Source organism: Silurus meridionalis, chromosome 12, assembly GCF_014805685.1.
Source record: "Silurus meridionalis isolate SWU-2019-XX chromosome 12, ASM1480568v1, whole genome shotgun sequence".
NCBI lineage: Eukaryota > Metazoa > Chordata > Actinopteri > Siluriformes > Siluridae > Silurus > Silurus meridionalis.
In genome coordinates, this window is record NC_060895.1 from 3935975 (window position 1) to 4080153 (window position 144179).

General features: G+C 40.1%; 7 protein-coding genes across 12 annotated transcripts in view; 5 read left to right on the top strand and 2 right to left on the bottom strand.

Moving 5' to 3' along the window:
• The window catches only part of agfg1a (ArfGAP with FG repeats 1a), a 25285-nt gene extending 7048 nt beyond the window's left edge, over window positions 1–18237 (top strand). The window contains 13 exon segments of the mRNA XM_046863023.1: window positions 5950–6043; window positions 9289–9404; window positions 9940–10102; window positions 10414–10564; window positions 10893–11021; window positions 12192–12242; window positions 12245–12397; window positions 12562–12721; window positions 13449–13522; window positions 14344–14433; window positions 16305–16454; window positions 16969–17057; window positions 17156–18237. Coding sequence (XP_046718979.1) covers window positions 5950–6043; window positions 9289–9404; window positions 9940–10102; window positions 10414–10564; window positions 10893–11021; window positions 12192–12242; window positions 12245–12397; window positions 12562–12721; window positions 13449–13522; window positions 14344–14433; window positions 16305–16454; window positions 16969–17057; window positions 17156–17215 — 1480 coding nt within the window. The 3' untranslated portion in view covers window positions 17216–18237.
• Window positions 18238–20836: 2599 nt separating this feature from the next.
• Window positions 20837–28666, top strand: si:dkey-260j18.2 (uncharacterized protein LOC325231 homolog). The gene is made up of 7 exons (XM_046862228.1): window positions 20837–20961; window positions 21066–21316; window positions 21471–21624; window positions 22453–22531; window positions 23769–23996; window positions 24289–25819; window positions 28140–28666. Exons 3-7 carry the CDS (start codon window positions 21471–21473, stop codon window positions 28173–28175), a joined length of 2028 nt encoding a protein of 675 aa, XP_046718184.1. The 5' UTR covers window positions 20837–20961; window positions 21066–21316; the 3' UTR covers window positions 28176–28666.
• Window positions 28667–31134: 2468 nt separating this feature from the next.
• Window positions 31135–43923, top strand: slc5a2 (solute carrier family 5 member 2). The gene is made up of 15 exons (XM_046862232.1): window positions 31135–31352; window positions 31442–31513; window positions 31974–32078; window positions 34097–34156; window positions 34301–34405; window positions 35414–35519; window positions 36342–36422; window positions 36520–36749; window positions 38277–38412; window positions 38522–38629; window positions 39694–39844; window positions 40784–40952; window positions 41704–41919; window positions 42009–42138; window positions 42402–43923. Exons 1-15 carry the CDS (start codon window positions 31245–31247, stop codon window positions 42614–42616), a joined length of 1992 nt encoding a protein of 663 aa, XP_046718188.1. The 5' UTR covers window positions 31135–31244; the 3' UTR covers window positions 42617–43923.
• On the bottom strand, window positions 43566–48640 carry fbxo46 (F-box protein 46). Of its 2 annotated transcripts, XM_046862230.1 has the most exons (3): window positions 48149–48640; window positions 47603–47692; window positions 43566–46528 (listed from the first exon to the last, which is right to left on the bottom strand). In XM_046862230.1, the coding sequence occupies exon 3, from the start codon at window positions 46420–46422 to the stop codon at window positions 44401–44403; it is 2022 nt and encodes a 673-aa protein (XP_046718186.1). In that variant the 5' UTR covers window positions 46423–46528; window positions 47603–47692; window positions 48149–48640; the 3' UTR covers window positions 43566–44400. The 2 variants fall into 2 exon arrangements, with proteins under 2 accessions (XP_046718186.1, XP_046718185.1); XM_046862229.1 differs by lacking the exon at window positions 47603–47692.
• Window positions 48641–55149: 6509 nt separating this feature from the next.
• coq8b (coenzyme Q8B) lies at window positions 55150–66634 on the top strand. Of its 2 annotated transcripts, none has more exons than XM_046863637.1 (15): window positions 55150–55272; window positions 57096–57277; window positions 57361–57666; window positions 58526–58592; window positions 59551–59622; window positions 60876–60995; window positions 61129–61214; window positions 61880–62020; window positions 62770–62851; window positions 62939–63032; window positions 64534–64675; window positions 64783–64890; window positions 65137–65202; window positions 65488–65574; window positions 65986–66634. In XM_046863637.1, exons 2-15 carry the CDS (start codon window positions 57101–57103, stop codon window positions 66265–66267), a joined length of 1830 nt encoding a protein of 609 aa, XP_046719593.1. In that variant the 5' UTR covers window positions 55150–55272; window positions 57096–57100; the 3' UTR covers window positions 66268–66634. The 2 variants fall into 2 exon arrangements, with proteins under 2 accessions (XP_046719593.1, XP_046719592.1); XM_046863636.1 differs by having other exon boundaries at window positions 55169–55272; window positions 57099–57277.
• A 1825-nt stretch (window positions 66635–68459) lies between these two features.
• On the top strand, window positions 68460–116393 carry numbl (NUMB like endocytic adaptor protein). Of its 4 annotated transcripts, none has more exons than XM_046863069.1 (9): window positions 68460–68750; window positions 100985–101135; window positions 104665–104739; window positions 106026–106100; window positions 108742–108882; window positions 109301–109505; window positions 110140–110406; window positions 112062–112235; window positions 113612–116393. In XM_046863069.1, the coding sequence occupies exons 2-9, from the start codon at window positions 101010–101012 to the stop codon at window positions 114406–114408; spliced, it is 1860 nt and encodes a 619-aa protein (XP_046719025.1). In that variant the 5' UTR covers window positions 68460–68750; window positions 100985–101009; the 3' UTR covers window positions 114409–116393. The 4 variants fall into 4 exon arrangements, with proteins under 4 accessions (XP_046719025.1, XP_046719027.1, XP_046719024.1 ...); XM_046863068.1 differs by lacking the exon at window positions 68460–68750 and adding an exon at window positions 86427–87079; XM_046863070.1 differs by lacking the exon at window positions 68460–68750 and adding an exon at window positions 97411–97885.
• Window positions 116394–130482: 14089 nt separating this feature from the next.
• si:ch211-11n16.2 (zinc finger FYVE domain-containing protein 1) lies at window positions 130483–141547 on the bottom strand. The gene is given in 12 exon segments (XM_046863703.1): window positions 130483–131211; window positions 132134–132235; window positions 132381–132570; window positions 132687–132857; window positions 133531–133648; window positions 134428–134525; window positions 134617–134725; window positions 135462–135549; window positions 135552–135567; window positions 137199–137410; window positions 137685–138189; window positions 141330–141547. Coding segments are annotated over 12 exon segments (1959 nt in total). The 5' UTR covers window positions 141447–141547; the 3' UTR covers window positions 130483–130978.
• Window positions 141548–144179: the final 2632 nt, after the last annotated feature.

The window sequence follows — 144179 nt, forward strand, 5'->3', positions numbered from 1 at the left end:
GCTAAAGCAATTCCAGCCTGAGACATTATTCAGGACAGTTCTGGATTTTGTGACTGCTGCTTTTGATTAATCGATCGTCTGCACTATTTTTAGTTCTACCCGTACGTCCTGGCTCGGCTCACATCGTAGCCGTGCACGAGGGATAAGCAAAATCAGCCTGGGTAATTGGGTACAGCTCGCTTGGCAACAATACAGACAGTAACGTGGCTAATCCGTCGTGCGCTCTTAGAGCTAGGAATTTCTACAATAAGCAGTATAGTAATATCACATAATATAGGTGCTCACAAAAGACTAGTAAGGCGGTAGTGCTTCGTTTTAACAAATATAATCGAATCCAATTCAACACATTAAAAAAACTTTAAAAACGTAACAGTCAATTAAGACGTATATATTTTCTGTAGTATGTGCTCCATGAAGTTATAGTTTACATAGGTTGGAGTGGAAGATCTTGAGTGGCCTGCTATAGATCTCGATCAGTTAACCCGATTTTACTAACACAAAAAAAACACTTGAATCTTCAGGTCAGGTGTCTAGCAACTTTTTGGTTTGATGGGAACAATCAGGAAATGATCTCAGCAAAATCGCAATTTTCGAGGTGTGTGTTTGCCTTTGTGTACCCTTCAGGAAGTCGGAGCTGCATTCCACTGGATCAGCAGCATGTGGCCAACTTGTGTAACAGGAAGTGGAAACAGCAGGACAGGAAGTTAGATCTCTCTTTGGAATGTGTAAACCATAGGTGGATTTACTGTGTGTGTATGTGTGTATAAGAGAGATTAGGGTTCTGTAATAGCTTTAAAATCACGGTCAGGCCTCTGGGTGGAAGTAAAAATTGCGCAAATAGAGATCAAAAACAACCGCAAATGTATTCTTTGTGCTCACATATAACCTGAAACCATGAGCAACTCTGAGAAATCTGGCCAAGTTTCTTGTGCAACATCCGTCTCGACTTGGATTTGGCCTCCCACACCTTTACTCATCTTTTGAGAGGCGAAGATTTTTAAGCCTAATGCCGGTGAAGCATTTGATCATGTTTTGTGTTTACGGGTAAAAAAGACATTTAAAAAAAATAAAATTTTAAAAATAGAATTACCTGTGATTATATTCTTTAAATGCAGTTTTTTATTTTTATTATTATTAACATTTGTGAACATTAACAGTTTATTTTTTTAAACAATTTTCTAATAAAATGCCTGCTTGGGTTATATGTCTAAAATATTTTCTAATAAAAAAAATATATATAAATATAAAAAATTAAATAGAATGAATAAAATGAATACAATACACTTTTTTTATTATTATATCGATTTAATTGAATAACGGATATTAATCTTCGGCGAAGGCAGGAAGTGGCAGCGATTTTGCGGATGCGAAAAAACGCATACAAATCGTATTTCCAGTTCAGTGACACTGCGCTGACTCTAGTTCCAAAAGTCCCTCCGCAGTGGCAAAGTAGGTTATGGGAAAAAATTCCTTTAATAAAACGTAATTATTCTTGTATTTATTTATTAAATCTCACACCGTATCGTGATGCAGTGTTCATGGTTACGGAAAAGCTGAGACCCAAACCTGTTCCAGCATGACAATGTGGCACAAAGCCAGCTCCATGAAGATATGCTTTACATGAATTGGAGTGGAAGATCTCCCTGTTATAGCTCTCCAGCCCTATTGATGAGCTTTGAGATGAACTGGAACGCATCAGTACCTGATTTTACTAATACCCTTGTGGTCAGATCGAGTCAGTGCAGCACAGCACAGCAGGTTGAGCTTCAGATATCATTCCAAGCACTGAATTACCTCAGAAACCATCATTTTTCACCTGTAAGACTGATGGGAGATGCAGAAGACCATCTTTCCTGTAAAATAAAATGGACATGCCTGTGCAATGATTGATTCATGGCTGTAGTTCAAGAGATTTTGACACAGTGGCTAAACATGGTTCTTTTTTTTTTTTCTTTTTAATTGCATGTCTGGTTCGATTGAGTTTCACCATGTTTGCACCATGTTACCGGAAGGCATATGACCCGACGTGACTTCCCGTTCAATCAAAACAGCACAATGGTGCTCAACGTGGAACCCTCAGTGGTACATTGTGTTGCCAAATGGTTTATAAACATGTAACAGCTGACATTTCTTTTATTTCATTTTTTATTTAATTTTTTTTCCCCATTATTTCAACTCCCCAATCTGATCTGACTGAAAAAAGTACTACTTATGAAAATCTGGTCTTCCTGTTGAGAAACCCACATCCTACTTTTTACTCTTCCCTTTATTAATAATAAATAGTTTTGCTGTATTGCTGAAAGTGTATTCAGTGTTGTAGAAATGCCTCCGATTTGAGGATTTTTAAAGCACCCTTATGTATTTTTTATAAACCCTTACATACCCTTATAGTCAATTGCATAGGATTGTAAAAACCTGTACCCTATGTACCCTCATGGATACTTATTCGGTTCCGTACAGAGCCTTATAGATATTTAAATACCCTCACAGTTCCTTATATACCTTGATAGATAATCATATAAGGAACCATAAGGGTATATAAGTATCTATATGGATATATGTGGTACTGTAATGGTATGTACCCTTATAGAGGTCGACCAATTGATGCTGCAAACTAGCCAGGCGCATCCGACACACCAAACCGTGCACAACAGAACTCTCCCTTACCAGCAGGTGGCACTAATCCATGTATTCGCCATCCTAACGCAGAAACAGAACGAGCAGTTCCTTATGTACCCTTAGATATTAAAAAGCCCCACAGTTCCTTATATACCCCAAAAGATACTTAATCACACCCACAGTTCCTTATGTACCCATATAGATACTTGTCCACCCCTGCATTTTTTTCTTTTTTTTTCTTTCATGCCCGAGTCTTTAATTCCGTAAGCCGAATCTCATTCGACGACCACGAAACGGGAGTGTGTGAAGTATACGTTCTCTGGTCCGGACACCACCTTTAAACCCAATATATTTGTTCTGTAACAGCAGCCTGACTCTATTTACAGCTGAAGGTGTCAGCATTAAGGAGACCCTGGTTGGAAAAATCTTCCACCTGCTCACCGCCTTTGCCGTAGCTCTCACCATGGAGGCGGACCTGTTCGGCTCTCAGTTTCTTATATACCTTTATAGATACTTCTATACCCTTGCAGTCCCTTATATATCCCCCCACAGATACATATTCACCCTTATAGTTTTTTGTATACCTTTATATATACTTGTATACCCTTGCAGTTTCTTATATACCCCACAGATACTTATTCACCCTTATAGTTCATTATATACCTTTTATAGATACTTATACCCTTACAGTTCCTTATATATCCCCCCCAAATACTTATTCACCCTTAGAGTTTCTTATATACCCTTAAAATATCCTTATAGATACTTATATACTCTGAAAGACCCATTAAGGTTTGTTTCAACTATTACAATATATTTCTATACGCTTATACTCTTTTTAAACCCTGACATACCCCTTTGTAGACCCTTGTAGGGCCGAAAAGCTGCTAACAATTATTAAGCAGTGGGCTGTGGCCCAATAGACAGAGGAAGCAACCGGCAGTTTTGGAATATAAATAATTCAGCAGCTGGTCTAGTCTTTCACGCACACGTCTCCTCAGTCTTAGGAGCCATTTGTCTTTTCGAACCTGAGCCTTTAGAGTGACAAACACGCATTGTTGACCACAAGGAAAAGTGCAATCGAGTCGGAACGATATATTTCCTGCTCTACCTTCTACACACTGATATTTATGCACCATTAGTGGTGCTTCTATCTCAGATAGATGCTTGTACATCCTCAAAGTTCCTTATATACCCTCAAAGCTCCTAAAATATTATTATATACTCTGAAAGATCTATAGAGTTTTGTTGACTAGTACAAAATACTCAGCAAACTAGGACGGGTAATTTGGGCCACACATCACACACACACACACACACACACACACACACACACACACACACACACACACACACACACGTGCTACCCTCTAAGGTGGAAAGTTTTGTTTGCACACAGCATCAAGTAAGGCCACTGACACCTGAGCCATGAGAGGGGCATTATGTTCACATGCTACACATCATTCACAGACACACACACACACACACCCCTCCTACTCCAGAGAGTCCTATAGCTATTCTGTATGAGAAGCAAATGATGGCAAAATTGCATTTTAGACTTACTAGTGGTGCATCAATTCAGTTTTTCCCTTAGATTTAGCACCAGCACATCGTTCTGCTGATTTTAACATGTAAATTACATTACAGAAGCTTTTATATGTCTGTTCTTGTTGACTGGATCAAACAGCGACCATGAACTGTGTGCTCATAGGCTGCTAGACTTATGTTCGAAAGGTCATTTTGAAAGGCATTCGTTAGCCATGACTTTTTTAGCTCCGGTTGAAAAAGCGGTTTGGTGGAGAACCTACACAAGGTTTACACCATATGGTATGTCGTAGTATCGAAATTTTGGCAGAGAAACGTGTTATTTTCTGTTTTTATTAAAAAATTTGTGGATGGTATGAATAAATGAGCGCAGTATCACAGCGATACCCGACACCGGGTAGGGTTGCGAATCTCCAGCCATTTTCATGACTGGACACTTTCCATTGGAATGAACTGTGAATTTACAAAATTGCAGGTTAGCCGATAACGTGGAGCTTATAATGAGGCCACGCCCCATACATGCACGGTGCATTCCTCCATAACGCATCATTTCTTGAAACTGGCGAAACACGAAATAATGCCAAAGATTTTGCGCAAAAAATTACACTAGCATTTAAGTCCAAACAAAATGATACATATATATGACACAGTTTATATAAATTTCCACAGATTTCTAGTGAATATTCCCATAAATTCATGGTAAGTTTCCAATTTAAGTTATAGTATCGGCATCGAACCAGAAACTCGAGATGCCTCAGGGTCTAACCTTGATGTCCTTGTTCCACATTTGTATATAACAAGCTAATAACTCTTTCTCGTTTTCTGAGAGAACAGGGACTGCGGCTAGGCTAGGCTGCTTAATATAGTTTACGTACACTTGCACACAGGGACTGGAGCTAATCTAATACTCAGCCTTGCAAAAGTGTAACACATCCCCAATTCAATTAAGCCCTCCTTCTCACAGAGTCTTTTTTTTCTCAATCCCTCGTTCTGCCAGCAGAACTGCCAACTAACTTACTAGTTAATTGTTATTACGATGTGCATTAACAGCAATTTGGCTATCGGATCTGTAGCCGTAACAGTGCCTGTGTTTGACATGAGGGTTTTTGAAAGGTCAGGTGGTGTGCTATTGGTGGTGGGGGGGCTTTGTGGAACATGTTCTATGTGGAACATTTGTGGAACATTTCATGCATCACATCTGAAGACCCTGGAAACAATCATGTGCCTCGAACGTGGTACATTTTGGGGCCAAAAAAATACACAAATGGTTGTAAAAGTCAGGTGTCCCTAAATTTTTGTGTGTATAGTGTATAAAAAAATGGAAGGGGAACCCACTCTCATTTGGTTGACGCAGAATATCACCAAAGGATGAACTGATTTGATTTTGGAAGTGATTTAAACAGGGTCAAAGCCACAAGGGGGGGAAAAATGTCTGACCTAAATTTTTTTTCCTGTTTGAAGAATATTTGAAGGGTGTACTTGTTCTATTTGTAATAACTTTGTGTTTTGCCAAAGGACTAAAGATTATATTCTAGCATTGAAGGTGAACTTCCTGTCATTTGTGGTCCCTTTTGTCATGGGTAATTCTGCAAAACGAAGTCTTTGTTCAAACCTAACAATCAGCCTTGATTTCCGAGTCAGTTGGAAGCAGGACGGTATTATAGTGAGTCAGATTTCTGAATTAGATTATCAGAGTTTCAGTTCGTCTGTGGTGTTTGCGTGTTCAACGCTTTAATTACGCATGGCTGTCGTAACAACGCTCTCTCTCTCTGTCTCTTTTTCTAGGCGAGGTCTGAACCCTCCCCACAGAGTGAAGTCCATCTCCATGACGACCTTCACGCAACAGGAAATAGAATTTCTACAGAAGCATGGAAATGAGGTAACATTGACCCAGGGTGATTAACGCCACATCCGTTTAACGTTTGACTAACTCGCAATTGCCGACAGCATTCCGGTTATTCTCAATAAATCAGGACCTTCATGTTCAACACGCTTGCTAAATGGGCTTTCCTTCACATTTTTTCCTTTCATTTGGTCAGATTTGGATTAGAAAATCCGCATTAAACCAGTCTCACAAATTACAGAGAATTATGTTTGTATGACTTCGATTAAAACTTGGAATTTCCATTCTTGGATTCAAGAAAGTCTGGTGGACACCCGACCATAAGATTAGTATGTGCTTTTTTTTTGCACATCTCATTCCTAATTTAGTCTCCATTTGCTCTTGTAACAACCTTCATTCGTCTGGGAAGATGTTCCAGCAGTTTTTGTGTTGATTTGTACTCATTCATGCCATGAGCCTTAACAGGCTCAACTCCGAAAATGTTCGAAACCATTCAGTCACTTGTGCATGATGATCGTCGGAGAACAGTTCACAACATTGTTGCCGTTGTGTCATACGAAACAGTCCGGAAAAATCCTCACGTGTTTTCGAACGTGCTGTATTGCTGCCGAGTTCATTCCCAAGCTGCTGACCCAGGAGCAGAAGAAACACGGCGTCGCAGGGTGTACGGGTACAACCCTGAGACCAAGCAACAGTCTTTACAGTGGAAGAGGCCCATCATCTGCACGACCGAAAAAGGCAAGGCAGGTCCGTAGATCGTAATTCGTCCCAAGGGGGCCAGACCGCCAATAACGAGTTCTACTACCAGGTTTAAGGGCGTCTGAGGGAGGAAGTCCGTCGAATGGGACCGGATCAGGAGCTTCGCCATATACCAAATATAAAAAAAAAAAACTTAATAGCAGCTTTATCAGTCGTTCCCTTGCTCACTTTTTTCAAATACTAATGATAAAAAAGGGTTTCTCGTGCTACCACTGAGAAGCCACAAAACTGTCCCGACTGACACTGGAGACTCCTTTTAGAAATGTTCAAACAGGGACCTTATCGAAAATGTCACGCCTTCGCCAAACACCAAGTCTGTAGACAATGATACACACACACGGATTCGGTCTTGTTCCTGTTCCCTTTCCAAACCAAAGCGAGTTTTATTCTTGCACAATGTCTTAAATGACAGTGTTGCAGAAATCGATCAACTGTTCGTACTTGTCTTTTAATCACACATAAATTTATCCCAAGATTCTGTGGAGGTGAAACGTATGAAACTGGCTATAATCAGGTGGCACTGATGGTGGCATCGGTGCTGTGTCTGTGAGAAATATGAACCTTGTCGCTAACTCTGTTCCAAAAACATGCTGACTCTTACTTTTTTTTTTTTCCCTTTTCTTCCTCATTTTTTCCCTCCTTCACTGCCATGTTACACTACTGCCACCCTTTCCATATCCCAGTTACCCACGATTAGCATATACCATGCCTGGGTTATTAGTTTATTATTCATAGCCTGTTAAACAAGTAGGTTTAACAACCAGAGCTGGATTTAATTAGTCCAATATAACATAACGAGCCGTTTAGTGTTCCTGTCCGAGGTCCCTAATGTCCGCCTGCTCACCCTTTACATAATAAATAGCCTTGTAACACTAGTGTGTGTGTGTGTGTGTGTCCTGTGCGTGACTGACTTCATTGATCTTCTCTAAATGGTGTCAGTGTTTCTTGCTGTGTGAGACTCTGTGTCTTAGTGTTCAGTCAGAGGCATCAATATAGTCCGGTTTTATAGCTGCTTCTTGTAGCTAGTGTGTGCGGTGAGTAACATCTTCGTCATGGCAACTTGGATGGTGTACACGGTGCATAATCGAAGCTAATTATCATAAATCGTATATAATAGAAAGCAAGGGTGAAAAGTGAATACGATTTAAGGATCTCTATCAGGTTAGACCTTGTGAAGGAAGTACGAGGTGGTATCAAAAAGTTTCGAGATTAGCTCTGTTTACAAGACACACCATCACCTTCAAAATAGCCCCCTTTGCAATACAGCGTTCCTGCCGTTTCTGGAATACGTCCTGGAAGTCTTCCCTTGAAAGCATGCCAAGAGACCTGCAATTCGCGCTGGATCTCAGGCATTGGTGTCAAAACGGTGACCTTTAAACCGTATCTTCATCTTCCGGAAGACAGCAAAGTGCACAGGAACAAAATCTGTTGAGTAGGGTGGGTGAGATCGTGTGGATTGTTCTCCAACGATCATCATGCACAAGTTGCTGAATGGTTTGGACATTTTCGGGGGTTGAGTTTTTTGAAGGTCGTTCTGATCTTACATTGTTTTTCAGTGATGTTTCTCCGCTATGGAAGCAAACGACTCGTTGCTGCATCGCCGTATGTCGAACGTATGTTGTGTCAAAATGATGAAATCGCAGATGTGGTAATGCACAGAATAGCAGTCAGCAGAATTAGTCTCGAAACTTTTTGATACCACCTTATATACTTTTGCCCATATGGAGTATTGTTTATAATGGTTATCACATAGGTGACCAACATGGGAGGTGGTAGATCCGTGGTTAAGGCTTTTGGTTACTGATCAGAAGGTCAGGGGTTCGAATCATTCTTGGGCCCTCAAGCAAGGCCCTTAACCCTATGTGCAACAGGGGCCCTGTAGCATGTAACTCCGGGTTCCTAACATTTTTTAGAAAAGTTTTAAGACACTCGTCTTATTTTCTCTTATATATTTAGTGTAGCTCTTTAATAAAGAAAAAGTACCTCCTACTCGATTAATCAGTAAAATGCTCGATTGCTAAAATAATCGATAGCTGCAGCCCTGCTCTCTTTCAATTGTTTGGTTTGATGGAATTTTTATGAATGAAAATGAAGCTATATTTGCGTGTGTATGCAAAAGAAATGTAAATGAAACTGTATTTTTGTATGTGAAATTTGCAATTGTTTAAACTACAGGTCGACCGATACTGGATTTTACCGATACCAGGTTACGATAGCTGGGTTGAATCGTATATTTGTCAATAACAGATTGAGGTACATGAATGAGGTACAGCGTGCAGTTTCACGTGTCAAAACAAACTGCCAGTAGCATCATTGATTTGCCTGTAAAGGCTGCTCTCATACTGTATAATGACAGCAGAGCTTCTCAGCTGCTCCAGCGCAGACACAACCCGGAAAAACTATCGGTATGGATTTTTGCCGATAGTTCCAGCAATCAAGTATCGTGCCAGTTTATCTTCAAATCCGATCAGTTGTTCGATCTCTACTTTAAACCATTTTTTCTTCCTCTTTATGTTCTGTAGGTGTGCAAACAGATATGGCTAGGACTCTTCGACGACAGAAGCTCAACTGTACCCGACTTCAGGGAACCTCAGAAAGTCAAAGAGTTCCTCCAGGAAAAATATGAGAAGAAGCGATGGTGAGTTGGGCGCTTCACAGCCTTGCTTATGTACAGTATAACTGTGTGTGGGTTTAGAATTTATAGAGTACACAAATTTTCTATTTCTTTTTTTTTTTTTTTTTTGGCTTAATTTGTTCTTTCTTCAATTGTAACAAGTCTCTCCAATCCCGGTTCTGAAATCCAGCCCCCTAGCATGATGCTCCCACCAGCATGCTTCACTGTCAGGATAGTATTAACTCACTGATGAACAATACCTGGGTTTTTACGTTCAGCCCTAACGTTTAACCTTCAAACGTCCTTCAAGTGGTCTGATTCTTTATTCTAATGAGTTCGCAGCTAACAAGAGGTCAGAAATACCTCAGGTTTTCCCCCCTTCTCCTGTATATCTATCAGTTTTTACATCGGTATTTACAGCCTTAAATACCCAATGACCCTAATAGAAATCATGACCCTCCTCGCCATTTATTTCACGTCGTCATGAAGCCCTTGTTCAGAAATGGATCCATGACACCTTAATACCTTTTTTTCACGTTATTTTTATCTTTGTGCTCAGGTACGTTCCTCCCGAACAAGCCAAGGTGGTAGCTTCGGTCCATGCCTCAATGTCGGGCTCATCAGCCAGCAGCACAAACAGCACTCCGGAAGTGCGGCCGCTAAAAACCCTGCTGGGAGACTCGGCACCTGCTCTGCACCTGAGCCGAAACACGCCCAGCCAGGTATGTACACACAGCTCAGAGGGTTATTCACTTTGTTTTTGCATCATGGAACTTGCGTCAGAAATGAATTTTCACAGACTTTATTGCTGTAAAAGTGAAAAGTCCAGCATTATCTATGTTATAGCTAGCCCCCTACTGCCCATAATATGCATTACATTTGGTGAGTAGAGTCCTTCTCACTAAAGCATTTTCTCTTAAATGTTTTTGTTGTCTCTCCCCGTGTACTGTATTTTCCTGACTCTGTCTGAACAGTTTCTTTTCTTCTAAGCTTCATTTTTTTTTTTTTTACCTGCATGTTTTGTCCCTTTCAGTCCCCTGTAGTGTCACGTGTTCAGTCGGCCCACCAGGACAGGAAGTTCGATCTGCTCAGCGATCTGGGAGGCGACATTTTTGCCGGTCCGACATCACAGTCCACGGGCAGCTCCGGCTTTGCCAACTTTGCCAATTTCAATAGCCATCCAGGTAAGCGCTCTGTCCCCCGGGAAAGACTCATCGGAAAAAGGACAACTGTCCGGTTAGAGACACGAAAACATGAATAAACTGTGCAGCATTCTATACAGTGTCCAAAAGGAGAACTCGTCATAAGAAAGCTCTCATAAGTGAAGGCAATAGTACTGGGATGTGACTTCCTAGTAGGAATCCCGGGTTTTTCCAGGAGTCGTTTTAGCCCAGATTTCCACACGACATTCATTATTTTCTCATTAATCCAGTTTCATTTGAAATTCACCTCATCGTTTCTTCTGTCCTGACTCCCATTTCTCATCCCATTTGTTTGTGTTGTAACCTCCAGCAGCGCAGAGCGCTAACGCTAGCGCAGACTTTGCGAATTTCGATGCGTTCGGGAGTTCTGCCGCCGCCACCGCACAGAGCGCTGCGTTTTCCTCCGCCCCACAAGCACCATTTCAGCCTGCTCAAACAGGTACAAACACACACGTGTTCATGTCCATTCAAATACACTTCTCATTTATCTCCTTATACTCCAGTATTCTGTACGTTTTGTTTTCCCCTTATTTGTCTCTGGGTGGCGCTAGGTGCCAGTTTACTGCCTAATATTGATCAATCAATCATCAGTCAATCAATCATTGGGTTGTCGCATTACTTTCCTGTCACACTGGATTGTTTTCATTTTTATGTTTTCATATCCAGGAAGTTACAGCTCTACCTCTGCCATGTTAATCTGTATTCTATGTGACTCTCAGGAAACGGCTCGGTCTGCGTAGCGGTAACCGAAAAGCCGTGTACCGCAAAATCTCTGCAGGAATAGGTGTACTGTTACATTCCTAGTGCTGAGAGGACGCTCTTGAGAAACAGATTAGCAAAGAGAAATCCGTCTACATATAAAATATTTGTCAATTTCTGAATAATAAATGTATAGCCCATTTACTAATAAGGTTACTAATGGTTTTTTACTGATGCAAATACGTTTGAATACAAGATACACACATTTGTATGGATGAATATGACTTGTGGCTTTGCATGGTTACATGACCTACAGCTTTTATCACTTGGGGTGTACTCACTTTTGTTGCCAGATATTTTGACAATAAAGGCTGTATGTTGAGTTATTTTTCAGAGGACAGTAAATGTATACTTATATACAAGTTGCACATTGACTACTCTAAAATATATCCAATAGTTTTGTTCCTTAGAAGGTATGCTAAAATGGTTGCTGAAATGTGAGGGGTGTACTCACTTTTGTGAGATTCTGTATAAACAGGTCCTCAGTATTTTTCAGGGACTCAGTTTGTTCAGCCAGGATACAGTTTGTTCAGAGTTTGAATTTGTTCTTGTACCTTTGCAGGTTCTGTCAGGTGAAAAATAGCTGTACGTGTGTGTGTTCTGTTGTGTTGACATTCTCTGTCTGTAACCTTTTCTCGTGAGGAATCCCGAACGAGAATGGTCAGAACATCAGGTCTGGTTTTTAATTACGCTTTTTAGAGCGTACGCGTGCCCGCCGGTGTGTTTGTAGGAATGTAGGTGGCCTATATTTAGTTTCTCCTGACTCTCATGAGAAATGACCAATTTGAAGTACGTTCTTCATCAGGTGACCTTGTCCCGATCCCTTGGTTCATGTCCGTCTCTCCTGCAGGTGGCTCAGCAGGAGTGCCCAACGCCAACTTTGCCAACTTTGACAACTTCCCAAGTCTTGCAGTGCCGACTTTGCCACGTACGGCTCCGCTCAGGCCAGCTGCTCCGGGGGTGGGGCTAAGGGTGACGGAGGAGCTGTACCTGCCGATAGGTATGCTGCACTTGCGGACCTGGACAACATCTTCAGCTCTGGCAAAACTGAACAAGGTACAAGTCACACACACGCCACACTGAATGGTCGGATTTTTGGTGCGATTTTAATAAGAAACTCGTGTCAATTAAGGAAGTGACAGTGTTTTACAACAATCTTGATCTTGTTTATTTGGGCCTTGTTTCTCAATTTATTTTTATTTTTTACCATTTTCTTGTAGGTTCGAGCTCAGCCCCGCCCTCTGCAGGTGTGGGGCCACCACCTCCTCAGGCAGCTTTGTTGGGGGGTGATCGCTACGCGGCACTGGCTGTCCTAGACAACGTTTTCAGCGTCCCAGTCCCCAGTGGCAGCAGCTTTGCCCCTGCCACCAGTACCCAAGGGTAAAAACACATCCTAATCCACACACCTCGTGTTAGTTCATTTTGTGGCTACTCGATCCGTACCAGAAATTGTATTGTATTTACTAATTCGCATACTTCACACAGGAAGTAGGAATTTCCGGTAGTAATCGATTAGCGACTCCCTTCTCTGTAACACAGAAAGATACAGGAGGCCTGGGGTGCAGTCAGCGTTCACGTTCATCCCAAAGGTGTTTGATTGGTTTGAGGTCAGAACTCTAAAGCAGGAGATCTTTCACTCCAACCCAGAGAAACCATATTTTCAAGGAGCTTGCTTTGTGCACAAGAGTATTGTCCTGCTGGAACAGGGTTAGGGTCTCTCCTAGTTCAGAAATCTCTAATTTCCACCCACAGAACTGCACACTCGAGAGTTTTGTGTGTAAATCCCCAGAGATCAGCAGTTTCTTAACCAGATCGTTTGGCTCCCAACACATTCAACGGCACTACGACTAAATTTTTCCATGTTTTTGATATTTGATGTGAATGTTAAGTGAAACTTGTGAACTTTTATCTGTGATTTAAAGTGGTGCAGTGTTTTGCTGATTGGATTATTTCACGGCATGTGCAGGTATAAAGCAAAAAAAAAAGATGCCAAACAAAATATCCATGTATTTTCCTTTATTTTTGCCAAATGTTCCAAACATTCGCAGCTTCGCCACCATGAATGACCAAAACAAACCTTTTAATCATCTCATTTCTCCTTCTTTAGTTCTGGGTTTGGAGCTCCTCCTGGAGTACCTGCACAACAGCCCCAGCAGGGGGCGCTGCCTCAGGGCTTCGGAGGTAAATACAACAATACGCAATAGTTGGGATTTGAATTGCTTTAAATATTTTGCCTCGTAGCTCAATACAGTCACCTTTACCTGGTATGTTCTCATCGGGTTTCCAATGACGAGGAGATTCATTGGCAAAAAGGCCAGTTTGTCGTCTTTTATTGGTTCGAAAGGGAGGAAATTCCACAGCATCTCTTCTTTTTTAAAGTTCTCTAAAGGTTCTGAGATCCCGAGAGTAACCATCCGCACTGATTTCGATGCCATGTACACCCTTAGTTGTAGATAAGAACCAAATGAAGTCAACAAAGTGCACAACATTGATGGAACAACCTCCTCCTAAGGGCATACTAAAGGCTGTTGTGTTCAGGAGTGTTTTCTTGGCTGCTTTGCAATTCCATGGTTAATTCCTTCCAACGAGGCCAAACCCACAGGCAAAGCATGACTGGCAATGACATCTGCCTCATGTTTGGACAAACGTGTGTCCGCCAATCGACTTTCATGTTGATCTTTCACCATTTTTTGGAGTTAAGGAGCTTTTTTGAATCTCCACTAGGGGTGTAACGTTAATGGAAACTGACTAGTGATAATAAAGAGGACTTGTCTTGAAATTCAGGTGATGAGAGAGGAGCATAACCAGCAAACAAGTGTGTGTGTGTGATGGCTAAAGAAAGCTAGCAAGTTAAAGACAACTAAAAGATTTTAAAATTGTATTCCAAGCTTGATTTTTTTTAAAAATACTTCGATTTCCACACGATACAATTACATCGCAAGACAATGGCATCTTTACAGCTTTATATTTGTATACCTTTTTACTTCTCTTCTATTGGTCAGGTCCCTCAACAAATCCCTTTGTCTCTACCGGCATACCACAAGCTGCTCCAGCTTCAAATCCATTTCAGGCCAATGGAAGACCAGCAGCAGGTAAGAGTCTGGATTTCTTCACTGTATCACTCAGGAAAATGCAAAATGTTTCTTTCGTCTCGTCTATTTTTTGCCTGAGATCCGTGTGATGGCAAGCTTGAGCAGGACAACAGTAGCTGTGGGGCGTTATCAGTTATTCAGGCCACCAGAAGGCGTTGCAAAGACCTGGATTGGGTTATACATGCGCCAATTCTGTGTCTACATACATTTTCTTTTAGATATATACATTTGTTTTGTTTGGACAGCTGATTTTGTGCTTATGTGCAATACAGCTGAATTTGTCTGTGTTTTTGCTATGAGGTACAGACCTCTCAGGAGTCTTTCACCCCCAAGGCTTCCCTTCGTCTTACTTTGGTATGGTCTTCCTCCTTTCCCAGTCTGCATCCTGAGTGCTGTGCTTTGATTTTTGGCCATCTGAAGGTGTGCTCTTCAGAAATACGTACACTATACTGACTAAAGTATTGGGACACCTGACTTTTGCAGACATTTGTGGACGTTCTCCAAACTGGTACCACAAATTCGAAGGCACACAGTTGTACAGAACGTCTTTAGATGCTGCAGCATTCGAATTTTCCCTCCACCTGGATTATCAGACCCAAACCCTGACTGCACCCCCAGGTCTCCTCAGCTCACCTACCTGATTTTACAAATCTCCTAGTGGCACTAATCTGTATAAAGAGTGGAGGTTTTGTGAAAAAGCACATGGTCAGGTGTCCACAAACTTTTATCCGCATAGCGTTACACGTATATCTGCAACTCCAGAATAACGGCAAACGTTTTTCATAAAACACCCACAAATCCACAACCCCAGAGTTACGCACTTCATCGTCGGAAACAAAACCCGAGCTACCGCTACATGTATACGAGGTGATTTCAAAAAGTTTCCACGTCTGCGATTTCAGCACAAGTTAGAACAAAGAGCAGACTTTTTAGCTTTGTAGCGGTAGCTCGGGTTTTGTTTCCATCGTTTTGAACTTGGTGTGATAAGCTCATGATGTTTATTTGTTTTCCAATTCTGTAACTCCGAAAACATGCTAAAAATTGCCCTAGATTTTTTTTTTTTTGCACAAAAAAGCCAAGGAGTTTAGAAAGCCATTCGTAAAAGGACCGTAGACTACAAAAGCCGTCAAAAACCCGATTTGTGTTTTGTTGTGTTTTTTTCTTTTCTTTTTTTTTTTTTCCTGTTTTGTTTTCCCAGACCGCCTTGCATACCCGTTTTCAGTAGAAATTTTCTACAGGCAGCTGAAAAATTGAGGTCCCCTGTAATCAGACACCCATTAGGGCGGAGTTTTCCTCAGATTATAATCTAGATTCAGAGCCACACACAATTATTATTATCTCAATAAATACATTGCATAAAGGCACTCGATAATATTACACCTATCAAGCTGGAGTTGATGTTGCCGGTTTTACTTAGAACACTGGAGTGTGTTGTGTCATGCACTGTGTGTGCGTGTGTGTGTGCGTGTGTGTGTGTGTGTGCATGGAAAATTAGGTTGCTAGGTATTGTGTGCTAAGTCATTTGGGATTCGGCCTATTGGGGCATCAATCACGCTGCCCCATGCTCGAAGAAAAGCCTCGGATAGAACAAATAATGAAGTGTTGTTAGGGATTGAGTTTATTTTCTGAACGATTTCTAATTCTATCTTGTGTTTACTATTGCACTATTGCTTAAACGTTTATTATTACAGTGTGTTGAGGTCTTTTGTTCGATGAATTACATACAATTGTTATACAAAACATAATGATAGTTTGCTTTAAGGAGGTTTTTTTATAATCCAGTGTAATCAAATGAAAAATAGTCGGTCTCATAATCATGTACAGTGTGTGTGTGTGTGTGTGTGTGTGTGTGTGTGTGTGTCTTGTCCCAGCTTCGTTTGGTCCCGGCTCGATGAGCATGCCTACTGGCTTCAGTAACACAGCAGCCTACAACCTCCCCACGAGCTTCAGCGGAAACTTCCAGCAACCCTTCCAAGGGCAGGGCTTCCCTCAACCCCAGGTCTACGCGCACCAACCAAACGGTATTGATGAATCATGTGATCAAAATAAGGTTTTCAAACGTAGTAGTTTATTAGAGGTCGACCAAGGATACTTGCGGATTACCGATTAATCAATCGATTTTTTTTTTCATGGAAACTGGATTAAAAAAAAAAAAAGCACGCTGTGTAAAATAGTAATAAAATGTATTAGTAAATAAAAAATAAATCTAATAAGATTTGGACTGATTCGCGTTAGAACGTTAACTAAAGTATAGTTTTTCCAGACACTGGATTTGATTAATTTTTTTCTATAATTATAAATCTATAATACAAAAGAACGAAAAATTTTAAATGAAATATGGATTATATGAATTACATTAATAAATATTGAGAAAAAATTTAAGACAAACATTAACGCACATAAAAACACGTGGTATCAGGGATTCGCCTCTAGAGGCCGCCCTCGGACCAACCTGAAAAACCTTTTGGTTTTGGTCGATCTAGTGGTAATAGTATTTAACCTTTTTTTTTTTTTTGTGTGTGTGTGTGTGTGTAGGTGGTGGATTTGCTGCATTTGGTCAAGGCAAAGCTGCTCAATTTGGACAGAACATGGCAGCACCTGGAGTCACCAATAACCCTTTTCTGGTGTGTACTGATTTGCATGTACCAAATCTTGAGTGGCATCATGCGTTTCTGAGATTTAACTCTCGTTATTCATTCCGATTGTGTCCGTGTCTCTACAGGCAGGAGCACCGGTGGGACAGTATCCATCAGGAAGTTCCTCCATGAACCCTTTCTTATAGCACCCCGCTCCGAACAACCCCTGGCGGCGTGAGACTCTGGCTTGCACCTCTTGCACTGTTTTGTTGTTCCAAGTAGCTTTAAAGACACATTTCTAAAGAACTTTTTTAATCATATTAGTACAAGAACAAGGTGTACCATGGCGGTCCATCTGTAACAGCCGAAAACGCGAAACACGGTGTCGGGGTGCCTACGGGGAAGGGGCTCGTTTTCCTTCGCTGAATCTGTGAAAAACAAAAAAAAACAAACAACAAAACCGGAAACAATTGTCCGTTTGAGCTAAGTTATTTCAAAAGTGTCCTGTGCATTCGAATGCTGCAGTCCTGTACATATCGATTTTCTCTGAACCAGGCAGGAAATTCCGCTCATGCGCATATCAGTATTTATATCTCTAACATCTCACACGTGCACCGAACTTCGACTTTGCGAACGATCGGAAAAAAACATGCTGGAGTTATCTGTCTGACGCCCGTTCGCTGAGAGAGAGAAAGAGACTCTCTCAAAGAAATGTGCATTTTTTTTTTTTTTTTTTTTTTCTTCCAACGTCTGTGAGGGGTTTTCCGATGGCATCGCTCCCAGACTCTCACCTGGACAGGTGCTACCCAGAGACTCCGAAAAGACACACCACTTCAGTCGAATGTTACATGAATTTAAGTTAATGTATGTACGTGTGTGTGCGAGTGTGTGTGTGTGTGTGTGTGTGTGTGTGTGTGTGTGTATATGGATACACACACACCCCCATGTATATTAAAATGAATTTTAATTAAGAAACATCATAGTGCGTTTCTTTTGCCTCTGCTCCGGATCCCATTTCGACACCCTGTCCTCCGACTACAGGCGAAACGTAACAAACGATACACGTGCAGCCACGTTTTTTTTTTCTGGGTTTCTCTGAAAAACCAAATAATTTCTGAACATGTGGATTTTTTTCTCCCCTTCGAATTGAATCTGCATGATTGTATAATTTTGTGTTTTTTTTGTCGGTTCAAGAACGAATAAATGTGTTTGAGTTCCCAACACCAAAGTGCTGCTGATAGCAAGTATGTTGTCCAACGTCCAATACATCTGGACAGATGTGATGAGGCCAAGCCCTTAGCACTTAATAGTGCGGAAACGACACAGGTCAAACGGTACGTCCGGGTTACGTCGCGTTCGTGCGCGATTCAGAGACGTCAGCGTTTTCGTTAATTGCTTAATTGATTGATGCCCCTTTAGGCCTCTGTTAGCTATTACTGCAGTTCCAGTTTTGCCCACAAGGTGAAAGAATACTGACCCAACACTAAAACCAACTAAAATCAAAGGGAATCTTTGCCCAAATCTGTGAAATAACACTTTGTATTGTTCATCGCACTGAATTTTAAATGTATGGAGATGTCAATGAAGACTTTAGGAGATTAGTATTTGATAAATGTCCCATTGGGTGAGCTGCTGCTAAAAATAATAATAAATGTGTCCACCACAAAAGAATTTAAAGCAGTTGGACCCATTTAAGATAAACAGTCCCTCTGCAGACTTTGATGATTAAATAGTCCTAGATTACATCAAATCTAAAAGAATAAAAAAAAATAACCTTTGTCATATTCTACAGTAGAGTCAAAATCTTGTTCAGCAGGAACAGCTGATGACTGAGCACAGGGTTGGCAATAATTGGAAGTTGGTGGCCGCTTGGTAAGTGTACAGCTTGAACCCCTTAACTACTGATGAGTAATACAAGGCGTTAAATGTTAAGCAAACAATGCCTTTATAACTTGCTGGAGTCATGCACAGAAACTTTGGCTCGATCAGTCTCTCTTTGTATATGTAGATAATGACTAGTTCATGCTTGGCTTCTCTTAAAGGAGCCAGGATAAGAACCAGAATTAGACGAGGTCTCTTTTCTGTTATATTTGTGCATTACAAATCATCATCATTATTGTATAGTACCACAAATTACTGGGTATAAATGTAAAAAAACATGTATTCTTTCACCACATTGTCTTGATCCTCTGGGTCTAGGGGTTTGCAAAGTATGGCCAGTTGTGGAAGCCCGATTCCATACATTTTTAAAAAGTTTGCCTAAACTTTATTTACAGCGATTCTGACTTTATTTCTTGCGGTTCCGAGTTTATTTCTCACAATTTTGACTTTATTACTCATGATAAGATAAGATGTATCTTCATTCGTCCCACAGTGTTAGTGTAACTTCTGTGTTACAGCAGCAAAAAAAAAAAAGAAATGTGCAAATATATATATCAATAAGTAGAAACATAAAACAGTATATACAACACAAAAGACAAATAGGTAGTAACGCTATCAAAAATGTTTTAAATTATTTTTATTACATAACACAGTTAAACAGTAATACAGTGTATATTTTGGTGACTGGTTCACTGGGAGCAAAAGACCTTCTGTAACGCTCCTTCAGACACTTAGGATGTAACAGTCTGTCACTGAAGAAGCTGCTCAAAGATGAAACTCTTCCATACAGGGGGTGAGAGTCGTTCTCCAGTAATGATGATAGTTTAGCTACAATCCTCCTTACTCCTTCTGTCCAGGGGAATCCCCAGGACTGAGCTGGACTTCCTGATCAACTTCACCATCCTCTTCATGTCTGCAGTAGAGATGCTGCTGCACCACCATAGAAGATGGATGAGGCCACCACAGAGTCAAAGAATGTCTTCAGTATCTCTCCCTGCACTCCAAAAGACCATAGTCTCCTCAGCAGAAAGAGTCTGCTCTGTCCTTTCTTATAAATTCCTCAGTATTATCTGTCTTTTTGGAAACGATTAAAAAACGATAGTCCTGCGGAATCGCAAGAAATCTAAGTAAATTGGCGATTTGCTGTTTGTGTAAACCAGAGAAATGTGTTTAATCGGATCGTATCGAATCGGTAGTTCCTTCCCGTGTCTTTAACGTCTCGTATCATCGGCTAAGTATCGAGATGCGAATCGTATCGGCCTCAGTTATGGAGATACGCATCCCTTAACGTTCATGCAAACTGCGGTCCTGAACCATTGTAACTTGATAATAATTACAGTCCAAATCCATCGTTGAGATGCTCACTAAAAAGTGAGATGCTCACTTTTTCAGTACAGGGCTTTTGGTTCGGTGCACACGTGTACCAAATGCGACCGTTTTTACGTTCAGAACATTGTTCAAATTTAAGTTTCCTCAGGACGTATTTGAGTGGCGGACCGCAGGTTTGTTTAGTCTCCACAGTGCCACTGTTTTGTTTTGTTTGGTTTTAAATGAAAGTTGAAAATACAAATGCAAAAGGTATAAAAAATAAAAAAAAAAAAAAAAGAAACCAGTCACTTCCTGCCATCGCCAACAGCTCTATGGATTTTTTTGCATTTTTATGTCCAGCTTGAAGAATTTATTTAATTAACATAATGGTTAAAATTTTACATTTAACTATAAATAAATAAAGAATATATGTATATTTTTAAAAAAACGTACACACGTTTCCACTGCGAAACCGGAAGTGATCCTAATATTTTTCCGGATCGCGATTATTTATGATTTTGAACTCACCTGTATTGGAAAGTCCCGCCTCTCTGTTCAGTGATTGGTTAGTTCTGTGACTCGCGTTTGCCGGCTGTTCAAATGGACGCTGCTGATTGGGTGAGTCTCTTGTCATGTGGCGCAAGAGCGTAAGGAAGCAGGAAGAGTAAACGTAAAACGGGTAGGAAAATAATCCCGGCATGGCGGACCAGGGAAAGCGTTAAAACAGAGAAACTAGCAGGGGGAATAATGTGGCCGAAAGCGAGTAATTATCATTACACGTGATAATATTGTGTGTGCGCGAGTCTGAGTCAGTGTGTATCCTGTAACTCATTTACAGGAGTTGGTGGTTTGGATTGTTTTTCTTAGTGGATTTCCTGAAGCCAACAGTGGACAGACACTGAGATGTGTCAGGATCCACGGGAACGCCTGTGGATGTCCATAGTGGCGTGAGGAGCGGTTTGATCCGGGGCTCAGGGACGCAGGATGGCGTCTGGGAGGGGAGCCGACCAACGCGTGTGACTCTCCTTAATCTCCACTGGAGTTTATCACTGGAGACTCGGAGACGATTCACTCATACACACACTCACACACACACACACACACGCTTACAGGGCAAGGTAAGAATGTGTTGTATGTTAGAAAAGGTCGTTCTGACGGCACAATGTCAAAATGACCACACGTACGCCCTCTAATCCAATCAGAATAAAGACGCCCTATTCGGTGGGGACTAGTTTCTCACGGCCATGTTTTTGTTTTTGGTTTGTCTCCCAGATGAATACGGTTAAATGTGGGACAGTGACGTGGAGGCCGCAGCCGTGGCAGGACGCTGACAGCGGCGGTGGCGAGCCCCTCTCGGACAGCGACTCTGAGGAGGAGGACTTTCCAGACGACACAACCACTCCGCTGGGCGAGTACATTACTCAGGGTGAGAATGCCAACCTAGACAGAAGATTGTGGACCACAGCCAAAGGTCCTACCGTTGTTGGATGAGGAGGTTTGCAGCAATCATTGTTCTGGTCCCATCCAACAGGTGGTTATTTGGGTTGAGGACGTCAGGGTTTTTGCAAGACACCAGGTTCTTCGAGTCCAACCTCGCCCACACGGCGGTCTTCACGGAGCTCGATTGGGCATTACATTTATATTTTTGCCATTTTTCAGATGCCCTTATCTACAGAAATGTACATTTATCTTATCCTGGCAACTATGGGGTTAAGGGCCTTGGTGGCAGCTTGGTGTGGCTTGGATGTGAACTCAACCTTCAGATCCACTGTCCAATGCCTTAAACACTAAGCTACTGGGATATCTGTTGAATACTTGCATGGGATTTCTCGATGCTGATTGGCCAGAAGGTGTTAAGTTATTGAGAGCAAGTGTGCCCATGTTAGTACTTTATTGTTACCATAGTAACCGCTTATTTTTGCAGACTTGACATTTACGTAGGGAGTCTCCAGTGGCAGTTCTTCGTAACGTCTTCAGGCCAGAGGTCTTTCCATTTTTATTAGTGATAACAGGAGGATGGATACCTTCTCTCCTGTTCTCCGTCTTACAAAAGTTTTTTGTTAGAGCAAACATTTCAAATTTGGACTCCTATGTCCACAGAACGTTCTTCTAGTCATTCAATGAAATGAAATGAACATGAATGTGTCTCAGAAAACTTCAAATACCTGCTGTTTCCATACTTTTAACATCCGATTTGAGATTTGCTTACTTCTGAATGAACTCTCTCACATTCTCTGTTTTTTTTCTCTCGAAGGTTTAAAGCAACTTCTTGATGCTCAGCAGTTGTGTGATGTCACTCTTTTAGTAGAAGGAAAGAAGTTCATGTGCCACAGGTACGCCTACTAAAACCTGTACATAACCACTGTTCATATTCAGATTCTGATCATAAACACTAACGATTATTTCATGATATTGATCTGTTGACTATTTTCTCTTCATTAAGGAGTAAATGTAATAAAAAAATTTAATTTCTTGCAAGATGTAATTAACTAATGCAGATAAAGACCAACCCTAATTAACTCTGCGTACTTGCATTAATACCAGTGGTTCCCAACCCCCGGGCCGCGAACCCAGCATGACACGAGTATAATACACTATTTGGACAAAACTTCATGGACACCTAACCATAAGATTTGTATGTGCTTTTTGGACATCCGATTCCACACGTAGTACCTGTTTGTGGTTATAAGAAACTCCTCTCTTCTGGGAAGATGTTCCACTAGATTTTACCGTCATTAGGGTGTTCGTAAAATGTAATGTAGGTGAGGCGAGGAGGTCTGGGTTGCAGTCAGTGTTCCAATACATCCCAAAGATGCTGAACAGGGTTGAGGTCAGAGGGCAAGGGGAGATTTTCCATTTGCATTGTCATGCTGGAACAGGTTTGGGTCCTCTAGTTCAGATGAAGGGGAAAATGTAATGCTAGGCTAGCGCATCCAAAGTCTTTAACGGTTGTGTGCCTCTGACTTCGTGGTAACAATTTGGGGAGGAACCACGTATGACTGGAACAGTCAGATATCGCAAACATGACACACAAACCAAGATAACTCAAGTACTCAATGCAAGATGATGGAATCGACTCCAAAGCGTTCAGTTTTTCACTGAATCGACTCTACTTGGCATCGACTTTAATTTGACCTGAATGCATGAAGTTGAACTGATGACTTTATCTGGGATTTTTAATTAGCTTTGTTTCTCGCTGTCCAACATTGGCATCAATTTGCCACCCAAAGTTTCACCAGATGTTTTCTGGTAGAAGGAACTATTTACGAATACAACCATATATGTGTAGTAAATCTAGAAAAACTCAGCTCATGATACAATAGTTTATGAACATTGCTCAATCTAGAACCCTGCACATTCACATTCCTTCTCGCATTTTAAACATTACAGACATGAAAGCATGAGGTAGGTCCTGAGGACAATAAAAACCACGGCATGTTTCATTAAGTCCAACTGCCCAGTAATGCAATTTTCTGATCAGTAGGAACTATTTTACGGCTAATTGATTTTTAGAATGTATGATTTATCACAAAATCCTGTAGTCTAGCGTTTCCAATGTGTTCTTCGCAGAGTTCTCTTGGCTGCTGTCAGTCCATATTTCCGTGCCATGTTTACCAGCCCCTTGGTAGAATCTCGTCTGACCGAGATCCGTCTGGAGGAGGTGACTCCTTCAGTCATGGAGACGGTTATCCAGTTCGTCTACACAGGAGAAGCAGGGCTCAGTCTTGACACAGCAGAGGACTTGTTTGTGGCGGCCAATCGTCTTCAAGTCATGCCCTTGCAGAATCTTTGTTCCAGGTGACACATAAAAGTATTTCATCTGTTCTTCCTTTTAAAGATGTGACCATGAATGTAATCACTGTCCATTTCCGCAAGTCTGAATCAGAGCAGAAGCTTCGGGGTTGTTTGTCCCAAAAACAAATTAGATTGAAGCCGATAAACTGTAAACAGATGCACTAGAGTAAGTAAGTTAGAAAGTACACCTATGTATTGGTTTAACTGATAAAATATTGTTGCTTGTTTGTGTACTGTAACAATATTCCATATGCAGAAATAGTAAACAAAAAAAACACATTTCTTGTTTCTTCAGGTTCCTCTTTGAACACCTTTCTGTGGAAAATTGTTTGGGTATGTACTCTCTGGCACGCTCACACCATGACCAGCTTTTGCTCAGAGCCTCTTTGCGGCTGGTGGCTCAGCACTTCCCTCGCGTGGCACGCCAGCGGGACTTTCTCTTGCTGGACCCGGGTACCCTGGGAAGCCTCCTGGAGTCGGACCGGCTTGGCGTGGAATCCGAGAAGGAGGTGTACAATGCGGCACGGCGCTGGGCTGAGCACCGGCCCGCTGAACGTTACGTCCACATGCCTGCACTGCTTCGTCACTTGCGCCCGGGTCTCCTGGCTCCTGAGGAGAGCAGGCGGCTGAGCAAAGAGCTTGGCCCGAGGGCGGGCACTGAGGGTATGGGAGGTCCTCTAAGGCCCCGGGAAGGCATGCTGGAGAAAAAGATTGTTTGTGTGGACCTTAAGCCCAGAGAGGACGAGGCTTTACGAGAGTGTGACTACACGGTGGATTGTTTTGACCCACGCACAGGCAAGTGGGAGAAACTTTCAGCCCTGGGCTCTTTGCTGTGCCCTGGGTGCACAGCCGTTGGTGGCCGGCTCTTTGTAGCCGGTGGCATTTTACGAACAGGCCAGGTTTCTTCGTCAATGCACGAGTACGACGTAGTGCTGGACCGCTGGATATCTCGGCCATCCATGGAGCAGCCACGTGCCATGTTCGGCTTCCTGGGCTCAGGGAATTTTCTTTATGCCCTGGGTGGCTGCAATCGATCAGCTCTTCTTGATACATGTGAAACTTTCGACCTTACCACGCTAACGTGGGCACCGGGTCCACGTTTGCCATTGCCGCTTCGCTCTTTTGCCTGTGCCACACTAAGAAGCCGACTGTACTTGCTCGGAGGCGCCACGCTAGAGCAGAACCGGGCCATGGTTCACGCCGGTGTGCTCATCTATCACACAGGTACAAGGACCTGGAATCGCATCGGCCTCGATTCCGGTGCCACCTGCCTTGCTGGAGGAGTAGCGGTACGTGGAGGAGTGTGCGCCGTGGGCGGGTACATGCGTGACGCAGCGAAATTTCTGGACGGCAATTACACCCATTTGGAACCACTTGATGCCACAGGGCGAGTTTTGTTTTTCCGAGAAGGGAGGGCGGCGGGGACTGACCGGGACGCCGTGGTCGGAGTCGAGAGAATGGGAGGTGGAGGTAGTGACCGCGCTCCCAGTCCGGTTGTTTTTCCAGGTCTGCCACGGCGCATAGCCGCTGCAGGCGTTGCTAGGTGGAAGCGTAGGATTTATGTGTTAGGTGGTGAGAATGGCTCAAGGTTTTATGACAGTGTGTACTGTTGGAAACCCGGCTGGCGGAGCTGGGTCCAGAGACGCGAGAAACTACCAGGAGATACGGGTGGAGTGAGCCAGTTTGGGTGCACCACTTTAAAGTTCCCCAAAAAACACATCCTAGCACGTATTAGAACAGCCCTGGAGAAACAAGGCAAAGAAAAGAGACGGAAACGAAAGACAGACACCGTGGAAAGAGACCGACAAACCAGAAGGGCAAATAAGGTGTGATTTTAATTATGATGATGTTTGGGAGTCGTCCCTTTCATTCAGCCGTATCAAATTTAATCATTGCACCATTTATGTTTTGTCTTCCCGAGAAGCAGACATCACATTGGCAGCTAATGCTTCTTTTTTTCCTGATGGCTCCTTTAATAAGACATGTTTGAATGCAAATGTAAAAATCGAATGCTGCGAAATGTCCCATAAAGCATGTCTCCTGAATGTATATAATAGCAAAATATAATAATAATTCAGCTGAAATCAAGAAATACTCCAGATCTACACACAAACCAAAACTATAAGCAATAAATTACATACGCTAACACCCTATTCAGAATGTATTAGCTTTTCAGAATGTCCCAGAACAGATTGCTATATTTCACAAGGCCGATTTCTTAGCTTGGAGGATTCTGTTAAACATGGTGATTCACCATTGGCCCATTGGCTTCCATTGGCTTTTAGTGTAGATAGTTTGTGCTGAAGTAATACAGCATTGAGACACAAAACTAGCAAGAGCCTTTTCACACTTAACCACCTCGGAATTGATTAAAACCTTCATGTTTGGTGAGGAGCGTAAAACGCTGCCATCAGGATTGAAATCGCATCATGAAAGACGTCTACGTAAAGGAGGACATAAAGCTGACTCACCCTTGTAAAACTGTTGTCTCAATAGGGATCAAATGTCTTAATCAGAACAGTTCCTTTTAATAATTGAAGCCTAAGCACATCATGTTGTCTGTCTACATTGCATCCATTATTTCTTTTATTTGACTCACGAGTATAAAACCAAATTGATTCTGATGCCTTCGTTCGTTGTTTTTTTTTTTTTCTTTTAGAAAAGGCTTCTTCTTACCACACACAAGAATGAGAAAATGACCTATGGAGTTTGTTTAATCACTGAGTGGAATCATTGAAATCTCATAATACTAAATAGGATTGTAGACTGGAGGTCTTTTCTTAGCAGGAAAGCCACTTTGGAGCCATTTGGGCAAATGATAAATAATATGATAGAAACTAGAGCAACATACGAGGTGATATCAAAACGTTTTGAGACTCATGACTCCAGCCACGGTTTCACCAGGAAAGCAAGCGGAGGTGGGAAATAATGAAGTGCAAATACTTCGTAACTTTACTTAAGTAGATTTTTCTGGTATCACTTTATCATCACATTACTTTCATTCATTTTTTTTACACAGATATCTGAAATTTATCCTTCTTACATTTTGAAACAGGCTCGTTTCTTAAGTTTTAATTTGTTTGGTGACATGATCGATTTCATTGGGTGGCTAGTTAAATGAAGCTAACAACAAGCAAGACAGAAGGGAACAAGAAGTATGGGGTTAACGTGGAGATATTCCTGATTATCATCTTTTCTCTGCTTGTGTTCTATATGGTGGTTGTTCAGCCTGGATACATTCATTAGGTAACAACATTTAAAATTCTTTTATATCAATATATTAATGATCTGTACTTCTGCTTGAGTGAAGGATACGTTTGACATCTCTGGCGGCAAGTTAGAACAAAGTGCAAACGTGAAATTCTGCGTAACCACCAAAAATGCCCAAACCATTAGGCAACTGGTGCATGATGATCGTCGGCGAACAATCCGCATGATCTCCCCACCCTACACGCCTGCGGACTTCACGCTCTTCTTGTAGGTGAAGGTCCAGCTCACAAGTCACCATTTGGACATCGGAGATCCAGTGCAAATCGCAGAAGACACTTGACGCACTTTGAAAAGAAGACTTCCAGAAGTGGCAGGAACGTTGGAGCGCTGTATTGCTGTGCAAAGGGAATATTTTGAAGATGGTAGCGTTTTTAAATGTAGATCAATGAAGTACTTTCTTGTAAAAGTCTCGAAACTTTTTGATACCATCTCGTATATTAACTTTTCAGGTGGAAGCCAGAATGTTGGATGAGGCCACTGATTGATTACATGCTGATGGTCAATCAGTTATCTTATATCACTAGTATTAAAAGAAAACGGCAATTTTTATCCAAAAAAATCTTTTTAAAACCATTTTTATCCTTCACTTTTCATACACTAATGAATGCAATGTACACAGACCTCCTCTTTTGATGAATTGTAATGGAACTTTGTAAGGCCGTCAGCCATCTAAAAAAAGCAAATGAACAAAAACGATAGACGCATGTTCACGTTATCGTGTAAAGGAGGGAACGTTTCATTGTCGTGACTGGCAACCTGCAGCACAGTATTTTAAACTGCCGCTAAGGGTTTTATCTGAGCCTTTATAATTGTATAATATTCTGTTTACAACACTGCTGTGACTTTTTTTCTTTTGTGTTGGGTCTTTTAATTTAGTATCAGGAGCACGACCAAGGACCATTTCGTCTCTAAATCTACCACCTTTACTAATATACGTCAGTTCATCACGTTGTCATCAGTTCCAGTCTATACAGTGTACAGCACTACAGGATTCTCAATATTTACAGAAAGCATCACACGGCCCTGAGGAAAGCGTAATCCCCGCTCTGTACCTTGCAGTAAATCTTCTCCTTATTGTTCATTCATTGATGAATTGTCGCATACAAAATTCCCTTCCAAAAGTATTGGAAACGGAAAACTGGACATTCTTTTGCTTATGGTGTATTTTTAGATCTAGTGATGTTAAGCGAATTAAAACTAAACATTAATTGAACAACAATGAGAAACACTATATTGCCAAAAGTATTGGGTCACCTAGTCATGGGTACGGTATGTGATTATTAAGTGTTGCATTCCACATTTAGTCCCAATTAGCTCATAATTCCCTCCACTCTTCTGGGAAGATGTTTAAGAAAGGCAGGTACTGATGTAGATGAGGAGACCTGGGGTGCAGTCAGCGTTCACATTCATCCCAGAGGTGTTCAGTAGGAATTAGAACAGAGCTCTATAGCAGGACACTCAAGATCCTCTCCAAAGCATGTACACCAGATCTTCAAGGAGCTCACTTTGTGCATCACCATGCTGGAACAGATTTGGGTTTCCAAGTTCAATTAAATGCAGAATCTCATTACAGTGCATCTAAAAGACGTCCTGCACAATTAAGCGCTTCCAGGTTTGTGGTAACTGTTTGGAAAAGATCCACAGGAAAGGTCAGATGACCCAATACTTTTGGCAATATAGTATAGAAGGTTTAAGTAGCTGAGCTCGGCTAGTAAACAACTGTCAGACACATGTTCCGATATTTTTGATCACGTGAGAAATCAGTGGGTTGGAACTAGATTGCACGTCCAGGTATAAATATGAGGAAATTAAAGATAAGCTTAAATTCTAGTTCATCGTCTTATCTTCCGATCCCAAACCCGAAAGTCTTTAGTGTATAACCAAAACAAAAGAATTGAACCGTGCTCTTCCAATACTTTAGAAGATCTGTATCAAATGGCTGATTGTATGTATTTTTTTTTTTGTCAATATTAACATAACAGTATGTTTTTCCAGAGCCGAAAGAAAGAAAATTGGATCAATCCTGGTCGGAAAAAAAAAAAGATTTTGGAACCGATTTTTACTTTGCATCACAATAAATGGTCATTTTTTTCTACAGCTTGTTGTCGTGGCATCATTTGTGATTTGGTCATTGGTATTGTCTTCGTTTTGTTAACAAAAGTATTTGGACGCCCGCTTTATCTAGCCATATGTTTGCTTTACATAAATAAACAGATTTACAAAGTCGGAGGCACACAATTGTCACACTTCAATATGTTCAGTTCAGGGTGCTAAATGTACTCTATATGGACAAAAGTATTGGCCCACCCGACTTTCTTTTCTGAACTGTTACCACAAAGTTGGAGGCACACAATTGTATAGGATGTCTTTGGATACAACGACTTTTATTCGGCTTCTCCCATTAGGGGTCACCACAGCGGACCATCCGCATGTTTGATTTGGCACGTTTTTACGCTGGATGCCCCCTTCTAACACAAACCTCCCCATTTATCCAGGCTTGGGACCGGCACTAAGGCTTGTGCAACCCTAATGGCTGGGGTTGGTTCCCTGACCGGGGATCGAACCCGGGCCGCAGCGGTAAGAGCGCCTCTTAGGATGTCTTTGGATACACTAGCCTGAAATTTCCACAAGTCTAGAAGGACATTTCCCAGAGGAGTTGAGGTAACAGCAAATAAGGGATTAGATGTGGAATGGGATGTTTATAAATCACACTAATCTTACGGTCAGGTGTCAAAGAATTTTGTCCATATAGTCTAAAACTACAGGGTTTCTGTGGAGTCACATTTTAGGCCTTTAAAAATAGTCTTAAATTCGCTGTTCTAGGTCATATTTACAGGTCTTTTTTTCCTTGGGTATGTTTTTAGTTTTGCTAGTCCAAAATTAATACAAATGAGACCAAGATGCAACAGCCAATCAGATTTATGTTATATGCACAAATCTTTCTCGACTTGAACCACAGACGTAAAACGGATTTTATTTTTCGCCTATGGGGGAAGAGCAAGTTTAGCAATACTTGGCTTGAAAGAATTTAATTTAGGGCTCTGTTAAAGCCAGTTGCTAACAATGTATTTATGTGTGTGTTTGATGTCTTGATATAGGTCTTAAATTTCAAAAGTCTTAAACGTGACTTTGTTAAAACCTGCAGTAACCCTGAACATAAAATGTGTAAATTTGAGTTGATCATTCATTTTTCCGTCTAAGTGTGTGGGAATCGATACGTCAATATATGAGAAGTCGAGAAACCTGCACTTCATCCAGTCATTTCATAGCGGAAAATAGTAAAACAACACAAAAGGCGACGATGGACCGGCCCTTCTTGCTGACACGACGCTCAGAAAGAACTGCTAACGAGGAAAGGTCAGGTGAGGTCACGCATGAATGAACTGCACTGATCACTGGAACACCAAGTTAATCATCTCAAAATTCCGAGCCAAAAAAAATAAAATCAAGTTTAGACATTGTACTTATAATACCACAGCATAAACCGATACTCAAAGTGACTATTGATTCAAATACTAGTGTAGATTTCAACGTAGGACTTATTTTAACATGGTCAGGCGTCCCAATTTTAGTCCATATAGTGAAAACTAGTTTAAGAAAACAGGAGTCCTCTTAATCAGATTAACCAAAAAGGAGAAAAGATTGAAACTGTTGATCTGGAACTTACGCTCAATGTATAAACATACTTTCGAGCTCGTCTGCAGGCCCTCGTACCTACAGCCTGTTGTGCTGCTTTGCGTTTTACTAATTAACTAGTTGTACTTTAGGTTATTCCATAATCGTTACATGCTTCAATAAACACTTCCTCATTCTGAGGACAATATGTTAATTATTAGTATTTATATTTTTTTTACTAATATTCCTCTTCAAGCCCAGAACAAAGGTCCTAAAGTCTTTCCCAGTCTCAGAATCTCCTCTGCTCTGGAGACATCTGTATTTCATGCTGGGATATAAAGATAAGATTGAACATTGGGGGAAAACATGAATAAGTCAGTTAAGGATTCGAGAAATCATGTGACCATCAACAACCCAGCGGATATCATCGTCATTATTGGTTATTTCATGGTCGTGATTGGAGTTGGAATTTGGGTTCGTGTTTTATATTCTCTCTTTTCTTTGTACGTTCACATTCTAATCATCGAATCACGTTTACCAGCATATTTCTTCTCGTTTCTCAGTCAATGTTTAGGACAAATCGGGGCACAGTAGGTGGCTACTTCCTCGCGGGGCGTACCATGGTGTGGTGGCCAGTAAGTGATTCCTTTTCCTTGTTGTTTTCTTTTTGTTCATTTACACATTTTGATCTGAACATTCTAGTGTTTGGAGAAAAAATCTTGTACTAGATGTAAAGTCTCAAAGTAGTTACACTAGATGGACGAAAGTTGGTGGACGTCTGACAAGTCCCCAGTTCCTGCGTGGGAAGATGTTCCACTAGATTTTTCACGGGTAATTAGTCAAATACAAGTAATGATACAGGGTGAGGTGAGGAGACCCGGGGGTGCAGTCAGAGCTCCAATTCATTCTCAAAGGGTTCAAGAGCTCTATAGCAGATCTTCAGATTCTCATGCTGGAACAGGGTCTGGAAGTTCAACTGAAGGAAAAGTTTTAGGCTTCCAAAGACATAAACAATTCACCAAGTTTGTGAAAAAGAACCCCATATATTGTACATGGTCTAAGTCTTAAATTTTCTGCTGTAATCTAATATTACAGGTTGGAGCGTCTCTGTTTGCAAGCAACATAGGCAGTGGGCATTTTGTCGGTCTCGCAGGAACAGGTGCCGCCAGCGGGATTGCGGTCGGAGGTTTCGAATGGAACGTGAGTCGAAGCTGAAATGTATTCCGTGCTCCCTGTACATAATGTTATTTCCGGAACTCTTGCAAAGGATTTTTTTCCAACTCGAATCTCTCCAGCGTAGACTATTGACTGTTCTGCTCTCACTCAAGTCTTAATAAGTTTTTGTCTGAGCTCATCTGTGATCATTTCTGACCCCAAGAGCAGAAAACAAGTTAACAATTAATCACAAGCAACAAATTCCCGCTACATTTACAAGTTGCACAACAATGAACCTAAATGCAATAGCTCAAGATGTACAATCATCTGTTTTCATGTAAATGTTCACCTCTGGGGACGTTCAACAAACATCGATTGAGGGGAAGATCGCAGACTCGAACAGAGAAGTCCAGGTTATGGACTCATTTACTTTTATATTAATGGCGTTTGGGAGACTTCTTTATCCAGAAAATGATCTCATTGGACATTGGCACATTGGTGGTGCTGGGATTTAGAACTAACAGTGTGAGTTCATTTAACTGGGGGGAAACATGAATAAGTCTGTTGATGATTGCAGGCTAGAAAACAAAAACCCAAGTTATGTACCAAGTGAGTAAGTGAGGGTTAAGGGCCTTGCTTAAGGGCCCAGAAGTGACTTTTGGTGGTGCTCAGATTTGAACTCACATTCTGATTAGAAGATTAACATCATAACAATTGAGCTGCATCTAATCAGTAATTACTTTTCTATTTTTCTCATTTTAAACTGAAATCAAGGCACAGCCGAGAGTAGAAAAAGTTAGATCTAGAAATGACTGCACGGCCATGTCGATTTGATGTCTTTCTGTAAACAAGGAAGGAACTGGTAGCTGAGAAGATTACAGCAAGTTGAAATTTCACCACAGGAAGCATTTTAGAGGTTTATTAGGAGTCGCAACTTCACTTCAAACACTACATCAATATGATGGCTGACTAATAAAAAAAAAATCATTATTTACTTTGATACAGCAAGACCACTAAAAGTGTAACATGCATCATGGGATTCATTGCGATTCCAAAAAAATCAATAAAACTTGTTTTTTGCATGGAATTCTTCATTCTAAACATTATATATCTTTAAACTAGCTTGAGAGCTCATTGGTCACATCGTCAAATGCTTTCATTTAGGTTGGCCATTTTAGCCGACTTTGGAGCTCTATTTTTAGTTAAAACACTGCTTTAGGAGCTGCTATGGTGCAGCTGAAAGACATTTTTCCTATGTTTCATGTGATTTTCTCTTGGTTCATGAATTTTTCAGAGAATTTATTTGTATTCTTTATTTTAATTTCTAAGCTATAGTGAAGCTGTAGTTGAAACTTCTTTTCTAATATATTAAATAAAATGCATGATGTTTTCATGATTCATAAATGAATTATTTTTTTCCCCCAGGAATCCCTTTTGGGGAATCATTTTTCTTAATACTCAATTTGTTCTAAATATTATGACAATGGAAATGAATCGAAATTCTAAACCAGTATTCGATTGAATTCAATACAATTTAATTTTCTATAGCGATTTTAACAGTGGGCATGGTCCCAAAGCAGATTTGCTGAGATAAGGAGGTTATAAAATATAAATGTATAAATTTTTAGTGCCTATAAGTTTATCCCTTATCCCTAAGCCAGTGGAGACAGTGGCAAGGAAAACATCCTTGAGATGGTAACAAAACCTTCTGGGAACCCCATCCAGTATCATTAAGACTAATTAAATTGTGACCAGGGTGTAACATTAAACCTGTGATGACCGCATTAGGATACTGCAATAACAAGAATTCTTGATGTCTATTTGCATATCCATACATTATATATAAAATCATTATATATATATATATATATATATATATATATATACATATATATATATATATATACATATATATATATATATATATATATATATATATATATATATATATATATATATATATATATATATATATATATATATATATATATATATATATATAAGATTTTATATATAATGTATGGATATTTCAGTCCCGCTCTTACAGTTTGCTTTTCTTTCAGGCTTTATTCATTGTTCTGCTGCTAGGATGGATGTTTGTACCTGTGTATTTGACAGCTGGAGTAAGTAAACTAATTTTTAAAACCAATTTAACTTCTTTTTTTGTGTTAGAAACTGTCTGGAATCTGTGTAGTTCTATGTAACTAAACATTCTATATAAATGTTCTGAGAGAAAAATATTTTGGATATTGTTGGGTTTTTTGAAGGTGATCACAATGCCACAATATCTGAAGAAGAGATTTGGAGGCACTAGAATCAGTTTATACCTCTCTGTCATCTCACTTTTCCTCTACATCTTCACAAAGATCTCCGTAAGTACAAACAGCAATCGGATTATTTTAGATATTGAAAAGATGTATAAATTAAAAGCTTCATCGAAATACTTCACGTTTACATGTTTGCTGGTTTATATTCCGTTTTCCACCTTAGACATTGCGATTTAAATAGTGGGATAGTGGGAATATACCTTAAAAAGCGTGATGGAGCTGCACTTCAGTGCTTGAGTCTGTTGATATTTACAACAACAGCAGTGTTCAGTAGCTGGTAAATTGCTAACTTGCCATGCTGACTCTCTGTTGTATCTCATCACTGCATTCTTGAACATTGAATCCAAAATTTTCCCAAATACCCCATTACTTCTTTGGTTTAAAAAAGTTGCTTTTGTGTTATAAATGGATAACCACAGAGTAAGACTTATGAAGTATTGGGTTTGAAATTGTTGAAACCCAACCGTGATTACACTTTAGGGTCAAAACCACTGACGTTTCCAGACAGATGTTGTTCTCCCCTAAACTGACACCAAAAACACAACATTGTAAAGGATGCAGTAGCATTGACTTTTCCCTTCTGGTTCCACGATGACAATGCTTATGGGCACAAAGCCAGCTCCATGAAGATATGCTTTACCTGGTTTGGAGTGGAAGATCTTCTGCTATAGAGGTCTGGGATGGATTTGAATGCTGACTGCATTCGGCACTCCATGCCTGCTCACCTCAAAAATCTCCACAAACTTATTCCAAAATCTAGTACAACACCTTCTCAAAAGAGTGGAGGTTATTGTAACAGCACTGTGGAATGGGATGTTAAAATGTGTTATGGTCAGTTATCCATATCCATCAATCGACCATCAATTTATTACCAGCATCACTGTCCTACAGTTCTGCCCAGTCTCCACCCTGCAGCCCAGTTAAGAAATATTTTACTAAAATTGCTTAAATTGTTGAAATATAAACCACAACATGTCAACATTCTTCCTTCAGTCCAGCCTTCAGCTCTGTTTTATTCCACTTACATTGTGATCCGTGATGGTCTTTTCTTAGGTGGACATGTTCTCTGGGGCAGTGTTCATACAGCAAGCCCTCGGATGGAACATTTACGTCGCGGTCATCGCTTTGCTTTCCATTACAGCGCTCTACACTGTGACAGGTACATCGTTCATGCTTACAAAGACTGTGAAAAAACGAACGTGAGAAAACCATGTGAAGTAACAAATGTAGAACATTGAAACTATATTATTATAGTCAAATATTAATTAATAGACTTCACCTACTTTTCGATTTCTATTCTTAAAGGGGGTTTCCTAAAATCTTTACTCAGTGTTAGAATGAGTTCATATACTACATAGACAAAAGTTTTGTGGACACCTGACCACCTGGTATGTGCTTTCTGAACATCACATTCCACATTTAGTCCCGATTTGCTCTTATGATAATGTCCACCCTTCTGGGAAGATGTTCCACTAGATTTTGGAGTGTGCTTGTGGAGATTTGGGCTTCCTGTCAGGTACTCATGTAGGTGAGGCGAGAAGGCCTGGGGTGCAGTCAGCATTTCAAATCATTCCAAAAGGTCAGAGATCTATAGCTGGTATCTCAAGATCTTCCACTCCAGCCCATGTAAACCATATCCTCATGGAGGTAGCTTCATAGACAGGGGAATGGTTATGCTGGAACAGATTTGGGTGTCCTAGATCAAGTATAGGGTCAAATGCTACTGCATCCCTCGACTTTTTTTTTAACAACCAAAAATGGCTGGAAAAAATATCCTAGCTAATGTTGTAACATTAGCTAGCTAGCTATGCTTTTTGGAATTTTCGACAATTAACCTAGTTAGCTTGCTAATCATGTTAATCTATACATTTCTCAATCTACATAGTAACTAGCAAAGATGCTTCATACTCATCCTTGCATTATCCTGTACCTATATTGGCACATAAATATATTTAACACCACGTCATAACGTACGTCATAGGTGGTTTGGCAGCTCTGATGTACACTGACACAGTCCAGACTTTTGTGATCATTGCTGGAGCCTTTGTCCTCATGGGATTCTGTAAGTTTACGGTCCTTCTTTAAATATTCATGGAATTATATGATGTGCAAATATAAATTTTAAGTCTTTTGGTTTCTTCCTGGTTCTCTTCTAACAGCCTTTTATGAGGTTGGAGGCTACAATGCTTTACTAGAAAAATACAGCTCGGCTTTACCGGCAGTAAGAATGTCTCTCGACCCTCGGGTCCTCAACATCTCCGAGCACTGTTATACACCGCGCGAGGACGCCTTCCACCTGCTGAGGGATCCCGTGAATGGAGACCTGCCGTGGCCTGGTGTGTTATTTGGTATTGCTATTGTAGGAGGATGGTACTGGTGCACTGACCAGGTGAGCCGTGCTAACAGCCATAAAATAGGGATAAAATTATTTGGATAAAGCACTTATTAAACATGCGCACTGACTAGAATCAGAGCTGGCTATAAAGCATTACACTTTACATGTTAAAATCCAATTTTGAGTTCTGTAGATTTCTGTAGATATATGAAAAGAGAATGGCAATGGACCAGTAGAATAATCCAGTGCTAAATCCCACCAAACATCGCTCAGCCAACCACAGATTCTCGATTAGGTTGAGATCTGGGCTTTGACCAGGCCATTCTAGCATTCTACCTCATCTCCAGCATCAAGCCTCTTGTAGACTGTAGGATTCTTCTCGGATTGCAAAGTAATCGATATCGCCCAGTCCTCAAATCTTATGGGGTCCCCAGTTGTTGTGTAATTCATATATTTTTTACTAAAATAATTGGGAACTCCCTAAGTCTATTTTTTACTTGTCGTGGGGGGTCCCTAATGCCTTATGGGGGATCCCGGAACCCCCCAGCCCCCGCTCAATTCGAGCACAGATATCGCCCATGACTCTTTCTAAGTCCGTGCTGATGTGAAGCAATCAACACATAATTCTTCCACCACCATGCTTCACTATAGGGATGGTCTTCTCAAGGTGATACGAAACAATGGTTTACTGGCACTATTTTATGTAAAGGTCAAAACATTTTAGTCTCATCACATGAAATGTTCTCCAATTATGGCCATGTCCACACTAAGATGTAGCCTATGTCATATGGCTTTCTCTTTCAAATACCGCCCTTCCTTTCGGATTGTCTGGGCAATGGGTGTCCTACATTCCTCTTTGGCCTTTCGATTGCATCTCAGACAATTGAGCTCCTTGCCCAATTTCTGACTTGGAGTGCAGCCTCCTTTTGGCAGTCACAGATAAGAATTTTAAAATATAAAAGAATGTATAATCAAAGCCTCATTTATACTTTTTTCTCTAACAAAAGAACTTATGTAAGCTGGAAAACAGGCGAGATGTCAAAACATCTTCCCACAGTCAAACATGGAGGTGAAACATAAATTATTTGGGCTTGTTTTGGAGAAGGGCCAACATGGCTCCAATTCCATACTTCACCACCATGCAATTCCGTCTGGACTGCGGCTCATTGGAACCAACTTGACCATTCAACAATGTAATGACCCGAAGTGTTCGTCCAAACTCTGTAAGCATTATTTAGAGAGCAAACAGTCTTCCGGAGTGATATCTATCATTGAACGGCCTGCCAAGTCACCGCACCTAAATCCTATTGCTAACTGCTCTGGGATGAACAGGATACAAAAAGTCAGAAGGCTGAATGTTTTGAGAAATATAAACATATATTTTGCATATAAACATCTTTTAGAAATGCTAAAAGACTAGCTGTTTCCACACTTTTGACTTTTTAACTGAATTTAAATGAATACCAAATGTGTTATATAAATGCTCCTGCAAACAATATACAAAGAAATGTGTTTGAACCCAGATAAACGTGATGCAATATTTATAGCATTTCTAGATTTCTCTCTAATTTTGTGGCGTAGGTCATTGTTCAGCGCTGTTTGGCTGCCCGCAATCTGACTCATGTCAAGGCTGGATGTATCTTGTGCGGCTACCTGAAACTACTGCCTATGTTCCTCATGGTGTTCCCAGGCATGATCAGCAGAGTCCTATACCCTGGTAAATGATCTAGTAATGCCACTGAACTAATTACGTGCCCACTGTTTTCAATCGTTACAATTTCAAATGCACTATAACACAGAATGTGGCTTATAAAACGTTTTATTAGATGAGGTCGGTTGTGTGGAGCCAAACGAATGTAAGAAAGTGTGTGGGACAGAGGTCGGCTGCTCTAACATCGCATACCCCAAACTGGTGGTCTCGGTCATGCCGAGCGGTGAGAGATTTTATGCATTTTTCTTTCTTTCGCCCATTCAATACTGCCATGACAACACTATCACTGTTCTGCCTTGCACATGGCGCAGTTACACCTGTGTTGCATCATATTCATGAATAAAAAAAAACACAAAAACCTTCTTTATAGCACTACATGCAAAATTAAGGCTTTAGCATTACAATTGGGTGGACCAGTCTCCATGACCGCCAAAAAAATCATGATCAAAGATGATCTTTATGTTTACAATTAAAAGGAGGAGTATTATTGTTCAAAGTTATTTAGAACTTGAAAGGAGCAACAGAAGTGTGTCTTTATCAATGATCTATCTCTCCCCACATCAACAGTAACCAATTACATGCATCTCATGTATGTGAAAGAGGGTAGACAGTCCGGTTAAATGGGTTTGAAACTTAATACCCTAAAAACAATACTAGAAATAAAGTAGCCTCCATCACCATCCACTCATCATCTATAACCTTCTGCACGCTGACATGTAAAGTGAATAACACTAAACATGTCTTCATCCTGGCACCTGTTATTGAATGGGATATATAAGGCAACAGTTGAACATTTTGTCCTCAAGGGCGAGCGTAAGGATTTGATCGATTTTAACAAATTGTGACGTCTAGACCAGTGGTACCCCAGGCCGTGGCCCCTGCACCGGTCTGTAGGTCAGTTGGTACCAGGCCACACAGCTGTTCTCGGTCTGGAGTGGTCGATATCTATCAAAAGTGCTCTAAGGAAGGAACAGTGGTAAACCAGGCGACATAGGCTGGCCTGTGTGGTCCAATCCAACAGACAAGCTCTTGTAGCTCAAATTGCTGAAAATCGCAGTTTGTTGCGTATTCGGCTTCAGTCAGTATTAATCAGTTAGGGTGCCTTGCCGATCATAATGTTATGCCTGATCGCTGTACATGTTGCAGTCTTCTACAAAAACTTTCAGAAACTTGATCTTGTTGTCAAGGTTTTGATCAATTAAAATATCTATCCACATGCCGAGAGTCCAAAAAGTTCTAACTCTGTCATAAGTGGTTTTTTTTTTCTGACGCCATACCTCTCTGCAGGTTTAAGGGGATTAATGCTTGCCGTCATGCTTGCAGCCCTCATGAGCTCTTTAGCCTCCATTTTCAACAGCAGCAGCACCTTGTTCACCCTGGACATATGGACACGCATCAGACCGCAAGCCAGAGACCGAGAGCTTATGATTGTTGGCAGGTTTGGACCACATGGCTTTGATTTTTATGTAGTATTTATTGTACATTGCTATTATAAGCCATGTTGAATACACTAAAATGGGCAGAAGTTTGTGTACACCTGACTTTTTGAACATCTCATTCGGAATTCGGAGTTGCAGCATTCTAATTCATCCCAAAGGTGTTTAACAGGGGTTGTGGTCTAAGCTTTATAGTAGGCCAATCAAGAGCTTTTACTACAACCCATTTAAAGCATATGTTCATGGGTCTGGCTTTGTGCACAAGGTAAGTGTCTTGCAGGAACAGGTTTGGGTCTCCTAGTTCAAGTGTTCTACATCCTTTACAACTGTGTGCCTTAAACAATTTTGGGATTCACATAGAGCTGGAAAAGTCAGCTGTCACAATACTTTTGTCTATATACACTGTATTAGAGGGCTGCATTGGGATTGGGGTCCCAATTGGCTCAGGACCCAACGCAAGTCTCACGGGACCCGCGGTTTTACCTTTGCCACGGGCGGGAGTGGGTGGTCAAACAGATATAGCACGAGCCCCCGCCATCCTGCAAATCCCGCTAGTTGTAATGTTTTGTTGACAGTTTTTTATAGGTTCATAAGAACGTTCATTGTAGCCCTAACGTTTGTGTACATTTTTACACAATCTTTATAAGATACAGAACGTTCGCAGGAGTGGGTGGGAGCGGACACCGAAATCACGGTAATGGACAGAAATTCAGCGGGAGCGGGATTAAGAAAACAGTCCTGCACAGGGCTCTACAGTGTATCTACTGAACACAACGTAACGTAATGTGTTTTTAACTCACACATTTGTTCAGGTTCTTTGTCATATCACTTTCTAGGATGATCCTTGGTCCATAGTAAAGGATTGAGGTTCAAATCTCATAATGCATTCTCTAATTTGTGTACTGACTGAAATTCAGGGTGTTGTTTTTGTTTCTTAACAGGTTATGGGTTCTCTGCATTGTTGCGATCAGCATTTGCTGGATCCCGGTGGTCCAGGCTGCCCAAAGTGGACAGTTATTTGACTATATCCAATCAGTAACAAGTTACCTGGCCCCGCCCATAGCAGCGGTTTTCTTTCTGGCGATCTTTGTGAAGCGAGTTAATGAGCCGGTAATTTATATTTTTCTTTTGAACTATGGTCTTTTCTGACTATCCTATTCCACATTTAGTCCATAGTTGCTGTTACAACAACCTCTGCTCTTCTGGAAAGATCTTAGTTCCTCTAGATTTTGGGGAGATTTGTGCTCATTCACCCACAGGGGTGTTAAAGACAAACACTGATGCAGGGTGAGGAGACCAATCAGGGTGCAGTCGGTTTTCCAGAGCTCTAAAGCAGATCTTTTACTCCAATCCATGTAAAAAAAAAAAATCGTGCGGAGCTGACTTTGTGTACAGGGGTATTGTAATGCTGGAACAGGTTTGGGTCCCCTAGTTCAAGTGAAGGGAAAATTTTAATCTATACGTCCACAGATGTTCAATACAAGGTCTTCAACCTTTTGAGGTATACATTTTTCCAAGTCAAGTCAAGAGGCTTTTATTGTCATTTTTACTATAAACAGTGGTACACAGTAAAAACGAGACAATGTTCCTCCAGAACCCTGGTGCTACACTAAACAACAACAACACAAGCTACGTAAAGCGCATAGATTGCAACCTGGTGCAAACAGTGCAGACAAAAAACAGTACAGACAGACAACACAAGACAAGACACAAAACCCACGATAGCGCCGACCTGTAATACTTTGATTTGAGAAAATGAACCACATCTATTTTCAATGTATTAAAAAAATGCATTTTAAATGAGTCCTAAAGCACAATATCATATTTATCACAACTTGATATAGTTTCTTCCCTCTGTCAGGGTGCGTTTTGGGGCCTGATGGGCGGCTTACTGATGGGTTTGTGCCGCATCGGTCCTGAATTCTACTTTGGATCCGGGAGCTGCCTCTTCCCTTCCAAATGTCCTTCACTCATCTGCGGGGTTCATTACCTGTACTTTGCGGTACTGCTCTTCTTTTGTACTGGCATTCTCGCTCTCCTTGTGAGCTACTGCACTTCACCTATAGACGACAAACACGTAAGTGGACCCTCAGCGTCAGATGGTGTCACAATACCGATAATCCGCAGTTATACTCACTTTCACTTCGCGCCGTTCTCCCCGTCAAGCTTCATCGGCTCGTTTTTAGCTTGCGGTACTCGAAAGAGGAGAGGGTGGATCTGGACTGCGAGGAAGAGGAACGGGGAAGAAACGCTCGCAGAGAAGCGCAGGAAAAAAACAGAGGGGATGAGGACAGGGGTGAGTCTACTTGCATTAAATGGACCGTGCTGCTTTTCTGCAAATCCGACTTTTATTCCTACCACAGCAGTGTTCAATTTTTATTTACCCGTATTCAAACTAAACTACTAAGACGATAACATTAGAACTTGCATAGCGTGATTATAAATCCTGGAGCTACCACCTTAGACACTTGGCCGACTAAACAACAGCCATAAAATCCAAAGCAGTTCAACTCCAGAAAACAAAATGACCAAACTTCTAAATCTTGTTTCTTTCTCCAGGTGGAGATGAGGATCGATCAGGACTTGCCCGTTTAATTGCCTGGTTCTGTGGCTTAAGTGGCTCTCAGGCTCCTGAACCTTCAGAAGAAGAGGTCATCGAAGCATCAAAAGAATTGCCAGATATAAGTGAAGACTCAGTCTGGAGGCACCTGGTCAACGCTAATGCACTGGTCATGATGGCGGTGGCTGTTTATTTTTGGGCTTTCTATGCATGAGCGAAAATGTATTATCAATTTATACTTTAGCTGAATTATGTGAAATCATCATGGATCGTGCATTAGTGTGTAGGTGAACATGTTCAGTGCTTTGTAGATCTATATTAAATCTATAAAACCTGAAAATAGAACTTTTGCGGTGATCCGATTTTCGTTTGGTATCAACTATATTTCAGGATTTCTACAAATTTATTTATTACTAAAGTTGCAAAATTCCAGGAATTCTCAAGACTGGAAACTTTCCATAAGAATGAACATGAATAAACTGGGAATTTTCATTCTGGTAAATAAAAAACAAACAACAACAAAAGATTTAATGCAATATCAGTTGAAATTCTACCCTGCGCCCACATCAATCGCATGCACATCACATGGCTACTGAGGCCACGCCTCCTACATGCCCTGCGCTTTCCTCCATCACATCGTTTCTCAAATCCTGCACACAAAATAATGTCGAAATTCGTGAGCTTATTCACATAAATTTCATACATATTACATCCGTTTATGTTTAAAACCTCGTTGTACGCTATTGTGCAACAAAATTATACTAACAATTGAATCAAAAATTTCTTTTTTTTTTTATCTGTATTCGTTTACATGCAAGTCTGCATATGACCAAACAAAGTGTTTTGTATATGATACAGATTATTATTATAATAATAATAATAAAATGATTAATTCCCATGAATTCCTGGTCAGTTTCTAAATGAGTATTTCAGAAATTGGCCTGATGTAGTTCCCATGGAAAGTTTCAACCCTTTTGCAACCTTAATTATGGCAACAACAAAAAAAAATGAAATTACTGTGTGTATGAATCTCTCATATTAGAGCCTGGTGTACAGTAACTTCAACCTTCTTAAAATTATTAGAAGAAACTTTCACATGTAGTGTAGAACTGTATAAATTGTAGCATTGTATAAAATACAAATAATGTCCTTTAATACAGACACCAGTTTTAAATAAATTTTATTTACTTTAGAGGCAAAAATTCCCTATAGCATCGGCTGACTGCGAAACCTACAACGGTCTCCCAAAGGGCATCAGCATCAACATTTCCATTCTGTTTGAAAGACTGTAGATGGAGTCTTAAGGCAGAAACCTGATATTTTTTTTCTCTTTTTCTTTTACCAACAACAGAAAGCAAAGACGGGTTATTAAGTGACCTGAAGGTGCAGGGCCACGGCTGAGAAAACAGGGTAAACAAGATATACAACTGTTTCGATCTTGATCTTATTTCTGCAAAAAGGAGGAGAGAAAAAACAAATTCACTCTTTCACACAATAAAGAAAAAAAAACACAAAAGAGGAGAAAAAAAAAACAAGCAGAATGTTTACAAAGTGACATCAGGTTTTTGTAAAGTGACATCATTTTTGCTCGTATTTGCCCCGGGGGTTAGTAAAGAAAATGTGACATCCATCTCAATACATTTAATGACTTTAGCCCGACAGGTTGCTGCCTTGCCTGCAGGTTGGGATCGGCTACAGTGCTGGTTTTTAGGAAAACACTGCCAAGCCAAAAAAGAACTTCAAACCGATTTACAAACACGCATCAAGATTTAGTCCCATGCAGCAAACAGTAACCTCATTTAATCAGCATCGGTATTCACACGCGCGTCGCTCGGCATATTATGCTGCACTGCTAAGAACTGATACTGACATGATAGCAAGGTTATCAAGCTGAGGTGGGTGGGGGAGGGGCAGGCTCAACCATAAATATTACACTGTCATGAGGTTTAGGCAAAGTGAGAGTAAGAAAGGAAACCCAGATTCGCCGTACTCCTGGCTTTACCTCCCGTCTTCTCTTTTGGCGCGGGCCTGAACCATGTCGGATGGCTGTACCCAGTTGTTGTCGTGCAGTCCGACCCTACAGCCCGGTGTGTCTTTGTCTGTGCGCCGGCAACACATCCAGTACGAACGTCCGTAAGGCAGGTCGTGGTGGTAAGGTTTGGGGTGCCAACGGCAAAGCGAGACGTCCCCCCGCTCGTACTGCCGCTTGCACTGCTTGCAGGGGTCATCGCGATACAAAGGGTCCTGGTTCCAGCGAGAGTCTGTAGCGCGCACACCGTAAGTCTCAATCAGGGCCTTGAAGTCATGGCAGGTGCACTTCAGGGCCGCTAAAGAGCGGGTGGGCAAAAAGCTGAAGATGTTAACCATAATGTGGTCGGGAAGCATGAGCATATACTGCCGTGGCTCCAGAAGCCTCTGGATCTGAAATCGGATCTCCAGGAAGTCGTGGGAGACGTGACGGTAGAGGCGGCAGAGAGATTTATCGGTGCAGTCTTCCACGCTGGCGATCGGGCTGGCCGGCCGCTCTGCCACACTACCAACTGAGCAACTGTTGTTCGCGCGGTCCAAAGAGCACATTCCGCTCGAGATCTCGGAACCACTTTCATCTTCAGCAGATTGGCTTTGGAGAAAGAAAAGCTGCCCGGGTGGAGGTTCATCTGAAACATCGGCACGGTTAGTCCCACTGGGCATAGCGATGCAAACAGTCTCCTCTTGGACATTCTCTGTGCTGTCTTTACCATAGAAGACGCACTGGTCCACAGCTCCTGTGACGACAACTTCAACATGAAAGCCGGTCACGCGCTCACGGGCCACCGCCTTCTTCTCCCCTGAGCAGTGGTCTGGGGTATGGTCTGTCGTCGTGCAGGGAGGCCGTTCAGCGATGTCTTCTCCTGTGGAATCTGATTTCGATGAACCAGCCAGAACAGTACTGGAGTCACGAGATGAAGGGCTAACCAGCTGGTAAAGGTCACACGTAATCTTTTCTTTGGCCCTGGTGGCTGTCTGCCCTGCTCCAGTCCCACAGCTCATAAACATGCACCTGGGGCGACCTTCGGGCTCCGACTGAGACCGTGGATCCAAGCTAGACACACGGAACGCGATCCTAACTTCCCCTCGACCGTGGCTTTTACCGTTTGCCCCGTTCTCGCCGCCACAATCCCGGTCTTTACTGGAGTCGTGAATCTGAGGCCGCAGTTCGAGGTTTTGCTGCTGAGACTCAAAGCGCGCTACTGCCTGAGCAACACGTCTGGATTCCTGCTGCTGCTGCAGTTCAAAGTCACTATTTGAGGTTGGGGCAGAAGGAGAAGATTCAGAAAGAAATACAACTGGTGAAGAATCTGAAACCGAATTGTGGAGGACGGTATGCTGCTGGTCGCTTGAGGTTATTTGTCCTTGAGCTGCCATGCCTTGCAAGGCCATAGCTGTGCGCTGCTCAACAAGGGCCACCATCTCTGCTACAGACAGCAGATCGGTCTCATTTACTCCAATGCTGTCCTCCAGGCAGCTGGGCTCTGAGGGAAGCTCTGAGGTCACATTCTGGGCCCTCGTAGATGGGTCGTATGAAGAGCACCGACGACGACGTTTGGCCTTGGTACAGTCGGTGCCCCAGTTTCCCTTCACCTTCATGGCACTAGGTCTGGGAATGCCTGCTCCTGTACACTGGTGAGCCACAAAGAAGGCGATTTTCTCCTTGGTGTTGCCCGGTTTGATGACATACCACGTATCAAGCAACACCCTTCCATCTTCCATTTGTGAGGCGGAAGAGGGTGGGGCAGGGGGGGCAGGAACCGGGACGTTAGACGATGGGGCGGGAGGGGTGTTCTCTGTACCCACGTCTTCATTATGCTCTTCGGCAACTCCGCTATCATCTATGGATGGACGGCCAGCAGTGTCGGCTTTGCAAAGAGCAGCTGTCGTCCCGCCGTTAATTGTGCCATTACCGAAAGGCTTATTCTGCGAGTAGGTGCCGAAGGGACGTGGGCACCACAGACGGATGTGAGAAAAGGTGTCTCGGTTCATCCTGAACCCTTGGAGAGCATTTCTGCCACTATGCCGGGCAGTTTTTTTGTTCTTCACCACTCATTCTGGTTGTTCATGGCCAGAGGTCTCCATCAAAGGATTCAGTCTGGGAAATAAATAAGAAAAAAAACTAATTACATTATGCATTGCATCTTCTTATAGACCGAGCTCAGTCTGGGGTATGAGACAGGTCACAAATTCTGTAACTTCAGCCCCTGATACATGTCTGATCCAAATGTCACCATGCGTCTGATAAACAGCTGCAGTCTCCACCCACAAACCTTCTCATCTATACTTAGTGTCAGTGTTGTTTCATTTTTTTCAAACTGTAACTGGAGCAGTAGTGTTTGCCCCCAAACTGAAGCAAGTCTTATCTCTACCCCGGCACCTTTTTGATCACTTAGACACTGTTTTGCTTACGAGACAAGATCACGTGACTGTGTGACGCAACCCCGTGACGTATTTCCCACGTAATATACCTCGCTACAAACTTGCTCTGTCGTCCTGGGGGCGATTTGAACAGACGCATGAGTTTTCATCGAGGAAAAGACGCCTAAAACGTGTTGCAGATGCCTCGCTGATCAACGAATCCAACCCGAATAGGGATGACGACCACTTTTTTAGGGTTCAAATCAAATACTTTTTTCTTTCTGTTGTCCGCCATGTATTATAGTCACGTATTTACTTAAGTACAGTATCTCATCCCCTTCAGAATCCAAACCAGTTACACCAGATTCAATGACATATTTTTCAGGACAATCAAAAGGAAATGAGGTGCATGTCTGTGATTAAAAAAAAAAAAAAAAACATTTATACTAAAATATTGAAATAAATATTTACACGGACCGGTCATTCGTCCATCAGACATCACTGGGTAACTCTAAACATCCAAAACGTCAGCATAAAAATAGATTTGTGCTTTCTTTTACTACAAAAGTGATCTAGTTCACTAGTAACTGCATAGTTAATGGTGAGTTTGTTGATTTATATGAATTATTGATTAGACCAGGAAATGTCAATGCACCGTTTTTGGAGCTAGCAAACCTCACCGCCTGCTTCAGGTCGGTAAAACAGGTTTGTTAGCCCTTCATTATAACAATTAACCCCAATTAACGTTCTAATCTAACGCCTATTCGTGAAATAAACCTTATTTCTAATTAAAGTGTAAACTGCCAGATACTTAGCCAATAGCTTATCGAGTCAGGTCCGCGTCGTGAAGCCAGAGGTGTAACCATTGCGCAATATTGCAAGCATTGCCTTGGCTTCCTTTCTTTTTTTGTGTGAAAAAAAAGGGATATAAAAAAAAACATATTAGATGAATACAGTTTCTTTTTAGTACCTAACGGTAATAATTGTGCATTCCAACTCCAACTGCAGGAGAAAAAACCTAGGGCCCAAAGCGAGCTAATCTAGACGAGCTAAGCTAGATGTTATTGCATGCTATTGATTTCAAAAGGTTCAATAAATAAGGAAATTATAATAAAAAATGTGTACAATTCGACAGTTTGAATTGAAATGAATTAAAAAATTATTTCCTCATCGTGTTAGCTCTGGTGTTTGTCAGAATGTAATGTGTCGAGCAAGCTCGGGATTTAGCCTGCTAACGCTAATAATACAGGCTAGCTCCTAGCTCATGTTACATTTATATATATATATATATATATATATATATATATATATATATATATATATATATATATATATATATATATAGAGTCGTTCTTACCTTTTAACCAATGTATTTGGGCTCCGACCAGCAGCTCTCCCACAATAACGAGGAAAAAAATAAAAATAAAAACAAAACAAAATCCACTAAGGTCGAATAAAAAAATCTTTAAAAACATCCATTAAAAAAATAAGAAAAAATATGTAAGTAAAAAAAAAAATTATTAAGGGGGAAAAAGGTGTCACAGGTCTACAACCTGAACCACTACATCAACATCATCAACACTGTGACCCAGAGCTGGAGCTCCACTGAGGAGATCCGTCCTGTTTCCTCTCTCTTCCGGCTTTTCCTCTGGCTGCTTCTGGGCAGCTATACACTCATTTGATCGCGCTCTATCTTATTAAAATGTTGCCGTGTTATATTTACAAGGAAATATGTTTTAAAATCCGATCGAGTCCGGAGTAAAACCTAATACAGCTCCGTTGTCTTCCTGAAAGCGCTTGAGGAAGGCCATCTTGTTGACAGGCAGCTGCTCGGCGCCATCAGCCAATAGGAAAGGCGCGATGATGGCATGCCCATATATGGAAACTCTCCCACCTACAGGCCTGAGTGAGACTGAAAGTGTAGAAAACTGAGAAGTTCGAGCAAAACTCAGGTCTCCAGAATGTGTTTTTTTGCATTGGCAGGCTGCACATTTCACATTTATGCCTTCAGCGGTGTCCTGAGTTAATCCACCTCTTAATACCATCGTTATGACCCCATGTCCAGGGATGTAGCGGTACACGTATTCGCACAGAAGCGTTTCAGTACACGGCTTTCGTACACGTGTAACGAATCCAATCCTTTTTACGTTGCATCGCAAACATATTAAGTGGCGGACCACATGTTTGATTAGTTTCCACCTCGCACTTTGAGGCGAAGCAACAAAAAAAAAAACGCAGCGTCACTGGCTACTGGAAATACGATTTGTAGCGATGTGCGATTTTGTTCTGCAGATGCATTCATGTCATCGCCAAAGTTTTTACACCGGTTTATTGATCCTTTTGCGTTTTATGACCAGCTTTCTGAATTCTTCTTGAAAGGAAAAAAATCCTGACAGTTCCTCATATCGAGGGAGTAAATGAATGATGGAAGGAATGAAGACATTTGTTAAGTTATGCTGAAATAATTAGATCAGTTAAGTAGTACATATATTTAAAAAATTAAATATTAAAGGTAAAACAGACACACACACTTATATACACATCTTTAATGCATACATCTGACAAACTATTTCATAAAAACCTTCGATTGATTGAATTATATTTAATTAGTTTAATCTGTGTCAATTTGATCTGTAAACTGTAAACAATACAACATTGTAGGTCTCACTACAGTCACAGTCACTCTTGTAGATACCCACCATGCTATCTTATCACTCTTGCCACTCTTCCTCCACCCACTCCGCCCTGCCTGCACAATTCTTTCTTAAATTCTCCAACACACTCTTCATTACTTTGCACACATGACCCCGGTGATTGAAACTCAAGTTTGCCATTACTAAAGCAAGAAACCCAATGCACACAATTCATCAAATCTACTTTCACTGCAGTCACAGATGCACCTCCTGCATACATCACCTCTAGCAGAAGCATTGATATGACCCTCATAAAATTACCCTGTTTTTTTTTTTTTTTCGTTCGTCACAGTTTTCCTGCGGATTTTAAGGCAAACTGTAGGTTTTTGGGCAAATTCTATAGGGAAGAATTTTGTAAGTTTAAATACTGTTTTGGTTGATTTTTCCACACAATTTCCAGCTTTTCTTGAAAGGTCCATCTTGTAACTATATCTGTAAACAAATCTATTTCTTCTCCTCTCTGAGCCATTGTTAAATAAAAAAAAGAGCTATTAAATCCACACGAACATACCCGAGCTTGTGCAGTTTGCTATAGATGCGGTTTGCGAGCTCTGACCGTCCAATCAAAGGACTTAAAAATGCTAACGTGTTTGGACGCCTGCAATGACCTTGGAGTGGCAACACATACTGTGACGGCTGAAATCTGATTGGATAGAAACTTCAGTGTAAACAGACACTGTGAGAGAAACACTGAAACAAAGAGAATAAAATATTGGAAATATTTGAATACATGCTCATGGACAAAAATATATTAAGACGTAGATCAGTGATTCTTATAGTGTTTAGGCCAGCGGAGAAGACCTCATTGGTCTGGTTTTTCAGTTGTATTTCCGATGTGTTTAGAGATTCGTGTACTGATCTGTGCTTGGTCCTGTGTTTTCTTCATTCCACTTTCACTTCTGGCAGTGATTTATTTAATTAACGGTGAGAAAATATGGTATTTGTTTTGTCTTTTTCCTGCAATCTCCTGCGTCTTGGTTGATTCCATTAGGTGACGCACTCCAAACACTACTTCGATAAAGCCGGGTTTGTCTCTCCACATAGATATTTATTCTTCAAGATTTCCTTTGAATCGAGCTCAACTTTAACACTCAATGGACCAAAGAAATGAAAAAGAAAAGACAGCGAGTGGCCAGTTTTTTTAAGTAGCGGACTTTTTACCGAATTCCAGTCAGAGGCTGTATGTCTTAATTACCTAGAAACCGTTGCGGTTTTCAAAGTATGAAACATCAGCCACAGCTTTTCCACCAAGCGTGCTGACTACGCTAGCAACCAGGCAATGCAAGAACTGCTCAGAGGTTAGCAACCAGTTTACAGGCTCAGCAAAATATTTATCTACTATTCAGGAGTCAAGCAGCAACATTAAGCAAAAAGGGGGACCAGCAACACTGTTTTCACTGAAATGATCTAAACGTTTTCACGGGCTTCACATATAATTTATGTTAGTTCATATCGGCTCCCCACCATCTGCACCATCTGCTACTGGCCTGGTCCATCTGTCAAATTTTAAAATCCATTGTGGCCATTGAGCCAAGAAGTTTGCACATCCTTGTGATAGATGATTATAATTGATTAAGTGAATTTTATACCATCATATTGACTTAATTTCTTGATAATATCTGATTATTTGTTAGTTCGGGCCTGTCTGCAAATTATCAGCTGGCCACATCTGGCCTGATTAATCCGAACATTTAATATTCAGGCATTCGGCCCGAACGCAGCAAACAGAAGCGGAACAGAGGGGAAATTCTCAAACAGTTAAGAATCTGTCCAAAATGCATTATGCTAACTGGGTTGTTGCGAAGGAAGAAAAACAGCCCTCAGAAATTCACTTGTATGAAGACGGTACAGCTGACGAGATTCGTGGCAGAGTAGACCATATGATGCGTAATAGAATGCTTTCACCTCAGATGTTAAAGAGTAGAAACAGCTTCTTCTTTATCTCATATGATTTGATACAGACATGTGCTAGTGATTTTATTATTATTTTTTGTTCAAAGTCTTTCTATTGAAATTTTACATATTATCATATTATCAATAAAAAAAAAAAACTGCCAGACACAGGAACAGTTTCTTTCCCCAGGCAATCACCCTCATTAACAACTCACCATAATTATATTCCTTGCTTCATAGCTATAAGTACTGCATTATCATTTGCACTACCATGCACTCTCACACTTTATGTACATTACTGATGTCATATACTCTGTATCCCTACTTAATACTAGTATTGTCTGTTTTGTCTCGCAAAATTGTGTTTTGTCTCGTATAGTCTGTTTTGTCTGGTATAGTCTATTTTGTCTGGTATAGTCTGTTTGGTCTTATATAGTCTGTTTTGTCTGGTATAGTCTGTTTTGTCTGGTATAGTCTATTTTGTCTGGTATAGTCTGTTTGGTCTTATATAGTCTGTTTTGTCTCGTATAGTCTGTTTTGTCTGGTATAGTCTATTTTGTCTGGTATAGTCTGTTTGGTCTTATATAGTCTGTTTTGTCTGGTATAGTCTGTTTTGTCTGGTATAGTCTATTTTGTCTGGTATAGTCTGTTTGGTCTTATATAGTCTGTTTTGTCTGGTATAGTCTATTTTGTCTGGTATAGTCTGTTTGGTCTTATATAGTCTGTTTTGTCTCGTATAGTCTGTTTTGACTTGTATAGTCTGTTTTGTCTTGTATAGTCCAAGCTAAATGTGTAGTGTTATTTATATCTGTACATTTGAGAGTCACTAACAGCTGGAACCAAATTTCTTTGTGTGTGTCAACACACTTGGCCAATAAACCTGATTCTGATATATTCACATATTTATATGTATGCACATTAAACAATAATAAAGTAAAAAGAATAATAATTTTGTTAATTAGAGAAAGAGAGAGGGCGAAAGTGGTGAAAATGGCAAAATCAAATAACAAATATTAAATTTGGATTCATTATGGTCCCTGGTGGTCTAGTGGTTAGGATGCGTGATTTTTATGAAAATGTTCAATTTAATCAAACATGCTCAATTTTGTGAAGAGTTTAGAAAATATATCAAACATATTATTTTTGAAGAGTGGATTAGCTTTTTTAAAGTGATATCAAGCAGTAAATTGGTAGGCCGAGCAGAAAATATGACACTATATGGATCTTTTAGAGTCCTTTTTCTACAATTAAACATATGATTTCATTGAAAGGTCAGTAAGTGAAAAAGCTCGTCCAAACTGATTTAAGATTTTTTTTTTTACATAGTAGGGCAGATTTCTATCCGGTGGGGGGTGGTCGCAATTGCCCCCTGCCCCTCAGCAACATGGGATGGTCTATTCAACCGGGGAGTTCAGCATGTGATGTCAAACCAACATGGCTGCTTACAGCATGGCTAATCTTCTGCAAAATTTAGCAACGTAGTTCAGATCCCAAGTAATAAAAAACAGTGGACAAATTCAAGGTTATGATGCCAAAAAGAGGACCAACTAATTCCGTGTGGAAACTTTATTTTAATTCAACATTATCTTTATATTGAACTTGTAACTGTGTTTTTATCATTTTGTGGCATAACGGTGGCACAGGTTGTCCCGCCTTATTTCTCAAAAATGTAAACTTTACATGTTCAGACACGTTCACTGTGCACAAATTCTAACTTTCTTAACGTTGACCAGCAGTGACCCTGAGCACATGTGCAGAATCCACTCGAATAGTATCAGATACAACAATGATTTGAATAAACAACCAAATCAATGAACATTATTTGCATATGTGTATTTCAAATGCCTGGCTTCTGGTTTCCTTGTAATCACGGTGCTTCGCATATATTGATTCTGGTAGTTATCCGACTTTAATCATTGTACTGTGGATACATAGATACAGATACACTGTGAGAAATACTACAGAAATTGGTGTTAGCATGTTAAATCTCTAGATCTATTTATACAGTTTTACAAAGAAAAAAAAAGAAAAAAATCAATTGACACAGTTAGCTATCTAGATTAAGAAAAAAATAAATAGATGAACATGGAAGTAGTCCATGATGAATCCAGTTCTGACGTTTGCCATGATCAGCAACAAACAATGAAGACAGTGAACCTATATTGAAATCTAATCTCTCTTCGGAAGCATCGCCAGGATAAACAGAAGTATTTTATATCTACAGTCTTCTCATCTCTGAGCTTTAACAGTGACAGGAAGTACTGGCATAAGAACATTCCACTAATGTTAGCCATAAACGATAACGATAACGCTAGTTTTATCAATATGATTGATTCAAAACAGGGCATATGTAGTGGTGTGACACTCGCCAGGGAAGCTTCTGGAAGGTGTTTAAGTTTAAGAATTAGGTCGCAGTTATGGGAAGAGTGAAAAGCAGTAAACGAATAGCATTTACATATTTAAAGGTTCCATTGTGGATTGAATGCTTATAAAATAGCAGGTAGGTGGAATACGTTAAATTGTGTGTGTGTGTGTGTGTGTGTGTGTGTGTGTGTATTGTCCAGGACCATTCTTTCTGGAACAATCTTTAAATCCATCTCAAATTTTGCTAAGGTAATATAAAAAGACACATGAATGAATATTTCCACAGCTGTGTGACGTGTCAATGGCAAAAGAGTCGACTCTTTGAAATGAGTCGACTCACATAGTATATATGAACTGTTTCTTTATATAATAATAATAAAAATAATAATTATATATATTTATTTTTTCAACAATGTATTTTCATACTCCCATGGAAACCTTGATTTCCAATATAAATGAATCGGATAACAATATAAACGAGTCTAATCAGTGGTGGGCTGTGCATTTCACAATTAGACCTTAAGTGGTTTCCTACACAACTTAATACCGTCATAATGACACCACAGCTATGAAAACAATCAATATTATACAGAAACATGCACAGTTTTCCAAGCATTTCTGTACTCCCATTTCAGTTCTCTGACCACCTAACCCGGAGATTAAGGTTAACCTGGTTATTTGAATTTAAGGAAAATATTTGTGTTATAATTGTGTTTTTTGTGCAAATTCTACAGCAAAGAAAGTGGATAGAAATCATAGCATAGCACTCTGGTTACTTATGTACATTTAAAGGCAAAATACATTTGTACTTTTACTCAAGTGAATGTTTAAGGGGACCCTTTTCCCGGAGTAATATTTTACTTTTAGTGTATCTTGACCTTTACTCAAGTACACTGTTTGTGTACTTCATCCACAACTGCTGACTAATGCACTCTGTGATCGTCCAATCGAAGGACGTAAAAACGCTGAGGTTATTGTACGCCTGCTAGATGGCCCGGGTTTCGCCAACTCAAAATCTGATTGGTCGAAGCGCGTTTCTTTGTTGTGTATTTCAAGCTACAGGAACAACACTGTTAAAGGTGGATTTATTTAACCCTGGCAACACGTGACAGCTGAAATAAGATTGGATAGAAATAAAAAATAAAATAAAAAAATAAAATCGACTATTGAGTAATTATTTAAGAAATAAATGTTATAAAGTAAGTCAGTGATTTTGATATTGTGTCTGGGTTTAATACACGAACACATTATTTTATGCACATTATATATATAAAGTCTTATTTTTTTCTTGAGAAAAACATGGATTTAAAACAATGTTGTTTTCACTTCATCCCGCCTCTTCTTCAAGCCCCAGGTTTGATTGGCTGCCCTTGTCTGTTATCCGAACATATCATTTGTCGTCAAAGGTGGGAGGGGGAATCTGATTGGCTGAACCGCACGTCCGTTTTCTCAGCCACTTCCGGTTCTCGGTTATCACACCGTGGCGAATCTGGAGCTGCAGAAGGACACCTCGTAATATTGACAAACATTGGTAAGTAAGTTTTCTTGCAGATGTGTTTTTTCTTTTGTAGAAATGTAGGGTGATGTTTTATTTGAGATCAGATCAGATCAGACAGTGGTGGAATGCACACAAAGGTGATTGCCAAACGCAGTGAAAAAAAAAGAGAAGAAGAAGAAAAAAAGAAGGAAGAACTGATTATTTGTTCACGTGTGTTGTTAAGATGCCCCAAGTTTCACTACACTACAACCTAAGAGCTGGTACACGTGTTTACAATCCTGATTCTGGAGAACCACATTTTCAGACACACACACACACACACACACACACACACACACACACACACAAGGACAGTTAGATCCACCCTCCTGATGTAAAGATCTAGATCTCGTAAATCAGATCTAGATCTCCCATTTAGATCTGCAGGCCACGTGATATTCCAGCAAAACCTGTCATCTAGTCCACAAAGAGACACTATATGGCCAAAACGTGTCCAATACGTGGACACGTGACCATCCCACTCACGTGTTTTCATTCCTTTAGGGTTGAAAGCACATAAAGATATGGACTGTGTTTTAGTGATGAGAAGTTCAGAATTATTTTAGTGACTTGGTTTTTTGAATCTCGTTCATCAAAAGGAACAAATACTTTTTTTTTTTAAGAATTAATTTAGTTAATTTCATTCCTTCGATCAGAAAAGCAGATCCCCCACAAACTAATCTGATCAAAAATATGATAAGATATGGACAAATTGTGATCAGCAGAATGAGGAGTTCACCTCTTATATTTTCTGGTCTGTGCCGTTAGATTGTTTGCCACGTGACTTCGATAAATATTGTAACAATAATCTCAAGATTTGGACAAAAAATCAAAAAACCCTGATCTATTGCATTGTGTAGCATCTATGGGAGTCACGTGATCGACGAACGAACGACTCGGATTAGAAGAGTCAGAGAGAAACTGTTCTGTTTAGTTTTAGAAACTTTGCAAATGTTCATTCGCCCATTCGAAAATGATCACTCTTTGGGACGACTTGTTAAAAAAGTCTCTTCACTACTGTCTTTTTACCTTGTGCACAATCCAAGCTCCATGAATGCTGTGATTTGAACTAGTGACCTTCCATACTTTTGACCAAAATCCTCCTTCAACATGAATAACAGCTTTACACACACTTGGTATCCAGACAGTTATTTTCACCAGACGTTCAGCTGAAATACTGGGTAGTTTATAGGTTTCTCTCTGACTTTGCGAACCAGAGCAGTTCAGGAGGATTTAGGTACAGTATCCCTGATGGATAACACTTCAGCCAACTGTTTGCTCTTAAACACAGAGCTTGAACATATGCTTTGGCTCATTGTCTTGTTGTATGGGGTTCCGTTCCAATCAACAACAGTCCAGACGGAATTGCGTGGTGTAATTGTCAAGTATGGAACGGGTTGCCATGTTGGTTCAGGATTCCTTTTACTTGGCGGGAATAAGTCTCCAACTATCCCTTGTGCCAAAACAACACCAAACCATTAAACTTCCACTTCCATGTTGGACCTTGGGGGTGATGCAGTCTGTAAACATTTGACATAAGATCTTCTGGTGGTGGCAAAAATGTCTATAGACTCGTATGTCCCCAGTCCCACTGTCAAATTCTTGTGTGTTTTTTGCATTAACGTAGTTTGTATAGAAACAAAAGGAACGTTTGCACTATATTGCCAAAAGTATTGGGTCACCAGACCTTTCCATTTTTCCTGCTTGTAACACATCAACTTTGAGGACATGTTCACTTGATGCCTCATATGATGGGGATAATCAGTGTTATTTACTTCACCGGCCATAATATATATAATGTGTGTATGTTTATATAGCAGAAATGCTGTCAGAGGTGCTCCAGGTAGTGCGGGGTGCCGGCAAAGTCGGCGCTGCATTCGCTGTCATGCAGGGGGAGCAGCTGCGGTTGATCGGCTGTAACTCCACTCTGGGGGCAGGAATCAAAGCTGCCCAGGATGCAGTTGTAGCCTGGACGGGCACCGTAATGAGACAGGACGAGGTATATTACGTTTTTCTCTTGTAGTCTTTGTACAAAAGAAATGTTATTACTCCTGCTATTTATTTCTGTTGTATTTCTACCAGACATCGAAGTCTGAGGAGTTCCCGGACATTGAAGGATGGGAACAGATGGATGACCATGAAGCAGCTAAATGGGCCGTGGGCTCGGAGCTCGCGCCAGATATCACTAGCAAGGATGATATCTACGCTCCAACAGGAGCACCCAAAGGAAATGGCTGGCCTGGGCAAAGTGCTCGGTTCTTGCACGTCACAGTGCCTCGTAATCACACGAGGTTCGTTCACGACTCTGTGGTGGCCAGGCTGAGTCCGGAGGACATCAAAAAGGCTCGGGAGGTTAAACAGAGTACCGCCCGGCCTGTTCGGCAGAAGGTGAGAACAGATGCAGTGTATGGGCTGGATTTTGGAGTGTGCTTGTGGAGATTTGTGCCATAAGGTTGTTAGTCAAGTCTGGTACTGAAGTAGGTGAGGTGAGGAGGCCTGGGGTGCAGTCAACGTTCATTAGAAAAGGTGTTTCAATAGAGTTGAGGGTCAGAGCTCTATAGCAGGAGATCTTCTACTCCAACCCTTTGAAAGAAGTGTCCCTTTAAACTTTCACTTGAGGAAAAGTACAAAAGTATTTGCCTTCAGATGTACCAAAGTATCCAAAGTACTATAATATTTTTGTCTTTCGATTAGCATTTTTTGTCTTTTTGCTTAATCGACTCTTTGATGTGCAAAGACTCCGATGTTACCTTCAGCACACTGTTAATAGAATGATATTAATGCTTCAAAACCACTGATTTTTATGAATTAAAATGACCATAAAACCAAACCTACTTTGCTGTTGAACTGACGCTGAACTGAATGTGGGTGATAAGTAGATACCAGCAAGCGCCATCAAAAACGAGTTCAAAACGGAGCCGATTGGCAGCTCGACGCGTGTTTGACCAGTTGTTTTTATCCACAAATGATGACAAAAGGAATGTAAAAAGTACGTTTGAAATAAAATGAAGTTACCGCCTTTTTAAATGGAAATAGGTCAGTGAAGCACAGATACGTGAAAAAGCTACCTAAGTAGCTAAACCGGGTTGCTGGAAAGGCAGCGTCCTTAAGTGATCAGAATTGTTGTATCGAGTCTGTTAATGTAAAGCCGTAATTTTTATTTGGATGTAAATCATAATGTAAGATGTAGTACATTAATGTTTTAGTGGAGGGTTTGAACATGACCCGCAATCTGATTTCATTTCAGCTGAATGAACGAGCCAAAGAAAGGAAGGTTCCTGTGACTCGGCTTAGTCGACTTGCAAATTTTGGGGGTGAGTACCGCAGGGCCACCAAATTTTCACATTTCCGAGACGCTGGTTATGACCTGAAATGACGGCGAGGCAAAATTCCGCAAGGCTAACGATCCGCAAGCACGTAGAGTAGTAAAGATACAAAAATAAATAAAAAGGCCAAGAGCCCCAGACGCAAAATGAGTACGGAAGCCTTACGAGGTCATACGCTAATCCGTACGCTAATCCAATCTCAATGTTGAGGCAGAGGCTCACAAATCTACTCAGCACAAATACTGTACATTTTAAAAAGTTAACCTTGCTAAACATTAGCATTTCTTAAAAAAAAGTCTGACAGGAAATATTTTACATAATCAGACTTTTTACTCCAATAAGAATTTTATATATATGCGTTTTTAAGCAAAAAGGATTTTATGCACCACATGTAATGTATTTTGTGTAAGTTATTAATCCGATCTATAGCTTTTGGCAGCTTTTTGTAATTACTTTTTAAGCAGCTGCCAGATGATTTACCATTAGTTTCTTGTCCTTGTTGTTCTACTCCATCGAAAGCAAAAAAACACCCAAATGTAAAGATGAAAATTCTAATGAATCATTTACAGTTATGGCATTTAGCAGACGCCCCTTATCCAGAGCGACTTACAACTGAGCGGTTGAGGTTTAAGGGCCTTGCTCAAGGGCCCAGCAGTAGCAGCTTGGTGGTGCTGGGATTTTTACCAATGCCTTAACCACTGAGCTACAACCTTCCTAATCGCCATCTAAAAAAATGGCTTCCTTTACCATCTCTTGCCAGTTTGGGGTTCCTAATAATCTTCCAACAGGATTTTCTCCACATGAACCGAGCTTGTAGATTTATACCGTATTTTACAAAATACAATGTCGCAGATTCAAGTTTCCTTCCATCTTGCATTTGGAGGGACCACGATTTAAATTAGTTTTGACACCACGTCGACGCTGTACTCATTCTAGATTCTTGCAGGTTTAGCCGTTGGACTGGGTATTGGCGCCATCGCTGAGGTGGCGAAGCAGTCGTTCGGAGGCAAAAAACCAGGTGAGAACGTTTTTATATTAATATTCGTGGACACCTGATCATAAGATTTGTATGTGCATTTTGAATGTTTTATTCCACGTTTAGTCCCCATTTGCTGTTATAATAACCTCGACTCTTTTTGGGAAGACGATCCACTAGATTTTGTGGAGATTCTGTGTATAATGTTTACAAATACCCTCTTTGTTCCTCTTATTTTGCGTGTTCTACTGTATAGCATATTGTACAGAATGTATACTGCTATTTTGTGTGTTTTGTGTCTGTCCTGCACTGTTCTGTTTTGTGTCTTTTTGTTTTGCGCTGTTTGCACTACGGTGACAACCATGTTCTACTGTGTTCTAAATGAAGCTCTATGTTGTGTGATGTAGCACCAGGGTCCTGGAGAAACGTTATTTCATTTCACTGTGTAGTGTGTCAGCTATATATTGTTAAAATGACAATAAAAAGTTTCTTGACTTGCGGTTTTTGGTGGAGGGTTTTGTGGCGATTTTGTGGAGATTTTATGGAGGTTTTGTGGAGGGCTTTGTGGAGGCTTTTCGGAGATTTGTGGAGGGCTTTGTGGAGGTTTTTTGTAGATTTTATGGAGGGTTTTTTGGAGGTTTTGTGGAGGATCTTTGGAGATTCTGTCGAGGGTTTTGTGGAGGAATTTGTGAGGGTTTTGTGGAAATTTTGGTAAGGGTTTTGTGAAGAATTTGTGGTACTACATTCAAAAGTGTTAGACAAGTCAGGTAGTGATGTAGCTGAGGTGAGGAGCCCTAAAGTGCAGTCACCATTTTAAATCATCTTGTTCAATAGGGTTGAGGTCAGAGCTCTATAGCAGGAGATCTTCCAGTCCAGACCATGTAAAGCAGGGGTGTCTATGCTTTCACAAATAACTGGTGTGTGATCAGATTTTCATTTTAACTAATCAGAGGCTACACCTGATAGTAATTGAAAATGTAAATCATGAGATTTAAACCAGTAGAATTTGGAGTGGACTTGCTTAGTTGGCATAAAATACCAGCACTCACACCAGCCCTTTTTGGAAAAGATTGGGCACCCCTGATGTAAAGATGATCTTCATGGAGCTGGCTTTGTGCACAGGGGCATTGTCTTTCTGGAACAGGTTCGGATCTCCTAGTTCAAGTGAATAGAAAATTTCATTCTACCACATGTTTGGAAAAGTCAGGTGTTCCTTTGCTCGATTTTTAAATCACTGCAGATTTCTCTTGTCCCGACTTTTACGATTTAGCTAATTTATGTAATCCGTCTGTTAGAAACGGGAGCTGTGTTGGATTCGCCGCTCCTGTCCGAGGCCAACGCCGAGAGAATCGTCAACACGCTGTGTAAGGTGCGAGGGGCAGCGCTGAAGATCGGGCAGATGCTAAGCATTCAGGGTACAGCGAAACATCTTGATCTTCCTTAACCACAAAAAAACGAATTATGGACAGATGATTTTTTTCTTGATATATGTACAAGCATTGTTTTGTAAAAATAGTGTTGTTTTTTTATTTTTTTATTTTATTTTAGATAACAGCTTCATTAATCCACAACTGCAGAAGATATTTGAGAGGGTCAGACAAAGTGCAGACTTTATGCCGGCCTGGCAAACAAATGTAAGTTCCTTACCTTAAACCTGGATTTACACTGTAGGATTGTTTAAATTTTGCGTGTTTGTGTGTGAATACCACTAAAAGACACCAATAGGAAGACGGGATGGAGCAATGGCCAGCTACAACTACGGTATTGGCAATGGCATGTCCTTGCCAGTGGACCGAAAAATACACAACATGGACAAACATTTCTGGAAGATTGGTTTTGAACATCCTATTCCACATTTAGTCGTCATTTTGCTTTTGTAATAACCTCTGGAAAGATGTTCTGCAAGATATTTTGGGTAAAAAATATGGTTTCGTATTGAAACATTTATATTTTTCCTCAAAAATGTTACCACAAATGTTTGATGTTTTTGCAGTAGCATGACATTCCCACTCAAACTCAAATTCCCACTCAAACTCAAACGTCTTCTAGCATGACAGTGCATGTGTTCACAAAGCCAGCATCCTGAAGATCTGGTTTGTATTTTAACTCTTTCACAAGACTAAGGCAAGAGTTTTAACTCCAGTCCCTGTGACACACGTTCCTCTTTACCGACACGTTTAGGGTTTAATATTTAGTTGAACACGTGTGTCAGCAATAGATTGATAACTTTGGTCAACTGTTCTCTTTGTGCGTGTGTTCTGTGTCATGTCATGTGTTCTGTGTCATGTCATGTGTATAGAAAGTCCTGGAGGAGGAGTTGGGGGCTGACTGGAAGGACAGGCTGTTATCATTTCAGGACAAACCCTTTGCCGCTGCCTCCATTGGTCAAGTGCATCATGGAGTTCTGCCTGATGGAAGAGAAGTGGCTATGAAAATACAGGTAGGGAGCAGGAGTGGATTTGTAACCAGCGATAATAGAGATGTGCGAGAATCACAAAACTGTATGTTAGAATACTAAAATTTAAAGGTGAAATGTAAAATGAAGGTAAAAGATGCTGAGAGTTGGACTAAGGGTTAAGACGAGACTAATGGCGCTAACTGCAATTCCGACCAATTCTACCACGTCTGCGATTTTATCACGGTCAGCAAGTCAGAACAATAAACAAACGTCTTTGCTTCTGCGTGAAAATGGGCAAACCTGCCCCCGAGACGTCTGAAACGACCTACGTTTGACATACGGCAATGTCGCGACAAGTCTTCCGTGGTGTTTTGAGCGGAACGCGCGCTTCAAGAGCTGAAGAACGTCACTGGAAAATGGCGAGAGATCAGGATGACCTTTAACAAGCTCGAACCCCTGAGTATATCGACCATTCAGGAACTTGTGCATTATGATCGTCGGATTCGCACAATCTCCCTTCTGCACCCACCCTTCTCAACGATTTGGCTCCTGCGGACTTCGCCATCTTCCTGAAAAGGAACATCCAGCTCGAAGGTCATCGTTTTGACACCATTGCTTGAGTTATGGCACAAATTTCAGAAGGTGCTCAACACTATTTGAAAGACTTCTATGACGTATTCCAGAGTGGCAGGGATGCTGTATTGCTGTGCAAGGGGAATATTTTGAAGGTGATGGTGTGTAAATGTTGATATAAAACACTTACTGCTAACCTATGTACTCTTCCTGGACAGTACCCGGGAGTGGCCGAGAGTATCAAAAGCGACGTGAATAACTTGATGTCTGTGCTGAAGATGAGCGTACCCCTTCCTGAGGGTGAGAAACGGCAAACGTTTTCACATAGAACTTTTTTTTTGATTGATAGCTTGGAATTTATTTGTATTTTTGTTTATTTTGTACCAGGACTTTTTGCAGACAGCAGTCTCGAGGTCCTTCACAGAGAGCTTGCCTGGGAGTGTGACTACAGACGTGAGGCAAAGTGTGCCAAGCGCTTCAAGTAAGGGCTTTTGGTGTATTTACAATAAACTTTCCTTTGGCTTCTCCCATTAGGGGTCACCACAGCGGATCCTCCGCACGTTTGATTTGGCACATGTTTTTACACTGGATGCCCTTCCTAACGCAACCCTCCCCAATTTATCTGGGCTTGGGACCGGCACTAAGAGTGGCTGGGGTTGGTTCCCTGACCGGGGATCGAACCCGGGCCGCAGCGGTGAGAGCGCCGCATCCTAACCACTAGACCACCAGGGACCCTCTTTTGGTGTATTTACAATACTATATTAAATACTGTGGTAATACAGTTGACCCCTGAATAATCGCGGTTTTGAAAATTTGCTGGTTCTCATTTAGAACCTAACTATAACAGAAAGTTGCGGATTATCTTAAAATTCGTGGGAATCCGCAGTAGGACCGAATGTTCAGGAACGTTAGGAATAACTTAAGGTACCATACCTTACAGGTTCCGGAGGACCACTGTATATACACCATATGGACATATTTCGGGACACTGGACTTTTCCAGTCATATGTGGTTCTTTCCCAAACAGTTTTGGAGTTGAAGGAACACAATCGTAATCGGACGTCTTTGTTGGGGTAGCATTAGTTTTGAACGCCAATTGAACTAGGAGACCAAAAGCTGTTTCAACATGCTACAAAGGCAGTTCCATGAAGATTTGCTTTACATGGGATGGGGTGGATCTTGAATGGATTTCTATAAAGCTCTGGCCTCAACCCTGTTGAAGACATTTGGAATGAATTGGAACACTGAGTGCACTTCAGGCACAGTAAGGAAGTAAATGTAATTAATTACTGTACCTAAGTAGCTTTTTCATGTATCTGTACTTTACTGAAGTATTTCCATTTGACTTTGACTTTACTTACTTGACTTGACTAGCTGAGAGTCACATTCGAGTCTTTTCACATAAACTGAGTTGATTAAGCGAAGAGTCATGTGAGAAAAAATGATAATAGGAGCATTCGTAATAAATCATAGTACTTTGGTTACTTAAATACATTTGAAGGCAAACACTTTTGTACTTTTACTGAGGTAAAATTTTACAGAGCGAATCTCTACTTTTACTCAAGTACATGGTTTGTGTCCACCATCTTCCCATGGAACATCTTTGCAGAAAAGTGGAGGTTATTAGACCAGCGAAAAGGGGAATAAATGTGGAATGGGATGGTAAAATGTACATATTTATCCACAAAATATGTTCATCTGCCCACTTTGCATCCATTGTCCAAGTTGTAATGAAGACTTGAGTCAGCAACGTTTTCTACTCACATGTCAGGTAATACTAAACTGAAAGCAACAAAACCCTAATTCTTTTTACTTCAAATTTTATAGATATTGTGTTTTAACCACTAGACTTGTCCCTAAGCTGCTTTCCACAAATAAATAGATTGCGTATAAAATTTTAATTTATAATCCAGTCCCTATAAATTCATCCCTAAGCGGTGACTCGGTCTACAGTAGACTAACCTTCTATTTGAACCCTGCAGGACTCTAATGGAAGGAAACCCGATCTTCAAAGTCCCAGAGGTCATCGATGAGCTCACCACAGGGCGTGTGATCACAATGGAGCTTATCAATGGAGTCCCTCTGGACAGCTGCGTGGATCTGGATCAGGAGATCAGGAACAAGGCGAGTCCAGACTCTGGATTTATCTCTTTGGATTCACATGGACTCCATGCTGGCAAATTCAAATAGCAAAAAAAAATCAAGATTCTTTTCAATTCGCTTCTTCACAGATATGCTTCAGCATCTTGCAGTTGTGTCTCCGAGAACTCTTCGAGTTTCGCTTCATGCAGACGGACCCCAACTGGTCCAACTTCTTCTACAATGCGGAGGAGGACAAGGTAAGCGTTGAATCTGTTGTTCGTATCCAATCCATTGGATAAATTCTACTGTAACCGCTCATGATGTTGCTGCATCTTTTCTTATGTCATTGTTCATCTGCCCACTTTGCATCAAGAACATATTGAGTATAATGAGGTGCAAGTGAGGTTGTGAGGTGCACGATGATGCCATATTCAACGACTACTCGAATACGAATGTGGATATGGAGCACGTGTGTAACAGTTGCTTTGCTTTGTGTTTTTCAGATTTACTTGTTAGACTTCGGTGCTTGCAGGGAATACCCAAAGGCCTTCACTGATGATTACATTGAGGTGTGAGGAATTTTTTTATGTTTTTCCCTCCTGACTGGATTTCTAAAATCCAGGACGATTTAAATATAACACTTCAAACATTAAATTAAATATATTAGTGAAATATTGTGTTAGGATACATATTGTGTGCATTTTTAAAATTACATATCACACAGACAGTTTTCAGCAGTTTTCATTCGGTAGGAAGTCTTTTCTTTTATTTATTTGTTTGTTAGTTTGTTTCTTTTGAGTAAAATCTGTTCAATTGGATAAAACCTAAAATGCCATGCTTTGGTACACCATTAGGTGGTGCACGCGGCCTCAGTCGGAGATCGAGCCCGAGTTCTGCAGAAATCCAAAGACTTGAATTTTCTCACTGGCTACGAAACGAAGGTTTGAGTCTTTCACTTACACAACTTACATAACCTTGCAGCTTTCTTTCTTTCTGTCTGTCTGTCTTGCTCTGTCATACCCTGTCTGTCTTTCTTTCTTTCTTTCTTTCTTTCTTTCTTTCTTTCTTTCTTTCTTTCTTTCTTTTTTCTTTCTTTCTTTCTTTCATAACATTTCTTTCTTTCATAACATTTCTTTACTTTCTTTAATTTCTCTGTCAAACTCTTTCTTTCTGTCTGTCTGTCTGTCTGTCTGTCTGTCTAGCTCTGTCATACCCTGTCTGTCTGTCTTTCTTTCTTTCTTTTTTTGCTCTGTCTTGCTCTGTCATACCCCTTTTTTTCTTTTTCTCTCTCTCTTTCTGTCAAAACCTCTTTCTTTCTTTGTCATAACGTCCTCCGTGTTTCCGTCCCCCAGGCTTTCGCGGACGCTCACGTGGAAGCGGTGATGATCCTGGGAGAAGCGTTCGCCTCTTCGGACGCCTTCGACTTCAGCACCCAGAGCACAACACGTCGCATCCACAACCTGCTCCCGGTGATGCTGCGTCACAGGCTCACTCCTCCTCCCGAGGAGACGTACTCGCTGCACCGCAAGATGGCCGGCTCCTTCCTCATCTGCTCCAAGCTCAAGGCGCAGATTCCCTGCCGAGAAATGTTCCTCGACGTCTACGAAGCGTACAAACATCAGCGTGGAGAATAGACTCAGCCGAGACGCCTGTCTGGACGTCTGAGCAGAACTCGCCACAGGTCTGGACGTCTGAGCGGAGGTTTTCTGGAATATGAGAACTTTTTATTTGTATTTTTTTTTTTTTTATTAAATGAGTGTCATGACTGAGGAGTTTAATCACAAATAAAAAGGAAACGTGTGTGTGTGTGTTTTCATGTTTTCTTTGACAGACCTCACACACTTGGACAGGTGGAGAATTGAATTGTTACACTCCTTGCAGAATTAAGTGATGTGTTATTATTCATATCTACCTTTTGTATTATTGTTTTTTTTGTTTAAGTTTTTTTGACCTTTGTAACATAAAGAATCCAGTCAAAGTCCGATTGGTGGGCTTGGATAATTCGCCCAAGTTTTCCCGTTTTTATGCCCCTCCCCCACATATCTATTTTTTTCTATTCTTTTTTTTTTCTTTTTCTACCCAAGTTATTTTTATTTTCTCATACTTTTTCCTGTATTTTCTTTTTAAGAGTATTCTCTTTTCTTCCTTTGCCATTTTCCCCTTTTTCTTTCTTTCTCTTGTTTTCAATTCTGATTCTCTCGTGTTGTCACTTGCCTGCATTCCTCTTTCTTTTACTGTTTTCTCCATTTTCTTTCTTTCTTTCGCTCTCTTTTTTTTTTTTACTTCTATTTTTCTTTCTGTCGTGATCTTTGTCATAACATTCTTTCTCTGTCATAATTTTTCTTACTTTTCTTTCTCTCTTTTTTTAGCTTCTATTTTTCTTTTGTCATGACATTCTTTTTTTCTCTCGGTCATAATTTTTCTCTCTTTTTAATTCTATTTTTCTTTCTGTCATAATTTTTCTTTCTTTTCCTTTTTATTTCTCAATATTTCTTTTGTCATAACCTTTCTTACTTTTTTTTTTATCCTTTTCACTTAATAATGAATTTTCTCTTTCTCTCTCGCTCTCTCTCTTTCTTTGGCCATTTGTTCTGCATTAAATTCTCATTTTTATTATTTTCCTTTCACCTTTTTTTCCCTCTGTTTCTTCCCTGTTTATTTCACTCATTATAAACACTATGTTTTTAAATTTTTTGGAGGAATTATAAATCTAGATTAAGAAGTGAGTCAGCAGTAGTCGAGTTTGCGCTTACAGAAAGAAGGGGCGAGTTTCTCTTCATCTTCAGTGAGCTTCATCCTGCTCAGGGTCGCAGTGGATTACTGGGTGTGATGTCGGATTTACACCCTGCATCAAATCCATGTTGTAGAATTAGCTTTTTTTCAGAGGTGGGAGAAAACCCTAGAACCTCAGAGGAGCTGTAAGAGGGCAATATAACTATGTACTCATGTCTACCTACATGATTGTGTGTTTTTTTTTTTTAGAGGTTTTTAACATGACAATATATTTTATACAGATAATCATCATTGATGTCAAGTATTAAATAGTAATAAAGAAGAGTTTGAAGTGAACCCGCTTCAGTCACGTCCATGGGATACACAATCCTTTACATTATTCATTTCTTTAACAGACACACACTGGCTTTATTGTATGTGGAAACCTGATCACACTTTCGGGGTTTTGGTGTGTTTTGTTCACCGAATATCAATGTATGACCAGAGCAACTGCAGAGTCACAATAAAAAAAGTTTTCATTTCAAATAATCCAGAAAATAGACCTGGATTTTGTTTGCATGCTGTTTTGGGATTAGCCTCAGATTCTGAACATGGAAAAGAACTTGCTTAGAAAAACCTCAGGTCATATTTGGTCGGGAATTCAATTAGCTTTGATTGAAAAATGTTACATTTCAAGTTTACAATGTAAAGTTCAATTCCAACTGAAAGTTGACCAAAGTGGTGTACAGTAATAATAGTATAGAAACAGTCTACTTAAGTACAGTATTTGTACTTCATTACTTCTCATCTCTATTTTATTGTAGAATTAAAAATTATTGTAGAATTTAAAACTACTTAATGCACGTAATTACCTGTCCATATCAATAATTACTGACCAATCTAAACAAAAACTAGCATGCAATGTTTCACTAAAATGAATCGAATTGACCTCTAAGAATACAGGAGCAGGTGTACCTGAAAAGCAGCAGGTGCGATCACCATTCTGGCCACCAGATGCCAGTGTTGAAGTTAATTTGCATGAGAGCGTTCCTAAGCCAATAGGGCGCTGAGAGGGCGGGGGTTTGGTGGTTGATGGGGCGTGGTTTAGTAGTGGGCGGAGCCTCGGATTGGATCCTAGATTCTGCGCCAGTGGCCGCTCCAGCGAAATAACAAAAGCCGCTGATTCGGAATCGGTTCTAGAAAAAAAATCCGGTTTACTCTTTATTTTCATTTTCTATTTTTATAATTCCACCAGTCCTCCTTAATTCGTTTTATGTACACGCAAATCTGATCTAGATGGTCTGAAATCATCTCTGCTTTGGATTACACAAAAGGCTGTGTGTGTGTGTGTGTGTGTGTGTGTGTGTGTGTGTGTGTGTGGTTGGATTTCCCCATACCAGTTCTGGTAAGTCTTGCGGACCGCAACACACATTCATATACATCAGGCATGTGATTTGTGCTGTATGACGTCAGAATGCAGGTTACAGGGAAGCGCGCACGTGCGAGATTCAGGATTGAATGAACACCGCATGCCATCCAGGAGCTCGTGGTGGAGCATCACTGGGTTTCCTTCAGGGAGCATCAGCATCACTGCAGCAAGTGCACTTCAGGGCTGGGATGCTTAAGGTTCATGGAAAAACAGAGCACAATGTGCGGATGTGTGGACGAATAATTATATGATGATGATGATGATCATCATCAGATGCACTAATTGCAAATGGGATAACTTTTCAGAAGTGATTGCAGACCTGATTAGTCAATAACATGTTAATAACGTTGTTTGCAACATATTCATTAGTTCATCTTCAGGGTTGGAGTGGACCCTGATCCTATTGCGCGAACTCTGGCAACGAGGCGGGATGGGACAGCAGTCCATCATAGGGCACCACACACACACACACACACACACATATACACACACACAAACGCACACATAGAGGCCCTTTAGAGTTGCCGGTTCACTTTCGGGAATGTTTCTTTGCAGGGACAGAGGAAACCAGGCAACCCTGAGGAACTGCGGAACTCATTTATGAATGATTGAAGCTACTGTTAATCAGAGAGGGAGAGAGAGAGAGGAAGAGAGAGAGAGTGGGAAGGAAGGAAAGTGAAAGATGACAATAATAGAAAAAGGAGCAGCTCAAGTATCAGATCAGTTCATTGATATGTCCCCGTAAACACGTTTCAACCGAAAAAAGACACAAATAATCCAGTGTAAAAGTCTGAAGAGTGTAAGATGAGATGTACTGTAGATGAGGTATAAGTGTGTGTCTCGAGCAGTAGAAAGCATAGAAGATGCGTGGTTCGGTGAGGAGTTCGTTACATGCCGTGTGTAGATCCGATTGTGGAGATTGTAAGAATCGGTGCCGAAAGTCTGAAAACGGGAAAAGTTTACGAGAGTCCCGACAGACTTTCAGGTCCTGAAACTTCCACCGTAAATCTGTGTTTTCGAGATTGTTCTCTTTGTTATTCAGTCGAGAAACATGAGGGTACATAGCAGCTGGAGCCACAAAAGCACAGGGTCAAAGGGCAAGCAGGCAGTTGCAGGCACTGGAGGAAAACATCACTCCCTTTGTAGGAATCAGGGTGTGACTCCACAGAATGAGCAAGTGCTACACCATATTGCATCCTGATGTCTACGAAAGATTGCTGAGGGAAAATTCCATCCTGGACCACATGAAATAAGTTTCGACATTTTGGGGCCAGTTTGTTTGTTTGTTGTTTTTTGATGGTTTTTTTGTAATTCCTGTCAGATGTTAGCAGTTTACAGGGTCACAGAGGGGCGTTTAGTTGCTAATGTCAATAGATTTTGATATTAGAATGTTCCAGAAGCATTAAGTTAACGGCTAGATAGCAAGCGTCGATTGTGATGGCCCTGATTAGCATGAAGGTTAAAGGTTTGGATGCTGATCTGTTTGAGAACACTTTACATATAAGGAAGTTACAAAGCTGGACAGAGTAAAGGACTAAAGACATGTTTTATCACTCTGTTTCGGAAGAGACGAAGTGAGGACGAATGCCTTTGACGGACTGCAGTTTCAGCAATCGCACTGTGCAACGTGGATCTCATTTACGTAGACTGTCTGATGATGACACCTATTAAATCGTAGGCTACTATGCAGGGCGGTACAAAAGAAAATGGAGCCATCAGCAGTTGCTATTCATATAGAACATCAAACAGCTGATACACAGGGCAAAAATGTGTTTTTTTATGTGTAGGGAAAAAAATTAAGGGGGCGTCAGGGGAGGAGAATATGGACCTGGTCATTGGTACTGAAAACAGGCCAACTTGGGAGTCCAGTTTTGCAAAGGGAAGGACACGTAAATGTAAACCTTGCTTAGATGTACAGTCAAACAGAAAGTTCCTGAGAATATTGGAATCCCACATACTTTATGCTATTTCTTTTAGCTCCTTTTGCAGTAATGGTACACAAGTTTTAGCGATATTGTGCGCCGATCAACACAGCATTAAATATGGGATTTTTTTTTGGCCAGGTTGTAGCACCAAGCACACTGTGAGACGGCCATCATAAATGTATAACGATGTCAAAAAAAGGCTATCCTCGGCTACAAGATTGTCATAACTCTTTGACGGGATGATTTAGGACTGCAAAAATAGTTGCCATGTTAGTTTCACGTGAGCCATATTTTGTCTGGGACAGGCCAAAATCGCACACCACATAAGTCAGACAAAAGAAATGCATATTTAATGTGGTCTGGTGCTAAACTGAAAGCTAGCGCTTCATTTATTTTGTGCTAAATTACTGATAATAGCAGCAAATCTTAAAAATTCGAGACGCAGTTGGAGTTCACTTGTCAATATTAATAAATATAAATAATAATAAATTGTCCAGGGTGTGTTTTCATATTAATTTGAATAAATCTACTTGTTTTTGTGGCATGGTGCACGTTTTTCATTCAAATTTATCGAAACGTAGTCTTCCATCATCTTGTGTAATCGCCTTGTTCACCACAACTTTATCCTGGAAAACCTCTTCACAATCTTTTTCACATGCCTTCAACCCTATACTAAAGTACTGCAGAACATCCAGGAGCTTTTATTCTGCGCTTCATTTAATAAGCTGTCAACGATTACCTCTAATAAGGCCCTATTTTTGTCTATTGTCCACGTCTATTTTTGTTCCATCTGATTTTACAGTCATTGTTACACTGTTAAAAGAGAAGAAGATAGAAATCAAGCGCAGACAAAAGAATGAACCAGACCATTATATGGCAACTACTCCGAGTGTGAACTATTCATAAAGCCATGCTAATATGCTAACACGACCAACGTTCACCTACAAAATAATGTTACTGTGTGTAATTCAGGAGCTACTATGCTAACACCATTTAGCTTAGTAACAAATATGCTAATATGGACAACATGTACCACAAGTAATAATGGATAACATGGATAACACTCCCCTCAGGAACCAAAATGCTAACATGAACGAAATTTGCCCCAGTAGCTAATATGCTCAAAAAGTTACCCAATAGCTAGTAGGCTAACACAAACAACACTCGCTCACATTCAAAGATGTTTGAGAGAAATGAGATGCACCAGTGATACATTTCAGTGTTTATTTTTACTCTGTATTGACAAAAGTTTGTGGACACCTGATTCATATGTGGACATCCCATTCCACATTTAATCCCCCACTGCCTCATACACTCTTCGGTCAAGATGTTTCACCAGATTCTGAGGAGATTTGTGCAGCCATGTTAGTCAGGTACTGAAGTAAGGTGAGGAGGCATGGGCTTGCAGCGTTCCAGTTTATGCAAAAGGTGTTCAGTGGGGTTGAGGTTCATATAGCTCTATAGCAGGAGATCTTCCACTCCAACCCATGTAACCCATATCTTCATGGAGCTGGCTCTGTGCCCAGGGTGAATGTCTTGTTGGAACACATTTTGGGTGTCCTGAGTTTAAGTGAAGAGAAAATTTCATGCTAATGCATCCAAAATCGTGTACCTCAAAGTGTGAGGTGAAAAGTTGAGAAAGAACCACATACACACGTGTTAATGTAATAATGTAGCTATAGCCACTGTCTATTTCAGCGTTTAACATTTAAGAGCGAGATAAATACCGACTGTGTAATATTATATATTACAAGTCTTTCTCAGAAATACCAAGATCAATAATCAATCTTTATGCTTCCTTTGGTATACAAAGGTTTCACAATTGATTTCGCCTTAAGCTCTCACCACTGCTCTGTGTGTATTTAAACGATCGATGAATTATATGATATTTTTAGGCTAGGGTATCATACATGCGTCAACCTAAAAGAGTGCAGGAAATTACGCGATGACCTGCAACTAAGGTTAAACAAGCAACACAAAATCGGTTCTCATAAAATGAAATTTTTCACTGGCAACCCATTTTTTTAGGTCCATTAGCAAAGTTAAAACTTAGCTAAAACACATCAGTATTGCCAAACACCAGATACCTATGTTCTTTTAATGTGTGGGTTTCCTCAAGTTTCTATGGGTTTCCTTTCTCCTCCAGCATTGCTGTTTATTTCTCCCCGGTTTAAAAATGCATATAATGAAAAGGTGGTGGACCGACTTTCCAAATACTGCGCAACTTTGATACTCGCGGGGGTTACATTCTATGACCCCTCGTGAGTAACAAAAAATGGTGAGGTTTTGACTCTCCTTTTGATGGTTCCTTTTTCAAGGGGAATTGCACATGTACTGTAGTGTAAACTTGACAGAAATCGTGAATTACTTGTCATAAATGGTTTATTTACTACTTTAAATGAATAATACAATAATAAAATAGTTTTTCAAACATAATATTAATAAAATAGTAACTCTGTTACTCCGACCTTTCGAGCCACTCGCGGCTTCTCGTGAACTAGCAGATTTTCCCGAGTTTCTCTCGGTTCCAAATGTAAAGTCGTGAACTATCAAGGTTGGGGGTGTCAAGATCGTGATTATTCAGGTTCCAATGTATACAGTTGTAAAAAGCAAAAAAAGTATTGACTAAAAAAATAATACATTTATACTGCAGTGGAGGTTAAACACTTGGCAACCTGATAACAAGTAGAACAAAGGTGTGTGTTTGTAGGAAATAATATTTGTTAGGACGCGTGTTTGTGTTTCGTCGGTTGTGTGCAGCACAGGTTTGCTTCAGACCCCGTGTCATGTACTTCTCGCAGATCCAAAACCAGCTTTCCCGAGAGCTTGTGCCATTGCCATTCCGAATGACTACTCCACTTCCAGCTGTTTTTTGGATATGGTAAGAGGTTGCACTTGAAATCAGTTAAATGATAGATACAAGGGTGGATATTTTCAGGATTTTGCCCTAAATGAGAGAAGACTGATATCTCTATGGCCTGACATGACACTCATTTGTTCGTGCATTGGGTGCTGCCTGTTTCTAATGTGTGATCACTTGGCGAACAATCAGATTCATTGTGTGCTGTGTGCTGTGTGTGTGTTAGGGTGTGTGTGTGATGAGCCAGTGTGTCCTGGGTGATTGAGCTGTGACTCAAGCTTGAAGTGACATCTTATTAGTACAGTGAGAACTTCATGTAAAACTTTTATACAAACTGTATAGAGGCATTTCAGCCTAACGTGGTTATTTAACGTTATTTCTAATGCTATATATTAAGGGTCCCCAAACTACAGCCTCTGGGCTGAATTCAGACCCACCAGCACATTTGGAATGTAACTCTGAACAATGCCAGGGAAATTTTATTTTAAATATATTTATTAATCATATTATATCTGTATCTGGGGGTGTTGTTTTTACACATGAGATGGTGCGCTGCACGGAGAGGGCTATAATTCTATTTAATACTTATAATTTATCAGTTATATAATTGATTTATTATTATTTATTAAAAGTTGTTAGGTTTGTTTGTATTTCTATCCAGTATCCATATAATTAATCGCTTATCAGCAAGTGCGATCGGTCGGGAAAAAAATTTTATTTCAAAAGCAATAAATATGAAAAAAAAATGTCATTATGACAGTAATAATGCTCTTTTAATAGGCAATATATCTCTTGAAAAGTTATGCTCATTTGTCTGTACGGTGCAGAACAAAATAATAAACAAATCTGATATTAGGAGGCATAAAAAATACTATTAAAATCATAAGAAAATCTCCACAGTAATACTGGTAATACTCTGGCCCATGTCATTTCTTTGTTACAGACTGACCACACCCCATTAAAGAAAAAAAACTTATGTGGTCCTCACAGAAAAAAGTTTGGGGATACTCATACAATATTATGTAACATTTTAGGGTAAGAATTATTCATTATCACTCCAAAAACTAATGGAGATTATTATGATAGCAAATGGGGAATATTAATGGGATTGGATAGTCAAGAATTACATACCAATCTTATAGTCAGGTGTCCACAAACTTTTGTCCATATAGTGTCATTGTCAGGTACGTTAAGTGAATTTAATGAAGAAACTACCAATATTACAAAGATATTTTGTGTTTATTAGATTATTTAAATCTATCATAATATTAGACAGGCAGCGAATGAGGACACAGTCGGAGTCTAAATGTCTGTGATTGGACAATAAAAAAAAAAAACATCTGGACATCTATTCGCTTTGCGTGAGAACCGAACTCTCAAAGAATAGACAAAGGTGGCCTGGCGTAAGTTGCAGATATAATATGAAGACGAGCAAGAGGAGAGAGTCAGGATAAAAGCAGATCTCCCAGGAGAATCTGAGATTCTTCCCTTTCCTTTTCTGGGTCCTGTCTCTTTCCCTCGCTCTCTCTGTTCACCCAACAATCAATAGTTTCTTGCAAGTAGCTCTTCTCTGAGATTATTGTATCCATTTCTTTCTGCTGCTTCACCGATTTGCAGCCTAGAAAATGGAGGAATTTCCATGTACAAATGAGGAACTTGAACTTATTGAAACGGTCCCAGAAAATCGGTGATTAATTCAAACAAAATGAAGCAAAGTCACGTTAAAGTGTCTGTTTGGAACCTGGATGAAGTTATAGGTAGTGAATTTAACATGCAGTATCTGGTATTACGTCTCCGTTTACATTCCCAACAGATCAAACGCTTTCTGAAATACCACAATGCAGTTGGTTTAGATTACGCACCATGATGAAGCCTGCATACTTGTGGTCCAGACAGTCAAAATCTAATGAGTCTGAGAAGAAAAGCAACACAAAAAAATGACTGTTATGTCTGCCATCTGTGAAGCATTGCATCCGGAGGCTACGTTCTTTCTTTCTTTCGGCACAGACTTTGTGCACAGACATATCGCAAGATATTTTCAAGATTTATTTTGAGCAAAAAAATAATTGGCCTTGTATAGATTGGTCGCAAGTTCACGGCTCGTTTTGGGTATTTAGATTTCGTCTCAGAGCTTTGTGCACTTCTGACGCACCTCCTGCTGTCACGTATGGTCCCATATGGATACACACAATCCAAAAACAAGTAAGCAAGTCTCACCTTAGCCTCATTGGATAATCTCACTGTATCCCAGTGTGTATTCTGTATCCCTGTTAAAAATCTGTTTACTTTGCAACATTTGGTCTTCAAAAACTCTGTAAGGAAGGAACAGTTCTCTTTTGTCTTCTTTTGAATGAATGAAAAAATTCCATGGCAACAACAGTCAGATTTTGATGGAACGATTGATTTCAATCAACTTGGACTCTGGGGAGGTCCAAGTCTTTTCATCTGTACTGTTTGTAATCACGAATTGTTACTGAGCGTTTGTTCCAAAAAGCACAAATTGCGCACTGAACTTTACCTCATCAGATTTCAGTTAATCTATGATTAATTGATAATATGATTATTTATTCATCTGAAGCGGAACTGCCAAATGGACATGCTTGGGCCTCTCTAATGGTGAAAGGGGAAATGTCCTGTAAAATCAATAATATAACACTAATGGAAGGCATAAGGAATTTGATGTGTTATCCATTCGTTCATTTTCAGCAGTCCTGGCTGGGGTCAAGATTTGTTTAATTTTTGATTCAAGAGCCCAGGTTAAATATTATAGATAGTGCACAATATATATTATTTGGTTACACAAACACATACAAATATAATCAGAGCTTGTCAATAGCTTTCAAATGACACCAGTCCTACATTGTTGTGATCTACGGTGTCAGAGAAAGAGGCAGTGAAAATCTGCCATTTTAGCCGACTTTGGAGCTCTAATTCTGGCTAAATTGGCACAAAATGACTGTGCACTTTTCACTTTTCATTGAACACCAACTACACTATCGGATCTGCTATAAGGCAATGCAACTGCTGATGTTCTGGATCTTTGTTTCCAATTTTTGCTAGCTTTTACTAATCGGATCTACGCTGGATTTCCACATAATGCACTGTTGAACTTTGCTGGAAAATGATGAGTGAGAAAAGAAAGCTGTTTGTTTGTTTTGAGTGAAACTAAAATCTGATCCAGAGTAATTGCACCAGCAGCGTCATCCTGTGATGTCAGCATGGTAGACTGCAGAATCAACCAACAATTTCAGCACAGAATCACTGATGACATTTCATTATAATTAAATATAATGTGCTTTTATGTGGAATATGCCTTTAGGACCATAAGATCAGTATTGTGACTAAGCCATTCTGGAATTGCAAGGATCTTAGCCTGATTCCAGTAGCTTTCAAATGACACAATTTGCTCTGGTCTATGGTGACAAGAAAAGGAGGCAGTGGAATTCTGACATTTTAGCCGACTTTGGAGCTCCAATTCTGGCGCACCAATCGCTCCCACAGACCTCATTATATTTCAGTCTAAATTTGGGGGAGAATTTATAAATGTATTAATGTATTTATTAGTAAATAAATACGTAAAGCCGTTATTGTGAATCAAAAGGAACCATGTCTGGAGTGTATTGTAATAGCGACTATTTCACTGCAACAATATTACTGCTTTTATTGAATGGCTTCTTACAGACGTTACGAATTAGTTCCTCTGTAACCAAACACCCAGACGTTTGTGTAACTTCACAGTAAACTTCTTGAAGCCCTTTCAGGTTGTGGGATTAGTGTAACTGCATTACATTGTTTTTAATTAAATAACTTAGTGACCTAAGCACATGGCAGTCATGCTGTGAGATGAGGTAAATCCTGAGGTAAATGTGAGGTAAATCACACAGGATCTTCTTATATTCAATATATGAGTATGTTTACAACAATTGTGTGGACATAAATATAATAGATTGAATAGTTACATTTAGGTAAACCGGTTTGAAGATAACTTACTGCCACTGTTTTGTGCTCCAAAGTCTGGACATGGTGTAAAGTGATCCTGGTCTCTTTAGTGTCACCTCTTTTATCTACAGCTCAGTGTGTTTAGCAGGAGGAGCGAGGGGAAAAGGGTCAGTAGAAGCACAGCTAGACTGACCTTCCCCGAACCAGCTGCTATAACAAAGGTCCCCAGTGAGCTTTCTGAAATGATGGCTGGCCGGAGAGTCTTTTTTTTTCTTCCCCTTCCCAATTCCCCTAAGTCTCCCCCTTGCTCAGACTCCATTGTATCCCTATAAATGTGCCCCAGCTGTTTAGGTTTTTTATGTAACCCCCCCTGCATCACCACCACCACCACCATCACCACCACACCACACCCTTTTATACAAGAGTCAAAGAATACCCAGGAAACATGTGTATCATGTATGGGTTTTCAAGAAATATCCATTTGCATGTATATTTTTCTAAATAACTTGCTAGTGGTAGCATGGTAATGGATTCAGCCCACACTTGAGCCATCTCCACTTAAAACAAAAGATGAAATTAGTAGGCTAATAGCATCATCGGTATGACTGTGCACTTTTCACTTTTTATAGATAGCTTTAGAGCTCAGATCTGCCATAACTGCTGATGTTTTGGATCTTTGTGTCCACCGATTACTGTCTTTGCTAATCGGATCTACGCTAGATTTCCAGTTAATTAATAGCTTAATAGCAAAAATCTAATCCATTTAACCTCGGAGTAATTGCACCAGCAATGTCAACCTGTGATGTCAGCATTGGAGACTGCAGATTCAACCAAAAGGTCACCTCAGAATCACTGACAACATCACACATATTTTATATTTCAAGTAATTCAAGTGCTTGGAGTATTCCTTGATGGAGACAAGATCAGTATAGTGGCTGAGGCAATTCTGAAATCACAAGGATCCTAGCTTGATTCCACATGGTTTCTTTCTTTGGTTTTATTCCACCAGTCAGAAGCAGCACGTGCTTTACCATTCACGGCGACTGGGACAAGGGGGTGTTTGGATGGAGGATTGGTGGGGTGGAAGAGCTAGACATGCCTTTGTGCTCCTTTCCATTCTGGCCACCACACGCTCCTGCTCGACAGACACACGTGCTGACAAAAGCAAGTGAAGCAATACCTTTGTCGATTATTTGCTGGGGGTTGGGTAGGGGGTGGTGGTGAAAAGATGAGATGCAGTCGCCATCTGTGATTAATACTTTAATCCCTGTCACGCCTGCCCAACAACCTTCCCCTTTCCTTCAGTCTCCGCTTTTGTCTCGACACACTTTCTGGATTGGTGCCATTGTTTTGCTTGGCCCTCGAAATGTTCTTGAAAGTGCTCCCTGAGGGGTCCCGGTATTGCCCCTGCTTATCGTATTTCACTTGTCATTTATTATTCCTTTTTCTCGCTTTTGTTTGCACGGTGACCTCAGCAAGCCCTCCTGGCCCTCGTCAATGATTCTGATTGCCTTGGTCAAAGTAGAGAGCACTGCTTTTGTTTTAGGGTGAAAACCCTCATGCTGAAAGTCTACCCTGAAAGCCAACACACGTGCTCGTCTTTTTCGCCTGTTTAAACAGTTACAGACAGCTGGCCTCCAAATGGCGGATGCTCAACCCAGCTCTACAGCGTTCTCTAGTGCTTTTTTAAAGTACGGAACAATACGAGGGGTGTAACGGTACACGTATTTGCACCGAACCATTTCGGTACAGGACTTTTGCCAAATGTGTACCGAATGCAGTCCTTTTTACAAACATATTTCTACTATTCGCCTCGCACTAACTAACAAGTTTGTTTAGTCTCCTCCTCGCACTTTGAGCGCAGTGTCACTGTGGCTACTCGATTCGTACTGGAAATACGACTTGCACTCCTCAAAACTTGCGAAAACGTTTCCACTTCCTGTCATCGCCAATGTCTTTTTTATTACAGTCTAGCGATATGGATTCTTTCGCGTTTTACGTACAGCTTCAAGGATTTCTCTTCAAAATGAGAAATTCCTGACAGTTCCGCATATCAGGGGGGGAATGAATGAATGAAGGAAGAATGGATGGAATGAATTAATTTATGCATAAATAGACGAAATGAATTGATAAATAATGATTTAAGTGTTTCTTAAATGCAGACATTAGTTAAAGTATGCTGAAATAAGTAGAACATTTAAGTAGAAAATTAAATACTAATTGTAAAACATATATTTTCCAAATGAAGTGTAACAAATGTAATCTTTTTAATTTTATTTAATCAATTTAATGTGTCTTTAATTCAATCGATCACTAAAATGAATAATAAAGTGTATTGCATTCATTTGATTTATTCAATTTGATTTTGATTTGTTTTGGTTTTTTTATATAAAAATCCAAGCAGGCATTTTATTTAAAATTGTAAAAAACAAAACAAACAAAACATTTTTTATATTTTTTTATATAATTTCTTCCCATTAAATGTACCGAAATTAAGCCACAATGAAGAGGATTCATTACACTGTACAGATATTCTGTAAGCTGCGATTGCAGCCGGTCTATTAGCTGTAAATAACCACACTTCCTACCGTCTTGTTCGGGTGTTCGCTCCGGATTGATAATTAGGTGGGATTGTTAGGTGGTTATTTTGAGGTGATGCGAAGACGAAAAGTTTTTTTTGGCATGTCAGCTCTTAATGGCTTGCTGAGATGGAGTTGCTGTCAGACTTAGCAATTCCGGTAGAGACTTCTTAGTGACTTGCTGGCACTTTGCATGTATCTTAAAAGCTCTATTGATTTTGTTGAACCTTTCTTGCCTCCAGCATTGGATTAAATGATGCCCAGATGAACTAAGGCAAACCTGGTTTGTATTTACTGATATCCTGAAAACCTTTCAAATTCTGTAACACAAGTATAAAGGCTAAGTAGTAAGTTTTTGATGCACGTGTCTCTGCGCCAACATTTTTGTAATATAATTCACCTGATTCGAGGCTGCTACGAATCCCTAAGCACTTAGTCAGTTGATTTACACCAACCAAAATGCAAAGCTCAAAAATGTAGAAGAGATTCAGGACATGACGTTGGATCTGTTAAATTAGGTCAAGTTTGTTTAACTAAGCCTTAAATGGAATAAGCGAGTCTTTCAGTCTTTCATCTTTTTGATATCTCTGGAATCTTTGGTATGAACACTGCCAGAGTTCAGTCATAGCAGTGGAGTTCACCAGAGTTTTTTTGTGTGACGTTTACCCTGTCACCAAATGGCCCCAAAGCAGCTGTCCCAATCTATTAGCATGACAAAGCTGTCCGCCCCTGCTGCTTGCTCCGAACGCCACAAGCTAGCAAGAAGGAGCCATGTGGCATGTTCCAGCAGTTCTGCGGGCCATCTGTGGGCTTGCAGTAATGCTCTCATCTTTACAGACCTTGGAAAACAGAAATGGCTTAATAAGATCGTGATATTAGAACCTCTGAGTCGAGTTATGCTGAGAGTAAAGAATTACTGTACTGCACTATTGTGTATCGTGTTTAAAAATCCAAATTTACATGTCGTTTTCTAGTATATTTAGCTTCTTTCCTTTGAGGAACACAAACGGAAATTGAACAATTCGAATGTTGGTTATACAACAAGGTGTTTACAAGAATGCAAGGAGTTTAACGGTACACAAAATTCACGGTTCGGTACGTAAATCGTTTTTTAAGTCACGGTTCGATTTTAGTACAGTTAGGGTGAAGAAATGCAAAACATAAAATGGCTTGTTGTTTGTTATTAATGTTGGTTTTTTTATTATTATTATTATCAACATTTGTAAAAATAAAAGGTTGAAATCAAATGAATTCAAAACATTTTTAATGTTGATTAAATTAAGTAAACATTCAAATTACCACAAATTAAATAGATTAAATAGTTAAATTTGTTAGAATTTATTTTGGTAGACCCGATTTCGGTAATACAGATGTGTATGTGGTTTGGTATGAATACGTGTACAGTTACACTCCTACAATGAGTCTTAAGTATACCTCAGTGGCATGTCATTTCAAAAAAACGCTGAGGTAACGCACACAAAACACTTTTCATCTTGCATAAAAATAGGCTGTATGATTGTCTCCTTTGAGAGTTTATGAGCATTAAATCAATCCAAAGTGAATACAGCAAGTTTGAAAGGTCTTCGCTTCGATCCATGAGGCAATGACGCTGCTCCCCTGTCAAAGTCTCCTTCAAGTGAGACACTCAGCAATGAAACCCCCGATAGCAGCTGTTGCTATGGGAGCTAGTTGCCAAGCGGTGTAGGGGAGGATGTGTATATGTGTGCGTGGTCTTTGGGGGTGGTTGTTGTTGACACCAAAGTCAGCGTGACGGACTTCCGAGTGCATTCATGCTCTTGGGACTCGAGTACAGTCAGAAAGAAGCAAGAAAAGTGGATGGCAGAAGATAAAGATCACAACACTGCAAACGTAAAATTACTGCTCCGCTCTCCTTTTAAGTATCATTCATTATCAACAGCTAGAGGTACACGTGTGATAAACAAGCGTATTTGAGGCAGTTCCCAGGAAACCTTGTTGGATTTTACTCTTGGGAGACCAGATCTGCTTTGCGAAGAACATTGAAGATGGGAGGTGTGTCAGTGTGGTGGATTGTCACAAAGATTGTAAGAATGCTAAGGGTCCTTTCCAAGCAGTCAGATGGGCTGGATGAGTTGCCAGGAGGATGTGTTTGTGTCAGCGTGAGCTGGGAGCCCCCCTCCATGGTGATGGAGCTGAGTGCAGGTCTGAGAGAGAAAGAGATATGATCCAGTCTTCATTTGAAAGACGCTAATTTGAGACTAATGTATATGTGACAAGAATTAAAAAAATCGCACCAGCTGTGTATAAAAACTATATGTTACCATGGATACCAGAATCCACTATTCCGACAGACCATGATATACTAATCACATAACCGTAGCTGCAACCAGCTTAGGACCATGGAACTGAGAAGACCATGGCGACCACAACCTTAATGTAACCTATTAGCAAAGGTAGCCAGATATTCATGTAAATTTTTTTAATAACTTGTGGAGGCCCTAATGGCATTTATCCTAATGTTCCCAAGGTCTTAGGATTTGAAACAGCACCCCAAAATCACAAACCTGCCACCGTACTTAACTGTGAGGATTCGATTCTTTCCTGTATAAACATAATTATAATTCCAGTGAAGGTTCCTTTTTCTAACTCCAGGATTGTGGTTAGATGGCAAAAGTCATTCCTCTAGTTCTTTTATCTTTACAATTTTTGCTGTTCAAGTGTTTGGTGACTCTGAAATCCCTCTATGTGTGTGATATCGTCCACATTTTGATGGATGAGCGGAATTGGGCTTTTGGCCTAAATTTTTTCGTTCAGTGAAACAGGAGTTTTTATTATATATGTGATTTTATGAAGCTTTTAAACCTTTTTAAATCACCAGTGCCAATAATTATGGAACCCTGTCACTTCCTTTTCTCACTTTGCTTTCCAACCACCAAACTGTCCAGGTTTCACCATAGTGTGTCCTCAGATTCCTGTTCTTGTCCTTAACAACTTACTATGGTTGTAAATAGCTAAACCGGCTTAAATCGGCCTGACCTTTCACATCAGCAAGGCATTTCTACCAACATTAACCTCCGCTTACTGGATGTTTTTAGTTTTTCGCTCCATTCTGAGGAAATTCTATGTAAAGAACTCAAACCAGTAAATACCCAAATCAGTCCATCTGGCAGCGATCATGTTTCCCTATTCGAATGCTTAATGTCAATCATTAACTAAAGCCCTACGCCTGTATCTACATGATTTAATGCATTGCATCCTGTCACATGATTGGCTGGCTGAGTGACTGCATTAATGTGCAGGATTACAGGTTTTCCATCATCATGGAACCATTACGACCGGGATCGTCACTGACGGACATCTGGCCATCTTTGAATTGTGAACGCTATTGAGATGTCTTACTGCGGCTGAGCGTCTCATCACGTACTGTGATTCTGAAGATATTCTTCTATCTATTTTCTGCCTTTGTTCACAAAAAAACCTCATCACCACATGCTGTTCCACTGCTAGCAGGAAGTGATGCATGTATTCCTTGTTTTTGCTGTAGAATGTCCTAAATGAAGGTTCTTCTTCGTTCAAACAGCCACAAACGGTGCTCCAGCCGTGCCTTAAAAATGTTAATGTGTTCAAGGGAATGTCCCTTATAAAAAACCTACAACTTGGCAACCTCACCAGACACTTTAACAGACTTTTGTTTGGTAGATAATTCAGGTTTGTTTTGATAGTGGCCTTCTCACATTTGCTCTAAGTTGTTCTACTTTATGCAGACTATTAAGTTTGAGGGCTAGATTTAAGCAGTATTTTCCCATAATGCAGGCATTTTCTTGCAATTGAAGTCCTTTCAAGGAAATGACATCACCTTGCAAGACCTTTTATCACATATCCACAAAGCTATTTTTTTGTTCCACTGTTTAATCTTGACCAGCTGCTGAACATGCCTTGATTATGTAATAATGTCAGACCTTGCACTGCTATTATTTGAATTCTGGCCGTGATTTTTTAGTAAACTAAAAGACCTGTCAGTGAGTTTATGAATCGTATGTTGTGTGTGTATGTGTCTAAGTCCCATCTGCCCATCTGACTTTGGGCGATAAGGCATCGAGGCCACAGAAAGTCTGGTTGAATGTCCATATGAACACAATGAACCATCTCTGCTGGTGGCCTCGCATTTGGGTCAGAAGAAACTGGAACGGAACACGATCAATCCGCTGCCTACACAAGTCTGTCTGGACGCGTTTCAATTAGCAAGACAAGACGATCCTCCTCCCAGCATGCTTTATTATAAACATTATGGACATGCTCTTCGGCGGTTCTTTAACAGAGGCTTAAAGTCTTATTATTCAAGTAAATATTCAATAAGTTAATAATGAAAACAACATTCGGTCAGTTCAATTGTTTGTGCAGGGTGGATTTCAAGGAGTAGATGAATTGTAGTCAGTACTGTTGGTGCCCAAGATCCAAGGAACAGGACTCAGGTTTCTTATTCTCCCATTGTAGATTTGCTCTGGGTTCTTTTCCTACCATTCCATAGGTAGATTGGCTTTGTGAAATTGGTTATAACCATAAATGAGTGTACAGTTGTAGTGCTCTTTAGCCAGAATTTTGCAAGTATTTCTAGTATAATTGAACTAGCATTCTATCCAAGGTGTATTCATGCTTCATTCCCATTTGTTCTAGCAAAGATCTTCAATGGACAATTGTCCCATCCAGGATGTATTCCAGCCTTCCTTTCACAAGTCCTCTACAAAAGGATGTTCCTGCTCCTCTCTGATCGAATAAGTTATCTGCTATTGGAAGTCATCCACCCAAGGTGTATTTCAGTTTCAGTATTTCCAAGAATAAGTCCTTGCGTTGGACTGACATTCTAGCCAAGGTTGCCTCAATTTCAGTGTTTCCAAGATAGATCTTATGCAATGGGATGATTTTTCTTCCAGGGTCTATTACAGTCTCTCTTCCACACATGCTCAAAATAGACCTTCTGCAATTGACTGGCATTTTTACCCAATGTGCATTCATGCTTTACTCCTAGTTGTTCTAAGATAGGTCCTCTGCATTGGACTTTTGTCCAATCTTGGGTGTATTCCAGCCATATTTATTGATTATTTCCAGAATGAATCCTCTACAGTGGGATGCTGTCTTATTCAGAGTGTATGCCTGCTTCACTAGCCTAGGAAAAGTTATCCGCTCTGGGATAGCGTCCTGTCCATGGTGTATACCTGCCTCACTTTCAGTTGTTCCTAGTATAAAGTTCTTTGCAATGGACTGGCATTCTATCCAAGGTGTACTTGTGCCTCAATTTCAGCAATAGGATGACGGGGTCTATTCCTGTCTCTTTTCCACTCTGCCTAAAAGAGCCCCCCAGCAATGAAATATCATTCAACCCAAAGTATATTTTTCCCCTACTCTTACGAGGTGGTATCAGAAAGGTTTGAGACTAGTATTGTAACATGCCAACAGATGGCAGCACAAGACTGCATGCACAGTCACAGGAAGCACCGACCTTCAAAAGTCAGTGCGCCAAAAGACATTGGCCTGTGTACATCAGGAGCTGTGAAACCGCTGCTATTCCCACCAAAAATGCGATTTCATCATGGACCACAACCCATGATCTCACTTCTCACCCTACTAGCCAGATTTAGCTATTGCGGATTTTGCCTTCTTCCTGAAGATGAAGATCCAGCTTAAAGGTCGACGTTTTGACATCATTGCGCAGATCTAGCGCATATCACAGAAGGCAGTGGCAGGAACGCTGGGAGCGCTGTATTGCTGATTATTTTAAAGGTGATAGTGTGTAAATGTAGATAAATAAAGTACTTTACTGTAAACAGAGCAAGTTTCAAAAGTTTTTAATACCACTTTGTAGTGTTCCTAGGATAGGTCCTATGCAATGACTGGTGTCACTTCCACTAGTATATATAATAGGCCCTCTACAAGTTTTATAAGCTTTCTATTAATGATGTATTCCCAGGATAGGTATTCTATAATGACTGGCATTCTGTTCAAGGTGTATTCCTGCCTCACTTCTAGTATTCCCAGGATAGTTGCTCTACATTGGACTCGCATTGTATCCAATGCGTATTCCTACTTTAGACCCAGTGGGCCTGGAATAAGTTCTCTGGACTGGGATGGTGTCGAATACAGGGTGCGTTCTTGCTTCCGTCTTAGGATAGTCCTTTACAATGGGATTTCTTGTGGGGTGTATCTTCCTGTATCTTGCATTCCTTTAAAAAGCTTCTAATCCACCATCCTGAACAACAGGATAAAGCAGTTGCTGAAACTGCATGAAGATTAATAGGCTTATGATTGGATGCCTTAGCAATACATCTTATCAGGTTGTACTGACACTAGGTGAGTTTTTTTTTTGCTGTTCACATAGCAATAATGTCTCAAGGAACGTTTAACTAATAAAACCCCATTCGGAATTGTTTACTTCATCCATCATGGGTGTGCTCCTGCAGCTGTGCTGAAGGAAACAGAGGAGCTGTGTGGCTTAGTGCTTTGCTAGTGAGAGAGGCAACCAGATTGAGAGCTGTCTGCTGCCCACTCTTTTCCTCTCACTCTGAGGGATGAAGGAAGTGAAAGGAAGCAATAACGACACAGACGTGTCAAGAACTGTGTCGTTACTGTCCCCAGCTTAATCATCTTCACACTCCTCTTTCATTCAATCTCTCTCACTCTCCCTCTCGCTTTCTTTTGCACACACACACACACACACTAGCTCTCAACACGTACGTTTGCGAAGAAACCAATCGCCGATCCGTTCCCCCCTGAGGCGTGTGGGAGTGTGAAGACGACGCATGGGATGATGGCGAAGGAATACGTGCATCTTTGTTGCCTTCTCAAAGTTAAATCCCTCTTGAAGAGGCGTGGCCTCGTCCATTCCATCTTTCCGAACGAGTTGCAGCCATCAATTTCCACCTAGAGCTCGACGTCCACTCATTTTTTTTTTTTTGGTTATGTCATATCATCCGTTTGTCTATCCGGGATGAGTTTCAGCAGTGACATGGATGAGGCAGGGGAAGGGAGGTGAGTAAGCAATTCAGGAGGAAGCCGAAGCAAACAGAGACACAGACTATTTTGGCTTTCTGTTGTTTTTCTGTAGCGGTATAGAGTTGACCAGGTTTGTCCAGCAGCGATTATTGGCTAAAGATATATTTCAAATCAAAACATGAGCCTAGCTTAATCTCGAGGCGAAGCTATGGGGCGAACATGGACGCTGTCAGTTCCAATTTTTGGTTCAGTATTTTTTTTAACAAGCTGGCCTTAATTTGTCAGTTCAACCAATTAACATTTCTTTCGAATAGAGAACAGTCAAAGGGAGGATATCTGTTTCGTAGAAAATAGTTTCGTTCTGCCCTTTTGATGCCCCCCTACCCCCACTTCATTTGCAATGAATATTGGTCTGAATGCAAAACTTGCATGTACTGTATATAAACTGCATAGTGATCTACAGCTTAATAATACAATATAGATAATATAGATCTAGTTATAGATTTTTGTACTACACTTATATAATGTTCACATTAATAATGCCAGTGCAATAATAATAAAAATCATTACATGTGCAAGAACTTGTATAACTATGATTGCAGTCTGACTTTTTCTGCCATTTGTTTCACTACTGCTCACATTTAATTTCACTGAATATATAACTTAATATGTATATTTATTTGCATTTAAATGTTTACTTTACTCTTTAATTCTACTGTGAACAACTGCAAACCCAAATATTTCCTTATGCGATTAATAAAGTATTCTGATTCTGATGAATCCTGATCATAATAATTATTAATAATATATTATTTTCAACTGTGCACTTTTTAGTGGTGGGTTCATTTCCTAAACTGCACACAAACCATTTAATGCGTATTTAATATATTATAGTATGTGTCACAAGCAGCATGTTATGAATTGAAGTTCTGCAGATAATCGACAACCCAACTTCAAATTACAGACTTGAGTTACAACATATTGGGTCAAATCTTTGAGCCCAGTAAACTTTAGACGCTGAATATTGCATTTGATATTGTTTTTTGTAATACGGGTGTTGTAAAGCTGCTGGGTGACTTATAGGTCTATAAAATAAATGTTTTTTTTTTTTTTTATATTGACAAATTCATCAGAAATCTTAATAATATTAATGAAAGGCAATAAAAATGGTATTCATAATGGGGGAAAAAAAATCCATAAAAAATATGGGTGTTTTGAATATACTATTTCACATTGAGTCCCCATTTGCAGTTATAATAGATTTTGGAGTGTGCTTGTGGAGATTTGTGCTGATTTAGCCACCACAGCTTTATTAAAGTCAGGTATTGGTGTAGGTTTAGGAGGCCTGAGGTGCAACAGCAGGCCACTCCAGATCTTCACTCCACCCTATGTAAAGCATATCTTCAGCTTACTTTGTGCACATTGTTGGAACAGGTTTGGGTTTCCGAGTTCAAGTGAAGGGAAAATTAAATGCCACATCCTAAGAAGTCCTATACAATTGTGTGCCTCCAGCTTTGTGGTAACACTTTGCTGATGAACCGTATATGACTGGAAAAGTCAGGTATCCCAGTCTTTAAATGTCAGTGTAAAGCATTAAAGCTTCAGTACATACACGTTACAAAAGCGGGCCCCAAACATTTTTGCTCCATGGACCGGTTTAATGTCAGACAATATTTTCACGGACCAGCCTTTAAAGTGTGGCGGATAAATACAACAAAATGAAATGATACGACCGCCAGGTATTTTCGAAATATAATAATAAACGTGAATCCACTGTGTTGTTTGTTCATTTTGCTAGCTTGGGGGTTTGAATTTAGCGGTAATGTATTATGTGTTAGCGGCCGGAGCAGCCCCTTTAAGAAGGTAGCGGATGGAGGTAAGACATGTGACCGAGGCATCAAGAGTGAGTCATAGACAGATGTTGCAGAGAGAATCCGTTAATTTTCCAAAATAAAACAATTCAGAATCAGATAATAAATAAAACAGAAATAATGTAAGTTATGTATTCTTTTCTGTGCGGCCTGGTACCATCTGACCCCGGGGGTTGGGGACCACTGAGTTACAATACATATTATAGGAAAACTACTGTGTAGTACATTTTTTCTGACTGTGAATAGCAAGAACAGTCGTTTGCAAGTGTATGGGGAAATGTGAATCTGCATTACTGGTCCTAAACTTAGTGTACAAAGAACAAGCTGTGTCCCAGCTCGAGTGTCTGTTATGAACATTAGATCCATCAAGTGCTTCCCATCCTCTGACTCAGCTGTCTGTCTGTCTGTCTGTCTATCTGTCTGTCTGTCTGTCTGTCTCCCAGCCATGTCCTTTTCCAACACACACGAATACTCACCCGAGCTTTACTGGCAGCCTTTCTGATAGGAGTGCAATTCACAAAAATAAAGAGGTACTCGAGTTTCCTGGCAGTGACCTACATACTGTACTCATACTCTATTAGCCTAGGAATTCATTTAAAAGGTTTGGGGGAAATTTGGAGTAGAACGTGGAGGTTTATTTGGAGTTCGTCAGGTAAATCTTTAAGGCACGAACTAGTATCTTCATGACGGTATCTTCATGACGGTTCTACCAACATGCTAACACTAAATGATATGCTACATGGCTAAGTATTGAGACGTCTGACTTTTCCAGCTATATGGCTTCTTCCCCAAACTCGGAAGCACACAATTGTATAGGATACCTTCGAACGCGGTACTTTGAAATGTTTCCTTCATGTGAACAAAGAAACCCGAACCAAAAATATGGACCCAAAGATACGCTTTACATCGTTTTCAACCCTTTTTAACACTCAACTGAATGAGTACTCTGAACAATTCTAAAAAATGGAGCAAATAACTGCATTTGTAAATCATAAACTGGCACGATTTACTTTGTACTGGCGAAAATGGACCAAATATGCAACATCTCATAGACCTGATTTTATTTTCTTATCAAAATGAATAATGTAATGAAAGACCAATCCTTATATGAGCATAGATTTGTCTTTTTTCTGTCTATATTTCTGTACAGATGCGTGTGTGTGTGTGTTCCAAAAAACAACACCACACTTATAAGGAAAGAAATCCAGTGACCGTGCCTATTTTACAGCTAATGCTATTAACATTGGCCCGTTATGACACGCCAGATATTTCGAGCGACTCCATTTTGTTTGTTCCGAGCTGAAGCGTAAATAGAAAGGCTTGTTTTGTCTGCGCATGTGTGTGAGTGTCTGTTAGGGGTGGCTGCTCCTCGAAAAAGGAATTTGTAGGTTTTCTTGAAAAAGCTGAGAGAACCAATGGGGTAGACCTGGACCTGGAGCTTCAATTGAATTGCATTCACATTTACGGCATTTGACAGACAGCCTTATCCAAAAGTTTGGAAGCTTCCAGAAACTTGGAAGTGCTAGGATTTGCACTCATGACCTTCTGAACCATTAGCACTTCCTGTTTGGCTAACTTCCTAACCCACACTACACAGTATTAAGACATTGGGTTGGACTTTTGGCTCCAAAAAAAAAAATTGACTGACTCATGGGTCCCATGGGTTTTTGTTCTTCTTCAGCAAAAAGGGGTCTAAAGAAGGTCCTCACAAGGGGGAGCTTGGGAAACTGGGTTACACGCTGCGCTTATCTCTTTCTAAACGTCAATTCATTCATGTTGTTTTTTTAGATCAGAAATAATAGATTTGGATGCACTTTGTGTGCTCTCATCTACAGAAATCTCGTTTGTATCAACATGGCATGAGGCAGGCCGACTTCTTACTCCTTGTTATCAACAGAGAGGGTCATTTTCAATCTCGTTTCTTCTTATTACCAATTTGAGGCTCGGCGGAGGAGGCGAAAACTCGGCTACAGCGTAACTCTTCCTGTCATGCTGCTGAAAAGCCATCATTAAAATAAAGCCCTTTTTCACACACAGCTCAGGAGTTAACACCAATGTGCACTTAGTCTCCATGAGTGCCGGAGCACTGATTATATGGGAGGCCGAATAAATATATGGTACCATATGGTTGAAGACGTACCGAATGGCCGATTTGTTAGAACTCTTGTCTTTCCAGCGTTTAGAGGAGGACCGAAATGGATACGCTTAAAGACTTATTCCGGTTGTTTATATCGGGCTATCTGACTCTGGCTCCTTATTTAGAATCAGATGCTGTGCTGGGCTTCATCCTCTCGAAACCCCCCACCCCCACCCCCCGCTCTCAATCTTTCACACTCTCTCCTCTTTCCATAGAGGACTCATGCTTACATAAGCATTCCTCATCCAGTGCTCTTACACAGAAAGAAACGCAATTGTTTTCTTTTTTTTTCTTTTTTTTGCAATAAGTGATGAACAGTACGTTTTGAAAAATGGACACATCTAATATATTATTATTACTATTATTATTAGCAATATAAAGATTTTATATTCATATTCATAAAAAAAAAACTGCATAACTGCACACACACACACACACACACACACACACACACACACACACACACACACACACACACAAACATAGTCCTACTTCACTGGTTTTGTCCAAAAGCTTGAAAGCTTGGGGTGTTACGTGTGTGTGCTTGAGGGAGAAAAATGGCGAGCAGAATGTAGGGACAGATGGACTAATAAAAATTACAAGCCTGTTAGAAAAACAGGTGGACAGAACAGGACTGCTGCTTGATAGCTGCAAACCTGTTAGTGGACTCAGTGTGAAGTGTAATACTGTATAGTGTAACACTGTTTGATTCTCAATTGTGTAGTGTACCAGTGTTTAGTGTAATTCTGTTCTGCTCTCAGCTGTGCAGTGTAACACTGTGTAGTGTAACAGTGTGTAGTATAATGCTGTTCTGTTTTCAGCTGTGCAGTGTAACACTGTGTAGTGTAAGTGTGTAGTATAATGCTGTTCTGTTCTCAGCTGTGCAGTGTAACACTGTGTAGTGTAACAGTGTGTAGTATAATGCTGTTTTGTTTTCAGCTGTGTAGTGTAACACTGTAGTGTAACACTGTGTAGTGTAACACTGTGTAGTGTAACACTTTAGTGTAACGTTGTTCTGTCGGTAGCTGTGTAGTGAAACACTGTATAGTGTAATGCTGTTATGTTCATAGCTTTGTAGTGTAACACTGTGTAGTGTAACAGTGTGTAGTATAATGCTGTTTTGTTCTCAGCTGTGTAGTGTAACACTGTGTAGTGTAAGTGTGTAGTATAATGCTGTTCTGTTCTCAGCTGTGCAGTGTAACACTGTGTAGTGTAACAGTGTGTAGTATAATGCTGTTTTGTTTTCAGCTGTGTAGTGTAACACTGTGTAGTGTAACAGTTTGTAGTGTAACAGTGTGTAGTATAATGCTGTTCTGTTCTCAACTGTGTAGTGTAACACTGTGTAGTGTAATGCTGTTCTGTTCATAGCTTTGTAGTGTAACACTGTGTACTGTAACACTGTGTAGTGTAACGTTGTTCTGTTCTCAGCTGTGTAGTGTAACACTGTAGTGTAACGTTTTTCTGTTCGTAGCTGTGTAGTGTAACACTGTAGTGTAATGCTGTTCTGTGTGTAGTGGTGGTGTAACACTGTAGTGTAATGCTGTTCTGTTGTCAGTTGTGTACTGTTACACTGTGCGGTGTACCACTGTGTAGTGTAATGCTGTAGTAGGGCTAAAAGATTCCTCATGTACCACCAGTAACTACAATTTAAAAAATCATCGATCAAATGATTTGTCCATTTAACTACACATGTAGCACTGTGTTTTTTCCCACAGAGCATTATTACTGACGCACCACCTGCTAAACTCTGGACAGGTAAACACAGAAGATATTGCAGAATAGAAAGAAAAAAATTGAGGAACAGAGAGAATCTTATAATTCTGACTTTATTTATTGCAATTCCAACTTTACTTCTGGCAATTCCAAAGTTTTTATTGCCAATTCTGAGATTTTAACCAACTGGGCAGCGTCAACCCCCTGTGTAGTGCCAGAAAGCTTTACACATCAAACTAAACCTCCGATTCCTGGAGAGAACTCTGCCTAACAATCAGCTCTAATCCAGATGGAACAAGACAGATGAATCAGAGGAGCCTCGTTCATACACCAACAGATTCAAACTTCAGACTGACATGGTTACCGGTGGATGCTACAGAAATGTTGGATGTTAACTTGAAATAAAGTCAGAATTGTGAGAAATAAAGTGGAAATTGCGAGAAAAAACTTCGGAATTGCAAGGAAAAAATTAGGCAAACATTGTTTTTATGTGGTGTAAATGGACTTCCATAGGATTCAGGCCAAAGTAAAAGTGAAAAACTTTCTTTCAGCTTCTCCCGTTAGGGGTTGCCACAGCGGATCCTCCGCATGTTTGATTTGGCACGTTTTTACGCTGGATGCCCTTCCTAACGCAACCCTCCCCAATTTATCCGGGCTTGGGACCGGCACTGAAAGTGGCTGGGGATGGTTCCCTGACCGGGGATCAAACCCGGGCCGTAGCAGTGAGAGCACCGCATCCTAACCACTAGACCACCAGGGAACCGCCAAAGTAAAAGAGAGAACGTTTCAAAAGTTTGGAAACATTTCAAACTAAAACATAAAGAAAACAGTACAGTGCGTTTAACTTTTCTTCTTAGAGTAATCTAAAATTTCTTTGTAAATTTTTATTTGTTTTTTATTTATATATTTGTATTTGCATTTTGATGTAATATGGCAATTAAATGCACTGAATGGGTTTAGTTTTCACTGATAATCTTGTTTGCAATTTTAGCAGTAATATGTAATTTTTTCTAAAAAAGGAAACAAAGTACTTGTTTATTTTAAGAGACCCGTCTTATTTAGTATTTGTCTCTAATTAAAAAAAAAGTACTTCTTAAATAGTAATTTGAATAATCGGTAGAATACTCGATCGCTAAAATAATCGATAGCCCTACTGTGTAGTTTAACACTGTGTATGTAACACTGCTCTGTTCTATGCTGTGTAGTGTAACACTGTTCTGTTCTCAGCTATGTAGTGTAACACTGTGTAGTGTAACACTGTGCTTTTCTCAACTCTGTAGTGTAACACTAGTGTAGTGTAACACTGTTCTGTTCTATGCTGTGTCATGTAACACTGTGTAGTTTAACACTGTGCTTTTCTCAGCTCTGTAGTGTAAAACTAGTGTAGTGTAAGACTGTGCTGTTCTATGCTGTGTAGTGTAACACTGTGTAGTGTAACACTGTTTTGTTATCAGCTCTGTAGTGTAACACTGTGTAGTGTAACACTGTTCTGTTCTATGCTGTGTCATGTAACACTGTGTAGTGTAACACTGTTTTGTTCTCAGCTCTGTAGTGTAACACTAGTGTAGTGTAAGACTGTGCTGTTCTATGCTGTGTAGTGTAACACTGTGTAGTGTAACACTGTTTTGTTCTCAGCTATGTAGTGTAACACTGTGCAGTGTAGCCCTGTGCTTTTCTCAGCTCTGTAGTGTAACAATGTGTAGTTTAACACTGTGCTGTTCTATGCTGTGTAGTGTAACACTGTGTAGTGTAACACTGTTCTTTTCTCAGCTCTGTGGTGTAACAGTGTGAAGTCTAACAATGTTCTTTTCTCTGCTGTGTAGTGTAACATTATAATGTTCTATGCTGGGTAGTGTAACACTGTTCTATGCAGTGTAGTTTAACACTGTTCTTTTCTCAGCTATGAAGTGTAACACTGTATAGTGTAACACTGTTCTATGCTGTGTAGTGTAACACTGTGTAGTTTAACACTGTTCCTTTCTCCGCTGTGTAGTGTAACATTGTTATGTTCTATGCTGGGTAGTGTAACACTGTTCTATGCAGTGTAGTGTAACACTTTTCTATTCTCAGTTGTGTAGTGTAACACTGTTCTTAGCCATGTTGTGTAACGCTTTTAATTCTAAGATACCAATGTACCTCACATCCCTAGCTTTATAATGTAACAGAACTTCTTCCTAGCTGTAGTGTAACACTTTTTTGGTCTATATATCCATATAGTGATTTATTTGGTCAGCTGTTTCCTGTTGTCAGTTTTTCTTTTTCATGCATTTCCTATAAAACAACTGTGAGAGACTGAATGAGGTCATCGTGACTAACGGCATGACTCTATAATGCCGAACGTACATTTTCTTGTAAATTCACTTGTCGATGCACTAAACCGTTCTTCCCTTTGCGTCCTCATGAAGACTCTGAACGGTCCCCATGCCGACAACCCTTTTTTATTCGTACAAATGCTACAAGCTTCGTGAGTGTTTGTATTTGTTAGATGAGCTGCAGTCATTTTTTACACTCCTGTACCGCAGTCACACGCTACACTTAATCTCGGGCGGTGAAAGTTGTCAGAGCGAGAGTTCATTTTTTCCTCTCTCTGCATGTGTGAGTGTGTGATTGTGTGTGTGTGTGTGTGTGTGTGTGTGTGTGTGTGATTATTTGAAAAACAGCAGTGTTCTTACGATTCGGTCCAACAGAACCCACCCACAGTGTGGTTGTCTTGGCTCGAAGCTCTATTTTGAGGCAGGATACTCACAGTAAATGTAAAGTATCATTCAGATACTTTATGCACAGATACACATCAAGTCATTATAGAGCGATCGATCAGTAATAGCGTTATAAGATGTGGCACAAATATTACTTATTGCATCACTGCTATGTGACCAGGGCAGAAAATCCCCTCAGGAGCAGATTTATACAAAGCTAATAGACAGTGAGCACGATGCAACCACAAACTGCCGCCAGTGAGCTGGTAGGGCTAATATCCAGCGACTCAATATTGAGCTGAACTGTTAAAATAAAGGCTAATTCTGGAATTCTAAAAGAATGTGATCGTTTCTTTATGTATTTTCTCTCGTCACTGAAATGAAAGAATGAACGACATTGTCAGCTTCATTTTAAGGTTATGTATTACGTTACGTAGATCGGGTGAACCGTGATATATATATATATATATATATATATATATATATATATATATATATATATATATATATATATATACATATATATATATATATATATATATATATATATATATATATATATATATATATATATATATATATATATATGTATATATATATATATATATATATATATATATATATATATATATATATATATATATATATATATATATATATATATATATATATATATATATATATATATATATAAAAAAGCTTGAATTGAAATAAAATGGTTGGTGTATTGATTTTCAAATCAAATCATCTTTTGCAGTTGCTTCCAGCAAGAGAAAAAAAGAAAAAGAACCGTCAGTGCCGATAAAACAGACTATCCTGAGGCTACAGCGTCAGAGAGGATCGATTGGGGACACAGCAATAGCATTAGGATGTGTGAAAAAAAGATTTGGAACATTTAGAACATTTCCACGTAATGAATGTTTGCAATTCAATACAATTTATTATTTCCTAATCGTATTTATTTATGATAGCATTTTTGTGTACACTATTGGGTCACCTGGTCATGGGTACGGTATGTGATCTTATAATTCCCTCCTCTCTTTTGGGAAGATGTTCCATCATCAGCCACAAGGGTGTTACGAAAGGCAGGTGCTGATGTAGGTGAGGTGAGGAGACCTGGGGTGCAGTCAGCATTCCAATTCATCCCAAAGGTGTTCAGTAGGGATGAGATCAGAGCTCTATAGCAGGCCACTCAAGATCTTTCTCTCCAAAGCATGTACACCAGATCTTCAAGGAGCTCACTTTATGCTCAGGGGAATCACCATACTGGAACAGGTTTGGGTTTCAAGTTCAAGTGCATGCAAAATTTTTTTAATAGCGCATCTAAAGACGTCCTGTAGAATTGTGTGTCTCCAGCTTTGTGGTAACAGTTCGGAAAAGAACCACATAGAACAGGAAAGGTCAGGTGACCCAATACTTTTGGAAATATAGTTTATGTATATGTATGTTCCAATTCATCCCAAAGATGTTCAATAGGGTTGAGGTTAGATCTCTGTAGCAGGATATCTTTCACTCTAACCCATGTAAAAATATCCTCTTGGAGCTGTCTTTGTGTAACGGGGAATGTTGGAACAGGTTTGGGTCTCCTAGTTATTTGTGGTAACAGTTTGCACATATAACTGGAAAAGTCCAGTGTCCCAATACTGTCCCAAGACCAAAGCAATTTACTCCTAAATCAGCATCTCTCTGAATATGTTTTATTTCTACACTAGCAGACCTCATTCTGCTTAATGAGGTACTGATTCAGTGATCACCTCCATCCAATCCTATCCTATTACCTGTTTTTGAAAGTCACGTGTTTTAAGATTATATGCAACAAAATAGGTAATGTAATGGTATAAAGATTTAACAAATATATAAATGTACAGATGTTCCACATTATTTACATAAAAAAAGAAAAATCCTCCCTTAGTATAAATAACAGCTTTACACACTCTTGGCATCTGGACAGTTCATTTCTCCAAACTTTTAGCTGAAATACTTAAGGATTCCTCTTCAGTTGTATTTCCAGGCTTCACCACTAGAGGGAGTTTTACAGTTTACCATTCATGATAGGTTACTACCTCTGTGACATCACAGTGCACCGTTGTCCATCAAGAGCGTAAAAGGCCAGAACACTGAGCAGCAGCCATCATACGACATCGCGCAAATATCGCACAGCAGCCGTTTTATTCGACATTGCGCAAACTAACGAAACAGCAGTTAGCAGATGACAGCGAGAATCACACCACACACGATCAATCCTAAACCCAGTAAAGTTAAAGTGTTCCGAATCCTATTCCTGTTCTTACTGACATGCTGGGGCGAGTTCAACCTTCCTTAGTAAACCTTCCTAACACTTGGCACATGTGTTCTTCACTACTTTTTGGAGATTTTTTTCAACCTTGTGATCCAGTTCATCCCAGAGCAGTTCAGTAAGATTTAGGTGAGGTGACTGGCTATTCCACGATAGTCAACACTCCAGATGACTTTTTTGCTCTCTAAATAATGCTTACAGAGCTCTGACATATTGTTTGTGTCATTGTCTTGTTGTATGGGGAATTCGGTTCCAAATTAGCTGCGGTCCAGACAGAAATGCATAGTGTTGAATATGGAATGGTAGCCATGTTGGTTCAGTATTCCGTTGACCGGGAAGAAGATTACAACCTTCCCTGGTCAAAAACAACCCCAAACCATTAACATTTCAACTACATTATTGACTGTGGGTGTGAGGCAGTCTGAAAACATCTTATCACCTGTTCTTGTTTTACATAAGCTTTTCTGTTAGAGCCAAAAATGTCCGATTTCCCAGAAATGGACATTTCCCAGAACTTTTTCCTTTTTCACTGTCCAATTCTTTGTGTGCATTTACCTATGTGTTGCATATAAACTAAAGGAACAGGAGTCTCAAAGACTTCCAAACTTTTGACAGCCTGTTCAGCTTTTGTAAATGTGTGTTAATGCGTTGGCTCTCGTGAAGGCGTGTGCTGTCAGTGTGTGCGCGAGAGATGATAAGTTCTGTCATTGCCAACTCTCATTCCTTCGTCTGTTATTTTTTTCACTAGACTCCAGCTGGTTCCTATTTGGTGCTGAGCTCACATCTTTGGGTGGCCCTGGCCAGTACTGTGACGTGTTCTGAAGGCGAGCTTCAAACCTTCTCCCTCACTTAATGCTTACATTAAATTGCTCTGACGAGTTTCAGTTTTGGCTTCCGTCGGTTCGTGGAGTCGATCCTGCACCCTGAAGGGTTGAAATCTAGTGGAGTATATATGAGTGTCTGGCACCGGTGCTGAGAGCAAACCATGCGTTACAACACTGACCTCAATCAGATGAGCTCGGGGTGCCACCCATTTCTCCGCATGTCCTAATTTTGTTTATTTACTGCCTCAAGTCTTTTCTCAGCTTTGCTAATTTTTGGCTCATTTTATTCAGACTTTTTTCTGTACAAAGCTCAGTAGCCAGTGGGATTACTTCAGGAAGAGGTGTGGTAGTGGGTGAACACACTCCTCAATTTGTTTTTTCCCTATCTATCAGACAGTGTGGCTGGAAAACTAAGTACAAAAAAAAAGTGGTGTCGCTTGTGACCTTGCGGTGTGAGCTTGCGGTATGACCTTGCTGTGTGACCTCAGGATATCTGGCACACAAGTCTGTCTGGTTTTCCTCGGTCATCGTCCTATTGTAGACAAGCTCTGAGGTTAACAAAAATGTATTAGCTAGCCCACCCATGATTTGTTTAAAGAGGTTAAACAATGAATTGAATTAATGAGTTGAATTGAATTCAAACATGGCCACCACTGTAATATCATTATCATCATAGCTTGCCAGTTTGCTAGTTACACAACATTAATTAATAATATTAGAGACTAAAGGAATTGAAGAAATATATAATTATCTACATTTGATTCTAATGTAGCAAATCACATCTTTAACTTGCTTTTGCTTAATGATCAATGCTCTTGGCCATGCTAGTTCTGTTGCACAACCGGTTAGCATCTCCATTGCCTGTTGATATGTTTGTTTCTGAGGTAAATGTGTGCGGTATGTGTATGAAATTTATCTCGCTCGGTTTCCTCAGTGTTTTTAACATGTCCCTGACTCTGAAAAGCTAATATGTTACTTTTACTTGTTACTCTGAAAAGAAAAAGTCTTCCTTGATTTGGAATAAGTTTCCTAAACGCTGAGTTTAACATGGTTGCTCGTAGCAACAAGTAGCATCAGTTAGCATACACACACAAGCTAGTCAAATCTGTAGTGTTTCATTATACAGTAGTTACATGTATTATAATGGGAATCACTCAGTATTGTTAGCCTGCTAGATTTTTTCTAACAAAGATGCCTCCATGTTTTTCCGTCCTAAAATATACTTTCAACATGGCGTTAAAATGGTTCAGATTTTCACAGGAAAAATCCAGAATTCAATCCAGAAAACTGGTCTATTATGTGTGTAATGCAGCAAGCGATTCGTGCCGCACCAAGGTGCATTGCAGCACTGCAAAACTCAGGTTTGGAAATAAAACAGGAGTGGGATTTTTTTTTTCTTAAGTCTGCTGAGCAAGTACGAATAACACAAAAAAAGCCTCGATATGAGAGCATTTTCCACTGATTTGTCCACACCTGCAACCACCTCATCGGTGCTATTTTAAAACTGATCGAAATAGGATGCATATTTGTCTGTGTTTGCATTATTTGCTCTGAATTTTGTTGGAACGAGTGTGTGCTGAAGAAAGCCATGTATTTAATGCATATAGATGTCTTGAGGAATCGGAGTGTAGTGTGGACTGAGCGCGTGAAAAGACAAACGACAAACGAATAAATGTGAATGAACCTTAACGTCGCTAACCATTTGCATTGACGTATTTTGTGTGTGCTATACAAGCGTGTGTTTTGTTTGCACTCCTACAGTGGGTCAGTGGGATTTTCCTCGTTCGTAGAGGTTCATGTGGCTTTGCGGTAAGCAAATTAGCCTCAATCAGCATTCTTTAGAAGAGACCGCTTGGATTATGTCATGTGTTATTATGCGGCACTCGGAATTACCAATGCAAATCGAGGGGACTGTGAATGGCCTGATTATGGTGCTTGAATAGAACGGCGTTTTTGATGATCGAAGGCACCGAGAACGAGCTGCCCGCAGCTGATGAGATCGTAGTGACTGAACAAGGAGGCAATAAATTGCTGAACCAGCACAAGAAGAGCCACTTTAAATTTCAGTACAAACATTGTTTGCACAATGACAAAAAAAATGTGATTTTTGAAGCAAATTAACAAATATTTTCCACTCCTCCAAAACAGAAGCATGAAATTCATTTGGTGTCACACAGATAAGGATGGGTTCCTCTCAAGGTTTCTTCCTAATGCCATCTCAAGGAGTTTTTCCTTGCCATTGGTGCCAATGGCTTGCTCATCAATACTTAAAGGGACTCATTTGTGCCACCATTGTTAAAAGCGCTATACAAATAAAATAGAACTGAATTCTAACGATATTTTGAACTCATACAAGCCAATGAAAAGGTATGACCACTATTAATCTGACTCTCTTTCTCCACAGCAACAGAGAGCCTGAGAGTTTGGAGATGAATAAGCTGCGTCAGAGTTTGCGCAGGAAAAAGCCAACCTACGTGCCCGAGGCTAGCCGACCGCACCAGTGGCAGGCCGACGAAGAAGCCGTGCGCAAGGGCAAATGCTGCTTCGCCGTTCGGGTAAAAAATTGATACAAAATTAGAGGTCGACCGATAGTGGATTTTACCGATACCAATGGCTAGGTTTAATCGTAATCAACCGATTTGTTTTTAAATGAATACTGGATAAAAAAAACATAAACAGTCTATGAAACAATACTACTGAATTTTATTCAAAAAAAATAATAATAATAAAAAACACTACTGAATCCTGAAAATGTGCTAAGTGAAATGAATGTGAATATATTAATTTTATGAGTAAATATAAATATATAATTAATAAATGATTAATTATAATAAATATAATATAGCACTCTCCGTGCAGCACACAGCCTCATATGTCAAAGCGAACAGCACGTGGCAAAATCCGATGAATCGGTCGACCTCTATAAAAATCTACACCATTTTTCATCTGACAAGACACGAGCATGTGCTGCTGATCAGCAATAAAAGACGAATATTGTTCTAGTTACTTAGCCAGCCTTTCCCAAACTCATTAATCAGAGAAGAGACGAGAAAGTGTGGTCCAGAATAGTGATATTGATAGTAATAAGGACAGGAGAGTGATAATTTAATGGGCATGTCCATGAGGCTAAATGGGCTTGCATTGAAATAGGTCAGATATAGACGGTGGACTAAAAGCTTGAAAAGTCAATAGCGTGCTTGCGGTGCTTGGGCAAGCGCTAAAAATACTTGACACGTCCAGCTTTTTTTTGGCCAATCTACCTCCTTTATAGTGATAACAGCAAGTAATCATGCTTATATCTATCAAGACATGTGCAAGTATTTAGGACACTATCTGACATGGTATATCTAGACAGAAAAAAATATATATCCATAATTGTATCTAAGCTTCTTTTGACATTAATGATGGTCTTTTTGCAGATAAACATAATTAAATTCAGCCTCGTTTTTATTGGTAGCTCGAGGCTTCCGGAGTCTCAAGGAGACAGAAATAAAATTCTCTAATGGACCCTCTGCTCAGTGCTCACATTATCCCATAATATAAAACAGGCCCTTTGCAAATTAACTGTTTCTTTCTCAGGTTAAAGTAAATGTTCTGTCTTATATGTGTACATATTAGCGGGTCGGATTATATGGTCTGTATGTCTATGGTCTATGGTCTATGTGCCTTTTAAACATCCCATTCCACATTTAGTCCACATTTCCAATTAACCTCCACTCTTCTGGTAGATGTTACACTAGATTTTGGTGGGTGGTTGTCGAGATTTGTCCACATTCAGCCACAAGGGTTGTTAATAGCTCCAGGTTCTGATGTAGGTGAGGTGAGAAGGCCTCGAGGCCTCGAGTGTTTATTAGGGTTCAGTAGAGCTCTATTGCAGGCTAATCAAGATGTTCCACTCCAACCAATGTAAAGCATATCTTCAGGAAGCTGGTTCTTTGCACAGGGCCATTGTCATAATGGAACAGATTTAAGTGAAGGGAAATTTTCATGCTACAGCATCCTAACACATCCTTTACGAACGTGTGGTAAAAATTTGCTGTAAAACCACATATGGCTGGAAAATTCGGGTGTCTATTTTGGGAGAAGTCTAGACCAAAATTAAAACTATCCTAATAAAACTTTCTCCATCAATATATAGCATCCTTACCTCTTTTGCATTTAGCCATAGCCAATAATTAACTAGGAATAGAAGGTGAAAAGTGAACAGGGTTGCCAGAAATCCTGGGAACATTGGTGTGTCAACCATCCAGGAAGAGATTTAGCAGAATTCATTCAAGAACTTATGAACAAGAGTTGAGAAATTTCCAGGAAAGATGTGCCATTACACCTTTAAATGCAGTTGATTTATTAGACCTATTAACGGGACAGCAGGAGGAAAATCCCAACATGGAAGAAACAGGAGAAATGTCTATTGGAAGATCCGAACTATTTGGCTGCATAAATATTTAGCCGAACTTGAAACACTTTTGGCAGTTGCAGTCACAAGAATATGTTATATCTGTCATGTGTCTTTATTAGCTTTGCACATCTGGATCCTGATATTCCTGCTTATTCCTTTTGGCAAAATCGCCCTAGCTCTGTCAGATCTGTGAATAGAAACCGTTGTTGAACAGGAAATTTCAAGTCTTGCCACTGAGGCATTCTGACACACTTGGGTTTGAACAACTTCAGCATGAAAGGTGAACATCTATTTCAGTCTTCAATTCTCTTTCAGACTAACACAGGTTTTCTTTTCTTTCCATCCATTGATTTTTAATCCTGACTGGTCTCCCAGTTCAATTCTGATAAAAAAGTGCACTGCACATGATAACCGTCTAAATATTAGAAATATACGCATGATTTAAGAAGATCTGACTAGAAAGAAGACAAATTGTCTGTCAGTGAAGTAAGTTAATTACGCTTGGTAAGATTTTTTGAAATAAGAAAATTAGACTTTATATCTAAGCAGTCATTTAGACTAATTTACTTAAAACTAGCTTGTTAATCCTTTTTATAAACAGTTTGCTTTTATTAATTTGTTTGAAAAGCTCTTTCAGGCTATTAAACAATAAAATTCCCCTTAATTTAAGAATCGTCATTATATATTCTGTCTTAAAACGAGACAAAGGATTTAAAATAAAAACAAGATTACTGGTAAAATCAAGGTCACGCATACATGCAACATAAAATATTGTAATTATATTTATTATTGCAACATAAAATATTATTGAATGTATTTTGGCACCAATATGTTCCACATGAAAAACTGAAATCTACAGAACAACTTAATAAAAAGTACTTTGTATAAAGAAAAATGTTCAAAAAATATATAAAAATATATAAACTTTATTGATTATTAAGCATTATTTATTTATTTATTTATTATTATTATTTTTTCTTTCTTTGCTGCTGTAACAAAGAAATTTCCCCACTGTGGGACGAATAAAGGTATATCTTATCTTATCTTTTCTTTTTACTGGCCAACTTTAAAACCAATTACAGCTAAAATAAAGTCTTAAAAGTCCTCAAATGATGTATCTGATAATAATTAAGCTTGAATTGCATGTAAAATAACAAACTAAGCTTAAATAATCTTAAATAAATGAATATATAATAAATTAATAATAAATCAGGACAAACTTAAATTTATAAAGAACAATCTTATTCATTCTTTCTTACCTGCTTTAAAACGCTGCCATTGTTAAAAGCACTATAAAAATAAAATTTAATTGTATTACATTATCATAAACCAATCGTAATCTTACACAATCTGCTCTTCTATAGTATTTTATTTTTAAAAAAAGATCATTACGATTTTTATGGCTAGAAATAAGAGTCGATCAGATGAGGAGGTTTGCGTACCTACAGTACAATTCTACATCCATCCTTCTTCAGAGTGCTCAGTTTTCACCAAATCAGACCTACGAACCTTCATGTTTATGTTTGCATTGGAGCTCCACGTTTTTACAATTGATATTGAAATCGAAGCGATCGATGATCAACAATTTTGGACATTTCAGGTACCCTTGTTTCTAGGGAAGTGACAAAAACAATAGAAGGCATGAAACCTTGTTCTTTTCATCATGCTCGTTCTCTCCTCTGCAGTATCTGGGTTTGGTGGAGGTGGAGGAGTCCAGAGGGATGCACGTATGTGAGGAGGCTGTGAAGAAACTGAAAGTGGTGAGTATGTCTTCGATCTTCCTTTTTTAATACGATCAGAATCAGATTTGAGTTAACAACCGGTTATGGTGAAATAAATAAGGCATGTTCTAAAGCTCTAAATCTTTTCCAAGACTTGACATTGTTGGAGCTATCTCTATGGTGCAGGTTTTAAAAGTCCAGATATTTTTCTAAAAATAAAGCAACACAGCTGAAATTTTGAATTTTTTTTTACATTTGAACTAAATTGTTGTGTGTGTTTTAATAGTGTACTTTCTTTTGTTGAGGTGATTGTACTCGGGGGTAGACATCAAAGATGTGCATTATTAGGAACTACTGATTCTCAGATTCGCAGATTCCCATCAGTACATCGGCTTAAAAGTTAAAGATGTGATGCATCGAATGCAAAAAGTGCCATTTTATCACAAGAACATATTTGAATCGGTATAAACTGATTTATTAGTATATAATTATTAGTAGATACACTATACTGACCAATAATCTGTGGCGAGTATTTTATATGTAGATTGATTTCTCTTCGCTACTGTTTCCGCTATGCAAATATGACGTGTTACAACGATACGGAGACTGAGGCGTATCCTGAGAATATCATAGAGTGTAGATTAACATGGCAGAGGTAGAGCTGCGTCAGAGGCCGTGCGTTAGAAATCAGAAGGCACTTAATTAAATTGATGTTTTGCTGTCTGTACCATATTGAATTGCAGAGCATCATAGTTTTTCCATTGCATCATATTGCATTGAATCGCATTGTGCGAATCGCATCAACCTCAGTTACGGAGATGCGCATCAATATTTCATCTTCGGTATCCCAATAGAGTTCTCTAGCAGGTTCCAGCTGTTCCCTCACCTGCCTTCTCGGTGTGCCAACTAGTTATCTCTATCTCTTCCTTCTCTTCTAATTTCTTTTCTCACTACTGCTGCCTTCGCAGATTTGAAAGGCGGCTGAAATTCTGCCAGGTCTTCCCTCCCCAACTTTCCTAACTGTGTCATCCGATATCCTCAGTTGCACTCTCCTAATTTACATACCATTTTTCTTTCTGGTTCTATACAGCTAGTGCTGCCCCCTACTGGCCTCGGAGGCCTTGCTATCCTCTTTTAATATCAATCTCATCACTTTGTAAAAGCTCGGCTAATCGGTATACCGATTTTTGCGCATATTGGATAGAAAGAAAATATAATAAAGGACAAACCACTTAAAAATGGTTTGGTGATGAGACCATATATTTTTTTTTTTTTTACATTTTGGAAGTCTAACGCTGTTTTTGTTTGATTTTCCTCCATCTCAGAGCGGAAAGAAGACGGTTAAAGCGATGCTATGGGTTTCAGCCGACGGTCTAAGAGTGGTGGATGACAAAACCAAGGTGAGCACACCGCCCATGTCCTTGCAGCTATAGAAAAGTTTTTGCGAAAAACAGGAAATCAGCAGGCCTTTTGTAAATGCGCCACTTGAATAGCACTTGCTGACAGCATTATGTTTTTAGCCTACAGAGTATCTTTTGAACAAGAGGAAAACTGTAGGAAAAAGCACAGCAGGGGCTGTTGGCTGCTCCCCAAAAAACCAAATCCCATGACTAACTTTATTTTATGTCTCACTACTGAAGCCACCAGTGAAGGGGTTGACGGTTGCTCGTTATCACTGTTATAAAGGATTTTTAAGACACAGCATTTAGAGATTTTGTTTTTGCTAGTTCTATTTTTGAGCCAGCGCTGCTGAAAAGGTAATCAAGGGGCCTCACTACATTATAAATACAGTCATCCTGTTCTTCTACAGGCTGTGAAAAGGGAGTGAAAGGCACAAAGAAGCCTCTTTTTTGTTGCCTGTAAACCCTCCCCCCAAGCCAAGCAGCCATCGCTCTCTCTCTCTGCCCATCTGCTAATCCCTCTGCTTTACAATGAGTCAGCGCAGAGACCTAATCCCCCTTTACCCCCCTCTCCATACGGTTCCAGAGCATCCTGCCGCATACGCTCTGAACTTGGGCAAGCATGTCTGGGGTCCCGCCCTGACATTTAACAAGCCCCGTGGCCTCCTGTTTTCCCAGAACTACAGTAAGATGTGAGTCAGCAGCCCCTCCTCTTTCCTGACCGCTCCTGTTTTCCGGCTTTTACTCCCCGGGACACAATTGGCCATTGAGCCGCCTCTCAGAGTGCTGACCCCCTTCAGCCAGTGAAGAGGCTTAAGATGAATGGGCTCCTTACCTGACACATACAGGGTGAGAATCTACCCCTTCTGCCCTCTCTGGCTTATTTGCTATGCACTCGCTGTGTGTCGCCTTTGAACACCACCTTTGATAAAGTTCCCATGAGCCCTTTCTGTCCATTCCGGGAATTGCACTTCAGATCAGATCAAGGATTGTGCTTCCAGAAATAAGAGAACTGCTTAAGAGTATCATCTCAGTGTTTTACAGTATTTTACCGCTCATATGATTTTTTTAAGCAAATGCGCAAATATGCGAATGTATGGCAACCCACGCTCCCTGATACTTCTTCCCACACCGAAGTCAACCCTCCCTCATGCGTTTAATTGGCGCTACTGTTTAAACACCATGATTGAAGCCCATATTTGGGAGTTTGCATAAAAAAACTGTAATCACTATGAAACACTATGAAATAGAGTTGATCGATATGTTTTTTTTTAATATGATGGCGTTTTTTTTTGCCACGATATGTCTGGTTGTTTTCTTTCGGCCGTAAGAAAAAACAACCCGGAACCGATGAAAGCTAAAAAGTGCACTGCAAAACCTCCTCACATAGTCAAGACTTACATTCTTTTTCTAGCCAAAAAAATTATTGCTTAAGTAACTTTTAAAGCTTAAAGTTAATTATTTTAATGATTATCAGAGACATCATTTGATGCCTTGTGTTTTTTTAAGACTTTATTTTAGTTGTAATAACTTGTTTTAAAAAGTTGCCCCGTTAATAATGCTCAATAATCACACTTGGGACTTAGGAGTAGTATTATTTATTCAAAATGCTTGTTTTATGTCAACGCCAACACTTTTTTTTTTTACAATCTAATAACAAATTATAAGAGTCTACATTATTAAGTCACCCAGTCTTTCCAAATATTTATTTTATTATTAATATATATTTGGTTATTATTTTTTTTGGAACTTTGTTCTTTATACAAAGTACTTATGGCTTTTTATTAAGTTGTTCTGTACTTTGGTTTTCTCAGGTTGAACATTTTGGTGTTCAGTAATGACAAAATACATTCAATAATGTTTTCTGTTGCAATAAGTTAAGTGTATTAAGAAGCAGCAATTAATGATTTTGCTTTGTGTTTGCGTCGCAACTACTAGTCTTCAATTGAGTAAATAATTGTTGACAGTACGCATGTATGCGTGACCTTGATTTTAATAGTAATCTTATTTTTAGTTTAAAACGAATTAATAAAAGCAAACTTAAAAAAACACAATAAAAAGAAGCTAGTTGTAAGTAGACTAAAGCGACTACTTGGAATAAGCATTTTAATGCCTGTTTTAAGACATTTCGTTCTTTCATTCTTTTCTAAAGCTTAGATACGTATGTTTTCCTACCAATTGTAATTATCTTGCTGCACTAGCGGATAACTTGTTTCACGTCTGTATCTTCTTAAATCATGCATTTATTTCCTATATTCGGTTATTAGCAGTGTAAAGAGGGAACGCACAGACGCTTGTTTTTCATTCTTGCTACTTGTCTCTGCAACTCAGGGTTACGCAGGTGGAATGGCGACACGCTCGCCTTCAGCGGCACCTCTTCTACAACAACGCTGAGCCGTTAGCAGACGCGCCTGCCTATTAATTTGAGGCACAATTAAAATGCAGATCCGTTAAAAACAATGTCAAGAATCGGCCCGATCAATCGGTCGACTATGAAATCCATAACTGCACCGAGACCAGGTGCTTACAATGCGATAAACCACACTAGAGACAATAGGCTTCATGTTAAAGTTGTCATTTTCCGATGCTTTTTTATATAAAAGTCTAAGCGAATTTCTATCACGCATCGTTCCACGTGTAGGACCTCATCGTTGACCAGACCATAGAGAAGGTGTCGTTCTGCGCACCGGACCGCAACTACGACAAGGCTTTCTCTTATATCTGCCGTGACGGAACCACTCGCCGCTGGATGTGCCACTGCTTCATGGCTCTGAAGGACTCGGTGAGAGATCTCCTGGTCTTCTGAATTTTAGAATGAGATAATCGACTGGAACAGCTGTCTGCAGCATGTTGCTGCACTTGAGACACTTGAGGAAACGAGTTATTTATGATGCTAGGGTGCAATTTTACTGTCACAAGGACGACCTTTGTGTAAGGCTGTTTAATCTTAAAGCCGGCATTGAATCACTGCTAGCATCAACTTAGCGCTAATCTGAAATACTTCACTGTCTTTATAATTAGAGAGAGTTTTTTGAAGCCTTCTTCAGAAAATGTGCAAATAAATGTGCTTTACTACCAGGAATGAAAGACTCAATACATCTCTACGAATTACAGTCAAAATGCCCAGACGGTGTTATTTCCAGTTCTAAATGACAATGATTGCTTTAGGATGTTGCTAACGAAAGCTTTCTCCATGGCAGGGTGAGCGCCTGAGTCACGCAGTTGGATGTGCGTTTGCTGCATGCCTGGAGCGAAAGCAGAGGCGAGAGAAGGAGTGCGGTGTGACGGCTTCATTCGATGCCACCCGGACATCGTTCGTCCGCGAAGGCTCGTTCCGCGTCTCCTCGGCCAGTCAGCAGGGCGAGAGGGAGGATATCATGAAGCAGCTGCAGGACAAGAAGAAAGGTCACTAAACCAATACTCTCGGGGTCTAGGTGCACAAACAATGCCAGTGAGCCTCTATGCTACATGCGTAGATTAGCATGTGTAAGATTCTGCGATTTGCATCCATCGGGTTATCGGTATAAAAGTTACGCATCAGGTACAGGTTGGCGTTCGTATCGTGATGCGTGGTTTTTAACATATTTGCATTGGTAAAAAACTATTTATTTATATATAACTATTAGTAAATGTGTTATGCTTTTATTATTTGGAAAACAAGCTATAATTTGGGACAATATTCGATAAGTGGATCAATTTCTTCTCGCGAAACTGTCTCTGATGTATCACAACAATACGGAGACCGAGGCGTGTCATGAGAGCCACATAGAATACAGATTAACATGGCAGAGGTAGAGCTGTAACTTCCTACACACAAAACAGGAAAAGTCTTTTTTTCTTTTTGTTGAATCGCATTGTGTTCGCAATGCTTCGTAATAGCGGTGAATCCTATCGCATCGCATCGATAGCTACTTCACAGACAAATGCAAATCGCAGATTGAAGATCGATAATAAAAAGAAAAGTATTAAGTTAGATTAATCAGACGTGCAGTTGCTGAACACTCCCGAAACAACCCGGATGTTCTTTTTCTCTCTGCAGAAGCGTGTGCCGTCCCTGCGGTGCCACCAGGTAATGCCTCCCCGCCAGAAGGTGCTGCCATGCACTCGGAACGAGCCGAGGCGGGCGGTCCGCACGCCATCCCACGCCGTCACGCTCCTCTCGAACAGCTCGTACGCCAGGGATCGTTCCGTGGTTTCCCGGCGCTCAGCCAGAAAAACTCGCCTTTCAAACGCCAGCTTTCTTTGCGCCTGAACGAGCTGCCATCCACTCTGCAGCGCAAAACTGACTTTCAGAGCAAGAACCCAGGTCAGTGACATAAACACGTGACATCAGGTACAATTCACCACTTGAGAAGTATTAGGTCACCTAGTCATGGGTATGGTATTGCATTCCACATTTAGTCCCAGTTAGCTCATAATTTCCTCCACTCTTCTGGGAAGATGTTCCACCAGATTTGTTGTGAGTGTGTTTATGGATATTTCGGTTTATCAGCCACAAGGGTGTTACGAAAGGCAGGTAATGATGTAGGTGAGGAGGCCTGGGGTGCAGTCAGCACTCCAATTCATCCCAAAGGTGTTCAGTAGGGATGAGATCAGAGCTCTATAGCAGGAGATCTTTCTTTCCAAATCATGTGAACCAGATCTTCAAAGAGCTCACTTTGTACACAGGGGCACTGCCATGCTGGAACAAGTTTTGGGTTTCCAAGTTCCAAGTGAATCCAAAATTTTATTATAGCGCCATCTAAAGACCAGGTACAATTGAGCACCTCCAGCTTTGTGGTAACAGTTTGGAAAAGAACCACATAGAGCAGGAAAGGTCAGGTGACCCAATACTTTAGGAATATAGTGTATATAGCTATTTAGATTTATTCTAATAGTACTAGTATTATAGTAAGTATTATCCTTATTGAGAACAAAATCCTTTGCCTGATAATTTCTGATAATTCAGTAATTTGAGCTATAGTTGCTCGTCCTTATACTGGCTCAAATCCTTACGCTTGCCCATTTTTCCTGCTTTCAACACATCAACTTTAACTATATATATATATATATATATATATATATATACTGAAATTTGAGGGTGTATTTACTTTTGTATGTATGTATGTATATATATATATATATATATATATATATATATATATATATACATACATACATACAAAAGTAAATACACCCTCAAATTTCAGCAACCCTTGCAGTAGGTCCTCTCAAGAAACAATGCTACAATGAAAATTGTATATACTTTAGAGTAGTCAATGTGCAGCTTGTATAGCAGTACAGATTTACTCTCTTCTGAAAATAACTCAACATACACATTTTTTTATTTTTTATTTTTTATTTTTACATCCCCTTTTATTTTTTTATGTATTTATAGAAAGCCACTGTGGCTTGCTGTGTTTCCCTGCAGTTACATGTATTTTCATAGAAACTATCTCTAGAGAATCAGAAAGGAAAAGAGAGAGGGAGTAAGAAAAAGAGAGAGAGAGAGAGAGAGTGAGAGAGAGAGAGAGAGAGAGAGAGAGAGAAATCGGCAGCCCTTTCTGTTCTCTGCTTTAATCCCTCAGGTCAGATTTGACACCGATAAGAGAATTATGGATGGTGTGCTATTTGTAGCATCAAGACAGGTCAAGGATTTCCTAAGTTTGTTGTTTCTGTGGCATAAGGACTGTAGCACAAGGGGTCAAATGAGTTAAATGGTGGTTTATTACTGTACCTTGTATGTTGTGGCCCTGTGTGCTGCATGGGAATATGGTAATGCAGGAAGGAGCAATGCTTTACATGACATCCAGCAAGAAAAAAACAACAACTAAACAACAAAGTTCAATTATAACGGCCAGCCATGCATCCCAGACCAATTCCACAAGTTCCTTTGGACGCCGATTGTTTTGTCGATCTCATGGCATGTGGGCGTTCTATGTTTGCTTTGTTGTAATTGAGTCCATTCATCCTCTCCCCCAGTTCCTGAGATGGACTTGTCGGTAGCTGCCGAAGCAGACAGCATCAATGCGCTGTGCAGCCAGATCAACAGCTCTTTCACCAAACCCTTGGAGGACCTCGGTGGCCAAGCCTCCAACAATGGCATGCCAGCATGCAGCATTCCTCCGGCCATCCCTCCTCCACCTGTGCCTCAAGGTACTAAGGAAACACATAATCGAATTCATCACGGCCGCGGACAGACATTTTGAGGGACAAACCAAAAGAAGGGGCACTAAGGGGGTGGTTAACTGTTGTTGCAGACTTTGTTTTTATAGAACCTCGCATTTACACATTGCTGATAATAAGAAACTATGTGCTGGTTTAAATTTTTTACTTTGAATGTGGATATTTTGTTTTTTGTTAGTTTTTGTACAACACCAAAAGCAAATCGTTAATTGACAGAAACACAAACAAACTACCAAATTACTATTTCAGCGGATCAACTACTGACTCTAATGCGGATTTTAATGCATCTAACTGGTAATGCAACGACCTTTGGGTCAGTGGTTGGCGGAGTGGTAACAGAACACTTTGAGTTTTGGAGGGTGGTTAGAGGGGCATCTCCGCAAAGTATTAAAGAGTCTTAAAAAGTCATTTAAAAATGGAAAATACATCCCTTAATAAGACTTATATTTGCTGTTCTAGGTCCCACAGACATGGGGTCCAGACATAAAATTGATTTTATTTTTCAGCTATGGAGTGTGTGAGCCAATACATGGCTTGAATTGTTTTTTTATTTAGGTCTTGGTTAAGGCCAGTTATTAACAACGTATTTGTGTATGTGTTTTTAATATCATGATCTAGGTCTTAATTTCACTCTTATTAGTCCCAAAAAGTTCTTTAAAAAAGTGCAGAAACCCTGAGTCAGGCGAGCTGAATTGAGAAAAACATAACATATGATAAATAAAGATAATAATGTTATATTTAACCGTGGCACAAAATAAAATGCGATTATATAATATTTAATCAAGCGCTAGAAGAGAATCAGTTGTTGGTACAGAAACTGGTCCTGGATCAAGTGCAAAGGCTAACACTTGAATTATATTTGAGATTAGAACAGAATCATGAACTGAGACAAAGTTTGGAATCAGATCTGAGACTGCATCTAGGACAGGCAGGAAATGGAATTGGCTGTGACAGACTCAGGAGCTGGAAGAGTGCCTGGAGCAATTACTGCTGCTGGTGTAAGGACTGTACCTGGGTCCAGAGGAGGAACCAGTGGTGGGAATAAGCCCAAGATTGTGCAATTGGCTGACACGAGAGTTGAAGTGGCAGTGCAGACTGAACTGGGTAGAAACATAGCATATGGCGAGGGTCATTTTTTATTCTAATTGCTTGCCAAAGAAGGAAACATTAACAATGAACAATTAGTATAAAAGAAGCACACAATGAGGACCTGTAGATGCAGGAATATCTGGTTGGGTAAATATAAAGGGTTTCTTGCCTAATTAAAATAATACAACCTGACGAAAATATCTCATGAGTCAAGGGTTACCTTAATAATCAGCTATCAATTTTGCATTTTTTTGCAGTTACCAGCACATGGATCCAGGCAGAGCCCCCTGTTCAGTCACCACCTTCATCCGGCCACAGGCGCACACCTTCGGAAGCAGAACGCTGGTTGGAGGAAGTCTCCAAAGCGGTAAAAGCCCAGCAGCAGAGTCCACCCATTCTGCCACCACCACCTACCCAGCAGCCCCCTCCAGTACCGATAGCTCCGGGCTCTCTTCCCACATCCATGCAGCCCTTTCCTATGGCTTTTGACACCACCCCGGCACCCGTAGGCATGTATGGCCAACCGCCGCTGCAGCCAGCCTACGTGCCCTTGCAGCCCTACATGCCTTCCATGGCGAACAGCATGACCTACCCAAATGCCAGCATGCCTGTGGTGGGTATCACACCCTCACAAATGGTGGCGAATGTCTTCTGTAGCGTCACTGGTTCCACAGCTGGAGGCACTATGGGGTCCAAGACGGGCACACTTGTAGGTGGTTCTTCGGCGTTTCCCAATCTGGCCGGGGGTTTTGCAAGTTCTACGTTGAGTAACCAACCAGCCTCTCATGGGCTTGCACAAAATTCACTCTCCACCCACACAGCCACCACCACCACTAGTGCAGCGTCCAGTAGTGTGACCCAGAATGGCACCATGTCCAGTGGGAGTACCAACAACTGGCCGATGGAGAGTTTGCAGCAGCCCAGTCTCCCAGCGGACGCCCAGGAAGCAGAGCGCTTTGAGGCCAAATGGGCGGCTCTGGAGTCCAAATCGCAACCCAAGGCACCCAATCCGTTCTCCAACGATTTACAAAAGACCTTTGAAATCGAGCTCTAATTGCACCTGCATGGGAACCGATATAGACCCTGACGCATCCTTTTCGCTCCTTTGTTTGCTCTTCTAACATTTACTTGACTTGTTTTGTGTCATTCCAAATGCAGGCATTAAACTCTTGATCCGGGACCACGACAGCCTACTTGAACCCAAGCCTCTTTGTAACAATGGAAAGACTTCTGGGTTTGAGTTTGCTGAGCTGCAATGGTAAATAGTAAAATCGTCAAAAACCCTGAAAATGACTGATTAAAATGCAGCCAAAATTTATTTATTACTTCTTTTATTTGTGAAAAGAAAAAACCCTGCATTTTTTAATCTTATTTGTGCTTCTTTGTTCTTTCCCTGTATGTAATTATTTTACATACAACCCTCTGTGGCAAAACACCACGCATAATTTGGGAGTATGGAAAAGCTCGGACTGACTAACAGAAAACCGAGGCTGCATGAGTGAGCAGAGACCTACTAATGGACCTGCTAGCAAACGAGAGTGTAAATAGCATGTTTTTTTGTTTGTTTTATTTCCTCACCTCTCATTCGAGGACGTTCATTATTATTCAAGCCCTGCGAGTCACAGCTGAAGCGTCATATCAGCACCTCGCCAGCAACACATGGACATCAAACTGAGAGGCTGATTATGCTGATGAACCTCTTAGCACAAAGAGTTGATTTCTTATTGACCGAGGAAATGCGATGGAAGAAATGCTATATGTATGTGATTGTTTAAAAAAGTAAGAGAGAGAGAATGTAAAAATGGCAAGATTAGGCTTGATTTCACAAGCAGGAACTTCATGTTCGAATAAAATGGCATGGACAACCTGTAGCTACATGAAAGAGGTCGTGTTGAGGTCATGCTGGTAAGTGCTTATAGGCTTAAAACAGAAGGTGTAAAGAGAAAAGGAAAGAAAACGTTTGTGGAGATCATTCCTGAGAACAGGAGATATGAGTAATGCTGGAGTTAAAAACATCAGGAAATCATGAAGGACTAGTCTTAAAAGTCCTGGAATCATGAACAGCGCCATTTTCATACGATTCCCACTTGTCCGAAATATATTCTTTACGATAAGAACATACAGTACACGTTTCCTGTTTTTTTTATCATCCTGGAGAAGAAGAAAAAAACAATAATCATATATCAAAGGCTAAAATATATTCGGCAACGTACATGCTCAGAACGCCCTAGCCATATATCTGTCCAGGGAACTCCATTCCAGTGCATCACACATTTTTTTTAATACCAAATGCAGTTGTCGCTCTGCGATAACGCGCTATGCTTTCTGGTAGTTACATTTATTAAGTGATTTGGACGAACACGTGGTCCGTGGCATGTTCGCTAAGGACTTGCTGAGTGATTGGACTCGACGTGACTCAAGGGACTGACGTTTCTCAGCGAGTTAGAGAAAATCTAGATATTCAAAGCCAGACTGCACACTGTGTTTTACAGGACACTGAAGAACATAATAATAATAATAACAATAATAATAGGACAGTTAGGGTATATTTAATCGATTCACCGAGTTTGCATGGTACCAATTTTCTTCCAGTCTGTTGTTCACCAACCACCGATATACAGGGTTACAGCACAAATGGGTTCTATTTCAGTTGTTCCCAAAGTGAATCTGTTTGTAATCTGGCCTAGCTTGCAGGCTTTGCAGGGAAAATATTTCTTTGGAACGAGATTTTTTTTTTCCCACGATCCGTGCTCCCTGTCTCACGTGTAAAGATGCCGGGATGATTTGATCCAGCCGATTCCCTTGGGCTCTAGTCCATGCGTCCCCACACAGAAAAAAAAAAGAAATAAAAATGTGGATCTCTTTTAAAACAAGGAAACTAAATTACCTCATAAACTTGATTGTAAACTGTAATCTAGCGATAAAAAACAGTGAAGTTTATTTTTAATCTTTATTTACAGAGTTTTGTATTTAAACCTGCATATTTGTATTGTAATTACATTGTACAAAGACAAATAAATAATATAATATTAAGAGCCATTTGTTTGTCTGCTGGGTGTAATTATATGTATATATAAAAACATGGATTCTAAGGTTTATAGAGTAAATAAAAGAAATTGAATTGAGGTTACAGAACTGAGGTACACAGCTATATTAACTATTCATTCAACCATTTTCAATACTACTCATCCTACAAAGGGTCATGGAGAGTCTGGAGGCCTGGACAGGGAGTCCAGGGAGTAAAACCCATTTTAGGGCACAATTGCACACACTCAGACATTACAGACAATTTGAAAATGCTAGTCAGCCTTACATCGCATGCCTTTGAACATTGGGAGGGACCTGAATACCCGGAGGAAACCCCCAAAACATAAGGGGATAAACTTTATTTATCTACATTTACATACTATCACCTTTGTCCCCTTGCACAGCAATACAGCACAAATTGCAGAAGGTACATTACGCAATTTATGCTGGTGTCAAAATGGTGACCTTTGAGTCGGATCTTCCTCTACAGGAAGAGGGCGAAGTCCACATGAGCCAAATCTGGCAAGTAGGATTGGGTACAGAAGTGAGATCATGTAGATTGTATTCCGACGATCATCATGCACAAGTTGCCGAATGGTTTAAATGTTTGCGGTGGTTGAGCTCGTTAAAGCTCTTCCTGAGCTCTCGTCGTCTTCCAGTGATGTTCTTCCGCTCTTAAAGCGCATGCCCTTGAAGGACTCATTGCAGCATTGCCGTATGTCATGTCAAACATGGCAGATTTGCCCATTTTCACACAGAATTTCAAGTTTGTTCTTTGTTCTAACTTGCTGAGCATGAGGAAATTGCAGACGTGGTAACGCATGTAAACAGAATAGCACCAGCTAGCACAATTTGTTCATAACAGCTACATTGTTACAGCTATAGGTAATTTCTTTCGGCTTCTCCCGTTAGGTGTCGCCACAGCAGATCATCCGCATGTTTGATTTGGCACGTTTTTACGCTGGATGCCCTTCCTAACGCAACCCTCCCCAATTTATCCGGGCTTGGGACCGGCACTGAAAGTGGCTGGGGTCGGTTCCCTGACCGGGGATTGAACCCAGGCCACAGCGGTGAGAGCGCCGCATCCTAACCACTAGACCACCAGGGAACCCTACATTGTTATAGCTATGTTACGTTAAATACAACTGCCGTGCAAAACTATTGCACAGCGAGACAGATGAACTTCTGTAAGTGAAGCGAGTTATAACAGGAGATCCTGGAAGTCTTTTCAAAAACGTGTCAAGCACCTTCTGCGATTTGCACTGAATCTCCACAATGGTGATAAAATGGCAACGTTTGAGGTACATTTGGGGTACACAGGTGCCTAAGTCACCATCCAATGTGCAATGTTCTTGGTTGCCAGATGCTGCATTGTTAGTTGAGGTCTTTCATGTGTATATGTGTACATGATCCGCCTTCCTGTCCAGGGAATCTTTGGCAGCATGCTCAAAGGCTAGTTCTGCAATGCTAATTATCACACATCAAGCACGGTGGCCAGATCTCAGGTGTTAATTATCTTCCTTACAGAAGGGACAAACATCTGAAGATTTGAAAAAAATGCTCTAGGGCTGGCATAGAAATAGCCAGTAGCCTTTATATTACATGGGCTGAGACATGGGATCATTTTTTTTATCATTGCAGTGTCTGCTCCTGTGGAACAAATCAGAGTGCATTCAAGCTTCTTGCTTTATTTGTGAGTAAAGTTTTGGGCAAATATCTTATTTAATTATGTGCCTGCTGGTATGGACATGGGGTCATTTGCCAGATGACAGATGTTCCACTCAATCATTATAGTACCAGACTTACAGGACATTCTATTCTATAGTGTAACTGACATTGTCTCTCATTATAAAGAGTAGATTTAGAGCTCAAACAATATCATAATATTCATCATTTATAGTCGCAGCAGTAATCGAGACTCATCAGACCAGGCAACATTTTTCCAATCTTCTATTGTCCAATTTTGGTGAGCCTGTGCGAATTGTAGGCTCAGTTTCCTGTCTTAGCTGTCAGGAGTGTCACCCGGTGTGGGCTTCTGCTGCTGTAGCCCATCCGCCTCAAGGTTCGACGTGTAGTGCGTTCAGAGATGCTCTTCTCCATACCTCGGTTGTAACGAGTGGTTATTTGAGTTACTGTTGCCTTTCTATCAGCTTGAACCAGTCTGGCCATTCTCCTCTGACCTCTGGCATCAACAAGGCATTTGCGCCCACAGAACTGCCACTCACTGGATATTTTCTCTTTTACAGACCATTCTCTGTAAACCCTAGAGATGGTTGTGCGTGAATATCCCAGTAGATCAGCAGTTTCTGAAATACTTAGATCAGACCGTCTGGCACCAATAACCATGCCACGTTCAAAGTCACTTAAATCACCTTTCTTCCCCATTCTGACACACGGTTAAAAGTGCAGCAGATCGTCTTGACCATGTCTACATGCCTAAATGCATTGAGTTGCTGCCATGTGTTTGGCTAATTAGAAATTTACGTTAACGAGCAGTTGGACAGGCGTACCTAATAAAGTGGCCGAGTGTAGTGGCCGAGTGTAGTGACTTCATTGAAATATGAATCAAGTACAAGTAAAGTTACCGGACTAAAAGTCTACCTGAGTAAAAAGTAATTTTTTGGGGGCGGGGTGGGGAATTGTAGTGTAATTCAAAAAGAATTTTCAACTAATTGTTGTAACTGTTGTAACTAATTGTAACACCATTAAAAATGAATGTACAATAACGAAAGACTTACATTATTTATATCTATTTTTCTTTTGTTTTACTTAATAAAAGATTTCAAATGTGGTTAAGTACAATATTTCAAACAAAAATACTTAAAAGTAAATCTACAGTTTTAAAAACTACTTTAAGTTTAGACGTACATTAAAAAAAAACCCACTCAATTACCGCAATGCGTGTAAATGTTATTTGTTACTTTCCACCTCTGCATTTTAGACACATTTCAGTGATTGTCACAAGTATTTGTAGACCTTCGAGTAATAGTAATATTTAAGAATAGTGATGTGTATAGTACAATTCCAGGTCTTAGCATCGCTGGAGGGAACATGTTTAGTACCTCAATTTAATTGTATATATAGACTATATGGACAAGTATTGGGACACCCAATCCAGCCATATGCACGTCTTCCTCAAATTGTTACCACACAATATTGTATATCTGTTTCCACAGCCATCTTTAAGATGGTGTACAGCATTAGCTCTTTACTGCAAGCTGAAATATGGTGCTATGATGATATAGTGCTATTGACCAGTGCCGGTGGCTGGACATCTACGAATCGACCCACTGATTTTCTAGATAAGCTAGAAAACATTTAGTACATAAAGAACTGTTTGCATTTGAGCAGTTGGAGTGAAGCCCAATCACATGGACACTTTATCAATTGTTGAGAGATGTGAATAAATGGAAAGTTCACTGAAATACAGTTGAATTTGATTTGTATTTGTACAGCACTTATAACAATAGACATTGCGCCAAAGCAATGCGGCAATCTTAGTCTGCGAATATACATTTAAGCGTCATGAATTTGTCCACATAAGTTCATCTATCGCCATACAACATGGTGGGGAAAGAAAACCTCCCTGAGATGGTACTGTATGAGGAAGAAACCTTGAGAAGGATCAGATTCATAAAGAAACACTGGATGTCCATTTAATGCAGCCCTAAGCCATTCTAGCAGACTGCTTTATTAATTACAGTCCGAATCCATCTTCATGGTTGAGTTTAATGCTCCACAGTAGTCGCATGGATTTTTTAGACTGTTTAACTGCAGCGAGAATGAAGGTGAACCTTCAGATTTTTTTTTTTAACCAACATCAATTTTTAATATCATAGAAGTGCTTTTATATTTTAGCCAAGAGCTAATGAAAGCTTCAAGCCGTTACTGTAAGCTAGTATTCGGCTTGCAAACTTGTGACCTGAAATGAAACAGTCATAGTATCTAAAAGGGTTGAACAGAAACAATACTTTTTTCCATGTTGAAATTCAAGGAAATCACGACTGCTTCATAAACAGAATGTGGCAATCTTGGCAGACGCCCTTATCCAGAGCAACTGAGGGTTAAAGGCCTTGCTCAAGGACCCAGCATATATGAAGTTTGACCTTGACCCATGATTTAAAAGTTTAACAATTTGTCCAGAGTTGGAAAGTAACAAATTGCATTTCCTCATGTTATTGTAATGAATATTTTGTGTACTTCGGTTTTCTTTTTAAAATCTGTAATTTTACTTTTACTTAAATATATTTGAAGTATTGCACTTAACTACATTTGGAATCCTATCATTACTAAATAAAAAATGAATACATAAAAAAAATGCATGTTGGAAATAAATCACGACTCGGAAAAATTGCAGCGATTGCATTGCATTTATTGGAAATAAACAGGGAAATTGCGTTGGAAATAATTGGGTATTTGGGCAGAATTGTCAATGCACAATAAAGCTAGCTTGATTACCAGTGTCACGATTTAAGTGTCATATAAAATGAATGAAAAGTCTTATATTGTAGAGTAGATCTGCTGATATTGTATTGGATTATATTGAATTGTATTGGAACATAAATGTATAACCTATCACACTTTTGTGTCCAATCAAATCGTTTTGATTTGTTACTGCGGAGAACGCTGGAATCGCCCAATGTGTGCGCCCACCGTCTGAATCCGTATTCCTCTCATTTGAATCGAAAGTTCTTTATTATCATAAATGATAATTACAAAGGGGTTCAGTAGAACCTCGGTTTGCGAGTAAAGTGGTTTGCGAGTGTTTTGCAACACGGGCAAAAGTGTTTGTTGAAATTTGCATTGGATTGCGAGCGAGATTTCTGATGCGGAAACAATCACACGGCCTTTGTTCAGCTACGTTTTCACGTTTCGTGATTAAAAGTGATAGAAAAGAAAGTTCCGTACCGTACCGTACTGTAATTTCCGGACTATTAAGCGCACCCATATATAAGCCGCACCCACTGAATTTTACAAATATTTTTATCTTTGACATAAATAAGCCGCATCTGTCTATAAGCCACAGGTGTCTACACTAATGAACTTTACACAGGCTTTAACGAAAGACACGTTACACATGGTGTAACGGGTGAAATATGTTGCGCTTCCTTTAGGAGCAGAGCGGTATTTTGGGAATAGCCTGCCACTGCATTTTCCGCTATTACTGCGTGTGTGCAAGACGAGGAATATGTCCTTATTATTTTCTGATGCTGATTTTTAAGTTTCTTTGACTAACCCGTAACGCTGTTGCCAAGAAAAATAAAAAAGCACAAGTTTTGGAAACCTGTCTGTGCTTATATGATTTCTGTTGCAACTGGAGTTAGTGAGCACTCCCTTCACCCAGACTCAACGCACTACAACGGCTTGTATCTAAACAGTAGCCGACCAAGAAAGTCATTGTTCACTGTCTTCCTCCTTCCTTTCACAACTATTTCTCTCGGGAGTTTATCTTTTGGCATCGTTGTGCGTTTAAAAATCACCCGATGGAAGTTTTTTCTCCCAATCCCGTGCAGCTCAGAACACAGGTGAGGTGCGTTTTTTTCGTTTCCGTTCGTAAATTTAATTGGTCTAATGTTATGGGGTTCAGTTTTTTGGCTTGAAGTTTGTGAAACCGGGAAAAACCCAGGAAAAATTCATAAATTAGCCGCTTCGTTGTTTAAGGTTCAAAGCGTAGGAAAAAAGTAGTGGCTTATAGTCCGGAAAATACGGTAAATTAATTTTTTTTTTATTTTACTTCAGTACATTTTTTATTCAGTAACTTGTACATAAGTAGAATTTCAATGAAGTAACTGCTATTACTTGAGTAGAATATCTTAATGCTCTTTCCATCTTTGATTTTATCCCCTTGTGAATTTACATGGCTTTGTTCAGGCAGACAATATCCAGCGAAAATACAGCAAATTCGGTACATTTGGCTTACAATATATATATTTTTTTGCACCAATGCAAATCTGGTTGCTCACATGTACGATAATAGTTTTTTTCGTTTTTGAGGGCATGGCTCTACCAACAGTGTTAACCACAAAACAAATCAAGGGACATAATGCACTTATAGAGTATATCTATATCTATAGTAATAAAACAAGTCAAATCAACTTGTATAAACGTGTGTTTGATTTACACCGAGCTGTTTTTTTTGGCGGTTGGCGGTTGGCCAATTTACCACAGTGTACACAAGCATGCATGTTCTTACAGGAAAATAAAGACTAATAATTCATTCTGACTGACACATTTAGTGATACTGCTTGACAGTGTTCACATGATCTGTCACAAATTATAATCAAAAAATAGAAATCATGTGCCCTGTTTTCGGCACAATATTTTGGATGTGTAGGACCTCTAGTGGTTATTCGGTCTCATCACTGTTCAGGCATGTGTATGTATTGAGAACATTCCAAGTGTGATGAACGACAGGTCAGTTGTACGGGAAGTGGTAGCTCAAGTGGTTCTAATTGGGCGGATATGGGATTCAAGGCTCAGTATCACCGAGTTTAAACTCTTGGGTTCCTGGCCGGAACCCTGCATTCTGAGCCTCCTAACAAGCTGGGGTATGCGAAGAAAGAATGGTCTTACTCTGTTTTAAACTTGTTTCCGCTTGGTGGTATCTTCTTAGCATGAATGTACAGTTCAGCGTCAGTTCAACAGCAAGCAGAACATTTGCCACAAAACCTGTGGCTTTATTTTCGCAATTGTTTTTAAACTAGTTGAAATGGAGGTTTTAGGCTCATGATCATTTTAATAGATAGAAATCAGTGTTTAATTAATATCACTCTATTAATATATCAGTGTGCCGAGAGTCACATTCCAGTCTTTTCACACTGAGTTGATTAAGCAAAAGTCTTGTGACAAAAATGATAATCAGAACATTATAGATATAATAAATCGTAGTACTTTAGTACCTTTACTCAAGTCAAAGTTTAAAGGGACACTTTTACTTTTACTGGAGTCATATTTTACCTACTGTATCTCAAGTACATGGTTTATGCTTTTTTTTCACAAATCCAGGTTTCTTAGTATATTGGGATCAGAGCACAGAGCCGGCCATGACACATCACCCCTGTAGCAGAGAGAGTTGAGGGACTTGTTCAAGGGCCCAACAGTGGCAGCTTGGCAGTGCTAGGGCTTAAACTTTCAGCTTTCTGATCAATAACTCTGTTTAGGTGCGCACATTGGCCATTTTGACCATAGAAAATTCTGTCAGACTGTAAAGAAAAAAAATAAGCTAAAATGAAAAACGATTAGCGAATAATTTGCGGCATGCGGAAAAGTACCGCACTGAAAAGCAAAGCCTTACACTCTTGTACTGACTTCGTGAGGTGAACCGATGCACTAGATGCGATTGTACTTGTTCACAGATCGAGTCACACAAGATCAATGCAGTGCAGGTTTTCACCAACGAGACCCCTTTTAGGTCGTAGTACACAACATTCTCCTTAGATTGAATGGTTTCTCATGTTTGAAAAGTCTGAAAACTCTTGAATTCGGCAGGTCAGGGCCTTGCTCACGGGCCAAGAGTGCTGAAATCTAAACTTACATTATAAAAAAATGGAAAAAAGTGCTACATACTTTTCACATGCACTTTACAGCACATTGAGACTCTTTCTTTGCATATTCCAGTGAGGTAATTCAGGGTTCAGTTCTAGGACCCCTGCTTTTCACAATATGCTGGTACATACTTGGGAAATATCATTAGAAGGCATGGGATTAGCATCCACTGTTATGCTAATGATACCCATGTATATATCTCATCAAAACCAGACGAACATTTCAATTGGCTTGTATAACTGAGTGTGTTAAAGAATTAAAAGATTGGATGACACATACCTTTCCATTTTTAAATTCGGATTATTACTCACCGGCCCAAAAACCAGTACACAGAAGCTCCAGCAATTCAACTTGCGTTTAGAAGTATGTTTGTAACTACTAGTTTAACAGTAAAAGACCTGGGAGTTATCTTAGACAGCAACTTGTCTTTTAAAAATCATATCACCCATATTACAAAAACAGCCTACTCCTCTTTAGAAATCTTGCTAAGCTAAGAAACATGTCTTATCTGATGTAGAGAAGCTCGTCCATGCATTCATGACCTCCAGACTGGACTATTGTAATGCATTACTAGGTGCATGTCCTGCCTCATTAATAAACCAGCTACACTTAGTCCGGAATGCAGCAGCCAAACTTCTCACAGGGTCGAGAAAATATCACTATTTAACCACAATCTTCTCATCCTTACACTGGCTACCTGTTAGGGTTCCAATTGACAACTAACTATTGCTAATAACTTACAAAGCCCTAAATGGTTTGGCTCCCATGTATCTCTCCAGTCTTCTAACACTCTACAATCCGTCATGCTCTTTCAGATCTCAAAAGTCCACTGAAGGTGGTAGAACAGTCTCACATTCTCTTTAGCTCCTAAATTTTGGAATAGTCTTTCTGACAGTGTTCGTAGCTCAGACACACTCTCCCAGTTTAGGTGAAGATTAAAGACGTATCTTTTAGCGAGTCCTACACATAACACACATATCACATATCATAACTTGTGCTCCAGTACATATGATCAAACACATTATCAACTATAATGAACAGCAGCTACGCTAATTCCTCTCCACTGCTTCTTCTTCTCTACCAATCTCGAGGCGCCAGCTCCGGTCTTGTCCCACCCCATGAAGATCACGGACCTCCAAAGAGTAGATGCCGACCCCGCAAACATCCCGAACCAGCTAGAGACATACCAGCGCCACTCATCGAACATTGCAAGGCTTTGGCATGGAGGAGATGGTGTTGGATCTATGATGATTTCTGATCTTGAGCTATTTTATGAGTTGCTTAGTAGCTCCTGGTTCCACATAGAGACTGCAACTTACCACTTCCATGTCCTTTTACCACATGCAACCTTATGGTTGACAAGAAGGGTGCGAGCTTATCGGTTAAGGCATTGGACTTTGAATACTAAGGTTGTGAGTTTAAATCCCAGCCACATTAAGCTACCACTCATGGGCCCTCAAGCAAAGCCCATTTGGACCTCTAATGGTCGAACTAAAAACGGTCAAACAGAACATTTCTCCTTGACACTGAGCCACATAAGATACAAATTTGTATTGTTAGATTTGATTAAAAGCCCATCAGATTTTAGTGTGACCCACAAAATTCATTCTAACATGATTTGCAGAAGCACACATAATTACCAGTAATTAGTGCTCACTGGTGTCGGTAATTGCCCCTATTCATCAAAGTTGCCTAGAAACGAGTACGAATTCGAGTGCACGTGATGACATGAACAAATATGTGTGTATCAAAGCAGTGATTTGAGGATAAAGTATTTTAGCGCTTTGACGTTATTATATCACAGGAATCACTACTGTCTGAGTCGATACAGCATGCGGTTTATCTAGATTTGTCTCCATTTCTATTTTATTTGTTAAGTAATCAATCAATGGACATTGTCCCACAGCATCTTAGAAAAACATATAAAAAATATATTTTCTTACTACTTCTAATTACTTACGTACCATTACCATTCCTTACGTCACCATTACACCGTGCAATTCCGTCGTGACTGCAGATGATTGGAACCAATTCGAGTATTCAACAAGACAACGAGCGTACGTCATAGAGCGTACAATTACGCTCTGTAAGCATTATTTAGTGAGCATCTGGAGTGATATCTATAATGGAACGGCCTGCCAAGTCACTGCACCTAAAGCCAGTTGAACTGCTGAGTCACAAGGTCAGAAAGAAATCTCCAACTGGGGAAGAAGACCATTGACAAGTTTTCCCAGGAGGCACAGCAAAGCATTATTCATGCTAAGGGAGAATTTGTCAATCAAAATAAAATTAACCATTTGTATATTTATATATTTGTTTAGACTGTGCAGTTTGTTGCATAGCAACAAAACGAACATGTATTTTGTATCAAAAAGCACAAAAGACTAGGAGTTTCCAAACGTTTGACAGGCACTATATACTGTACTTAATGAGTTCAACTCTTAATATGAGGGTCTAACAACTAAATCTCACTGCGCTAAAGAATCTGGTCTGGAATAACTCTGTGTGGAGGTGGTAGCTCAATGGTTGAGACTCTGGGTTACTGATTAAAAGGTCAGGGATTCGAGTCCTGGTAATGCCAAACTGTTGGCAACTCTTGGGACCCTTAAGCAAGGTCCTTAACCCTCTGTCCTCTAGGGGCACTGTGGCACGGCTTCAGAAAGAATTTTACTGTGCTGTACAAGTATAAAGCACTTTTAACCTGGATTCTTCAGCATTTCCGGAAAGCTCTCTGTATTATTTAGTAAGGACCCCAGGAGTTTCCCAACTTTAAAGCGAAACCCTGAGCATTTAAAATGCATGACATTTTATTTATTAATAAATGAAAATGTGTATTAGGGAACAATTTGCTGTGGAGGAGGAATAAAAGCGATTTCCTGGAAAAATGATTGGTGGAAACTTTGCATTAGGACATCGCTAACACTAGTTGGGAGTGACGACGATGGACAGGATTAGAAATAAGTTTATCAGAGGGACAGCGCATGTATGACGTTTTGGAGACAAGGTGAGGGAGGAGAGATTGAGATGGTTTGGACATGTGCAGAGGAGGGACATGGTGTATATCAGTAGGAGAAAGCTGAGGATGGAGCCACCAGGAAGGAGGAAAAGAGGAAGACCAAGGAGGAAGTTTATGGATGTGGTGAGGGAAGACATGCCAGTAGTTGGTTTGAAAGAGGCAGATGTAGAGGACAGGGGGGTATGGAGACAGATGATCCGCTGTGGCGCCCCCTAATGGGAGCAGCCGAAAGAAGGAAAAAGATACATTTAAATATTATATATATATACATACAGTACAGACCAAAAGTTTGGACACACCTTCTCATTCAAAGAGTTTTCTTTATTTTCATGACTATGAAAATTGTAGAGTCACACTGAAGGCATCAAGGGCTATTTGACCAAGAAGGAGAGTGATGGGGTGCTGCGCCAGATGACCTGGCCTCCACAGTCACCGGACCCGAACCCAATCGAGATGTTTTAGGGGTGAGCTGGACCGCAGAGTGAAGGCAAAAGGGCCAACAAGTGCCAAGCATCTCTCGGGGAACTCCTTCAAGACTGTTGGAAGACCATTTCAGGTGACCACCTCTTGAAGCTCATCAAGAGAATGCCAAGAGTGTGCAAAGCAGTAATCTAAGCAAAAGGTGGCTACTTTGAAGAACCTAGAATATGACATTTTTCAGTTGTTTTACACTTTTTTGTTATGTATATAATTCCACATGTGTTAATTCATAGTTTTGATGCCTTCAGTGTAAATATACAATTTTCATAGTCATGAAAATAAAGAGAACTCTTTGAATGAGAAGGTGTGTCCAAACTTTTGGTCTGTACTGTATATTATATATATATATATTTCATATACATACACACACACACACACACACACAGGAAGAATAAAGACGTATTTGCTTTTATTATACTCTTTATTGTTCTGAAAAGTCAAAACAGGATTATAAAAATGACCAAAATATTTACTTTGGTTAAATCATTTCATCAAGGAGGAATTTGTTCCAGTCCACAGGTTGAAAACAAAACAAAGAATAAGTTAGAATTTCTCAAAAATTCCCTTATCAACTGCTAAAAAACAAAAGAAAGTGCTACGTGGAAGCCGTAGGAAGATCGAGACAAGGCAAGGTCTACCGAAATCTTCAAATCGTTCCTGTTTCACTAGAATAATTCGGTCACTTTGGTGCAGAGTTGCTCAGGAACTAATCTGTTCGAGGAATCTCCAAAGCAGGCGATTATACAGACGATAAATGAACTGGTTATGATAGGATTTTTCTTATGCTTAATAAATGAGTAACTGCTTTATTGAATTATATTGCTATTATATGATTGCTTTAACAATGCATTATACACTATATCGACAAAAAGTATTAGGACGCCTGAAGTTTCCTGCCATATGTGCTTCTTTACCTAACTGTAACAACAAATCTAAAGTCATATAGGATGTCTTTGAATTTATTATCTGCCTCCAATTAAACTAGGAGACCCAAACCTGTCCCATCATGACATTTCTCTGTACACAAAGCCAGCTCCATGAAAATGATGGGATGGAGTGAAAAATCTTGGAGGGCTTCCTTTAAAGCTCTGACCTCCACCCCTATTAAAAACCTTCAGGATGAAGCCTTATATTAATTGATTTTTTTTGGACATATTTGTTAGATTTTTAAAAGGTCATGTACTGGGACGCATTTACTTCCGAACAACTGCGCTGCGGATCCGGTAATCAAGAAGTCGGTATTGACCCGGAGAACAGAGAACAGATCAGGACCTAAAACTAAATCCACCATACACATACATGGCATGTCAGAGGATGGGGGGGAGGGAATATGATCATGACATGATCATCATCACAATAAAATATTTAATATTTAACTACCAAATAAATGCGATTTGGGTAAAACCTGGTATAAAAACCTACCTGGGCTCAGTTAATAATACTAATTATTACTTAATTATTATTCGAAATATCGACAGCAATCAACTGGTTCTCAGCTAAATGAAATCTCGACACCTACAGACACGATATTCATGTTCAAAAGTGGTTTAATTCAATAATATAAACCTCAATCAAATTCCAGTGACACCTTGGCAGCTGCCTTCAAATCAATAATGTTGGCTGCAGAATTATTGGCACCCCCTGGGATTAAAACCAATGGGGGAATTCGTAAATGTGTGTTGCTTATTTAAAATACATGAAGTTAAAAATAAAGCCCTCTAAAAGAAAAAGATTTATTTTGAAGAACATTTGGAAGGGTAATAATTATTTGCACCCAATCGAAATTCTTCCCCTCAGCCTGTGGCCTCGTATGTGGATATTTAGGAGCCAGTAATACAGACGTCTATGAGAAGGTATGAATTCTTACAGAGAGAAGCACGGAAACTGACATTTCAGTACTGAAACGGCTCAGGTTTATAGATTATTAACAATTTCTCTTGATCCTAAAAAAATGTATTGTCCAAAGCCACCCCCCCTCCCCTGAGTGTGAAATGTGGTTACTAACAAATGGACAAAGTCGACATGAGACTTTGATGGAGCAGATGTGATCTCGATTTCTTTTTGAAAAGCGGAGCAGCTCAATAAATTGTACTTATTAAATGATCATTGCATAATTCAGAGCTGGGCCCGGTGACTGCGCTGCTGGATCGCACGCATTCAAGCACCGAGAATTACATTTATTCTGTTTTTTTCCCCCCTCTAATAGCTCACAAGCCCTCTTGCATAAAAGAGCTTAAATGAAAGATCGAATAAAATATGCACGGGTTAATGTGCAAACGAGTCAGAAATGTGTGTTAGAATCCTATTCTGTGATTGCAGTGAATACACTGGAGCGATTTGGAAGCGAAATAGTGGTGAAAGGTTGCATCGTTCATAAGAGATGACAAGAAGGGGGCGGAGCGTCAAGAAAGGCGGGTCACTTATTATTGAGGGACGAAGGTCATTCTATGTAGAAGGCTTCTATGTGAATAACCCTTGAAAAAAGGCCACCGGGTTTGCAGTGCATTTTATATATATATATATATATATATATATATATATATATATATATATATATATATATATATATATATATATATATACACAATCTCCAAAAGTATAGGGACACCTGACCTTCCCTGTGGTTATTTTTCAAACTGTTACCACAAACCTGGAGGCTCTCAATTGTACCCAAATCTGTTCCACCATGGCGATGCCCCTGTGCACAAAGTGAGCTCCTTGTAGATCTGGTGTACATGTTTTGGAGCGGAAGGTCTTGAGCGGCCTGCTATAGAGCTCTGATCACGTCCCTACTGAACACCTTTGGGATGAATGTGAACGCTGACTGCACCCCAGGTCTCCTCACCTACATCAGTACCTGCCCTTACTAACACCCTTGTGTGCTGATGAACACAAATATCCATAAGCACACTCCAAAATCTAGTGGAACATCTTCAAGAAAGAGTGGAGGGAATTATGAGCTAATTGGGACTAAATGTGGAATGCAATGCTCAAAAATCACATACCGTACCCATGACTAGGTGACCCAATACTTTTGGCAATATAGTGTGCATGTGTATATACTGTATGTATATATATATTTTATTATAATGATACGTTTGCATCTGATCATTAAGAAACTAGCAGAGTGTTCAGCATTAAAGACGGGTACCTGATTTTAGTAGGAGGAGTCTGTATGGGTTTACAAAGTGCAACACCCACCACACTATAAACATTATTACATTTTTACAAGGGGGGGATTTTCTTCCCGGGATATCCCTGACATTTGCTAATCTGTAACCTGTAGTGTTATGAGTGTAATAAACTTCAGAGTGTAAAATGATACATGTTTTGTAAGTATTAGGAAGTACAGGAAGTAAATCGGCCCCAAGCGCTTTTCCCCGGTTGTTCGCAAATCAAACTATCATTTCAAAAGCTGTGATTAATCCAGCCTTTCCTACATAAATGTTTCGAGTTAATACTTTCAGATAGCGTACTACACCGACAGAATTCCGAAAGCACAATCTACCAGCGCTGTGTGTTTCAGAGCCCCTGGGTTTTTGCGCTTGTCGTCGAGTCACTCGGAGTCCAACCGAGCGGCACAGGCATCGCACACCCTCACCGGATGGTCCCAGCCGCGAGAGGGCACGGGCCGGCACTGGGCTGAGCAGACCCCGCATACCCCCTGGCCACATGCGCGGCAGTGGTGCTTGGGCACGCTGGAGCTGAACGTCTTGGTACACCGATTGCACTGGGTGATCTCGTGGTCCGGAACCCAGTAGTCGGGTCGCGCCACGCCCTTTACGAAACCTGTTGACGATACAAAGACAGGACTCAATACTTTGATTTGAGTTACGTACACATCTAGATTGAAATCTGCAGTCAAAAGTTTAGGAATACGCAACAAAACTGTCATTCTTTCATTTGAGATGACAAAAAGGGCGTGGCTTCTAGAAGGCAGGTTATTTATTTATTAAAAAACGTAAACAAAAAATAATAATAATAATCTAAAAAAAGGCCACCAAGTCAGCAAAAGTCAGTGATTTTTTTAAAATTCATATTATGCTATTATAATTTTTTTCTACAAGGCCCATGTTAAATTTCCCTGCCGTCATTGCATGACTACCGATATTGCAGTCCTTTTATACACGTTTTTACAGGTTTGAGCAAATAAGGATAAAAGGTTATCAGTTCAAATGAAAACCAATATAACAACAGACAATAAAAAAAAACGGGGGGATTCACAGACTTGAGATATAAAGTACAAACCAATAGGAAGTGTGGGGAATTTCTTTTTTTACAGGAAATTAGATTGAACTTGTGAAAACACCTAGTCTGATATTGTTTTTGACAGACACGTGCATGTTCCTTTTGTTTGTATGCCACAAACTAGGTAGTTTTATGGAATGAAGATTTCCTTTTACCAAACGAATGTAAAAATGTACAGATGTTCCACGTTGTTTTCTATTTTCACTTGACTTCTCTTCTGTTCTACAGTCTTTCTGTCAGAGAGACAATAATGTCCGATTTGGACTCCCATTTCTTTACTCACTGTCCAATTCTTTGTATTTGATCTGGTTTGCTGCATAGAAACGAAAGGACCAGCTTACAAATGTCCAAAATTTCACCTTTCATATTTTGGTATTAGTGAATAGTTTAGTCTTTCAATAGTTTTTTTGAGTATTTAAATAAAACCATGATCATGGTCGTGTTCTGCAGGAAGCATGCTCACAGAGAGGGTAATCTACTGCACTGGAGACAACGTTCAAAGTAGACTGCGCCATCTCGGTCATCTTGCGGGCCACGAGTGCCTTGGGCTCCGCCTGCGCAACGGCTGGGAAAGAAAGCAGGAATCAGTTCGGTGAAATTTGATCCAAAAATTTTTAAATGGTACTACAGGACCTACTAATCTAATGGTCTTGTATTTGGGATCCAGTTGATGCTACTTAATATCCTTTTTGATATCGTTGGATTCTTACCCTGAATGGTTTGTGGAGATCCTCCTTGCTGGTGGCAGGCGTCACAAACTCGCACCGGGTTCTTGCCCCAGCCTCTCTCAGGGACGGGCATGCTGTGGTTGGAGCAGGCCTGACAGAATCCTTCGCCGCAAGCACGGCAGTGGTGTTTCCTCTCCGCCTCCTTGAACACCCGCTTACAGCCATGGCATTCCTTCAGAAAAGAAACGTTTAAGACTAGGAAAAGCTGAATTACATACTATTTACAAATATATGTTCATTTCACGCAAGGTGGGGGTCACCTCTCCTCATGCTGAGACTTTCACTTACTGTAATTTCAGCATTAGGTCTCCAATATGGCGGAGCCACCTGATCTGTGATCCAGGCTGTGACCGCTTTGGTAGGACCCGAGCTGTACTCAGACACCGACTGGAGGACGAAGTTAACCCCATCTAGCACTCGCTGAGCCGCGTTCTGATGGTCGGCCTGGAAAGCTTCCGACTGGACAGAGAGTTCAGACAGAAGATTTTGAGGACACGTCTACCAAAAACATCATTTTTAAAACTGCAAAAAAAAAAAATTTATTATTGTTATTTTTTTTAAACCGTAAACCTTTGGTCCTACAGCGAGAGATGGATTGTTCATGTGCAATTCAGTAAGAAACTACAAAACAGAACTTCTAATATTAAGTCTATTAACAAAAACACCCTTTGTCCATTTCCACACTGATAAGTTTTTGTTTGAAAACACATATTTTTCCACTTTGGCCTCCAGTCCACACTGAGGCGCCGTTTCCAATCAACAATAACATTTTTGAAAAAGCTCTCCAAAGTGGATACATTTGAAAAAAAAATTTTTTTTAAACACATTTTTGTCACGGCGGAAAGTAAATAAACGCCGAGTAGGAAATGAAGCAGGTCGAAGCAACTTTTGGGAAACGACTGAAAACGAGTTATAGAGCATTTGTAAAGTCTTCATTTTATATTTTAGAAAAACAAATCAGGCAACAGGAGGGAAACACAAATTTTTCAATACGCAGTGTTCTTTTTTCCATTCTAGCCACTCGAATCAAATTCAATACTTTTTCATACTTTTTCCAAAATGCATTGAAAACCTGAGAGTGATTCCCAGCCAAGCAAACAAACATAAATAAAAAAAAAAAGAAAAGAGTTACCCCCTGCCAGACGTGCTTGACTTCGGTGCGCACAACGGTGCTCTCGGGGTCTTGATTCCCCATCCAGTACTGCCTGCTCCGGTAGATGATGCCACAGTACGGACACTCCAGCACATACCTGCACAAAGAGGGTTGATGTCTCTATTGCATACATGGCTATTGACTTTCACAGACATTATGAACATATTTTGGAAATGTGTGAAATATAAAAAACAACTTTATTAAAAAAAAAAAAAAAAAAAAAAAAAAAAAAAAAGGACTTTGTAGAGGTCGATCGATAACTTGCCGATAACCTTGATAAATTAATCAACCAATCACTTTTAAAATTACTACTGGATAAAAAAATGTCAATAAAAAAGATGGCCATTATAAGCAGTTTTGGATTTATGTGATATGGTAATGCTTTAACGTAAGATTCAATTTGTAAGTTACTTTTAATTTTAACTGTCAACTTTAGTTTATGCACAATGAACCAACATGAACATGTACAGCGTGCGGTCTTGCATGTCGAAACAAACGGCATGTGGTGTCGGTGATTTGCCTCTAGAGGCCGTTCTCGTACTGTATAATGACAGTGCAGACGCAACCCGGAAAAACTATATCAGTATAGATTTTCGCAGATAGATCCAGCAAAAAATATCGGTGCCGATTAGTCGGCGAAACTGATGAATCGGTCGACCGGTTAATATTGGAGAACCCTGGTGCAACTGCCAATCATTCCACTGGCACAAAGAGAACAATGAAGACTGGATTTTTCTGCTTTTTGTTTTTTAAGGAGAATCTGACACCAGCGTACTCTCATGTTAAATTGGATATGAGAACAGGAAATGGAAAAAATTGAGGAGTGAAGAAGAAACTGTCCAAGAGTCATTTGCTGGGTATTTAAACCTTGCTTACCCGGACCAGGCATACTTTGCCAGACCAAACCACGGGTTATCAGTGGAGGCTGAGGTTTTGGGCACGACGATCACTTCCCTTCCGCCCTCATAGCATTTCTGAAGATAGTGAAGCACACCTTTTTATTAGTTCAGTTTACATTTGGCCAAAAAAGCGGCAACAAAACAGGAAGTATGATGTTAAAATCACCTTGCATATGAGAACCTTGTTGTTGTACTGATGTGCGTATTGGCACAATCCGTCTGCCATGTGTGGCACTCGGTCTTTCTGGTGATTCATGCCGTTCTTGCAACGAATGCTGGGGCCGCAACAAAAACAGTCATTAAGTACCATCTTAATTAACCTGTATTATGCTACACACCATTATGACCAAATACACTCATGTTTTTAAAAACAGTAGCAGCTTTGACCCCTAGATATACACTATATTCCCAAAAGTATTAGGTCACCTAGTCATGGGTACAGTATGTGATTTTTGAGCATTGCATTTCACATTTACTCCCAATTAGCTCATAATTCCCTCCACTCTTCTGGAAAGATGGTCCACTAGATTTTGGAGTGTGCTTATGGATTTTTGTGTTGATCAGCCACAAGGGTTTTATGAAAGGCAGGTACTGATGTAGGTGAGGAGACCTGGGGTGCAGTCAGCATTCCAATTTATCCCAAAGGTGTTCAGTAGGCATGAGATCAGAGCTCTATAGCAGGCCACTCAAGATCTTCCTCTCCAAAGCATGTACACCAGATCTTCAAGGAGCTCACTTTGTGCACAGGGGCATTGCCATGCTGGAACACGTTTGGGTTTTCCAAGTTCAAGTGAAAGCTTTATTACAGCATGTCTAAAAACTAAAAAGCTTTGGGTTAACTGCTTAAAAGAGAACCACATATAGCAGGAAAGTTCAGGGGACCCAATACTTTTGACAATATAGTGTATGTACCATAAAAATCTAATGTTCAGGTATCCACCAACTTTTGTCCGTAGCGTATCTCCTGTTCATTTCTTCAATCGGAAAATGACAAAAACCTGGTGCACTTACTTGCAGCTGAGGCAGACGGACGGACAGGTGAAATACTCGTCAGGAAAGAAGGAGTACATGCTGATTCTTTCATCCGGGATTTCCCACAGAATCGATCGCTCAAGGCCTGACCGTGGAAAAAGAAAAGGCATGAAATGAGTGCTTTTCACAGTCAATTCAATTGAAGCCTTTTATAATAGCCTTTTCACGCTCCTACCATCAGGAAGATGGTAGGCTAAAAAAGTTTTTACCCAATGGCCATCAGGCTTGTGAACAACACCAAGCCACTGCCTCGTCCCCCTTTACCGCAGACACAGATTACCCTGTGGTCCAAAGTGGTGTCAACTACCCCTTCCAGACTTGTCCTCAAACATCTTATTTAGACACTGGCAAGTCTCTTCCAGGCCAGATTCATAAGGAAAGCATTGAGTTGTCAACTACCCCATTCATCCCACACACAATGCAAATGAAATTATAGACTACAGTCTACCTCTGGATAATTCACACACACAGACACACAACCTTTTACAAATGTGGATACCAACATGGACTACTGAATCTACCCATCTCTCTTCACAAACAAAACAAAACAAAACAAAAAGTGTATAAACCATGCAAACAAGGCTCTACCTCTACCATGTTATTCTGTATTCTATGTGACTCTCAGCACAAGCCTCGGCAGTGGTGCTAAGAGAGCGCGCTCAAGAAACAGTTTAGAGAAATCGTTCCACATATAAAATATTGATTACAAATGATTGATCACTTATATAATAGTATAGTGCACTTTCTAATCTTCTTCTTCTTTTGGCTGCGCCCATTAGGGGTCGCTCTGCCTCTTTCAAAACAACTACCTGCATGTCTTTCCTCACCACATCCATAAACCTCCTCCTTGGTCTTCCTCTTTTCCTCCTTCCTGGTGGCTCCATCCTCAGCATTCTCCCACTGATATACCCCATGTCCCTCCTCTGCACATGTCCAAACCATCTCAATCACACCTCTCTCAACTTGTCTCCAAAACGTCCTTCATGCGCTGTCCCTCTAATAAACTTATTTCTAATCCTATCCATCGTTGTCACTCCCAACGAAAACCTCAACAACTTCAGCTCTGCTACCTCCAGTTCCCCCTCCTGTTCTTTACTCAATGTCACTGTCTCTAAACCATACAACATCTCAGGTCTCACCACAGTCCTATAAACTTTCCTTTCACTCTCACAGATACTCTTCTATCACAAATCACTCCTGCTATCACTCTTCTCCACCCACTCCACCCTGCCTGCACACTTTTCTTCACTTCTCTAACACACTGTCCATTACTTTGCACTGTTGTTCCCAGGTACCTAAACTCCTCCACCTTCTCCACCTCTTCTCCCTGTAACTGCACCCTTACTTCTACTGACTTTCATTCCCCTTCTCTCCAGCATGTACCTCCACCTCTCCAAACTCTTCTTAACCTGCTCCCTACTCTCACCACAAATCACAATATCATAGCGCATTTACTATTATATATAAACCAATTGATGCAAATATGTTTAAATTGATGCATCACATCGTTTACTTTTATGCCAAGGAGTACGTGAATATTTCCATCCCTACACTTTATACGTGCACATGGTCATTTGGAAAATTTGTATTTTATATGTTGGTTTTCATGTAAAAGGTTGCTGGAAGATTCACAGAATATCATTGCAGAATTTCATCGTATCTTGTAACTGTTTCTTGTACACATGCATTCTCAAAGTGAGACAGCAGATACGGTACCTGTAGGGCACTAAAGACGATGTCTGGCTGGCGTGGGGCTCGCGACGCCGTGCTCTTAACCTGCTTGATGATGATCTCCCTCAACTGAGAGAAGTCTGTTGGGGGTGTGATGGTCTGCGTACCCACGTACTGCACGGAGCTGAAGGCTTCAGTGCCCAGGCCCAAGTCATGGAATCGTTTCTGAAGCACAATATCTGCCGGGACCGTGGTATCTGTAGAGAAGCACAAACATGCTGTAGACTCTATTAAAAGATTTTTTGCAGTTTACCTTCTGGCTTTAATGAGTGCGTTGATAATGATCATGATTTTCACAGTTCGAATCACATCTTAAGTACCTTCTTAGTACCCATCACTACAAATTAATGGGTCTAAGCATCAAGAAGCTAAACTGAGCAAAAATAGCATTGGCCTGTTGGACCTGGCTAATGGATTCATGCTTTGTCCACTCCTACATGGTGTATAAGATTCTGTGTAGAGCTTGCTCACCGTGACCCAGCAGCTGAGTGCGTGATGTCTCCTGGAATACCACCACCGCCGGCCCGAGGTTAGAGAGGGGTACATTGAGCCCGCATCGGCTGGACAGAGCACGCAGCTGAGGTGTGAAGTACTTCAGATACGCGGCCGAAGCACTTCCTAAGAAATGAAACATGTCGTTGTGCAGGCGCTCGGCCCGTGTGCGGTACAGGGCTACGTCCGACACAGCCAGCACTTTCAACAGCAGCCGCATTCTCTGGTTCTGGTGCGTGGATGCGCCGAGAAGACCCTCGGTGTCCAGCACAATCAGGCCCAGGCGAGGCTCATACGCTGCCCACACCCCGATTGTGCACGAGGCAGGAGAAGGAGACGTGGCGAACATTTCCTCGCCCTCGAACAGCACGTGGTTAAGCGTGTGCGATTTGCCGTCGCCGGTGTTCCCGAAGATGGTGAGCACCTTGACGCCTTCTGACGTGCTGCAGCCCAGTTTCCTGAGGAAGTGGCCTTCATCGTCCACCTGGAAAGGCCATTTTAACGTTTTTTAAAGGAAAAAGCCTCAGGTTTTCTTGAGTTAAAAGAAAACAGATACCCGACAGTCTCAGTTCTGTTACAATCAAACATAATCGATTATTTTGCTGCCAAAAATTCATAACGATAGCAATTCACTGACACTGTGCTGTTTTTATCGCAAGTGTCCTTTTATGATCCAACCTAGATACCAACCTATAAAAACCACCACAGTCAGTCGACCTCTAGTTCAAAACTTTTCACCTCTGTCTAAATGTACACGCTTTTACTTATCTAACCCAAGTTTACTCATGTAGCTCGTGTACCAATTCATATTTGGTCTATTATGAACCAGCATGCCTACTTCGATCAAAAGGTGCAGGCTATTTGTTGGTCACTTGAATAGCGAAGACTAAAGTAGTGTGCAGTGCTTTCTTTTACAAATCGCCACAGCTATAGTACAGCCATCCAGTTAGACTTCGGGACTCAGATAGTCTTAGAGTTCAAGTTAAGTTTTAAGATTGAGATTGAAATTTAGGTTGAGATCTAAGTTTACAGTATATTCATTTAATCGAGCCGTTCGCGAATAGGTTTTTCCTGAGGTAAAGGAAGGGTTCATGATTATTAAGCGTTTTGGTAGACTGGTATGTTTAGGTGCAGGCTATTTGTTGGTACCTAGAATAATGAAGACTACAGCATTGAGTACAGCTTTCTCTCACAAATCGCCACAGTTAGATTACAGCCATCCAGTTAGTGTTCGGGACTCAGTTTTAGACCGAAAACATTTGTTTAGTCAAGTCTTTTGTGAATAGGTTTTTTCTTAGGTAAAGCAAGGGTTCATGGTCGTTTTGGGAAACTGGGATGTTGCTGCTGGTTGCCTTATATCCAAGAGCTCCTTGAGTTCCTGCTTGCATTCCAATCATATTGCACAGTGTCTAACTATTATGTGACAATAAGCATACCTGATAATAGTATGCTGCATGTAAAGCACTTTTGGAAAAACCGGATTAGAATCATTGTCACTGACTCATGATCGCATAATAAGCAGGTGTGTTCGCATTACTTGTGGGACTACTGTAGTACCACTGGCTCGCTATTAAAAAGAAGAGATCAACCTTGACCCATGTAAATATTAAGCTTTATCACTCACCTGAGTCTAGTAAATGAATGAAATGTCAACGTCACATGCTACTACTATTGATAAAAAGGATGTGGGAGTTTAATGCTTAAGATGTCGGGCATCTCATTTGAAAGGTTGTGAGAGAACCACCAGGTTGCCACTGCAGGGCCTTTGAGCAAGACCTTTCCTAGTCAGTTGTATAAAAGATATAATAGTAATTCGCTCTGGATAGAAGCGTCTGCTAAGTGTTGTTGATTTGAATGTAATGATCATTTTGAGTTGTTTTGAGTTGTACACATAGTCTAGTTATTTCAAAACGTCTGATAGCAAGACAGAAAAGCAGCAGCTTCACACCTCTTGTTGACTTGCAGAACAGATAGAAGTGTGCTGTCTCAGAGTTGGATAATAAAGTGCAATATGAGCTCAGCTATTAAAGGCAGGTTCAATTTAATCGGATTGTACAAACGCTCAGATGTGATGAGGATGATGATGGTGAGGATGCTGGAGATCGGTTGGAGTGCGGATCTAACCGAAGCGATGCATGCAGATGCAAAATGGAAATAATTAAACCAAGCTATAGTGGATGCTTTTAACCCTTTACGGTTACATTAACATTCTGGAACGTCTGCGAGACAAGTGGGTTCCTGTTATCGGGTTACAGCAGCCATAAACACTGCGCAGCGCTCGCTCTCTCACCTCGTTTGATTTGATTTCTCTTGAAAAGCAAAAGTTATCCAGAACATACAAAGTCCAAACAGCTCTGCCCTGAAGACTTTCTCAAACGAAACATTTCCGTTTGGTTGTTTGTTTTATAGAACTTGCTAAGGATTGTACAATTTATATTTACGCTCTGAGAGAGAAAAAAAAATGGCTTTCTCACCCCCAAGACTGCATTTGCAGGGGTACCAACACTTCTGTCTCGCATACCCCATTTAAAAACAGCTCCACCAAGCTGTTGCAACAATAAGATTGTAGACCGAACACAAACACAGACCTGTGAATTGTGAAAGATCGACAAGAAGTTTGTTTTTCTTGGATTAATGAGATGCTGTGGCTTTGTTTATTTTCCTTATGAACATCATGAAACAGAAAACAGTGCTGCTGTAATCTAAATGATAAATAGGAATTTCCCAATATTAATGTGTGTTTGTTTATAGACTTTGAGCCACGAAATAGTTATTTACATCCTGAGAAAAAAAAAAGGAAAGGTTGTATTTTCCCACCCTCCCGTTATCAGGGAGTGCAGAGTAAAAGGAATATTTTCCTATAGGGATGCTGGGGCCCCTCAAATCTCAAATATTTATATCATGTTTTAATTTTACATCCACAAAACAAATGCTAACCATCTGTATTGTAGTAAAAAATAAAAAAAATAAAAACTGAAATCCACATGCTGAGACCTTTCACCAATTGAAAACATTAGGTGCATCATGAAATGAAAAACATGACAAAGAAGACCCAGGACTGTTGAGCCGCTTGAATCCTGTATCCAACACAACTGGGACAACATGCCTCTTCATAACCTCCAGCAACTGATCTCCTCTGTTCCCGGACGTATACGAATTGTTGTTAAAAGAAGACGGGATGCTACACGTGTTATTTTTATTGTTATTATTATTTTTTTTTAACAAGTTGCAGCCATTACATTTAAAATGCGATTTCAAACTGGGATGGTTCTCAGATTTGTTTATTGCTCCTGCCTTCTAGATTGTAATGTCTTTTATGTAAAAGAAATTATATATGTCCATTATTTGATTTATAGAAAATTGTAAATTCACCTAAAATTTTGTCCTGCGACAGATGAACACACTTTTGAGTAGAAGAGGATCAGAAAGAAACGTGCTTTTCTAGGATTAATGACAGGATGCTTTCCAACATTAAATGCATATTAAAGGATACCAAATGCATATTCAATTATTATAAAGAAACTAATCCACATTAACAGTTCCCAAAGTTGGTACTTATTGAAAACAATGTGGAATGATCTGTTTACTTCACTGCACGTGACACGTGACAAGTTGACAGCTTACCTGCAGACTTTCGTTTTCATCGATGAGAAGAAAACTCCTTGTGCACTCTTCCTCTTCTTCCTCCTTCGGCTGGCCGAGCGACACTTCTTCCATCTCCTTCAGTAGCATCTCTGACATTGTTTCGGAACGTCCACCATTCCACAGTAAACACCCTCCGAGTTGTCAACAAAACACAACAACTTCCGCCTCCGAGGCGTCCCTGATTTCTTCTTCCTCTTCTTTAGCTCTACTGCAAACATGAGATTAGTGAATTACCACCACCTAGTGGTAGACACCGTAAATTCATAACTACACCCCTCTCTCTTAGTTCTTGAAATCTCATTCATCAAAATGAACAAATCTTTTACTTCATTTCACTCCTTTAATCAGAGATAAAATACATCACATTTTCAATCAGCAAATCCCATGAGCAATGTAAAAAACACATAAGCCAAGCTTTTAGAATGGATTTGGACTGTAGTTAATGTCAACAGTCTGCTACATTGACTCAGGACTACAGATTGCATCTGATCAACATCACTGCACACCTCAACATCGTATATCTGCAATAAATGGACATTCGGTGCAACCCAGATGAGGATGGGTTCCTTCTTGAGTCTGGTTCCTCTCAAGATTTCTTCCTTATACCGTCTCAGGGAGTTTTTCCTCGCCAAAGTCGCCACCGGCTGCTCATCATGGACAAACGTACTTATAAAGACCATCTTAATTATTCTATATTATCACATTATCTGTGTAAAGCTGCTTTAAAGCAATGTTTATTGTTCAATAAAAAGCGCAACACGAATAGAAATTAATTGAATTGAAGTCCAAACAGTGAGAACATTCTCAGGAACTTCCCATCTGGGACCCTGTCAATCATAATGTCCCTCACTTCCTTTTTCTTGATCTTTGCCACTCCATCTTGTCGAGCTGTACATTACTCCTTCATTCGTATTTTCTCTTCATCTTGATCATAATTAAGCTCTTCATCTCAGGTTTAGAGAAGCTGACCGCTGCATAAATCAAATCCTTCACTCAACTGAATTGTCTGCCATCCCTCTGCCCTTCGGTGATCGCTCAGCCCCATTATCTATTTTCCAAATAACATCTGAAGCACAATACATTTCTCTTCCCCACTCTTACACATGAACATGAATGAGTAATGAACATAAAGGTCTCATTTCTTTCGGACAATTACTTGGATGCTCACCAATATTTTGTGGCAATCAACTTCACCAATACACCAACATGCCAACAAACACCACCACCACCACAACAACATCAGTCCTCTGGTCAAGTTCAAGTTTATTTATATAGCGCTTATCACAACAAACATAAAATAGCTCAACATCTGAGATCATCATAGATCCAACACCAACTCCTCCATGCCAGAGCCTTTAAATGTTTAAGAAATCCAATGTCGAAACAATATAAAGTGGGATCTAAAGGGCACTGGTACGTAGATGGTTTGGGATGTTTGTGGGGTCGCCATCTACTCTTTGAAGGTCCATAATCTTAATAAGGTGGGACAACTGGAGCTGGTGCAACCTCAAGATGGGTAAAGAAACAGCTGCTGTTCATAGTATTAGGGTTTTGTAAGTAGTTAGCAATAGAAACTTAACAGGTAGCCAGTAAAGGGATGATAAGATTGGAGTTATATAGTGATATGTTCTTGACCTTGTGAGAACTTTGGCTGCTGCATTCTGAACTAACTGTAGCTAACTGTCAGAATTACAAAATAGAAAGTAATGCATCATCCAATCTTTTAATTCTATAACACACTTAGTTTACCGAGCCAATTGAGATGTTTTGTCTGGTTAAGATGAGATATAAACCTGGGTATCATCAGCATAACACTGGAAGCTGATCCCAAACCTTCTAATAATATTTCCCAAGAGAAGCATGTATATTGTGAAAAGCAGAGGTCCTAGAACTGAGCCTTGTGGCACCCCATAATTTACTTGCATTTACCTGCAGTCCTTTAATCTTTATGTTTTCACTTGTTGTTTCCTTTAAAGGTTAACCTGAGAGTCAGCAGGTGCTGCACTAAGAATTGTTTTCTGATTGTTTTCCATTATAGTTTAGGCATCAGAGCACAAAGGGCACAACATAGGAAGAAAAAATTTATCTATTCTTATTTGCGAGTAAAAACATCCGAAATCATGCTTGTAAAAATTAGTTTAAAAAAAAGGGTAGTAGTACAATATATTAAGATGATTTTCTGACTCCATCTACTGGACATCCCAATGGATTCATCTGCTGGACACCAGCTGGACATCCTATTGGGTCCACCTGCCATTAAATTCTAAGCATCATGTTAAAAAACATCTGGGAAAAATGCTATAAATATGGACTATGGAGCATATTTCAGAGGCTTTAATGAACATCAAGTAAGATAAGTATACACTGACCAACCTGTATTTCATTTAAATTCTCCTGTACAAACAGGAAAAATTCATAGGTTCTAAACTGACAGGGGTACACAATGTCAGGAGGTACACCAGAACAGGGGTACATAAGGTCATGTAATATACCAGAACAAGGGTTCATAAAGTCAGCTAGTACTCCAGGACAAGAGTACATAAGGTCAGGTGGTACATCAGAACAGGGGTACTTAAAAGCAGGCGGTACACGAGGAAAGGGGTACATAAGGTCAGGCAGTACACCAGGACAGGGGTACACCAGGTCAGATAATATACCAGGACATGGGTACATAAGATAAAGTTGTACCCAATGACAGGGGTATATAAGGTCAGGTAGTACCTCCTTAGAGGGGTACATAAGGTCAGGTAATACACAAAAGCAAGGGTACATAATGTCAAGGAGTACACCCGGATAGGGAACACAACGTCAGGTGGTACACCAGAGCAA

Excerpts from the sequence above, each read along its gene's own strand:
- coq8b (XM_046863637.1), top strand. The coding sequence starts at position 57,101 with ATGCTGTCAGAGGTGCTCCAGGTAGTGCGGGGTGCCGGCAAAGTCGGC. Across the intron at positions 58,593-59,550 it reads TCGACTTGCAAATTTTGGGG|GTTTAGCCGTTGGACTGGGT; the intron begins GTGAGTACCGCA and ends AGATTCTTGCAG. Across the intron at positions 65,203-65,487 it reads TCACTGATGATTACATTGAG|GTGGTGCACGCGGCCTCAGT; the intron begins GTGTGAGGAATT and ends GTACACCATTAG.
- si:dkey-260j18.2 (XM_046862228.1), top strand. The coding sequence starts at position 21,471 with ATGAATACGGTTAAATGTGGGACAGTGACGTGGAGGCCGCAGCCGTGG. Across the intron at positions 23,997-24,288 it reads TTGCAGAATCTTTGTTCCAG|GTTCCTCTTTGAACACCTTT; the intron begins GTGACACATAAA and ends TTGTTTCTTCAG. Across the intron at positions 25,820-28,139 it reads AAACCAGAAGGGCAAATAAG|TATCAGGAGCACGACCAAGG; the intron begins GTGTGATTTTAA and ends CTTTTAATTTAG.
- numbl (XM_046863068.1), top strand. The coding sequence starts at position 87,039 with ATGAGTTTCAGCAGTGACATGGATGAGGCAGGGGAAGGGAG. Across the intron at positions 101,136-104,664 it reads AATGCTGCTTCGCCGTTCGG|TATCTGGGTTTGGTGGAGGT; the intron begins GTAAAAAATTGA and ends TCTCCTCTGCAG. Across the intron at positions 110,407-112,061 it reads CTTTCAGAGCAAGAACCCAG|TTCCTGAGATGGACTTGTCG; the intron begins GTCAGTGACATA and ends CCTCTCCCCCAG.
- slc5a2 (XM_046862232.1), top strand. The coding sequence starts at position 31,245 with ATGAATAAGTCAGTTAAGGATTCGAGAAATCATGTGACCATCAACAAC. Across the intron at positions 32,079-34,096 it reads TCGGAGGTTTCGAATGGAAC|GCTTTATTCATTGTTCTGCT; the intron begins GTGAGTCGAAGC and ends CTTTTCTTTCAG. Across the intron at positions 34,406-35,413 it reads ACATCTTCACAAAGATCTCC|GTGGACATGTTCTCTGGGGC; the intron begins GTAAGTACAAAC and ends GTCTTTTCTTAG.
- fbxo46 (XM_046862229.1), bottom strand. The coding sequence starts at position 46,422 with ATGAACCGAGACACCTTTTCTCACATCCGTCTGTGGTGCCCACGTCCC.